A 143,578-nucleotide genomic window follows, 5' to 3' on the forward strand; every position below is an offset into this window, starting at 1 on the left:
GTTCAGTTTCGAGCTGGTCAGTGCCAGTGTCTATAACCCAGAGAAGCTTCCTGTTTCTTCACTAGTGTTGTTCCCGCTGCACATTAATAAGTGGAAAATATCTTTGGTATGACCTGAACGTGACCTGACCCTCATTTAGAAGCGGGGAGCCCTTGGATGGTAGCCCAGCTTAAGAAAGGGACACGTAAGTGACCTGGGAGATTGTCAACACAATAAAAACTGTTCCCTCACACCTGGCTGCCAGCTCCACCAGATGAGCCCACTACCATGCCGTACTGACTCTCTAGATGCCTGAGACAAAATGACCTCTGTGTCCCTTAAGTTGACCCTTGGCACTGATTTGAGAGGAGCTGGGAGAAAAGAACACCAAAAAAACCGAGGGTGGGTTTTGGCCAGTTGTGATTGGTCCGTGACTCCTGACCTCACAAGGAGCCATTGTGAGATAGGGTATTAGTCCACCTATAGAAGATTCTGCTGGGCCTTGATCTTCTCTTTACACTGCAGTTACACTCTTGGTTGGTTGCAGAGCGCTTGGTCTCAAGATGTTGGTCCTGAGAGTTTATTTTTTATTTCCTACTTTAGAACTACTAACCTGAAGATAGTAAGTTTGCTGCCTGGATGTTGACTTAATGTTCATTGATTTAGATTTAGTTTGTGCATACGCTTCAGTTTGTTTTAATTATCAACCATTTTCCATTAATATGTATGTATGTGTGCGTATGTATGTATGTATGTGTATGTATGTATCCATTTACTTTTTTTTTTTCTTTTTCTCTGAGGGCCATTACTCTAGCCCTCAGAATTTTTTTTAAAGGTGTATTTTATTTTTGAGTTCACTGTTACTCACACCAGACACACCAGAAGGGGGCATCAGATCCCATTACAGATGGTTGTGAGCCACCATGTGGTTGCTGGGAATTGAACTCAGGACCTCTGGAAGAGCAGTCAGTGCTCTTAACCACTGAGCCATCTCTCCAGCCCTCCATTTACTTTCAAATGTTGTAGAATGGCTTATTTTGTTACCTTAAACCTTTCGTTAGTCTATATTAGCTGTAAAAACTAAGGAATTTGACTTTACCAAGAGCTTAGATCCTATCCACCTGCTTTGTTATTTCCCTCAACCTTCCTTCCCCTGTGTTTAAAAAGAATCCCCCTATCATGTTAAGAATCTTCTCCTGACACCATGCCACTCATGAGGCAACTGAGGAATCTGTAGGGACAGCTCATTTCCTCATGGCATCACACTGTCAAAGAGCCACCATTCTTCAATGCCCATAAACATGAGTGTAAGGAACAAGGATGGCGAACCATGAGCGTAGAGGTCCGTAGTAGTTAGAGCCATTACACAACTTGAGGGTCTGAGTGAAAAGGGCCTTGAAGAAACTAGTCGATACCCAATAAGCAAGAATCTCTCCCTGAGGTCGCCCCAAAGCTCACTGGGTCCATTCTTGTTACTGCAGCTAACTAAAGCCCACATGTCCTCCTCAAGGTCTGAGTGTGAGAGGTTTCACACCCGATTCACCTCACTGAATTCTGTCCCCAGTTGGGTGGGCTATTTAGGAAGTTGGCAAATCCCATAGTAGCGGTACCCAGCAGGAGAAATTGAATCATTAGAAGCCATGGGACATGTCAGAAGCCTGGAAGCAACTACTTCAAACCCATCTTCCTGAGACCCCAGCCATGGTTTCCCTGTGCTCAGAGAGCCTGAAGCACAGTAAAATCTGTGTACCCTATGTTTTTGTTTCTCGGGGATTTTTGTCACGGCAATGAGAAAAGTAATTCTGTGCTTGGAGACAGGACGTGAAGACGTGCTTTATTATTTAATCATTTTTGGTTGTAAAAAGCTGTGATTGGTCCATTGTGTTTAACCTCACAGAAGTCATTGTGAAGAGTTGCAGACTCCGCCCACATAAGACACTACTCGCTGCTTGGTTGGCTACAGAGTCGCTGGTTCACAGAAGGCTTGGATATTATTGACCTCCTGAAAACAGATTCTGTTGATGTGCTTGGACCCCCAAACAGCGAGTTTGTTTCCTGGTTTGTGGGTTTTGCTTTTTTTTTTTTTTAAAAAAAATTCTTCACCTGACAGCAAGAGGATTTATTGTACACGAGTTACATTTGGCCACAAGAGAGAATAGAACTAGTCCAGAATGCCAAAGGTCCAGGGCAGAGGGCCAGCGGGACTGTTTTGGTTATAAGAAAGGCAGTCATTTTCCCAGGTGATCTGGGCAAGGTGACATTCCGGGTCTACTGAGACTTATTACCGACAGCAGCATACAGTCCAACAACTTGTTCCAGTGTCCCGGCCTTCAGCATCCCTTACTTCTGCTCCTGCAGGCTTCGCGGGTGCACAAGCTGCTTTACTTGGATCTCTGCCTCATCTTTCTTTTGCTGGCTTCAGCCTATGCATTCTCTTCTTCCGCCACTTCGCTCTCATGGCGCAGGATGTTCAAGGAAGATGGCGCTAAGACCGAGAGCAACATTTCTATTCTTAAGCATAATCCTTTGACATTTTAAAATTTAATCTGTCTGGTTTGAACAGCTTTATTAGTACGGACAAGTTGTAAAAGAAAAATAAGCTTTGTCCTCACCAAGAGCACTTCATCGCATCTACCTGTGCAGGTCTCTCCTGCAAGCTCTGATCAGCTTGAATGCTGGTCTATCCTGGTAACCGTCTTCCGCACTTGCTGTCTTTCACTCTAACACTCCGCAAAAAGACCAAAATCATGCCATGTGTATAGCGAAGTGCAGCCCGTTTCATTACAGCGTTGCGGTGTCAGGGAGGGCTGTCATCTTTAGATGACCATCTATACGAGCTTAAGATAAAGGATTGAAAAACTACAAGTGTAGCGAGTGTGTAGGAGGCAGATTTATTAAGAAAGGGTTAGGCTCCTAACAGAAGGCCATTGGTGTAAACGTTGCAGTGTAAGTGAGCCCTACTCAGAGAGGTATCCTGGACATCAGGAGCCAAGGAATACCACAAAGTCACACCACACAAAGACCTCACATAAGAGATTGGACAGGGAAAACCAGAAGCAGGAGGGAACTGAGCAGAAGGCATTCTTGGGGGCAGAGCCTTCCAAGGTTGCCTGGGATTGGCGGGCTTATGTGACCTGGTTTTGAAAGCTCGGGATTGGTGGGCTTTCTTTGCCCTTTATCCTACAATTGGATCAGAAACATAGATTCATTCTATAACTAATATCCTTTGTCATACCCAGATCAGCACAGAGTTCCAGAGTCAGTTGTCCTTGGACTTACTGTTATTAAAATCAAAATGTCCTCCTCAAGGTTAGATATGAATGGGCTCACACCTTCTCATGTGTCTGAATGCTTGGTCTCTCTCGGGGATGCTGTCTGGGGAAGTCATAAAACCCCAGGACCATGGAAAGCAGCAGGAGAAATTGGGTGACGAGATGCAGTAAGGGCCTGCCAAAAGCACATAACCAACTACTTCAGATCCGTCTTTCCAAGTCACTGGTTTCTCCAACTGCCATCCCTCCCTGTCTCTGAGAGTCTGAAGGAGAGAATACCTTTCATCCTTTCAACTACAACTTTTGTGTGTGTGTGTGTGTGTGTGTGTGTGTGTGTTTCTTTATTTTTCTCCATCTTTATTAAATTGGGTATTTCTTATCTACATTTCAACTGTTATTCCTTTTCCCAGTTTCCAGGTCAACATCCCCCTAACCTCCCCTCCCCTTCTATCTGGGTGTTCCCCTCCCCATCTTCCCCCCATTACTGTGCTCCCTCCAACAATCCTGTTCACTGGGATTTGTTCACAGCCATGACAAAAGTTACACAGTCCCTTCCTGTGAAGTCACCAATAAATAAATAAATAATAACCCTTTGAGAAGTGATTAAAATTTTTTATTGAAGATTTTTCATGGAAGTACACAGTGAACGGAGATCGTTTTCATGAGCCCCGTTGCATTGCAGCTGCTTTTGGCCTGTGCCAGAAAGTTCTCATTTCAGTTAAGGTTCTACTTACGATCCACAGCTCTAGTTAGACTAACCATTACCTCTGGGACTGGCATGTTACAGACAGCAATCCCTGTATCTATTTCTACTTCAGAAAATAACAATATGTCATTCTTGTGGCTGAGCCTGGGTGACCCTTCATGAATGTTGCCAATGAGTTTCCATATGGAAACTGTGAACAGTCCTGCTGAACTGTGGACCTCGCTGTGAACATGAAGCATCAACTTGGTCATGTAGAACTTTGTGTGCGATACCGAGGAATCTCATCATTTCAGTACACATGGTTATTCATTAAGGACATTGGCTTGTACTCTCTCTGTCTCTGTATTTGTGTCTGTGTCTCTGTGTCTGTGTCTCTGTCTCTCTCCCAGAGTGTGTATGTGTGTTGTTGTTGTTGTTGTTGTTGCTGCTGCTGCTGCTGCTGATTCTGCTGCTGCTGCTGCTGCTGCTACGGTTTTCACACCAGGGTAATACTGGCTTTATAGACCAAGTTTGGAATGAGCTTTTCTTGTCTCTTTGGAGAAGCAGCTTGAAGATCATCAGTCTCCACTCTAAGGCCAGTAGGTAAGACCCATAATGCAATCTGTTGTTCCCGGACCATCCTTAATGACAGATTACATCACCCTTTCCATCGTGTGACTATAATGACCACGTGCATTTTAATGTCCAGAGTTGATCATCACACCCAGGGTGTAGCAACTAGAAGGAAGCAGGTGGTACTCATCTTTAATAACATCTCGCCAAGGTTGATGTCTTATGATTCAAGCAATCCTTTTCTTTCAGAATCATCAACTCTCTAGAGTATGAGTTTGCATCACCCCCAACCCTAGGATTCCCACGGATTCCTCTCATCCTTTAATCTCACACATCAATAATTTGTATTTTCTCTGTGGGTGATACAGGTCAAGGGCTAGTCAGATTTGTTCATACTTTCAAATTACCAGATCTTTTGTGTCTTTGGTCTTTGTTTCAACCTCTATGTGTCCTCATATTTCAACTCCGATCTTTCTTATACTTTCTCGTAACTAGTTAGGGGCTTGAGTGGGCTTAGGGGAAAAAAAAACAAAAATCTCTGACCCAAGATGCATCATTAGGATGTTTGAGGTAGCTATGATTTTCTTTTTCTTTTTCAAAAAGTTTTATTTATTATTTATGCACACTGAGCTGTCTTCAGACACCAGAAGAGGACATCAGATCTCATTACAGATGGTTGTGAGCCACCATGTGGTTGGTGGCTGTTGGGATTTGAACTCAGGACCTCTGGAAGGACAGTCAGTGCTCTTAACTACTGAGCCACCTCTCCAGCCCCAGCTATGATTTTCATGATATAGAAATGTAAGCTATAAACTTGTCTCCTACACCTTATTTTGGTTTCATTTTTCTTTCCTTTTAAGATCATCTCGTGGTGATCCCATTCCCCACCTGTTACAGTGGTGGACTTGGAGAAGGAAATCCCATGCATGGATTTCTGCGATGCAAATTTACCACCAGCATCCAGACAAACTGGTTCCAGGCTGTCCATATCTACCATTGTGGACTCTATGTGTTGTTTAGGCCAAAAGGCCGAAGAAACTCTGGGACTCATAGGAGCAAATAGGCTTCATGATGTCCTGACAAAAAATAATATGTTCAACAGGAAAAAAATTGTTGGGAACATCCTTGGAGAAATAAGGCATGTTCCAAAGATTTGTTCTGCCAAGAGTCCTGCAGGTCCTGACAACCTCGCTTCCGCCCTTTGGAGGAGAGAGAGTGATCCTGCCTTGTCCATGTCCGTGGCATCTGACACCCACAAATGGCAAGGGGAGAGCTCCTCTAGGTGCTTCTCTCCAGATTTAGACGAGATGCTGGAGATCAGCTGGCTGTGGAAGTCTGCCCAACAGTGCTATGCTGAGGAGGCCTACAACAGCCACAAAAATTCTGAGGAGGCAGAGAGCACTGTCTCATTGAGTGACTCCTCTGAGGATGACCTGTCCTACCTGGAGGATATCATTCCCGACTCTAACTCGGACTCACAGCACGCTGGTGTGGGGGTAGGGACCAAGAAGACCAACAGTACCATCGGGATCAGTTACACATCCCTCAATGCTGTATTGTTCCTTGAAGACACCAACTGCAAACAGATCCCAGAACCTCAAGATGATACCAAGGTTACCAACCGCATCGGTGTATCCAGTGACGTGAGTGAAACTGACCTACAGTTCAGTGAGAGAATACATGATACTACATACTCCGTGATTTCTGCCCAGAGTAGGAACACTAAATATGAAGATGACAATGGCATAACCCTAGAGGAGTCACCATCTCTATCTAGCAAGGACCAGTTCTGGGAGGTGCCCAAAGACCCCATAAAGAAGCAAAGAAGGCAGATTAGTCAGTTCTTTTACAGTTTATTCTGTTGCCTCCCCACCCCGAAGAAAAGAGAGACAACCTCCAGGTAAGACACTGTCTTATTGCCATAAGACATGGAAAATGGAGTAGCTAGGAAACCTAGTAGCAAGGCCACCAAGGCCCTTTGACACAGATATGTTGGCTGTACCCATTTATAGAATGTGGCCCCAAGATTGCTGTGATCCTAGAAGACTCTTTCCCACTGTGCCCCTTTACGTGGATTCAGTGTCTGCCCGAAGCAGACAGCAGTGGATGCAACCATGGGCAGTGGGGGGAGGGAGGAGGAGGGACTTTGGACTTGGGGAAATGGGAAGTACATTAGGAAGGAAGAAATCGGGTGGAGAACTACATAGAGCAGAGTTGCTGAGGTTAAATCCTGCCAAAGTCACTAACAGAGCTCTTTGCTTGTGTCTCCTTTCAAGGGCTGAAGATCATGCCTGGGTCTGTGATTCTTAAGCCCTGGATTTCCGTTCAGCCTGGTATGGTCCACCAGCTACAGAAGGGAGCCAGGCCAGAACAGGATAGAGCTTTGTACCGCAAGACCTGTTGTTACCTGTCAGACACCTACAGCCTGGGCACGAGCTCTCTACCCTCCTCTCCTCTCCCTGCAGTGTAGACTATTGGCTGCCTACTTCTTAACTTACGGTGCCCCAGCACTGAGGCTGGACAGAGCGGTCGATCACTTGTTATGAAGAGACAGCTGTCCAGATGCAGCGAACCTCGGGAGAGGATTTTGTGTTTCCCATGATAGCTCATCACCTAATTTTGATCCTTATCAATGACCAGATGCAATGAACTGCATGTACTCGGTAACCCATGAGGTAAGGAGGCACAAGAAGAGGTGCGGGGACGAGGAGGGGAGGGGCACGTGGGACATGTCAAAAGGGAAGAAAAGCAGTTGGAGGGTGAGGAAGGAAAGAGCATGAAGTGGGGAAGGAGGAGGACCTACCCATAGGAAGTTCCAGCTCTGGTCGGGCAGCTGAGAAGAACAGATGGGCGTGTTGGGTGGAGTTACAGACCTAAGCCTCCATGAAAACATTAGGAGAAGAGGACTCTTGCACACACCACTATCCACTAAGAAGCGGGGTTTTTTTGTTTGTTTGTTTGTGTTGTTTTTGAGTAGCTGCTCATGTAGAGGAGCCATATTTGGGTTCCTGCACCCACACTGATGATCATAATCATCCCACAAGGTCAGAACCGGCTGGATCATGAATCTGTGTCTCAGAAAAATAGAAAATAGCACACACACCCCACAATTCCCACTGAGAGAACACAGAAAACATCACCCCTGGTCTGCCATATGTGACAACAGAAGTCTGACCCTCACCTATCCCATGCCATGGCCTCCATGGTAACTTGCTCAAGCAGATGGACTATTTAGCGTTAGTGTCTTCCAGCCCCTACCTATCAAAGACACACTATAGCAATGCAAGCATGAGCCAGGACCAGTTCAGAGCACCCTGCTGTTTAGGCAGTGGCCTGTCAATTAGCTTCTTGGGTTGGGAAAGTTTTCTAAGCAAGCATTGGATGATGTTCACGGCTCTGCTCATGAGGTCTTGAAAGTTGTAAAAATGTCACATTCAGCATGACTCCTACATCATGATCTATTTCCTCTAATATGTGAAGTAGCATGGGGGAGGGGGAAGGCAGAGAACCTGAACCATATGTCTACCCATCTCTCCTTAAGGCAGAGGGCTATCTAGCCAGGGGCAATGTGAGAGAAATATCCTGACAGACAGGATTACAGAGTCCATTATGGACAACATCCAATAAGCAAGGTGACTTCCTTTCAACAACTCTAATGCACCAAGTCTCATCTGCTTTGGGGTCTTAACTCAGCAAAGCACAGGATCACTTCTGTGGCCCTTTAAGTTCACAACTGCACACTTCTGCCCTTACCACAAGTCAAGGTACTGCTTTCTTGGCTCACCTACCTGATTCCCAAGACTGCCCACCATGCCAGGAAACTTGTTCCAACTTAGTCTGCAGGCTGCCATGAGTCCTAAAAACTTTGTAAGACAGGGAAAATATTCAACCACAAGCTTTTCATGCTTCACAGACAGAACTGTGTAACAGGGGATTGACTGCACAGGGATATGTGAACCATTTGCCCTGTGGACTACAATAGGCTTGTGAGAGATACCAGGAGATGAGAGTCTAGCCATAAACTGCTCTTCTGGTGCCGGGATGAAAGCTCGTTACACCAGGTGCTTGCTCTGCAAGCATAAGGACATAAGCGAAGGTCCAGCAACCACCTAAAAGCCTTGAAGGGCAGTGTGAGCATCCAATCCCATCTCTGTGGAGATGGAAGGGAACAGCCCCATTTGATCCCTGTGCAGATGGTCTAGCCTAATTTACAACCTCCAGCGTTAAGGAGAGTGTCTCTAAAAACAAGGTTAATAGGACACTTGAGACTCCCCTCCTACTCATACTTGAGCAAAAATGGGCAAGTGCTCAAGAACACAATGAACCCATGCACATGTACCTAGACACACATAAAAGACAGGAGGCACGAAAAGAGGAAATAGAGAAAACCATTAAGAGTTCTTCTTTTGTAATTGATTATTCTTAGGTGTGGCATCTATTTCTCAATCTGCAATATTTTTGTGTGTGTGTGTGTCCAAAAAGCTTTCAAGAGAAAGACTTCTACATTCACATGGTTTGGATTTAATTTTTGTTTCATCAGATATGTCTCTTCAAAAGTAAGCATGTGGCTTGAATCTGCAAAGAAGACCGGGGAAACTACCCTCAGCTGCATTTGTGGGACCGCCATAGAACATCATCTCTCAGCTCCATGGGGGAGCCTGCCCCACAATGACCCGGTACTGTGGATCCTGTGGATTGGTTTCTTTCGTGGTGTTGTCACATCAAGACTATGAACCTGGAGCAGTGTTATGCTCTCCGTAGTTGAAACAAGATTCCTCAGGCCTCACATGGAAAGTCCTTCATTTTTATTAAACGCTCACATCATTTTCTTTTATACTGGCCTATCTCTTCTCCTTGAAAGAAAAATATGATATCCAGTCCCAGGTGAATAAAAACATTGTGGCACATCTTCTCAGTCAAGAACACCTAACCCTGTGTTCTATACACCATGGCATTTACTTCCCAGAACTCATCCACCCCCAAAGTTTTGGCAATGACAATAGGTGCTTCCCTTTGTCGGGACACCTATATCTTATTGGTGGCTGGTTCTAAAGCCCAAATATTGTCAGGTCTGCAGCACAGTTGTCACCATAGTTTTTGGCTACTCTTTTGGGTATTTATATCAACCACCCTTCTCCACCCCAATCCCTTCAACCCCTCCCAACACTAGGTAGGTAAGAAAGTAGGTTAGAGGAGAAAGAGCCCATCAGCCTCCTTAGATTTGCTTGCTGGTTAGCAATGTCATTAAGTTCCTTGGGGCAATTCCAATCTTCATTGTCAGGACATCTCCAAGTAGTGTAGCAAACCAGCAAACACCAACAGCAACACAGCAAACAGAACATCAGCAATTCAGCAAAGAGCAGTCCAGCAACCCAAGCAAACAGCTGCAGCAGGGGCAGCGGGCAGGGGCGGCGGGCAGGGGTGGCAGCAACAACAGCAGCAACAACCACACACTCTGTAGGTGCTCTGGCATTTTCATATCCTCTCCAGAGTCCCCAAGGATTCCAGATGTAAATGCTGTTCAGGTGGCAGAATCATGCCTCTGCCAGAGCACGAGACAAATCACAGTCAGCTGCTGTGGACAATAAGAAACAGCCCCACATCCCATGCATGGGACTGAAACAAAAAGCATGTTCTCGTAACTGAGTCTCTCTCTTTTTTTTAAATTTATTTAATACTTAATAATAATTCCTTGGTTTCTGGGCAAACATCCCCCTCCCCCCTCCCCTTCCTTATGGGTGTTCCCCTCCCAACCCTCCCCCCATTGCCGCCCTCCCCCCATAGTCTAGTTCACTGGGGGTTCATTCTTAGCAGGACCCAGGGCTTCCCCTTCCACTGGTGCTCTTACTAGGATATTCATTGCTACCTATGAGGTCAGAGTCCAGGGTCAGTCCATGGATAGTCTTTAGGTAGTGGCTTAGTCCCTGGAAGCTCTGGTTGCTTGGCATTGTTGTACATATGGGGTCTCTAGCCCCTTCAAGCTCTTCCAGTTCTTTCTCTGATTCCTTCAACGGGGGTCCTGTTCTCAGTTCAGTGGTTTGCTGCTGGCATTCGCCTCTGTATTTGCTGTATTCTGGCTGTGTCTCTCAGGAGCGATCTACATCCGGCTCCTGTCGGTCTGCACTTCTTTGCTTCATCCATCTTGTCTAATTGGGTGGCTGTATATGTATGGGCCACCTGTGGGGCAGGCTCTGAATGGGTGTTCCTTCAGTCTCTGTTTTAATCTTTGCCTCTCTCTTCCCTGCCAAGGGTATTCTTTTTCCTCATTTAAAGAAGGAGTGAAACATTCACATTTTGATCATCCGTCTTGAGTTTCATTTGTTCTAGGCATCTACGGTAATTCAAGCATTTGGGCTAATAGCCACTTATCAGTGAGTGCATACCATGTATGTCTTTCTGTGATTGGGTTAGCTCACTCAGGATGCTATTTTCCAGTTCCAACCATTTGCCTACGAATTTCATAAAGCCGTTGTTTTTGATAGCTGAGTAATATTCCATTGTGTAGATGTACCACATTTTCTGTATCCATTCCTCTGTTGAAGGGCATCTGGGTTCTTTCCAGCTTCTGGCTATTATAAATAAGGCTGCGATGAACATAGTGGAGCACGTGTCTTTTTTATATGTTGGGGCATCTTTTGGGTATATGCCCAAGAGAGGTATAGCTGGATCCTCAGGCAGTTCAATGTCCAATTTTCTGAGGAACCTCCAGACTTATTTCCAGAATGGTTGTACCATAACTGAGTCTTTTTAAGAAACCAAAATTCTCACCACATAGAGGCACAAGGATACTCAATTCTTCGCTGTTGGTGAGCCTATGTCCAATCAGGTAGCCACTTAGAAACCCAGTCAATTCGTGTTGAAGCATCCGAATCCAATTCCCTGCCACAGAGCGATTTTTCCTGAGGCCCCAGGAAAGTAGGGTGGCTAGCCAAGGCCACTAGTGCAGAGGCCGGTTTAGAGCAGCCTCTGCCCCCAAAGCCCAGGGCTGTCAGTTTTGATCAGTTTACTTTCTCTCTCTGGGCCCAGGGACTGCTGTTCCCTTTTGCAATTTCACAAAAGCATTTGTGTGTGTGTTTTTTTTTTTCTTTCTTCCTTTTGGCTTTCAAAACATTGTTTCAGTTTTTTCACTCAGGAGACCAGGCCATCCTCAAACTCAGAAATCTACCTGCCTCTGCCTTCTGAGTGTGGGGATTTAAGACCTGGTGAGAGAGAGACCTGGTGTCAGGTAATGGTAGAAGGGACCTCTTTGGACTTGGGGTTATTGTGGCTGCTCTCAACTCAGCAGACAGGCACACAGAGAACAGGAATCAGAATCTGGAGGAACAGCATCACCAGGTAAGAACTGTCAATGGACACCAGGGTTACCTGCAATCCCCAAAGCTCAGAGAGAAAGGACAGAGTCCTCTCAGAACCTCAGAAGACACAAATCTCTGGGAAGAATGAGCAGGTCAGGGGCTCTGCTGACCCCACCTGGCTGATCCTCTAGCATTTTGGTGAAAGTTCTGACCAACAGGCAGGAAACTCCTTAGTAGTGTTCTTCCCGGGTGGTCATCCTTTGGTCACAGCCAAAGCCAAACTGATGCAGATGGACATTTAACCTCTGCCCTGGGATTGGACATGGACTTCTGAAGAGTCCCGCAATCTGAGGAACAGTCTGCTTGTGAGAGTGACAGAGATTACAATCATGGTACACACTGAGATTAAGAAATTGGAACTACCTAGCCTCACAGAGACGATGTACCAGGGTAGGGGATACCCAGAAAGACCCACACCTGCTTAGGAGAGAAGGAGAGGGTAGGGGAAAGGATTATGGGAGGAGGGTGACTGAGAGAGGGGTAGTTATCAAGATGTAACATGAATAAGTAAAATAACAAAAAATTAAATAAAATTCAAAACAATCTACCCTTACAAAGATTTTAAGATTTGGAACAGTAGTTTTTTTTAAATTACATTATTAATAAAAAAAATAAACTAGGGTCTGGTTGGTTGATATTGTTGTTCCTTTTATGGAGTTGCAAACCCCCTCAGCTACTTCACTCCTTTCTCTAACTTCTCCACTAGGGACCCCATTCTCAGTTCAATGATTGGCTGTGAGCATCCTCCTCTGTATTTGTCAGGCTCTGGCAGAGTCTCTCAGGAGACAGCTATCTCAGGCTCCTGTCAGCATGCACTTCTTGACTTCAGTAATATTGTCTGGGTTTGGTGGTTGTATATATGGGCTGGATTCCCAGGAGGGGCAGGCTCTGGATGGCCTTTCCTTCAGTCTCTGCTCCACACATTGTCTCCATATCTCCTCCCATGAGTACTTTGTTCCCCCCTTCTAAGAAGGACTGAAGTAGCCACACTTTGGTCTTCCTTCTTCTTGAGCTTCATGTGGTTTGTGAATTGTATCTTGAGTATTCCAGGCTTTTAGACTAATATCTGCTTATCTGTGAATGCACACCATGCATGTTGTTCTGTGATTGGGTTGCCTCACTCAGGGCATTTTCTAGTTCCATCTATTTGTCTAAGAATCTCATGAAGCCCTTTTTAATAGCTGAGTAGTAAATGTACCACATTTTCTATATCCATTCCTCTGTTGAAGGACATCTGGGTTCTTTCCAGTGTCTGGCTATTATAAATAAGGCTGCTATGAAAGTACAGCTCCCAGGGACTAAACCACCATCCCAAGAGTACACAGAGATGGGCCTATGGCTCCATCCGCATATATAGCAAAATAAGACACAGAATAAGTTTATCTTCTAAGACATCTTTGCAACTACAGTTCCATTAGGAAACTAAGCTCCAAAAAAGAAAAAAAAAAAACACAGCTTGCACAGCTTGCATCTGTTACTTTCTGGGGAAAAAAAAAGAACCAGGGGGTTGTGTTGTGGTGATCCCTCTATTGCTAATCTTTTTGTCAAAAATCAGTGAGGACCTACATTCTTGTCCCCAGTACCCACATCACCCACATACAATGTCAGGGCCAGCAACACACAGTGGTAATCCCTACTCTTGAGAGGCTCAGAAAGGAGTGTAGGAACCGGTGAGCTCAGAATCGGGAAAGTCCCAAAATTCAAGATGAGAGACCAAAGAGCAGACAATCCAGGGGTTGACTCTGGATTCTTGAACAATGACACGCAAAGATGAATAACAGATAAGTGAACTCTCTCTCTCTCTCTCTCTCTCTCTCTCTCTCTCTCTCTCTCTCTCTCTCTCTCTCTCTCTCTCTCTCTCCTCCTCTCTCTCTCTCTCTCAACCCCAAATCATACTTGGAAAAGTCTCGGCAACTTGTCAGGGTAGAAACTGTGGGTTGCAGCACGCGAAACCCTAGCGGTCAGCTGAACATGAAGTCCACGTTCACAGTGGTCACCCACGAAGGTCTTCTGACTGGAAACAATGCCTTTTTAACGTCACTAGGATTAAGCATCCATGCTCTATGCAAAATATAACCAAAGTCGTAAGCACAGGCCTGTACACCATTTGCCAGTTCCAGGTGGAACCGAACCGCTCAGTTTTGTACATGGGTCCACACGACCTCTAAATCCAGGAAAGCCGCGAGCACAAAGCAATGGGTCATACCTCAGCATCTCCAGCCCCCGTTCCTGGGAAGCCTTGGTTCAAGTGCTGTGGCCTGGCCTGGCCCAGGAGAGGGGCAGCCTGTCAGGCTGGGACAGGGGGCCATGGGCTTTACTGCCTGTCACAGAGAATGCTCCTGCCCCTGCATGACAACGACAAGGTATCCTGATGTAGACGTTGACTCAGTAACTCCCCCAGCCTCAGCATGGAAAAGCACAAGTCTTATGGAAGACAGAATCCTGCGTCCATTTTATCTGAGCCACACAGAGGAAGGCAAGACTACTTTACCCTAGCGCCGCGTTCCCACAAACACTGCATACTGAGTGAATGGACGTTATGTTGTACGGCACACCCATTCAAATCTCAGCCTTGCTGCCAAGCACGGGTCTTTTCAGGTTAAGCAGAAGCTTTCCTCAACAATGGCATAGTCAACTGACATATCTGTGCATGCAGTGGCCGTGTCTCATATTACACAATCCATACTAAAAATCCACTCCATGCCTACCCAGGGCTGTGGCTGTAGTCCTGAAGCTGGCTTAGTCTTGAAATAGCAGCACCTGCCCTGTGGAACTCAACAGCAAGCTTCTCATCTATAAAGCACAGCAACTTGGATGGTCACATTGTCATCCATGCAGGTTTTGGGATCTGCTTTACCTGCATCTTCCCTGTCTTCATAAAGCCCTCAACCTACACTAATTCACAACTGTACTTTTCCATTAGTGTTTTCAGAGAGTAGGCTCAGAAGACACTCTTATAGAAGAAAACCCTGATGCTAAGACAGCTATTAGATATTCTGCATTCTCTCTCTCTCTCTCTCTCTCTCTCTCTCTCTCTCTCTGTGTGTGTGTGTGTGTGTGTGTGTGTGTGTGAGAGAGAGAGAGAGAGAGAGAGAGAGAGTAGAGAATGTTATTTTGTTCCCCTCTGTGGGGTCCTGTGCTATTCACCATGCTTTGATTGATTTTCATCTTGGTTCCACGGGAGATGTAGTTTTGACTTTTCCACTTTCATTTAGAAATAAGCTTACAAAAATTGTAGCACACACACCTCTCTATGACTTTATAGGACAGCCGTGAGCATTTTTCCGTGTGCGTGTTTTGTGCACATGCGTCTATACCTAGAAACACCAACAGTAGTTCAAGGTGCAGAAGCAGACAGCTGGATCCAAGACCAGCATGCATTTTATTCTTCAATATTTTTTCATTCCTTGAGATTATCCTACCACTGTATCATCTTTCCATCCCACTTCCTCCACTCAAATCCCCGCTCTTTGTTGGTCCCTTTCAGATTCATAGCCTCTTTTTCACTAATTGCTATTAATATACATATATACATATATATATACATATTACATGTATGTCCCCCAAATTCATGGGCACAATCTGCTCCACCTGCACATTGTTTCTTGTGTGTATACTTCAGGCCAATCCACTGGGTTAGATAACCAATGGATGCACATGGAAGATTCATTATATGATATCTGTCTTTTAAAAACTTCAGAGTGAAATTGCAGAATGATCCATTCTAACCCTGGAGGGGTTCTCACTGCCTCTTGAAAGAACAGAGGATCCCTGGCATGTTCCCACCCTGGTTTCTGGTCTGGCTGTCCTATGTGTTGTGTAGAGAGTTCTCGCAGGTTTTTACCTGGACTTCCCTATGTTTGCCACCCCACAGATGCAGTGCTCCAAACACATGGCTGCAAACCTAAGTAGAGGAAGGAATAGGAATGATTCCTAAGCAAGAAGCTAGAACTATGGGGTTTTTTTAGTGTTGACAACAGGATATTGCTATGTTGTCCAGTTTGGTCTCAAATTCCTGAGGGGTCCACCACACCACTCTCCATCCATTCATTCATTCACACGCACGCACACACACACACACACACACACACACACACACACACACACACACACACACACACACATCTGATTATCTCTCAGCCCAGACGTACAAACATTCACGCATCCACTTGTCTTTTCATTGGTCTATTCATGTATCCATTTATCCTTCCATGTATCCATGAATCCATTTGTCTAGGATTTCTGTTGCTTTGACAAAACACCATGACCAAAAAGCAAGTTGGGGAGGAAAGGGTATGTTTACCCCTGTTCATCATTGAAAGAAGTCAAGTCGGGGGGTTGGGGATTTAGCTCAGTGGTAGAGCACTTGCCTAGCAAGCGCAAGGCCCTGGGTTCAGTCCCCAGCTCCAAAAAAAAAAAAAAGAAGTCAAGTCGGGAACTCAAGCAGGGAAGGATTTTGGACATGGGTGCTGATTCAGAGGCCATGGAGGGGTGCTGCTTACTGGCTTGCTTCCCCTGGCTTTCTCAGTCTGCTTTCTCATAGAACCCAGAACCACCAGCCATGGGATGGCACCACCCACAACAGCCTGGGCCTTTTCCTACCAATCACTAGGAAAATGCCTTCTAGGTGGATCAGTTTGCTCATGAACTAATTAATTTGTAAAGCAATTTCGCCTCCATCCCCCCCCAGTCATATCCCCCCACACACATCTCTCCTCCCCAACCATCCACTCCTCCTCCCTTTCTCTTCAGAATATGGGGGGGGGGGCGTGGATCTCAACCAGTCCTGGCAGTACGACGAGGTGCATCCTCTCCTATCGAGGCTAGACAAGGCAGCGCAGTAGGAGGAAAGGATCCCAAAAGCAGGCAACAGAGTCAGAGACAGCCCCTGCTGCCACTATTAGGAGTCCCACATGAAGTCCTGCTACACACCTGTTCCATGTGTGCAGAGGGCCTGGCCAGTCTTATGCAAGCCTCTGGTCGGCATTTTGGGCTCTGGGACCCCTCTGGGCCCAGGTTAGTTGATTCTGTAGGTGTCTTGTAGTGTCCTTGACCCCTCTGGCTGCTACCATCCTTCCTCTCCCTCCTCTGAAGAATTCCCCAAGTTCTACCTAATGTTTAGCTGTGGCTCTCTGCATCTGTTTCCCAGCTGGTTATACAGCTAGATCTTTTCTGGAGGTGTTTTCCCAATTGCGGTTTCTTCTTTTCAGATAACTCTAGCTTGTGTCCTTTTGGCATAAGACTAGCCAGCAGACCATTCACCTCACTTGTCTGTCTGTATATCCACCCATGCATCCGTCTGTACATCCATGCACGTAGGCATCCATCCTTCTGTCCATCAGTCTATCTATTCATACATACATACATTTGTCCATATTTCTATATTTGCTATTATCCATCTGTCTGTCCACCCACTTATCCATGCATCCATCTATCTTTCACTTTACACCCTAGTCAGTCAGATGTACTGTCCTTAGACAGGTCATCCCCTGGTCTGTGATCTGGATCTCCCTTATTGCTTCATGCTTTCAGAAATTCTGTATGTGGCTCTACTAATCCAATGGTTACAGGTGGATAGGGTCCCTGAAGCCTCAACTGTTCTCTCTGTCTCTCTCTCTCTCTCTCTCTCTCTCTCTCTCTCTCTCTCTCTCTCTCTCTCTCTCTCTCTCTCTCTCTCTCTCTCTCTCTCTCTCTCTCTCTGTGTCCATCTGTCTACCATTGCCCCTACAAATATCAAAATGCCATGCTCTATAATTATGCTGTTACCTCTCCAGTGGAGTACACCAGGAGACTGCGGTGAGCTAGTTCCCCAAAGATCTTGTACCCACTGCTTTCAAAATCAAATATGTAGAGAAAAAACAAAGCTGGGATCCAAGAGATGCTACTTTCTGCTACCAGGTCCTGGACCAACATGCAAGCCCCAAGAGTTCAGTTTGTAGAGAAAATTCATCATCCTAGCACTTCTCCTTATTCAGATCCCCCACCCCACTTACCTAGAAGTGGTAAGAGAAACCTTGAAGGAGGGGTTCTCATACTGTCAAAATGCCAGCCACAAAGATAGCCCAGATAACATATAAACTCAGCAGAAATGGCAAAGACAGGCATTGAGTTACACCCCACACCTCATAAGTGTTTCAAGACATTTCTGAGTTGAACCAAGGAGATAAGGTTGGGTGTGAGGTAGGTGAATGGAGCCACAGCCCGTCCTGTGCCTCTCAAGGAACAGCCAACTGCTGCCTTCTTTTCATGAGAAAACGATAATGTGTTTAGTCATTCTGAACCCTTCCTGATGAGAGGATGAAGCAAGTCACCCTTCATTATTCCTGACAACACTGTATTTCATGGTCAAAATGTTGAGAAATTAGTGTAAGAAAGGAAGACACTATTGTTCTGCCTCTGTCTCAACAATGATTTAGACTAAGCTATCCTAATGATAGCCACAAAAGGACCACACCTCAGAAGGTAAGTAGGGCAAAATGGGGCTTGAATCTCTGGTCTCAGTTTTTTGTTTGTTTGATCTTGGGTCTCTATTTTTTCTTTTGTATATTGCCCCTGCCTCTGAAGGCCTTGCAACAAGTGTCAGAGGCAAGCCCTCAGCACACAGTAGCTGGTTTTATCATTATTGCTGTTGTTTGTCTATTTGCTTGCTGTTTGGTTTGGTTTTTCAAGACAGGGTCTCTCTTTATACCTCTGGCTCTCCTGGAGTTCACTGTGTAGACCAGGTTGGCCTTGAGCTCACAGAGATTTGCCTGCTGTCTCTGCTGCCCAAGTTCTGGAATTAAAGCTGTGCACCACCACACTGGCTAATGCTGACTGTTATTAAATCACTGCTTTGAACTGCTCTATATTTCTATTTTTTAAGTGTGTGTGTGTGTGTGTGTGTGTCCTCACATTTGCACGTCTCTGAGTGTGATGTGAGAATTGGGGAGCACATGTATTCCATACTGCGCATGTGAAGGTCAGAGAGAACATTGGGTACAGGGAATCATCTTACACACTGCTTTAAGAAAGGAATCTCTTGTTTGCTACTGTGAACACCCAGCTAGCTGGAGTGCTGGGATTATGGACGTGCTCTGTCCTTCCTGGCTTTTACATGGCTTCTAGGGAGCTGAACCCAGGTTCTCATACTTGCACACTTTACCCATTGAATCATCTCAACAGTGCTATTCTGCTTTCTTAATAAAGTAAATTACATACATATTACATACATAATGCTGTTGGCAGGCCTCAAATGGTTATTTTACTTTGTGAATTTTATTTCCTATGAGACAAGTTTGGTTCCTGATCTCAGAGTCAAAAAAACTAGTCAACAATTGTAATGCCTATGAAGACACATTATAGGCATTACTAATACATTATTGTTATTTATATGTAAGAGTCTCTTACACATGTTTCTGTCACTATTTTTCCTTTTTCAAATTAATTTAAAAAGTAACGGGCTTTCATAGGAAGTTTTCCTACATGCTTCATTTTGGTTGGATTTCCCCCTCCTCCCTCATTTTACTTTGTGAGGTGTCACTGCAGAGGCTAGACACGCCTCAAACTCATGGACTAGTCTGTAGACAGTGAACATAACACTGCAGTCCAGCCAGGCAAGATATGCCATCGTCACGATAGTGCCAAGTCTGTTCTGCTATGAGTCAACCAAGTGGTCTCTGGTTTTGATGCCCACTTTATATGAAGGAACTGGTGTTTGGCATTGCAAACCTATCGAAAACTATATGTCCAGTGGAGAAGTTCTTACTCTTACTTTGTTAAATAGATATGATGCACACATCCAATTGCCTTCTAAATAATTATGTTTATGTCCATAGATTATTATTATTAATATGTGCTCTAATTGGAAGCTCCATTTTCAGTGGACAGTATTAACTGCAGAGATTCAACTGAGCACAGTGATGGGAATAAGTGACGTTGAACACTCAGCTCTGAATGAGACAACCATGTGACCCTCTTCAAAGATAGGAGGCATCACAGAGGAGGGAGCAGAAAGAATGTAAGAACCCCTCCCCCAATCGGTGAAGAGTGTTCAAAATGCTGTCATGAAGCCCCACCCATCCCTGAGGATTGATAAACAATTAATGGTTGCTGAGGGAGGAAGAGATATTTCTTTTCAATGGAAAAAGTGTCCATGCTCCCTGAAAACAACCCTAATGGAACCTCTTGGGTCACAAAACATAAAAGTCAGGGAAGTAGAATGGGTAGAGGGAAGAGATCAGCAGGGTTGGGAGTGGCCAACAGTAATAAAGGGTGAGTATGATCAAAATACCTTATGTGCATATATATATAAAAAATATAAAAAATGAACCCCATAATTACGCCTAGTTGATATATGCTAATAAAACATTTAAAATATCAAGATGGGGTTGTAGAGATGGCTCATCAGTTAAGATCATCAACTACTCTTTTGGATCAACGATCAATGCTCACACAGCCTTATCATAACCTCTAACTCTAGTCCTAGGGCAGCCAACACCTCCTTCAGGCTTCCAAGGGCTCTGAATATGTATAGTGTGCAGATCTACATCCAGACACACAAAATAAACACAAAAAATTTAAAAGATATTTTAAAGATCTTAGCATACAGATGTGTTCAAGCAGAGTTCCACAGGAATAAAGACCTGCTCACAAGTTTAGAGTTTTAATCTGACCAAGTCAAACCAACAAGGATAGAATCATTCCCTTTTCTAGAACTGGTCAAATCATGGACATGTAATATTCCTCCATGCAATATTTAGGCTAGATAAAAACTAAATCGTATTTATTGTTCATGTGCAGTCCATGTCAGTGGAGAGTGTGCATGGTGTCACACAAGGAGGTTGTGGTCAGGAAAAGCAAGCTTAGCCTCAGCTACATAGTGAGTTTGAGGCCAGTCTTGTCTCAAAAGAGAGTTCAATGAAACAAAGCAAAAGCTAACAAGGAGCTTCCCTTATTTGCTTGCTGACTCTGGCACCACACGTGCTTAGATAGGAATGGTTAGATCTAAAAATATAACTGTTGACACGAAACAATAGCTTAGATGTTTAGTGGAACGATAAATGTTTGGTGTGAGAACGGGACGGAGGTTTATTTATAAATAAATCATGCAGAGGGACTATGGGAAGAGTAAAATTACAGAAAATACTTAATAATTAACTTGAGCCCTTTTCTCTGCGGAATCACCATGATGGCTGGGACCCTGCACACAAACCCTGAAAACTGGAGGGCCTTCAAGGCCCTCATCGCTGCTCAGTTCAGCGGGGCTCAGGTCCGCATGCTCTCCGCACCACCCCACTTCCACTTTAGCCAAACCAACCGCACCCCCGAATTTCTCAGAAAACTTCCTGCCGGCAAGGTTGAGGGCAATGACGGACTCTGTATTTGAGAGCAATGCCATCGCTTATTGCTTAAGCAACGAGGAGTTGCAGGGAAGTACGCCAGAGGCAGCAGCTCAGGTGGTGCAGAGGGTGAGCTTTGCTGAGAGTGACATTGTCCCTCCAGCTGGCACCTGGGTGATCCCCACCTTAGGCATTATGCACCACAACAAGTAGGCCACTGAAAATGCCGAAGAGGAGGTGAAGCGAATCTTGGGGCTGCTGGACACTCATCTGAAGACACGGACTTTTCTGGTTGGTGAGAGAGTGACACTGACTGGCATCACAGTTGTCTGTACCCTGTTGTGGCTCTATAAACAGGTCTTAGAGCTTTCTTTTCGCCAGGCCTTCCCCAATATCAACCAATGGTTCCTTACCTGCATTAACCAGCCTCAGTTCAGGGCCATCTTGGGGGAGGTGAAGCTGTGTAAAAAGATGGCTCAGTTTGATGCTAAGAAGTTTGCAGAGAGACAGCCGGAAAAAGATACCCCAAGGAAAGAAAAGGGCTCACGAGAAGAGAAGCAGAAGCCCCAGACTGAGCGGAAAGAGGAAAAAGAGGCAGCTGCCCCAGCTCCTGAGGAAGAGATGGGCGAGTGTGAGCAGGCATTGGCTGCTGAGCCCAAGGCCAAAGACCCTTCGCTCACCTGCCCAAGAGTACCGTTGTGTTGGATGAGTTTAAACGAACGTACTCCAATGAGGACGTCCTCTCTGTGGCGCTGCCATTTTTTGGGAGCACTTTGATAAGGATGGCTGGTCCCTGTGGTATGCCGAGTACCGCTTCTGTGAAGAGCTCACCCAGACCTTCATGAGTTGTAACCCCATCACTGGAATGTTCCAGCGATTGGACAAACTGAGAAAGAATGCCTTTGCTAGTGTTATCCTGTTTGGAACCAACGACAGCAGCTCCATTTCTGGGGTTTGGGTCTTCCGAGGCCAAGATCTTGCCTTTCCGCAGAGTCCAGATTGGCAGGTGGACATGGCAGAAACTGGATTCTGGTAGCGAGGAGACCCAGACCCTCGTTCGAGAGTACTCTTCCTGGGAGGGAGCCTTCAGCACGTGGGCAAAGCCGTCAACCAAGGCAAGATCTTCAAGTGAACTTGTCTTGCTAGTCGCCTAACTGCCTGCACCTACCCTTCAAGGGAGATGGGGGTCATTAAAGGAAATGTACATTGAAAAAAGAATAATGATTAACTTGAACATAGAACAGCAACACATGCCAGCAGTCCTAGCACTCAGGAAGAAAAATCCAAGGTCCTACCAGACTACATAGTGCATCCGAGGCCAAGGTGACAAAATGCTGAGGCACCGTATCAAACATAGAATTTAAATAAACAGACCTGGCTGCTCTTTCAAATTACCTGGCTCCATTTCTAGCACCCACACACTAGATAACAACTGTGTAGAACTCCAGTTCTAGGGGCTCCACCTCTGTGGGTACTGAGCAGTGTACATGCATATGCAGGCAAAACATCCATAAACATAAAATAAAAATAAATAAGTCTTAAAATGAAACAAACAGGCACCAAAAAAAAAATCACATAAAAGAGGGGTGGGGATAGAGCTCCAATGTTAGAGTGCTTGGATCCCTGGGTCCTATCCTCTGATCTGCATAACTAGACAGATTGGAATACCCTCTAAATCTCAGCACATGAGAAATAAGGGCAAAACCAGGCTGGACAGTGTTTAATGGTTGACCCTCCTGTTGGAGGTGCTCATTTGTAGCATTTGATAATTGATTTTAAAAACCTACTGGGTATTATATTTCTGTCTGTTTAATAATTGTTATGACGGTTTGGAACAAAAGGGATAGAAAATATCTCAAGTCTGTGCGATCCTTTTCCATATTCAAGAACCCCTCACCCATCAGGGGCTTTGCAAACATCCAAACAAAAATCAGGAATAAAGGATCAGGGTTTGACATTGATTTGTCTAGTTACTTAAATAGCTAGTTAGTTGAGTTAGTTAGTATGTTCGTTATGAAGAAGGTCTCATGAAGCCCAGGCTGACATCACACTCACCATGTAGAGGGAGAAAACCTTGAATTTCTAATCCTGTCTCTAACTCCACGTGCTAAGATACGGGGGTTCACCACTCTACTTGGTTTTACACAGTGCTGGGCAGTGAACTAGTATGTCATGCATGCTAGGCAATCACTAAGCCAACCTAACTACCTAGCCCAAACAAAATAATTCTAAAGGAGATCATGACTAACAATCCAAGGAAGGACTCATAATCCAAGATGATGACGAAATGTGGCCTTTGTTGTAATTCTGCAGTTAGCAAGACAAAGGTTGACTATCCCAAGAAAGGACAGCAGGAGTCAGGTAGAAAAGTTGTCATCCTGCAGCATCCGATGGGCTATTGCACAAGGTTATAGGAGGGGTGTGTGGGATTGCACAGGGCCTGTTAGTTCTTTGTTGCCAGGATCCAGGGTGAACAGGAGTTACTAGGGTAGGACTTGAGTCTGTGGAAGTTTTGCAGGGAAAGTGGAATTAAGTTTGCAAGCAATGAGTCTCCGTGGGTCATCAGATTGGGAGATGAGATTTTTGGATTGTTTGCGTGTGTGTGTGTGTGTGTGTGTGTGTGTGTGTGTGTGTGTGTACATGTGTGTGTGTATGAAAGATTAGATAAAGAAGTTGAAAGACAGAATCACAAACAAATTCGAAGAATTTGTTGATGGATGGTAGCTGGTTTGTTTTAAGGACCTTAGTTCTATCCAAAGTTCTAGAATCGGGCAACAAATGACCCCTTATTCTGTGAAGCAGAATGAGTGCTTCCAGGAGCTGAGATTTGGAGATACACATGAACCAAGTAAAGCAGAGACAACACGAAGTAGTGATGTCCATTCTTAACTTTTCTTGACATAGGTGAGGCCTTCATGTATGTATACATACATACACACAAACACACACACACACATACATACATGCAGTTCATATTATTAGGTGCAATTTTGCTTTAACTTCAATTTGGGCTCTAAAACAGTAGAGACCCTTCTACTTTCCAGAAAAAGAAGACATTAAAAAATGGTGTCATGTGCAAATTCTCGTTTGCTGAAACTTGAGCCATCTGCCACATCGCAGGGCTTGCAATAAAAGTTGAATCCAGCAACAGGTTGAAGGGGAGGGAAGAGGAGACATATGCACTCGTCATCACCGACCCTTCTTGGTTGATTTCACACTGTGATGCTTCTCCCAGCACACTGTCAAGGCTCACTGATTCCAAGGATAATTCAAAGGTGAGTGTAGAACCCATGACGTCTATAGGTTTGCCACATTAAAGACCATGACTAGTGTATTCAATTTCCCATCTGAGCAGAGGCATTTCACACTTTGACAGTAATAGATCCTACTGTGAGGAGAGAATGTGATGCAGTCCTCAAAATGTTTCCCTTCCGAGTCTAAAGATGTGGGTTTGATCCTCAGAACTCGGGTACAGATGTAAGGTGCAGGACCAGGTGAGTGGCCCTTGCTGCAAAAAGTACGTGTGAGTCAAGACTGGCGAGCCCACTTCAATCCCCAGAACACACGTAAAGGTGAAGGGAGAGAACCAACTGTGCAATTGTCCTCTGACCTCCCCAACAGTGCTGCGGCACATTGCACTCCCCATATTAATGATCGATGTAATCATTTTGCTGTAATCAATCACAGTATGGGGCAAAGACAGGGGAACCCTGGGGCTTACGACTTCCTCAGTCTAGCCTGATGGATGAGACAGTGAGAGATCCTGCTCCCAGGAGTCGGCTGGTGCTTGTCAGGCCGGCACCCACCTTCCTATGGTCTCTCTTGTACACATACAATCTCCATATGGAGCTGAACATGTGAACCTGCACATACATGTACACACGCATACAGCACACACATATAACACACACACACACACACACACACACACACACACATGCTGAACCACCGATTTAAAGAATGCCCTACAGGTCCTATGGTGACGTTTTGAACTGAAGTTTCTTCTTCTCCAATGACTATAGCTTTGTCAAGTTGACATCCTGCTAGACAGCACAACATACAAAATATTTTGACTTTTCTACAAATAATATTTTCCAGTTTCAGGAAATAGAGATGGAGGGAGGGTGTGTGTGTGTGTGTGTGTGTGTGTGTGTGTGTAAAATAAAAGCGAGGAAGTGAAGAACCAACAAGATCATTGTCAGGCAATCTGGAGTCCCTAAATAAATTTAAGGTCTACAACCCTCACCAATTTTACATACATACAAACATACATACACACACTCAATATTTATTTATTGTTAGTAGAGTCACACAGAGCTAGGAGCCACTGTCAACTTTAATATGTATATGTGATCATTTTAGGGGCAGGAGCAGATGGCTCGACACTTAAGAGTGCTCACTGCTCTTCCAGAGGATCTCAGGTCAGTTCCCAACATGCACCTACATGAGAGCTAAAAACCATTTGCAGCACCAGCTCCAGGGGATCTGATGCCTCTTCTGACCTCTACCTGTTCCTGCATTGCAAATGTTGTGTGTATGCAGGCCAATACACATAGACACACACACACACACACACATACACACACAAACACACACAAACACACACATATACACACACACATAAACACACACACATGTACACAAAATAAAATAAGCACATATAAAATGTGATCAGTCTTGGTGTTACCTTTAGGATAAGTAGCTTTACTCCTTTGGGCCAGTGCAGAGGCTCCATGTAAGTGACCACAGCCTATGTATTTTATTTAACCAATAACTTGGCTAAATAGCCAAATTTATTCAACATATTGTATATATGTTTAAATTTTTTACATTTCAGCTGAGATTACAAAGACATTATATGAATAAAACTTAGAAAGGACTGAATATTTTTTCTGCAATGCAAAAAGAAGTCAAGCCTTGAAGAATCTTTAACACAGTGTGGCTCTTTCTGTAGACAGGCCCGTCCCAGTGTTAACTGCAATTTCCCTTCTTTTACTCTGAAACAGTAGAGAGCCATGTGTTTTCCAGAGAAAGAAGACAGACCACTTACACCATGTAATGGCATTCAAACACCTACTTGGTGAAACTTCAGTCATCTGCTACATCCCGGTTGTTGGAATAAAAGCTGAATTCAGCGGGTGGAGGGGAGAGAGGAGATGGGCTGGGGCAGGAGATCACCCTAGTTCAGACCTACAGGGAGGGATGTTAAGACTTTCCTTAAGACTCCACTGCATCTTCTCAAGTGTTAGTCTGAGAAGGTTACATGGACAGAAGTAGACGCCTGAGTGAGTGTGCATGGCCTGCCAGGGAGAGGGACGTTAGCATGCATGTACCTGGAGAGTGTGACGGGATGCGGCTGGGTAGGTGGCCTCCATACATAGTCTCTACTCCAGGCACTGATGCTTCTGATTTGGGGCCTTCATTCATTTAATTTTGTGTGCATTGGTGTGAAGTTGTCAAATCCCCTGGAACTGGAGTTATAGACAGTTGTGAGCCGCCTTGTGGGTGCTGGGAATAGAACCTGGGTCCTTCAGAAGAGCAGACTGTGCTCTTAACCTCTGAGCCATCTCTCCAGTCCCGCTGCTTTTTCATTTTAAATTTAGTTTATTTAGCTCTGCTCTGACATGACTACTGTATTGGAGATGAAAAGCATCTGACATCACTAAGGACTTCTGTGTTCCCAACATGTACAACTACCTAATTCAAACTGCCGCCTCAGCCTTTTTATATTATTTATTTTATGTGCTTTTGGGGTTAAGTGCAATCAAGACTCGTAAATAATTTTACAGTGACTTGGGCCCCTGAGATCTCAGATAAACTACAGAGGAATATTTAATGCATGGATTCCAGAAAAAAAGTTGCAATGCCTGTCATTTTTATTCACCTATGCTAATATACTGAGGTAGGCACACCCTCCTTCAGTCTCCAGTGGGAAGGGATTAAGGACCCTACTTGTCACAGAGCCAAATCTGAAAAGGTCTTCCAACAGAATACTACTGTGTTACCCAGTATAAAAGAAGCTGCAGGTAAGGCCGCCTGTCTCCATTCATCCTGGGTTTCAGAGGCTGCACAAGACCCAACTTTGAGAAGGTGAGAGCCTAGGTCTGTCTGTGCCTAATGGTTGGTATCTCAGAGCTGTGCTGTCAGTGTGGTGTGTATCTCTCTGACCCAGGCACTCGTCTCCTGGCTTCCTTAGCATGATCACCCTGTATTGGGAGTGGGCTGCATTGGGGCTTGTGGGAACATTTATTTATCTATTCTGTAGTACTGCAGGATGGGTCTCAGGTCCTCGCTCAGATTAAAGTTCCCTATCACTGAACTCTATTCCCAACCCTGGTGCTTTTGATTTCTCCAATTCTACATACTCTCGGACTTCTTTTGTGAACGGGCAAGTATCAAATAAAAAACATAATCACAAATAAAGGAAGACAAGAGCATGACAATGATGGCTAACAGTAGAGACATTCTTTGGTGGCATTCGTCCAGGAGTGTCCATTGCCCACAGTTAGCTTCATTTGAGGACACTGCTCTCTCTACACAGTGATTTAATCATCATGGAGAAATAAAATTCAGACCATGAGCACTCTCAGTTGCCCGTGTAGCTCACTGTCTGATCATTAAAGCCTCATCCTTCTCGTTACACTTCCATATCTGCGCATGCTTCCGGCGCTGACATTGGAGGGGCTCACACACCTCTCTCCCCTTATGCTTTCTGTTTATACAAGAGGCCGTTGGTGTTCACAGGTATGTTCCAGGCAAGCAAAACCCACCTGAATGAACTCCAGATAAAACGCCTGGAGGAGATCCTCATTGTCATTGACAAGCAGGACCAGATCATTGGGGCCGACACCAAGAAGAACTGCCACCTGATGGAAACCATTAACAAGGGTGAGTGGAAAGGAGGGTGCCATGTGCAGGCCTGGTGCCATGGGCCACTCTGAGCCATGCAGGGTCAGGAGGCAGCTGTCCAGCGGGTGCTGCTGCGGCTGCTGCTAACTTGATAAGGCTAACACTTCCATCAGTGCACTGGGTGATGCAGACTGTGACTGCTGCCTCGAAGGGATTGGGAAAGTCAGAAATTGTAGACAAGCTGGGGGTGGCGCTGTACATCTTTACTCCCAGTAGAGAAGCAGAGACAAGTTATCTCTGTGAGTTCAAGGCCAGCCTCTTCTCCATAGGCAGGCCTGTCAGGTCTATATGTGTCTCCAGGAAAAGGGGTTGGTGGGAGACACCCCACTGTGAGCCCTCTAGGTGCCTCATGTGTCCCAACTTCCAGGCATAAGCAGTGACTCTCTGTGCCACTGGGCCATCCATATGCCTGCACAGTGTGGCCAAAGCAGCTAGAACATACTTTCAAGATTATAGCTTTAGATTCACACAGTGGGGCTCAGCCTGCCTTGCAAGGCTTACTTTACTTCTTGGCTCTCTAGCTTTTGTTTACAAGTGGAGGAAAACTGCAGTACTCACTTGCAGACTTTCTGTGTGTAAATAAATACTGAATCACCAAATGCCAATCGACTGGCATAGGTTCTATCCCAGCAAGAATCACCAGCCACTCCTGGTGCCATCATCCTGAGTTGCATGAGACTGAGAAAGAGATGGATATGCAGACTCCATGCTGACTCCAGCATGACCCTCGCACATGCTCACTTTGCAGGCCTGCTACACCGAGGCTTCAGTGTGGTCCTCTTCAACACACAAAACCAGCTCTTGGTTCAGCAGAGAGCAGATGCCAAGTACACTTTTCCTGGTGAGCCACCCAGGTCAACCCCAGGGAGCACTGGAGTCTAACTTAGGGTTTGGGAACCTGACAGGGATGTGAGAGAACCCATCTGAGCACTCTTCCCTCCTAACCCCGTGTGTGTGTGTGTGTGTGTGTGTGTGTGTGTGTGTGTGTGTGTGTGCGTGTGTGTGTGTGTTTGAGCGTGTGTGTGTGTGTTTGAGAGAGAGACAAAGAGAGAGAGAGAGAAGAGAGAGAGAGAAACAGAGAGAGAGAGAGAAGAGAGAGAAACAGAGAGAGAGAAACAGAGAGAGAGAGAAAAGAGACAGAAAGACAGTCCCACTGCCACTAGATACAATGAAATTAAATTCTAAGCATTTTGCAACTCGAATCAAGCTGTGAGATTTTATAATCTACTATTTGCATATAGAAGAGCTGATACTGATAAAAGTCCAAGGTGAACCCACTCTCTACACTAACTATGACCAGGAAGGAAATTGCTCCTATTCAATAAAGAGTGTTCTCTCTAAAGCTGCATGCTATATGTTGCCCCAAGACATTTTACAGATTCCTGTTCTAGTCACCCTTTATATGTGCCTGAGGAGCTGGAAGAGGAGGATGCCGTGGGAGTGAGGAGGGCGGCCCTGAGACGTCTGCAGGCTGAACTGGGCATCCCCCAGGACCAGGTACCCACTCACTCAGCATGGGCTCAATGAACTTTTTCATGTGCTCAGGGGTCTGTTTAATACGTAGAATGTCACATGACATTGCTGTCAAGTTTCATCCATCAAAAGCTGACCTAGGAAGTGTCTGCTGGCCTAACAGGGCTTCTGTCTTGCATAGGAAACAATGTTCCTGTGAAGTGCCCAACCCTGGTCCACAGGAGAGGCTATGGAACAAGGCACTGTATTGAAGCTGCTTTTCTTTCCATTCTCAAAAAGAAATCTTTCACATACCTGCATGTCCTAATGCTCAGAGCTGTGTTCAGCCTCATGTCCTGTTCACATGTGGTCTTCATTGTGAATGAAAAGTGAAGCTGTTGTTATAGAAATGGTGCCCTCTTCAATGTCATCTGCCTACACGCTAATAAAGTGCAAGTGCTTCAGAGGCACTCTATGAAAAGGACTGAGCAAAGGAATCAACTGTTTTGTTTTAATCTAAGTTTTATCTATTACTGAATTAATAATGTACCAACTTTGACACAGACTTCCATAATGGACAGCATTTTCATGAACCGGATCTACCACAAGAGTCCTTCTGATGATATCTGGGGAGACCATGAGAATGGCTATCTTTCTGTTGGTGAGGAAGATCCCAGAGAAGTGAGAAGCTACAGCTATATGAGCCAGGAGGACGTGCAGGAGCTACTGGACAGGGGGACCCGTGGAGAAGAGAAGATCACCCCTTGGTTCAGGACCATTGCAGAAGGCTTCCTGTTATCTTGGTGGCCCCATTTAGAGGATGTGTCCCCATTTGTGGAGCCTGACAAGATATATGGGCTGTGAGTCGTGAGAAGTACAGTTATAGGAGAGGTCATCTCCAAGCCATGATTGGAATACATAAGGATGAGGGTAGTTATAGAAGTTGAGTGCTGAAATCCTTCAGTCACTTTGTCAGCTAAAATCCACCCTGTGAGTTTTAACTAGTAGTTCCCTTGATTCTTCGTGCTCTTAAAAAGTTTTCAACTGCAGTCTACAGAAATATCACTTTCCTCCCTAAAAGTTCTGTGCGGTGCATCTGATACCCTGTAGTCTCTGTAGAGCAGAGGCTCAGACAAGGACCACTGCAATCCCGGTCGTCTCTGCCTGTTATAGTCATCACTTGCAACTGCAGAATTCCCTCCGGTGGGATGGGCTGCATGATTGTAACAATATGCAGGAGGAGTTTGTGGCTGGAAGGGGGTTGGGCACACCTTAGGTCACAGCACTCCGGAGGCAGAGGCAGATGGATCTCTAAGTTTGAGGCTAGGCTGATCTACTTAGAGAGTTCCAGAACAGCCTGGGCTACACAGAAAAACCCTATCTCCAAAAACTAAAATAAATAGAAAGATAAAAAGGTAAGTAGATGGTTGAAAGATAGGTAGGTAGGTAGGTAGGTAGATAGGTAAAATAAAGTTAAAAGAGGCAGAAATTTGCATTTCTAATCAGGTTCATTAACTTCACAGAAGCTCGCCCTCATTTGGTGAGCCAAACCCCAGAATTCCAGTTGCTTTCAGGTCTACTTGTACGCTATCTAGTATGAGTTACAAAAGAAAATACAGGACAGTTTTGGACAAATATAAAGAGAAATCAAAACTTTCATTTTCTTCAAAATGAGTAAGGGATGAATATTTTTGGCAAAATGCTATGCCTACATTATAAAAAATGTTGAATGTCTATTCCAAAGTATCTGTAATCTATAAATCATGGAAACACTGAATGCAGACTCTGGAGTCATTGACTTGATAGTCGGCGAACTGGAACTGTGATAAAATAGCTGGGAAGCAAACTTAGTACAGCAGGAACGATTGCTTTGGGTTTACTGTATCAAAGTCTCAATGTGTGTTCTATGGCTCAACTGCTTTGGACCTAAGGTAAGACAGAAACCAGTAAGGCAAAAGCTAGAGCTATGAGGTAGGTAGAAGAGGGCAAAGTTCATGTTGGCGAGGAAGCACAAAGAGGGAGAGAGACGCACAGAGAAGAGTAAATCCTTCACAGGCATAACCCACCTAGGTCCTACCTACTTAGAGCCCATTATCTATGAGTTCAATAGATTTGCCCACTGTTGCAATAAGAAAGCCCCGATGTTCTAGTCACCTAAACTATCTATCATCAATCCTGCATCAGGGTCAACCCTTTAATGCATGGACTTTGGGAGAAACATTTCTGAAATAACTAATAACAATCAAACGAAAAAAACTAGCTATTTTGATTTTTCTTGGTTTTTGATTTTTTTTTTTGCGGGGGGTTGTTTTTTGACTAATGAGAAAAGTAATTTCTTGTTACTACAAAAACAAAATTTTTTTGTTAACTGCTTGTTAAATCCTTTGCCATTTGCTGTCTTATAGCATTCAGTCATTTTTCTCGGTAATAAATAAAAACTAAGAACAAATTATCTGTTCCTTCACTGATTATTGTATGGCCTATAGTCCTGGGGTGATTGTTGGAATAAGGAATTCATAGGATTTCAAGGTAGAACTGGTCACTTGGAGAGGAGGGCTTCTGTCATTAGGATCTCTTCTCTGTCATTCCTAGTCTTGTCCCTTGCCACATTTAGACTCAGTGCTTTTGTCCTGATGACATCCCCAGCAGAGTCGAGGAGTCATCTGCACTTGTCATCACCGACCCTTCTTGGCTGATTTCACACTGTGATGTTTCTCCCAACAATTTCCCAGCACACTGTCGGGGAGCACTGATTCCAACGATAATTCAAAGATGAGTGTAGAACCCATGACATCTATAGGTTTGCCACATTAAAGACCGTGGTTAGTGTATTCAATTTCCCATCTGAGCAGAGTCATTTCACACTTTGACAGTAATAGATCCTACTGTGAGGAGAGAATGTGATGCAGTCCTCAAAATGTTTCCCTTGCAAGTCTAAAGACGTGGGTTTGATCCTCAGAACTCAGGTACAGATGTAAGGTGCAGGACCAGGTGAGAGGCCCTTACTGCTAAAAGCATGTATGAGTCAAGACTGGCGAGCCAAGTTCAATCCCCAGAACACACGTAAAGGTGAAGGGAGAGAACCAACTGTGCAATTGTCCTCTGACCTCCGCAACAGTGCTGTGGAACATTCCACTCCCCATATTAATGATCGGTGTAATCATTTCATTGTAATCAATCACAGTACTAAGGCAAAGACAGGAAAATCCCTAGGGCTTACTGCTTCCTCAATCTAGCCTGATGGATGAGACAGTGAGAGATCCTGCTCCCAGGAGTTGGCTGGTGCTTGTGAGGCCGACACCCACCTTCCTGTGGTGTCTCTTGTACTCATACAATCCCCATATGCAACTGAACATGTGAACCTGCACATAATGTGCACATGCATACAGCACACACATATAACACACACACACACACACACACACACACACACACACACACACACACACTCACCTGATGAACTACTAAACTCCACAATGAGACCCAAGCAGGGCCATGTGTGACAGTAGACAGACAGATTCTCTCAGCTCAGCCACACCTGCCCATTCAGTCTACACTGACAAAACCTGCCCCAAATCCTTCTAAGGGTTCTGTTGTTGTTGTTTTCACCAAGAAGGCTCACTTCTAATTCTCCTTCCAACTAAGACTCTGCATTGCAAACTAGCTTCCAAATACTCCTGCTGGTTCAGGGCTGAGCTTAGAATAGGAAAGATGACCGAAGTATCCACACCACACAGGACACGTCATTTAAACCCAAGCTCAAGCTCTGCTTGAAGTGGAACAATACACAGATCCTACTTGGGGTTTTTATTGCTGCAGTGAAACACCATAACCAAAGCAACTCAGGGAGGAGAGGGTTTATTTTTCTTATGCTTCTGACTACTGTTCACTACTGAAGGAAGTCAGGACAGGAACTCGGAGGCAGAAGCTGATGCACAAGCCATGGATGGATGCTGTTACTGGCTTCTCCTCATGGCCTGCTCAGCCTGCTTTCTTATACAACCTAGGATGACCAGCCCAGCAGTGGACCAATGAATAATGAACTGGGCACTTTCCCTGACAATCACCAATTTAAACAATGCCCTACAGGTCCTATGGTGGCGTTTGGCAACTGAAGTTTCTTCTTCTCCAATGATTATAGCTTTGTCAAGTTGACATCATGCTAGACAGCACAACATACAAAATATTTTGACTTTTTCTACAAATAATATGTTCCAGCTTCAGGAAATAGTGATGGTTTGGGTGTATATATGTGTGTGTGTGTGTGTATGTGTATGTGTGTGTGTGTGTGTGTGTGTGTGTGTGTGTGTGTGTATAAAATAAGAGCAACGATGTGAAGAACCAACAAAATGATTGTCAGGCAATCTGGTGTCCCTAGATAAATTTAAGGTCTACAACCCCTCACCGTTTTTACATACATACATACATACATACATACATACATACATACATACATACACTCAATATGTATTTATTGTTACTAGAGTCAAACAGAGCTAGGAGCCACTGTCAACTTTAATATTTACATGTGATCATTTTAGGGGCAGGGGGAGATGGTTTGACACTTAAGAGTGCTCACTGCTCTTCCAGAGGATCTCAGTTCAGTTCTCAACATGCACCTACATGATAGCTCAAAACCTTTTGCAACACCAGCTCCAGGGGATCTGATGAATCTTCTGATATCTACCTGTTCCTGCATGCACATGGTGTGTGTGTGCGTGTGTGCAGGCCAATGCACACACACACACACACACACACACACACACACACACACACATAGAGAAACTTACACAAAATAAGTAAACACATACAAAATGTGAATAGTCTTGGTGTGACCTTCAGGGTAAGTAGCTTTACTCCTTTGGGCCAGTGCAGAGGCTCCATGTAAGTGACCACAGCCTAAGTATTTTATTTAATCAATAATTTGGCTAAGTAGCAATCTAATCAGTACGTCTAGACTAACTTTACATGAGTTCATTGAGATGAATGGTGTTGGGAATGGAAAAATATTGGTTTTTATTTGTGTGTTCATTACAATAATGTGACTTTTAAAATTAATATATGTATGTATACATATATGTAACTTATATATGAAAGTAAAGATTTGATTTATTCAACATATTGTGTATATGTTTGAATTTTAGCATTTCAGCTGAGATTACAAAGACTTTATATGAATAAAACTTAGAAGGGACTGAATATTTTTTCTGCAATGCAAAAAGAAGTCAAGCCTTGAAGAATCTTTAACACAGTGTGGCTCTTTCTGTAGACAGGCCCGTCCCAGTGTTAACTGCAATTTTCCTTCTTTCACTCTGAAACAGTAGAGCCATGTGTTTTCCAGAGAAAGAAGACAGACCACTTACACCATGGAATGGCGCTCAAACACCTACTTGGTGAAACTTCAGTCATCTGCTACATCCCAGTCGTTGGCATAAAAACTGAATCCAGCGGGTGGAGGAGAGAAAGAAGATGGGCTGGGGCAGGAGATCAGCCTAGTTCAGACCTACAGGGAGGGATGTTAAGACTTTCCTTAAGACTCCACTGCATCTTCTCAAGTGTCAGTCTGAGAAGGCTACATGGACAGAAGTAGACGCCTGAGTGAGTGTGCATGGCCTGCCAGGGAGAGGGACGTTAGCATGCATGTACCTTGCGAGAGTGTGACGGGATGTGGCTGGGTAGGTGGCCTCCATACATAGTCTCTACTCCAGGCACTGATGCTTCAGATTTGGGGACTTCATTTATTTAATTTTGTGTGCATTGGTGTGAAGATGTCAGATCCCCTGGAACTGGAGTTATGGACAGTTGTGAGCTGCCTTGTGGGTGCTGGGAATAGAACCTGGGTCCTTCAGAAGAGCAGACTCTGCTCTTAATCTCTGAGCCGTCTCTCCAGCCCCGCTCCTGCTTTTTCATTTTAAATTTAGTTTATTTTGCTCTGCTCTGACCTGACTACTGTATTGGAGATTAAAAGCATTCTGACATCGCTATGGACTTCCATGTTCTAGACATGTACAACTACCTAATTCAAACTGCCACCTCAGCCTTTTTATTTTACTTTATGTGCTTTTGGGGTTAAGTGCAATCAAGACTCTTGCATAATTTTACAGTGACTTGGGCCTCTGATCTCAGATAAACTACAGAGGAATAGTTAATGCATGGATTCCAGGAAAAAAGTTGCAATACCTGTCATTCTTATTCGTCTATGCTGATACACTGAGGTAGGCACACCGTCTGTCAGTCTCCAGTGGGAAGGGATAAGGACAGAGACTGTTTTGTCACAGAGCCAAATCTGAAAAGGTCTTCCAACAGAATACTACTGTGTTACCACATATAAAGGAAGTTGCACGTGAGGCCGCCTGTCTCCATTCACTATGGGTTTCAGAGGCGGCACAAACTCAACTTCAGAGAAGGTGAGAGCCTAGGTCTGTCTGTGTCTAAAGGTTGGTATCTCAGAGCTGTGCTGTCAGTGCCGTGTGTATCTCTCTGACCCAGGCACTCGTCTCCTGGCTTCCTTAGCATGATCACCCTGTATTGGGAGTGGGTTGCACTGGGGCTTGTTGGGACATTTATTTATCTATTCTGTAATACTGCACATTGGGTCTCAGGTCCTCACTCAGATTAAACAAGTTCCCTATCAGTGAACTCTATTCCCAAACCTGGTGCTTTGATTTCTCCAATTCTAGATACTCCCAGACTTCTTTTGTGAACAGGCAAGTATCAAATAAAAAACATAATCACGCAAACACTGACGGGGCCCACGAGGATCTGGCACCTTCCAACACAATCTAGCACTGCAGTATCCCAAGATATCTGCTGGATATCTTGACAGAAGCACATGTTCCAATTCCGTGGCAGCCCAGAACAGCTGCCCCACATTCCCTTACACTTAAATCTGCACATGAAAGAATACACAACACAATGACCTTAGATCCAATTGATAAGATATACTTGCCCAACTGCTCCCAAACCCCTTGGGAGAGAGAGCTTGCCTCCCGGACAGGTGGGCACTCCTGACTGCAGAGCGGTAGAGACCAACTATACTGCCCACCCCTGCCCACATCCCTGGCCCAAGAGGAAACTTTATACAGCCTCTGGGAATCAGAAGATAGGGACACTCTTAGGGCAGACCCCATGCAGTCCAGACACCTCCCAGACCTGAAGGGAATCGGTCAACAGTTCTCTGCACCCAAATCCGGTGGGAGGGAGAGCTAAACCTTAAGAGTGATAGACACGCCTGGGAAGCCAGAAGAGACTACACTCTGCCCACATTTCTGATTCCAGAGGAAAACACCTAACGCCATCTGGGACCCCAGTGCACCAGGGCTCCGGGAAAAGGTGGCGCAGACCCTCCTGGTTGCTGCCCTCACTGAGAGCTCAAAAGCAGCCTGCCACAAGCAACTTGAGCTGCGGGACCACAGGTAAGACCAACTTTTCTGCTGCAAGTGACCTGCCTGGTGAACTCAAGACACAGGCCCACAGGAACAGCTGAAGACCTGTAGAGAGGAAAAACTACACGCCCGAAAGCAGAACACTCTGTCCCCATAACTGGCTAAAAGAAAACAGGAAAACAGGTCTACAGCACTCCTGACACACAGGCTCATAGGACGGTCTAGCCACTGTCAGAAATAGCAGAACAAGGTAACACCAGAGAAAACCTAATGCCAAGTGGCAAGCACAGGAACCCAAGCAACAGAAACTAAGACTACATGGCATCATAGGGACTCAATTCTCCCACCAAAGCAAACACTGAATATCCAAACACACCAGAAAAGCATGATCTAGATTTAAAATCACATTTGATCATGATGCTGGAGGACTTCAAGAAAGACATGAAGAAGTCCCTTAGAGAAACGCAGGAAAACATAAATAAACAAGTAGAAGCCTATAGAGAGGAATCACAAAACAGGACCCCCATTGAAGGAATCAGAGAAAGATCTGTTTATTTATGTTTTCTTGGAATTCTTTCAGGCATTTTTGTGATTCCTCTCTGTAGGCTTCTACTTGTTCTCTAAGGGAGTTCTCCACGTCTTTCTTGAAGTCCTCCAGCATCATGATCAAATATGATTTTGAAACTAGATCTTGCTTTTCTGGTGTGTTTGGATACACATGTTTATTATGGTGGGAGAATTGGGCTCCGATGATGATGCCATGTAGTCTTGGTTTCTGTTGCTTGGGTTCCTGCGCTTGCCTCTCGCCATCAGATTATCTCTAGTGTTACTTTGTTCTGCTATTTCTGACTGTGGCTAGACTGTCCTATAAGCCTGTGTGTTAGGAGTGCTGTAGACCTGTTTTCCTGTTTTCTTTCAGCCAGTTATGGGGACAGAGTGTTCTGCTTTCGGGCGTGTAGTTTTTCCTCTCTACAGGTCTTCAGCTGTTCCTGTGGGCCTGTGTCTTGAGTTCACCAGGCAGGTCACTTGCAGCAGAAAAGTTGGTCTTACCTGTGGTCCTAAGGCTCAAGTTCACTCGCGGGGTGCTGCCCTCGGGCTCTCTGTGGCGGCAGCAACCAGGAAGATCTGCGCTGCCCTTTCCGGGAGCTTCAGTGCATCAGGGTTCCAGATGGCCTTTGGTGTTTTCCTCTGGTGTCTGAGATGTATGTGCAGAGAGCAGTCTCTTCTGGTTTCCCAGGCTTGTCTGCCTCTCTGAAGGTTTAGCTCTCCCTCCCATGGGATTTGGGTGCAGAGAACTGTTTATCCGGTCTGTTTCCTTCAGGTTCCAGCGGTGTCTCAGGCAGGGGTCCTGCCGCTCCTGGGCCCTCCCCCACGGGAGCCCAGAGGCCTTATACAGTTTCCTCTTGGGCCAGGGATGTGGGCAGGGGTGGGCAGTGTTGGTGGTCTCTTCCGCTCTGCAGCCTCAGGAGTGCCCACCTGACCAGGCGGTTGGGTCTCTCTCTCACGGGGTCTGGGAGCAGAGAGCTGCTGCAGGCCGGGATCCTCGGGTGTAGGTCATCCTTCTTGGTCTCCATCTCGATTCTCCTCCTCCGTCCCCTTCTCTCCCGCCTTACAAAAGCTTTGTCCCCGCCTTATTTTTTTTACTCTACAATCATGGCCTTGACCTAACTTGTGCCAGCCCTCACTTGCATATAGACATCAACCTACACTAGGTGTCCACCTTTTATTGGGAGTTACACCCTTTCCTTGGCCTGTTGTGTTCAGTGAGTTCTTGGATCTGTTTTCTTTGATACTATTTTAATATAGCCATGTTCCCCTGTGGTCCCAATTAACCCCAATATATTTATTAGGTACCTTTCATTTCCCAGTAATAGGTCATCTCAGCATGTCTGTGCATGTGGGTAGTGTTGAGCAGCAGATGCCCTTCAAAGGCCTACCCAAATGCAGTCATATTCCCTCTTCCAAATGTAGGGGAAGGCTGCTTCCCAAATAGAGTCTCTGTCTGAAGCTCTGCCCACAAAACCCCATTGTTGTGCACTCTTTGGAATGACAGTAAAAAAGCCTGCTCCCAACGGAGAGAAACTCAGTGACACTGCATGATTTTGATTCTTAATCCTTTGAAGTATCCATTGAAGAACCTGGCCAGCGAGGTTCTTGTTACTTTTACTTTCTTTGAACTCAATAGCTGCACTTCTTTGCTATTATCTTTGAGAATAAATATCAGGGTGCAATGGCTGTTCCAGGTTGTCAATTTGACTATATCTGGAATGAACTATGATCCAGAATTGGAGGGCTCAACTGTAATCCAGATCTTGAGTCTGGAACAAACAAGTTCCTGACCTGGATCTTCACATGGAGATCTAGACACACAGTAGCCATGAAAAACTTAGGCCTAGGCAAGAAGTACACAGCCTTAATTTGGGAAACCAAGGCAAGGAGATCTCTGAGTTCAAGGTCAGCTGGGACAGATCCAGGCATGGTGGTACGCACCTTTAGTCTGGACCACACCTTCTGCTGGAGACCTACATAAGGACATTGGCCGAAAGATTTGCTCTTCTTCATCTGCTTGCATTTACTTGCCAGCACATCCGTGGGAACTCAACTTCTACAGAAGACCAGCTGAAACAACTAGCCTTGTGGGACTGAGTAACTACTAGATTCTTGGACTTCCTATCTACATCTGACCATTTTTTGGGTAGTTAGACTACAGACTGTAATCACAGTGTATTCTCTCAGTATAGAGAGACATTCCATAAGTTCTGTGACTCCAGAGAACCCTGACTATTACACATGTAATCCCCCCAATTAGCTGTGAGGACTAAAAGGATGCTGAGAGGTTGACTGTAGTTAATTCATAGTAAGGGAATACTAAAGGTCTTAGGGGAGAAAAATAACTTTTACTCTTATGAGCCTTTACACCTAGATGCGTTTCCTTTCTCTTTTTGTTCTGATCAAGAATGACGAGAGTGTAAAGATTGGTGAGAAAGTCTGGAATGCCTGGAGGACTGATATAACACTGGGACAGCCAATGGTATCAGTCACAGGCTATATTAATCTCAGGGTAGGACTACCCTGTCTTGCTACCCTATTTCAGGTATCCTCCAGACTGCTATGCCCACAAATCTCTAATCACAGATGTTTATGCCCTATGGGTATTCAACTGAACTTTCATGGCAACTGTGGGTATTAAGGTTGACAGAAAACTAAATTAGGGATGGGCAAGATGACTCAGTGGGTAAAGATACCATCAAGGCTGATGACCTTAGTTCAATTCCCACGCCCCTCAGGATAGAAGGAGAGATCCACCTCCTTCCTGCTGTCTTCTGATCTCCAGATCTGCACTGTGATACAGGTAATACACACACATACTCTCTCTCTCTCTCTCTCTCTCTCTCTCTCTCTCTCTCTCACACACACACACACACACACACACACACAAATAAACATAATATTTTAAAGGTAGAACGAGAATACAATAACCAACTACCACATCCAATTTCACCTTCCTTATACTAGAAAGAATGAATGGCTGTCTGTTTAGGAGAAAATCATATTGGCTAGCAGAGAAGGGCATTTAAAGCCAAACAGCAAAAGATAATTTGTCCCCTACTGCGGATATGCAAAAGAAGAATGGAGGATGGGAGAGCGATCACTGGAGTCTGCCAACTTGTGTTTGTGTTCAGAAATGTGGCTCACACAGACTTGTACAAAATGTGGTCTTTAATGAAGTGATTTGAAGATAGGTTGGGCATTCTTGGTACTGGAGGTTTCTGAGGTCAAACAAGCTTGGGATCCTGTGCATACACTCCTCACAACCTACACTTGTGGCTCTAGGGTGAAGAGGGACATCTTTCTTTATGACAAAGACGTCCCAAGGCAAACATTATAAAGTACTAGTTGAATGCCATGTTTCCCAACAACAACCACATGTTCAACCTCTCTCAGCTGTCCATCCTTCTGACCATCCTCATGCTGACATACGAAAGTGTGGCCTCAGTATTGGTCTGAGCCTTAGCCTCTGGCTCTGACCAGTTTCTTCTGTTTCATTTGTGTCACATGCACAAGCTTATGCTTCATGTTTTCACTGCTTTGCTTCCTCACCATATTGGACTCTGACCCTCTGAGATCATGAGCCAAGCCAGTTAAGCAGTTTCAGTGCTTGATGACAATCATATAAGGGGAATTTAATATACATTAATAGACAGGGTGAACACACAATGGCCTGTGTGTGTTGAGGGGCAGACGTCAAAATATGAGCCACAGTTACCAAGCATGGTAGGTAGAAAAGTTGGGAGGTTGAGGAAGAAGAATTTTGAGTTCTAGGCTAACCTGGGTTACATAGTGTGATGCTATCACAAACAAACAAACAAACAAACAAACAGAGGTTAGACAAAATGAAATGAAATTGCTTTACAGATACAGGGTTTAATTTAGCAAGATGTAAAATGTAAGCAAAGGTTGTTGGGGGTACCTGGAAGAGAATGGGGGACAAGAGACTCAAAGAAAGATGCCAAGACAAGAGTCTGATCAAGGCGACAATTATATTTTTCCCAAAGCTGAATTTATACCATAACATGAGTAACAGAGGGAGCGGGGGGAAGTGTGAAACGTTTATGTAGGCCAAGGACACAGTATTCATGTGGTCAGGGAGTCGGCTGATGTTGACAGGATGTCAGAAAGGTCACAGGTTTGTCATATTATTAGTCAGCAGGAGAGCTTTATCGTATCATTCATCCTGACCACAGATTTGTATTAGTCCTCTGCAGCTCGCTGGGGATTCTCCATGAACCCAGTCATACTTAATTCTAACCATAATAATAGCATCAACAATGGAGGGCTTAAAGGGCATCACTCCAAACAGTAAAATCCGTATTATTTTTTTCATAAATGGTGTTCTCTCCTCCATAAGAAAATCGAAACAGCTGGCTAGAGACTTGAGTTCAAAGTGTTCTTTTGAGGACATCAAAAACACTTTGTCAAATCAACTACTTTAAAAAATTATATTTATTTAAATGACTGTTCACTCATTTACCCAACTGATTTGAGCTTGACTGCGTGACTGTGTTCTATACAAATAGTTAGCATAGCAGTGAAGCCAGAGGCTCCCAGCGGACAGGTTATCTATCCAGTGGCTGCAAGTCAGAGCAGGATACAAGTTAAGTATTAGCTAGGTACTCTAGTCTTGCCAAATTTGGGTGCTTAACAGATTATTCTGGATTTAATGTTCTTACGGTTTCCTCCACACAAAGCCTCAGGCCTTTGAGAGGACTGGCATGCCCGCCATTCAAGGGCTGCCTCAGGTGGTTGTGTAACTTCAGTTCTTACAGCGTTGACATCGACTCTATCTTTAGGGGATCTTTTCTTCTTTAGTTCCTCTGTTTCTAATTTGGGGAAAACAATACATTTCTTTCCCACACCGAGGCAGTTGAAAATAAAGTAATGAAGCAACTAGGGGAAAAAAGGCAAGAAACCACGGGATGGGATTGGTTGTTGGTAGCATGTTTGCGCGCTGTACGTGAAGCTGCAGGTTCAGCCTCCAGCACTGAGCAGGCATACTGGTGTGTGCCTGGAATCCAAGGACCAGGGGAGGTGGAGGCAGGAGGATCAGAAATTCAAAGTCATCCTTGGCTACACGAGAAGTTTGAGGCTGGTCTGGGATACATAGCTCTGTGTCAAGAAAGAAAAGAAAAGAAGATTCAGAGTTAATGATAATGATTTTTGGCTTTCTGGAAAAGAGGAGTCCTTTCCCTGTTTTGGTCCGGGTGCATAGCTAACATCTGAGCTGTGGGTCTGCCCTGAGCTCAGTGCTGAACTGGGGCATCCTCACAGCCAGTGTCTTATTTCCGGTTCCTCATACTCTGTATATCTTGTCAAGCTCTATGAACCGGGTCGCTTCATCTAAGTAAGGCCACCATGCATACAGGAACTGCTCCACGACGAATCTCAGCCAGGGGGTCACTTGGACTTCACCCCGGGCCCCCCTTTCTAGAAGCTCTTCCAGTTCTTCTCGAGTCAGGTAGCTGAAGCTACTGACTTCACTCGGATCTGGACAGATCTTGACGTCTTTCTTGATAAGCAGAAGGTAACAAACTTCGTGTTCTCCCCAGACTGCATCAGATTTTGCCTTATAATGATACCTTTTCATAAACACGATGTCCTCTAGAGAAACCTGTGATGGAAATTGATACAATGAGAACAAATCTGGTGTAAAATGCAGAATACGTGGAGAAATAAAAGCAAATATATGTGTTCTCAAGAGAGATTAACAACTTTGTTTAGTAGTTGGTAATTGATTAAAGCTTAATTTGGTTGACTGATCTGTTCATTTTTTTTGTGATTGTAATATATTTTATAAATGATGGATTTTTTTTTTTGGTTCTTTTTTTTTGGAGCTGGGGACCGAACCCAGGGCCTTGCGCTTCCTAGGTAAGCGCTCTACCACTGAGCTAAATCCCCAGCCCCGGATTTTTTTACAGTATATTCACACACGTGTAAAATATACTTTACACACACACACCCTTTAACACCTCTTGCCTCTTTTTTTACTTCTTGTTGTTACCCTCTTTCCTAACCATCAATCTTCTGTTTTCACCATAAACACACTCACAGACACACACAGAGACAAACACACGTACACACAGACAGACACACAGATAAACACACAAACATACAAATCTAGATTATGTTTATGAAATAAAATGTGATAATTGTCTTTCTTAGTCTTGTTTTGTTTGGTGTGATGATAACACACATAAATTAATGATAAAATAAATTTTAAAATATTTTTAAAAGAATATATTACACACACATATCCCCCACATTTGTTTTAAATAATATCAAACTTTTACACATCCAATCCAGTCTACTTCTAGAATTTGGCTGCTGTGACTACTGTCCCAAGAAACATACACATGTATCTTTGTTGTATGTGTACAAGGACTCCTATGGGCCTGTGTACATGAGCTATAGGACCAGCTCAAATGGAAGTCTTTTTTTTCTTTAACAAGCAGCAACATCTTGTTTGGCATTTCAATGTAGTTAGGGTAATTATTAGGGTAATGGTTATGATGTTTAAGTTTCACTCCATGCCCTTTAATATACATTAAGGATAAAAGACCCGTATGAACTCCAGACATGAAGGGGAGAGGTATACTTCCACAGCACTCTTTGCCATTTTTCTTAGAAGTTTTCAGATATGCCATAGGGCATGGCATGACCGTGCATCATCTCTAGGCATTTTCTTTGGTACTCACAACACAACACTGGTGTAAAAAGAAGGGAAACAGGGGCTGCTAAATAGAGCTCGTGCTTGCTTTATTTCTCATGGGAACACAGGGGCCCCCACACTGATACTGGAGAAGATGATGCTTGGCAACTGCTTGGCATAGACAGCTATAGAATAACCCAAACATCTATGTCTCTTTCTTCTAGCTGTTGGAGAGGTGCAGATATGGAAGAGGAAGCTATCGAGAGGCCCCGCGCCAGCCTGAAGGACTGCTATTTAAAAGACAGTTCTTCAGCCTACTACTGTGTCTTGATTTTGCCAATAATTATTTCATTAAAACTTTGGAAGGCCCGGCCCGCAGCAGCTCTCTGCTCCCAGACCCTGTGAGAGAGAGACCCAACCGCCTGGTCAGGTGGGCACTCCCGAGGCTGCAGAGCGGAAGAGACCACCAACACTGCCCACCCCTGCCCACATCCCTGGCCCAAGAGGAAACTGTATAAGGCCTCTGGGCTCCCGTGGGGGAGGGCCCAGGAGCGGCAGGACCCCTGCCTGAGACACCGCTGGAACCTGAAGGAAACAGACCGGTAAACAGTTCTCTGCACCCAAATCCCGTGGGAGGGAGAGCTAAACCATCAGAGAGGCAGACAAGCCTGGGAAACCAGAAGAGACTGCTCTCTGCACACATATCTCGGACGCCAGAGGAAAAAACCAAAGACCATCTGGAACCCTGGTGCACTGAAGCTCCCGGAAGGGGCAGCACAAGTATTCCTGGTCGCTGCAGCCGCAGAGAGCCCGTGGGCAGCACCCCACGAGCGAACTTGAGCCTCGGGACCACAGGTAAGACCAACTTTTCTGCTGCAAGAAAGCTGCCTGGTGAACTCAAGACACAGGCCCACAGGAACAGCTGAAGACCTGTAGAGAGGAAAAACTACACGCCCGAAAGCAGAACACTCTGTCCCCATAACTGACTGAAAGAGAGGAAAACAGGTCTACAGCACTCCTGACACACAGGCTTATAGGACAGTCTAGCCACTGTCAGAAATAGCAGAACAAAGTAACACTAGAGATAATCTGATGGCGAGAGGCAAGCGCAGGAACCCAAGCAACAGAAACCAAGACTACTTGGCACCATCGGAACCCAATTCTCCCACAAAAACAAACATGGAATATCCAAACACACCAGAAAAGCAAGATCTAGTTTCAAAATCATATTTGATCATGATGCTGGAGGACTTCAAGAAAGACGTGAAGAACTCCCTTAGGGAAACACAGGAAAACATTAATAAACAAGTAGAAGCCTACAGAGAGGAATCGCAAAAATCCCTGAAAGAATTCCAGGAAAGCATAATCAAACAGGTGAAAGAATTCAAAATGGAAATAGAAGCAATAAAGAAAGGACACATGGAAACAACCTTTGATATAGAAAACCAAAGGAAGAGACAAGGAGCCATAGATACAAGCATCACAAACAGAATACAAGAGATAGAAGAGAGAATCTCAGGAGCAGAAAATTCCATAGACATCATCGACACAACTGTCAAAGATAATGTAAAACGGAAAAAGCTACTGGTCCAAAACATACAGGAAATCCAGGATTCAATGAGAAAATCAAACCTAAGGATAATAGGTATAGAAGAGAGTGAAGACTCCCAGCTCAAAGGACCAGTAAATATCTTCAACAAAATCATAGAAGAAAACTTCCCTAATCTAAAAAAAAGAGATACCCATAGGCATACAAGAAGCCTACAGAACTCCAAATAGATTGGACCAGAAAAGAAACACCTCCTGTCACATAATTGTCAAAACACCAAACGCACAAAATAAAGAAAGAATATTAAAAGCAGTAAGGGAAAAAGGTCAGGTAACATATAAAGGGAGACCTATCAGAATCACACCAGACTTCTCGCCAGAAACTATGAAGGCCAGAAGATCCTGGACTGATGTCATACAGACCCTAAGAGAACACAACTGCCAGCCCAGGTTACTGTATCCAGCAAAACTCTCAATTAACTTTGATGGAGAAACCAAGATATTCCATGACAAAACCAAATTTACACAATATCTTTCTACAAATCCAGCACTACAAAGGATAATAAATGGTAAAGCCCAACATAAGGAGGCAAGCTATACCCTAGAAGAAGCAAGAAACTAATCGTCTTGGCAACAAAACAAAGAGAAGAAAAGCACACAAACATAACCTCACATCCAAATATGAATATAAAGGGAAACAATAATCACTATTCCTTAATATCTCTCAATATCAATGGCCTCAACTCCCCAATAAAAAGACATAGATTAACAAACTGGATACGCAACGAGGACCCTGCATTCTGCTGCCTACAGGAAACACACCTCAGAGACAAAGACAGACACTACCTCAGAGTGAAAGGCTGGAAAACAACTTTCCAAGCAAATGGTCAGAAGAAGCAAGCTGGAGTAGCCATTCTAATATCAAATAAAATCAATTTCCAACTAAAAGTCATCAAAAAAGATAAGGAAGGACACTTCATATTCATCAAAGGAAAAATCCACCAAGATGAACTCTCAATCCTAAATATCTATGCCCCAAATACAAGGGCACCTACATACGTAAAAGAAACCTTACTAAAGCTCAAAACACACATTGCACCTCACACAATAATAGTGGGAGATTTCAACACCCCACTCTCATCAATGGACAGATCATGGAAACAGAAATTAAACAGTGATGTCGACAGACTAAGAGAAGTCATGAGCCAAATGGACTTAATGGATATTAATAGAACATTCTATCCTAAAGCAAAAGGATATACCTTCTTCTCAGCTCCTCATGGTACTTTCTCCAAAATTGACCATATAATTGGTCAAAAAACGGGCCTCAACAGGTACAGAAAGATAGAAATAATCCCATGCGTGCTATCGGACCACCACGGCCTAAAACTGGTCTTCAATAACAATAAGGGAAGAATGCCCACATATACGTGGAAATTGAACAATGCTCTACTCAATGATAACCTGGTCAAGGAAGAAATAAAGAAAGAAATTAAAAACTTTTTAGAATTTAATGAAAATGAAGATACAACATACTCAAACTTATGGGACACAATGAAAGCTGTGCTAAGAGGAAAACTCATAGCGCTGAGTGCCTGCAGAAAGAAACAGGAAAGAGCATATGTCAGCAGCTTGACAGCACACCTAAAAGCTCTAGAACAAAAAGAAGCAAATACACCCAGGAGGAGTAGAAGGAAGGAAATAATCAAACTCAGAGCCGAAATCAACCAAGTAGAAACAAAAAGGACCATAGAAAGAATCAACAGAACCAAAAGTTGGTTCTTTGAGAAAATCAACAAGATAGATAAACCCTTAGCCAGACTAACGAGAGGACACAGAGAGTGCGTCCAAATTAACAAAATCAGAAATGAAAAGGGAGACATAACTACAGATTCAGAGGAAATTCAAAAAATCATCAGATCTTACTATAAAAACCTATATTCAACAAAACTTGAAAATCTACAGGAAATGGACAATTTCCTAGACAGATACCAGGTACCGAAGTTAAATCAGGAACAGATAAACCAGTTAAACAACCCCATAACTCCTAAGGAAATAGAAGCAGTCATTAAAGGTCTCCCACCCAAAAAGAGCCCAGGTCCAGACGGCTTTAGTGCAGAATTCTACCAAACCTTCAGAGAAGACCTCATACTAATATTATCCAAACTATTCCACAAAATTGAAACAGATGGATCACTACTGAATACCTTCTACGAAGCCACAATTACTCTTATACCTAAACCACACAAAGACACAACAAAGAAAGAGAACTTCAGACCAATTTCCCTTATGAATATCGACGCAAAAATACTCAACAAAATTCTGGCAAACCGAATCCAAGAGCACATCAAAACAATCATCCACCATGACCAAGTAGGCTTCATCCCAGGCATGCAGGGATGGTTTAATATACGGAAAACCATCAACGTGATCCATTATATAAACAAACTGAAAGAACAAAACCACATGATCATTTCATTAGACGCTGAAAAAGCATTTGACAAAATTCAACACCCCTTCATAATAAAAGTCCTGGAAAGAATAGGAATTCAAGGCCCATACCTGAACATAGTAAAAGCCATATACAGCAAACCAGTTGCTAACATTAAACTAAATGGAGAGAAACTCGAAGCAATCCCACTAAAATCAGGGACTAGACAAGGCTGCCCACTCTCTCCCTACTTATTCAATATAGTTCTTGAAGTTCTAGCCAGAGCAATCAGACAACAAAAGGAGGTCAAGGGGATACAGATCTGAAAAGAAGAAGTCAAAATATCACTGTTTGCAGATGATATGATAGTATATTTAAGTGATCCCAAAAGTTCCACCAGAGAACTACTAAAGCTGATAAACAACTTCAGCAAAGTGGCTGGGTATAAAATTAACTCAAATAAATCATTAGCCTTCCTCTACACAAAAGAGAAACAAGCCGAGAAAGAAATTAGGGAAACGACACCTTTCATAATAGACCCAAATAATATAAAGTACCTCGGTGTGACTTTAACCAAGCAAGTAAAAGATCTGCACAATAAGAACTTCAAGACACTGAGGAAAGAAATTGAAGAAGACCTCAGAAGATGGAAAGACCTCCCATGCTCATGGATTGGCAGGATTAATATAGTAAAAATGGCCATTTTACCAAAAGCAATCTACAGATTCAATGCAATCCCTATTAAAATACCAATCCAATTCTTCAAAGAGTTAGACAGAACAATTTGCAAATTCATCTGGAATAACAAAAAACCCAGGATAGCTAAAGCTATCCTCAACAATAAAAGGACTTCAGGGGGAATCACTATCCCTGAACTCAAGCAGTATTACAGAGCAATAGTGATAAAAACTGCATGGTATTGGTACAGAGACAGACAGATAGACCAATGGAATAGAATTGAAGACCCAGAAATGAACCCACACACCTATGGTCACTTGATTTTTGACAAAGGAGCCAAAGCCATCCAATGGAAAAAAGATAGCATTTTCAGCAAATGGTGCTGGTTCAACTGGAGGGCAACATGTAGAAGAATGCAGATCGATCCATCCTTATCACCCTGTACAAAGCTTAAGTCCAAGTGGATCAAGGACCTCCACATCAAACCAGACACACTCAAACTAATAGAAGAAAAACTAGGGAAGCGTCTGGAACACATGGGCACTGGAAAAAATTTCCTGAACAAAACACCAATGGCTTATGCTCTAAGATCAAGAATCGACAAATGGGATCTCATAAAACTGCAAAGCTTCTGTAAGGCAAAGGACACTGTGGTTAGGACAAAATGGCAACCAACAGATTGGGAAAAGATCTTTACCAATCCTACAACAGATAGAGGCCTTATATCCAAAATATACAAAGAACTCAAGAAGTTAGACCGCAGGGAAACAAATAACCCTATTAAAAAATGGGGTTCAGAGCTAAACAAAGAATTCACAGCTGAGGAATGCCGAATGGCTGAGAAACACCTAAAGAAATGTTCAACATCTTTAGTCATAAGGGAAATGCAAATCAAAACAACCCTGAGATTTCACCTCACACCAGTGAGAATGGCTAAGATCAAAAACTCAGGTGACAGCAGATGCTGGCGAGGATGCGGAGAAAGAGGAACACTCCTCCATTGTTGTTGAGATTGCAGACTGGTACAACTACTCTGGAAATCAGTCTGGCAGTTCCTCAGAAAAATTGGAAACAGATCTACCTGAGGACCCAGCTATACCACTGCTGGGCATATACCCAAAAGATGCCCCAACATATAAAAGAGACACGTGCTCCACTATGTTCATCGCAGCCTTATTTATAATAGCCAGAAACTGGAAAGAACCCAGATGCCCTTCAACAGAGGAATGGATACAGAAAATGTGGTACATCTACACAATGGAATATTACTCAGCTATCAAAAACAACGAGTTTATGAAATTCGTAGGCAAATGGTTGGAACTGGAAAATATCATCCTGAGTGAGCTAACCCAATCACAGAAAGACATACATGGTATGCACTCATTGATAAGTGGGTATTAGCCCAAATGCTTGAATTACCCTAGATCCCTAGAACAAACGAAACTCAAGACGGATGATCAAAATGTGAATGCTTCACTCCTTCTTTAAATGAGGAAAAAGAATACCCTTGGCAGGGAAGGGAGAGGCAAAGATTAAAACAGAGACTGAAGGAACACCCATTCAGAGCCTGCCCCACATGTGGCCCATACATATACAGCCACCCAATTAGACAAGATGGATGAAGCAAAGAAGTGCAGACCGACAGGAGCCCGATGTAGATCGCTCCTGAGAGACACAGCCAGAATACAGCAAATACAGAGGCGAATGCCAGCAGCAAACCACTGAACTGAGAACAGGACCCCCGTTGAAGGAATCAGAGAAAGAACTGGAAGAGCTTGAAGGGGCTCGAGACCCCAAAAGTACAACAATGTCAACAACCAGAGCTTCCAGGGACTAAGCCACTACCTAAAGGCTATACATGGACTGACCCTGGACTCTGACCCCATAGGTAGCAATGAATATCCTAGTAAGAGCACCAGTGGAAGGGGAAGCCCTGGGTCCTGCTAAGACTGAACCCCCAGTGAACTAGACTATGGGGGGAGGGCGGCAATGGGGGGAGGGTTGGGAGGGGAACACCCATAAGGAAGGGGAGGGGGGAGGGGGATATTTGCCCGGAAACCGGGAAAGGGAATAACACTTGAAATGTATATAAGAAATACTCAAGTTAATAAAAAAAAAACTTTGGAAGACATCATCAATAGATTTAATTGGTGACAGAGCTGTTTAATCTGTCCTCCTCTGCCTTCTCTATCCTTGCTGAATTCTTTAGCCAGTTGTCGCAGCTCGTGGCAAGTGCTTCATGCACTTTGCAAACAGACTTGAGTCCTCAGAAATTTACAAAGGACTCAGAGGCCTTATCTAGAGCACTGGTAAAATGCTGATCGACATTCAGTTGTGTTGATACGTTGGACAAATTTACCACTTACTTCCAAAAGTCATTGTCCAAGTAGTGTTGGCGTGTTTTCCATAATCGCTCCCAGGCCCTTGTTGTGGATGAGAGTCCTCTTTTCCTGAGTCATTATGCGGTAAACCAGTAGACACAGCATGGTGTAAGTCATACATGTTTGCCATGTCATGTTTCTCTTGGCAAGTAATATGGCATTCCGCATGCAGGAACTGTAAGGGGCCTGCTGTTGTCCGTTGGGGATACTCATGATCACTTTAGTATACGAACTTATATGGATTTTCAACACTGAAATTCTTTATCTTTTAGTCCACCTAGAACCTTTTTCCTATGTGGTGATAATTTGATTTTTTTTAATAAACATGAAGTTTCTTGCTTGCAATAACCCCCTGTTCAGTTGGAAAGGGAGACTCCAAGATTCCCTAAAAAAAAACTTTAAGAGAATAAAGTCCCTTAAACTCTTCAGCGTGAGCCAAGGAGTCAATAACCCTGTGGATTTCTGTCTGGTTTCGGTCTTCTCCACCACAGTCATTTTGATTTCTTGGAGCAGCTCTGGGAAAGGGTGGTTTGAAGGAGTTAAACCATGGATTGGTGCCGCGTGTCTAACCTTGGCTCTGCTCTTTCTGCCAAATCAGCTTCTGTCAATTTATCCTTTTTACTAAACTGGGTAATGACACACCTATTTAAGCAATCCCTTTAATCTTAACCTGGCTACTACTGTCTGCCTAGGACTCGTTTCTCAGACTCCAGGATGCTCTTGTACCAATGTACAACATGATTTCCAAAACAAAACCAGACAAACCACCTTGTACCTTTGTAAACTCTTTCTCTACGAAGTTTAGGGTAGACCACTCATAAAGCCCAGGTAAGAGTTGGTCATTCCACATTGCTCTCTTGACATATTCTAACACGATGGCTTCGGTCAGTTGGGCTTTTATTCCATGTCTCATTGAAATCTACTACTATTGGTTCCAAAGACATTGTACTAGTGTGGAAACCTTATAGTTTTTTGTAGGTCCAAAGTCAAGGATGAAGTGAGGGTCCAGAGGTGGGAGTAGCTTCTCACATAGCAAGAGATAATAAGTATTTCCTATAGAAGTCTTCATTCTATTTTTTTTGAGGAGTTTCCATGCTGATTTCCATGGTGGATACACTAGTTTACACCCCACTAGCAGAATAAGAGGGCTTCTTTCTTTCTAACCACATCTCTGTCACCATTTGCCATTCTTCCCAAGAAGCCATTTTTGATAGTAATAAGACAGAACCTCAGTGTATTTCAGTTCTTAAGTTATATTTCCCCCAAGGACAAAGAACGTTACAGACTTACGGGCTGTTTGCACTTGTGTTATGAACTCGGGTTCACTCATTTGTCCATTTGCTGTTGAGAGTGTTGGCTAATATTTTCCTATACCTTAATTTAGATAACTAAATCTTACTTAGACCCATTGAAATGGCCTGTATCCTTTAAAGAAGAAACTATTCCACCCCTTATTTCAGAGATCACCATGCAAGCTCAGCAGTTTTCTGTGGAAAATATCTATCCCCTCTCAAGCCCCTGCTCCAGTGGATAAATGAAGGGATGTGCACAGCCAATCCTAGACATTCTTTTCAGTGCATATTTTGGGAAACCTCAGGGTTTTCCCAAAAGCCATATTCCTCAGTAGACTTGACCTAGCTTAGATATTGAATTCCCCAAGCCCCACCACCTCTTTCTCACAGCCCCAGGTGAGCTGAGGCCAGGGGGCACAGACATGGGTACCTGGTCCTGGGGGATGCCCAGCTCAGCCTGCAGCCGTCTCAGGGCTGCCCTCTTCACTCCCAAGGCGTCCTTCTCCTCCATTTCTTCAGGATTACTCAGTGGATGACTATAACAGGAATCGGTATAGTACCCTGTAGAGAATACACATGAGAAACAATATTCTTATTTGTCCCTGGAGATACAATAGTTGCAACAGAACTGCAGCCCTCACAGGATCATCAAGGCATGAGAGAGTAGAGAAGGGAAGGGAGTCAGGGTCCTTGCTTCCAGGGCTGTGATGTTGTTAGTTGAAAAACTAAGTGTTAGTTGAAATTCCTGGACAGATCACACCAAGCCAGCACAGTTCTCCCTTAGGGAGGGGAAGAAGCGAGGAAGAGAAAGAGAGAAGAGAGAGCTGTGTTGGAGATTCCACTGAATCAAATCGCATAGGCCTGTTCTTGTTAAGCCACTGTGAACCTACCAGGGAAGGTAAGCTTCGTGTCTGCTCGGCGCTGAATCAGAACTTTCTTCTCTGAGTTGAACAAAACGACACTGAAGGCTCGGTGCAGCAGCCCTGAAAAGGCAAAGGTCCTCGTGTGCGCATGCGTGACAGACTTGTGACGGTTGCCTGCATCCTGTCTTCAATCTCCATGTCTCCAAAGAGACCTAGATGCTTCTAGCAGTTGCATGCTTCATAGGACCAAGGTTTCATACCATCTAGCTTTTAAAAGTTATTTGACAAACTTGTGAGGGAAAACCAGATCTAGATGCTAGTGAAGCAAAATCCGCACACAAAGATTTTATTCAGGATTATTGTAACTGGGACAAAAGAGACCTCGGTATAGATTTGGGACCAACTCTGAGCATCAAATGGACACTTAAAGTCAAGTGACAGAGTGGAGGTGAGGGGAAATGTCTAAATGGGAAGAAAGACAAGGAAAAAGGAGAGTTGGGAGAAATTGGTACGTTCAGATGGCCTTGGAGATCCATGAAATTTTGAGGCAGAGGTAGGCAGGTCTCTGTGAGTTTCAGGTCTGCCTGTAATTCCTAGCAAGTTTCAGACCAGCCAGGACTGCTCCATGAGACTCTGTCTCAGAACAAACAAATAACACCTAGATAATCCAATACCCCCTGTGATAGGGCTTGAAAACACGATTGAGGTTCAGGATGGGGAATTCTTTTTGATCCTTGCAGGATTCTTATCCCATAGGATGTTAGAGTGAAGTGCGCAGCTGCCTATAAGGTTCAGAATTCTGATGCTGGATGGTTTAAACAGACAATCCTCTGTCCAAGTCAGCTCCCCATTTTAATCTTTGGCTCTTTATCAAATAAAAAGGGAGAGGAGGAGAAAGGGAAGGAAGAGGGAACGAATGGAGAGGGAGTGAGAAGAAAAGAGAAGGAGACAGAAGGATAGGGAGAGGAAGAGGGAGAGGGAGAGGGAGAGGAAGAAGAGGGAGAGGGAGAGGGAGAGGGAGAAACTATTGCACAGTAGACAAAACAAAACTACCTTTCTCAATGTTTTTATTCTGATGGCAGTTCCTCTTAGTGTCTGCACCAATGACCTTATCGTTTTCATCAACAACAATCAGCATCTCATCTAAACGCTGCAGCTGGTGTTTATCGATCCAGTCAACAGTGACATCAGACATGTCTGCTAGCTGTGATCCGACCTGTGTAAAAGAGTAGCACCATCTACTGTTTTGCTATTTGTTATCAGACACCTCCAAGGTCATCACACACCTTCATCCCTCAATGACAAAAAACACTATATACGGACGCAATAGCGTTGTTAGGTACCAACAGGGCATGTGTGTTTCCACTTGTATATTTCTGTAGAGAACCTCTTGATGACTGTCTGAGTGAGAACATAGTCCTCAAGTTCCCTTGAGTCTTTTCAAAGATGACCCAAAGGTAAATCTCCACAAAATGAATGAATGCCGAGGAAAAGTACATGTAATGCTGTTTGTGACATATTTCAAAATGAAGGCCTGGCGGTTGGAACAAACCTGGAGACATTCTATATAGTCTTTCCAGAAAGTCATGTTCACCCATAGAAAGGCTAGTGTCTCCCTCTTAGTGTCTGTCTTAGTTAGGGTTTTACTGCTGTGAACAGACACCATGACCAAGGCAAGTCTTGTAAGGACAACATTTAATTGGGGCTGCCTTACAGGTTCAGAGGTTCAGTCCATTATCATCAAGGCGGGAACATGGCAGCATCCAGGCAGGCATGGTGCAGGAGGAGCTGAGAGCTCTTCATCTTCATCTGAAGATGGTAGCAGGATACTAGATTCCAGGCAGCTGGGGTGAGGGTCTTAAAACCCACACCCACAGTGACACACCTGTAACAGGACCTCACCTCCTAATAGTGCTGCTCCCTCGCCCGAGCATATACAAACCTTGACAGTGTCCAGATGGATTTTCTAAGAACATATTGTCAGTAACAATTGTTTTGACCAAGTGTTTCTATTTTCTTTCCCCTCTTGTTTGTGAGTCCAAGACAGTTTTTCTATGTAATCCAAGTTGGGATCAATTTAATTCATTAGCCTTCTGCAAAAGCCTCCTAAGGACCAGTAAGTTTGGCACGGGTCCCTATGCCCGGCTTTTGCCCTCTTTAAAGAAATATGAAGGGGGAGGGTAAATACAGTCAATTCCTTATGTAGGTATAGAAAATGTCAGAGTGAGACCCAATATTGTATACAGTAAACGTATGTTAGTAAGAGAAGCAAACAGTCACATTAAAGACTTTGTAATTCACTTCTGCTGTCCATCCTCATCCTCTTATTTCCCTACAAAATCATTGTCTCGGGGAAGAGGCTGCTTAGCTAGATCTCAGAGCATGGGATGGAGCAAAAATCCAAGAGGGGTGGGGAGGAAGAATTTAAAAAGTATATTGACGACTTCCTCAGCAAAGGACTTTCTAGAGTGAAAGATACTAATCACTCCTTGCTATTGGAAATTGTGGCGGTGATGTCCAGGCTGACCTGGGACCTTCGGGTGTGAAAGGGCCACAGTTAGGAGGCCTCCAAGTCTTGGTGTTTTGAACAAGAAGCCTTGCCCTAGTCTCTCTGTGTCTCACTTTATCCTGTCGCCTTCCTTGTGCAATCTGTTCTCTTCTTCTTTTCTTCAACCCTTAAACAAATGTTCCAGGCATCAACTATCTCTAGTGCCATGGGACAGGGCAAAATTATAAAAAACAAAGGAAGTATAAAAGAGCTAGAAAAATACATTCATGAACAGGGTAAGTAAGATTCTCTTAGAAAAATCCTTTCTAGATACTAATATAATAGCACACATTTCAAGACACAACTGAACCACTAGTAAGTATCTACCTCGGGAAAGACATGCACAAAGAACAGGACAAATAAATATGCAAAATTTTATCTTCCTGACACATTATAGTCCTATCACGTTATCAGAAGTTCTTGTTCTACAATAAAAATGTGCATAGTAGGAGATCACAGAAGAGCATAAATATATGATTTAAATATAAAGAAACCTGCTGAAGGGAGATCTCTTCCGTCGGAGGGCAGTCGACCAAATTCTCAGTGCAGTGGAGACATGGGCTTCTCCTCCTCCCTTTTATTCTAGGCAGGCCTTCTGAAGAATGGACAGTGGCCAGCCCGGTGTCAGGGACACCTCTCCCACTTAATCTACAAATCCAGTGCTAATCTCTTCCAGGAACTCCCTCGAAAATCTCTCGTCTCTATGAGAAAATGACTGACGAAAGAAAATTAAAGAAAGAATGTTTATTTAGCTCACAGTTTGAGGAGGCTGCCCGTGATGCTAGGAAGGTGGGGTGACAAAGGAGTTTAAATGAGTGGACAGGAAAGTGAGGCAGCTGGTTACACCACAAACAAAACAAAGGGACAAAGAGGAATTCAGCTGTCTTTCTATCGCCCCCACCCCTCTTAATTCAGTCTGGAACTCTCGTCCAAGAGCTGCCCAGAGGTGTGTCTCATAGGTGATTTTCAATTTCTTCAAGTTGATAGGTTAACCATTTCATAGATACGCAAAGAAATAATATTAATTCCTACTTGAGGTTAGTGTTGTAAGTTCCCACATAAAGTTAACCCTCACTTAAAAGTAACGTACTTATAATTCCTGTTAGCTGATGAGAGGGCTTTATCACTCAGTTTCTAAAAGACTGCCCAGCTTAAAATAAAAACATAAGGGGTTGGGGATTTAGCTCAGTGGTAGAGCGCTTGCCTAGCAAGCGCAAGGCCCTGGGTTCAGTCCCCAGCTCCGAAAAAAAAAAAAAGAAAAAGGAGAAAAAAATAAATAAAAACATAAGAAAGAAACAATGAGAGCAGAATAGAAGTTAGAATTTTTTTTGTAAATAAAACTCAACATCCTACCAAGAGAAGTATTTTCAAGAGTTCATGAAATATCTGTGTTTGGGACCAGGTAATAGACCATTGACAAAAGCTGAAGCCATAGATGACATTTTATAGGTGCTACAACCAACACTAAACATATGTCTATACTTCAAAACAATAGGAAAATGATGCCGTGAGATAATTTAGTAAGTAATGTCAGAAAGTTTCATATTATAGCTTGTATAATTCACTGGCATTGCCATCACTGACAAGCCTGGTTCAGTGGAATACACCTGTTACTCCAACACTCCAGAAGGTGAAGCAGGAGGATCAGGAATTCAAGACTAACGTAGCCTACATAGTGAGGCACTGTCATAAACAGGACAAAAGAGGATGGTGGTAAGATGGACGCACTTGTTGCTTTCGTAGAGGACTCAGATTCAGTTCCCTGGCACCCCCTATGGCTTCTCTCAACCATCAAAGTCCAGGTTAGGATATCTGATACCCTCTTCTGGCCTCCACGGGCACTTCTGCATACAGTGCCCATTCATACACGTGGGCACTCATAGATACAATAAAATAAAGATAGATAAATCTCTTTTCAAAAGGACAAAACAAAGAACCTCATGTCTTTAAATGGTGCATTATTGTTTTTAAGTGCTGCGTTATGAAATTTATTGCCCTTCATTTTAAAGATGAAAAGGTAAAAAAACCATTTAAAATGGGGTTGGAGAGATGATTCAGCAGTTAAGAGAGATTACTTCTCTGGGAAAGGACCCAGGTTCAGTTCCCATCACCCTATGGTGGCTCATAACCTGTAGAACCAGCTCTCCCAAATTAAGCACAGAATGTGCTTAATTCACTCAGTATTCTCTATCCCTTTTCAACATGCTCCAGGGGATAAGACAGGGAATGTTGTCACTGGGTTAGTGGAGGAATAGGGATCTGATACGTAGAGAACAGAAATACAAGTCATGAAGAGAAAGAATGAGAGGAGAGAAGGGTGAAGAGACAGATACAGAAGGAAGAAGAAAGAAAGAGATGGGGGGCAGAGATCATGGTTGAAGAATACAAAGAATTTTCCTAAAACAGTTTTCACAACTTTTTTTTTCATTGCTGAAGGGAACCCTGGGCCTCACTAAGGCTCTACCACTGTGCAAGATTTCCACTGTTATGGTTTTCAGAGTTGCAGTTCATAACCAAGATGGTACACAGGAAAGCCTTAGAAGAGGATTAATAAAATCAGACGATTACTAGGAAAGATTGTTATATTATATGGAGACAAACTAGAAGCAGCAGAAAGAGTATGAGCTATCAAGGGGAGATCAAGAAAGACGGGGCTAGAAGAAAAGCAATCGGTGGGAGAGTGAAATTTTAGTGGATAAAACTCGGGGTTGTTCTTCCCGAAGACCTGGGTTCGATTCTCACACCCACATTTTGTCTCACAAGTATCTGTAACTCAGTTCCAGGGAATCTGATGCTCTTCTCTGACCCTCACAGGCACTTGGGTGCATGTAGTTCATAGACAGCCATGTAGGCAAAACACCCTCACATATAACATGATAATAAAATGTTTGAAAGAAAGATTAAGAACTGCAAAAAGACTGGGTTAAAAAGAATTAGAGGATTCTTTCCAGCTTCTGGCTATTATAAATAAGGCTGCTATGAACATAGTGGAGCACGTGTCTTTGTTATATGTTGGGGCATCTTGTGGGTATATGCCCAAGAGAGGTATAGCTGGATCCTCAGGCAGTTCAATGTCCAATTTTCTGAGGAACCTCCAGACTGATATCCAGAATGGTTGTACCAGTCTACAATCCCACCAACAATGGAGGAGTGTTCCTCTTTCTCCACATCCTCGCCAGCATCTGCTGTCACCTGAGTTTTTGATCTTAGCCATTCTCACTGGTGTGTGGGGAAATCTCAGGGTTGTTTTGATTTGCATTTCCCTTATGACTAAAGATGTTGAACATTTCTTTAGGTGTTTCTCAGCCATTCGGCATTCCTCAGCTGTGAATTCTTTGTTTAGCTCTGAATCCCATTTTTCAATAGGGTTATTTGTCTCCCTGCGGTCTAACTTCTTGAGTTCTTTGTATATTTTGGATATAAGTCCTCTATCTGTTGTAGGATTGGTAAAGATCTTTTCCCAATCTGTTGGTTGTTGTTTTGTCCTAACCACAGTGTCATTTGCCTTACAGAAGCTTTGCAGTTTTATGAGATCCCATTTGTCGATTCTTTTTTTTTTTTTTTGATTTTTTTTTTATTAACTTGAGTATTTCTTATATACATTTCGAGTGTTATTCCCTTTCCCGGTTTCCGGGCAAACATCCCCCTCCCCCCTCCCCTTCCTTATGGGTGTTCCCCTCCCAACCCTCCCCCCATTGCCGCGCTCCCCCCATAGACTAGTTCACTGGGGGTTCAGTCTTAGCAGGACCCAGGGCTTCCCCTTCCACTGGTGCTCTTACTAGGATATTCATTGCTACCTATGGGGTCAGAGTCCAGGGTCAGTCCATGTATAGTCTTTAGGTAGTGGCTTAGTCCCTGGAAGCTCTGGTTGCTTGGCATTGTTGTACTTTTGGGGTCTCGAGCCCCTTCAAGCTCTTCCAGTTCTTTCTCTGATTCCTTCAATAGGGGACCTATTCTCAGTTCAGTGGTTTGCTGCTGGCATTCGCCTCTATATTTGCTGTATTCTGGCTGTGTCTCTCAGGAGCGATCTACATCCGGCTCCTGTCAGTCTGCACTTCTTTGCTTCATCCATCTTGTCTAATTGGGTGGCTGTATATGTATGGGCCACATGTGGGGCAGGCTCTGAATGGGTGTTCCTTCAGTCTCTGTTTTAATCTTTTCCTCTCCCTTCCCTGCCAAGAGTATTCTTTTTCCTCATTTAAAGAAGGAGTGAAGCATTCACATTTTGATCATCCGTCTTGAGTTTCGTTTGTTCTAGGTATCTAGGGTAATTCAAGCATTTGGGCTAATAGCCACTTATCAATGAGTGCATACCATGTATGTCTTTCTGTGATTGGGTTAGCTCACTCAGGATGATATTTTCCAGTTCCAACCATTTGCCTACGAATTTCATAAACTCGTTGTTTTTGATAGCTGAGTAATATTCCATTGTGTAGATGTACCACATTTTCTGTATCCATTCCTCTGTTGAAGGGCATCTGGGTTCTTTCCATTTTCTGGCTATTATAAATAAGGCTGCGATGAACATAGTGGAGCACGTGTCTCTTTTATATGTTGAGGCATCTTTTGGGTATATGCCCAAGAGAGGTATAGCTGGATCCTCAGGCAGTTCAATGTCCAATTTTCTGAGGAACCTCCAGACTGATTTCCAGAATGGTTTTACCAGTCTGCAATCCCACCAACAATGGAGGAGTGTTCCTCTTTCTCCACATCCTCGCCAGCATCTGCTGTCACCTGAGTTTTTGATCTTAGCCAATCGCACTGGTGTGAGGTGAAATCTCAGGGTTGTTTTGATTTGCATTTCCCTTATGACTAAAGATGTTGAACATTTCTTTAGGTGTTTCTCCGCCATTCGGCATTCCTCAGCTGTGAATTCTTTGTTTAGCTCTGAACCCCATTTTTTAATAGGGTTATTTGTTTCCCTGCGGTCTAACTTCTTGAGTTCTTTGTATATTTTGGATATAAGGCCTCTATCTGTTGTAGGATTGGTAAAGATCTTTTCCCAATCTGTTGGTTGTTGTTTTGTCCTAACCACAGTGTCATTTGCCTTACAGAAGCTTTGCAGTTTTATGAGATCCCATTTGTCGATTCTTGATCTTAGAGCATAAGCCATTGGTGTTTTGTTCAGGAAATTTTTTCCAGTGCCCATGTGTTCCAGATGCTTCCCTAGTTTTTCTTCTATTAGTTTGAGTGTGTCTGGTTTGATGTGGAGGTCCTTGATCCACTTGGACTTAAGCTTTGTACAGGGTGATAAGGATGGATCGATCTGCATTCTTCTACATGTTGCCCTCCAGTAGAACCAGCACCATTTGCTGAAAATGCTATCTTTTTTCCATTGGATGGTTTTGGCTCCTTTGTCAAAAATCAAGTGACCATAGGTGTGTGGGTTCTTTTCTGGGTCTTCAATTCTATTCCATTGGTCTATCTGTCTGTCTCTGTACCAATACCATGCAGTTTTTATCACTATTGCTCTGTAATACTGCTTGAGTTCAGGGATAGTGATTCCCCCTGAAGTCCTTTTATTGTTGAGGATAGCTTTAGCTATCCTGGGTTTTTTGTTATTCCAGATGAATTTGCAAATTGTTCTGTCTAACTCTTTGAAGAATTGGATTGGTATTTTGATGGGGATTGCATTGAATCTGTAGATTGCTTTTGGTAAAATGGCCATTTTTACCATATTAATCCTGCCAATCCATGAGCATGGGAGATCTTTCCATCTTCTGAGGTCTTCTTCAATTTCTTTCCTCAGTGTCTTGAAGTTCTTATTGTACAGATCTTTTACTTGCTTGGTTAAAGTCACACCGAGGTACTTTATATTATTTGGGTCTATTATGAAGGGTGTCGTTTCCCTAATTTCTTTCTCGGCTTGTTTCTCTTTTGTATAGAGGAAGGCAACTGATTTATTTGAGTTAATTTTATACCCAGCCACTTTGCTGAAGTTGTTTATCAGCTTTAGTAGTTCTCTGGTGGAACTTTTGGGATCACTTAAATATACTATCATGTCATCTGCAAATAGTGATATTTTGACCTCTTCTTTTCCGATCTGTATCCCTTTGATCTCCTTTTGTTGTCTGATTGCTCTGGCTAGAACTTCAAGAACTATATTGAATAAGTAGGGAGAGAGTGGGCAGCCTTGTCTAGTCCCTGATTTTAGTGGGATTGCTTCAAGTTTCTCTCCATTTAGTTTAATGTTAGCAACTGGTTTGCTGTATATGGCTTTTACTATGTTTAGGTATGGGCCTTGAATTCCTATTCTTTCCAGGACTTTTATCATGAAGGGGTGTTGAATTTTGTCAAATGCTTTCTCAGCATCTAATGAAATGATCATGTGGTTCTGTTCTTTCAGTTTGTTTATATAATGGATCACGTTGATGGTTTTCCGTATATTAAACCATCCCTGCATGCCTGGGATGAAGCCTACTTGATCATGGTGGATGATTGTTTTGATGTGCTCTTGAATTCGGTTTGCCAGAATTTTATTGAGTATTTTTGCGTCGATATTCATAAGGGAAATTGGTCTGAAGTTCTCTTTCTTTGTTGTGTCTTTGTGTGGTTTAGGTATAAGAGTAATTGTGGCTTCGTAGAAGGAATTCGGTAGGGCTCCATCTGTTTCAATTTTGTGGAATAGTTTGGATAATATTGGTATGAGGTCTTCTATGAAGGTTTGATAGAATTCTGCACTAAACCCGTCTGGACCTGGGCTCTTTTTGGTTGGGAGACCTTTAATGACTGCTTCTATTTCCTTAGGAGTTATGGGGTTGTTTAACTGGTTTATCTGTTCCTGATTTAACTTCGATACCTGGTATCTGTCTAGGAAATTGTCCATTTCCTGAAGATTTTCAAATTTTGTTGAATATAGGTTTTTATAGTAAGATCTGATGATTTTTTGAATTTCCTCCGAATCTGTAGTTATGTCTCCCTTTTCATTTCTGATTTTGTTAATTTGGACACACTCTCTGTGTCCTCTCGTTAGTCTGGCTAAGGGTTTATCTATCTTGTTGATTTTCTCAAAGAACCAACTTTTGGTTCTGTTGATTCTTTCTATGGTCCTTTTTGTTTCTACTTGGTTGATTTCAGCTCTGAGTTTGATTATTTCCTGCCTTCTACTCCTCCTGGGTGTATTTGCTTCTTTTTGTTCTAGAGCTTTTAGGTGTGCTGTCAAGCTGCTGACATATGCTCTTTCCTGTTTCTTTCTGCAGGCACTCAGCGCTATGAGTTTTCCTCTTAGCACAGCTTTCATTGTGTCCCATAAGTTTGAGTATGTTGTATCTTCATTTTCATTAAATTCTAAAAAGTTTTTAATTTCTTTCTTTATTTCTTCCTTGACCAGGTTATCATTGAGTAGAGCATTGTTCAATTTCCACGTATATGTGGGCATTCTTCCCTTATTGTTATTGAAGACCAGTTTTAGGCCGTGGTGGTCCGATAGCACGCATGGGATTATTTCTATCTTTCTGTACCTGTTGAGGCCCGTTTTTTGACCAATTATATGGTCAATTTTGGAGAAAGTACCATGAGGAGCTGAGAAGAAGGTATATCCTTTTGCTTTAGGATAGAATGTTCTATAAATATCCGTTAAGTCCATTTGGCTCATGACTTCTCTTAGTCTGTCGACATCACTGTTTAATTTCTGTTTCCATGATCTGTCCATTGATGAGAGTGGGGTGTTGAAATCTCCCACTATTATTGTGTGAGGTGCAATGTGTGTTTTGAGCTTTAGTAAGGTTTCTTTTACGTATGTAGGTGCCCTTTTATTTGGGGCATAGATATTTAGGATTGAGAGTTCATCTTGGTTGATTTTTCCTTTGATGAATATGAAGTGTCCTTCCTTATCTTTTTTGATGACTTTTAGTTGGAAATTGATTTTATTTGATATTAGAATGGCTACTCCAGCTTGCTTCTTCTGACCATTTGCTTGGAAAGTTGTTTTCCAGCCTTTCACTCTGAGGTAGTGTCTGTCTTTGTCTCTGAGGTGTGTTTCCTGTAGGCAGCAGAATGCAGGGTCCTCGTTGCGTATCCAGTTTGTTAATCTATGTCTTTTTATTGGGGAGTTGAGGCCATTGATATTGAGAGATATTAAGGAATAGTGATTATTGTTTCCCTTTATATTCATATTTGGATGTGAGGTTATGTTTGTGTGCTTTTCTTCTCTTTGTTTTGTTGCCAAGACGATTAGTTTCTTGCTTCTTCTAGGGTATAGCTTGCCTCCTTATGTTGGGCTTTACCATTTATTATCCTTTGTAGTGCTGGATTTGTAGAAAGATATTGTGTAAATTTGGTTTTGTCATGGAATATCTTGGTTTCTCCATCAATGTTAATTGAGAGTTTTGCTGGATACAGTAATCTGGGCTGGCATTTGTGTTCTCTTAGGGTCTGTATAACATCAGTCCAGGATCTTCTGGCCTTCATAGTTTCTGGCGAGAAGTCTGGTGTGATTCTGATAGGTCTCCCTTTATATGTTACTTGACCTTTTTCCCTTACTGCTTTTAATATTCTTTCTTTATTTTGTGCGTTTGGTGTTTTGACAATTATGTGATGGGAGGTGTTTCTTTTCTGGTCCAATCTATTTGGAGTTCTGTAGGCTTCTTGTATGTCTATGGGTATCTCTTTTTTTAGGTTAGGGAAGTTTTCTTCTATGATTTTGTTGAAGATATTTACTGGTCCTTTGAGCTGGGAGTCTTCACTCTCTTCTATACCTATTATCCTTAGGTTTGATCTTCTCATTGAGTCCTGGATTTCCTGTATGTTTTGGACCAGTAGCTTTTTCCGCTTTACATTATCTTTGACAGTTGAGTCAATGATTTCTATGGAATCTTCTACTCCTGAGATTCTCTCTTCCATCTCTTGTATTCTGTTGGTGAAGCTTGTATCTACAGCTCCTTGTCTCTTCTTTTGGTTTTCTATATCCAGGGTTGTTTCCATGTGTTCTTTCTTGATTGCTTCTATTTCCATTTTTAATTCCTTCAACTGTTTGATTGTGTTTTCCTGGAATTCTTTCAGGGATTTTTGCGATTCCTCTCTGTAGGCTTTTACTTGTTTATTAATGTTTTCCTGTGCTTCCCTAAGTGTGTTCAGGTCTTTCTTGAAGTCCTCCAGCATCATGATCAAATATGATTTTGAAACTAGATCTTGCTTTTCTGGTGTGTTTGGATATTCCATGTTTGTTTTGGTGGGAGAATTGGGCTCCGATGATGGCATGTCGTCTTGGTTTCTGTTGCTTGGGTTCCTGCGCTTGCCTCTCGCCATCAGATTATCTCTAGTGTTACTTTGTTTTGTCATTTGTCGATTCTTGAACTTAGAGCATAAGCCATTGGTGTTTTGTTCAGGAAATTTTTTACAGTGCCCATGTGCTTGAGATGCTGCCCTAGTTTTTCTTCTATTAGTTTGAGTGTATCTGGTTTAATGTGAAGGTCCTTGATCCACTTGGACTTAAGCTTTGTACAGGGTGATAAGGGTGGATCAATTTGCATTCTTCTACATGTTGACCTCCAGTTGAACCAACACCATTTGCTGAAAATGCTATCTTTTTTCCATTGAATGGTTTTGGCTCCTTTGTCAAAAATCAAGTGCCCATAGGAGGGTGGGTTCATTTCTGGGTCTTCAATTCTGTTCCATTTGTCTATCTGTCAGTCTCTGTACCAATACCCTGCAGTTTTTATCACTATTGCTCTGTAATACTGCTTGAGTTCAGGGATAGTGATTCCCCCTGAAGTCCTTTTATTGTTGATGATAGTTTTAGATATCCTGGGTTTTTTGTTATTCCAGATGAATTTGCAAATTGTTCTTTCTAACTCTTTGAAGAATTGGATTGGTAGTTTGATGGGGATTGCATTGAATCTGTAGATTCCTTTTGGTAAAATGGCCATTTTTACTATATTAATCCTGCCAATCCATGAGCATGGGAGATCTTTCCATCTTCTGAAGTCTTCTTCAATTTCTTTCTTCATGTCTTGAAGTTCTTATTGTACAGATCTTTTACTTGCTTGGTTAAAGTCACACTTAGGTACTTTATAGTTTGGGTATATTATGCAGGGTGTCATTTCTCCAATTTCTTTCTCGGTCTGTTTCTCTTTTGTGTAGAGGAAGGCTACTAATTTATTTGAGTTAATTTTATACCCAGCCACTTTGCTGAAGTTGTTTATCAGCTTTAGTAGTTCTCTGGTGGAACTTTTGGGATCACTTAAATATACTATCATATCATCTGCAAATAGTGATATTTTGACTTCTTCTTTTCCAATCTGTATCCCCTTGATTTCCTTTTGTTGTCTGATTGCTCTGGCTAGAACTTCAAGAACTATATTGAATAAGTAGGGAGAGAGTGGGGAGCCTTGTTTAGTATGTACTTCAACAGAGGAATGGATACAGAAATTGTGGAACATCTACACAATGGAATATTACTCAGCTATCAAAAACAACGAGTTTATGAAATTCATAGACAAATGGTTGGAGCTGGAAAATATCATCCTGAGTGAGGTAACCCAATCACAGAAAACACACATGGTATGCACTCATTGATAAGTGGATATTAGCCCAAAAACTTGAATTACCTTAGATGCATAGAACACATGAAACTCAAGACGGATGATCAAAATGTGAATGCTTCACTCCTTCTTTAAAAGGGGAAACAAGAATACCCTTGGCAGGGAATCGAGAGGCAAAGATTAAAACAGAGACAGAAGGAACACCCATTCAGAGCCTGCCCCACATGTGGTCCATATATGTACAGCCACCCAATTAGACAAGATGGATGAAGCAAAGAAGTGCAGGCCTACAGGAGCCGGATGTAGATCTCTCCTGAGAGACACAGCCAGAATACAGCAAATACAGAGGCGAATGCCAGCAGCAAACCACTGAACTGAGAATAGGACCCCCGTTGAAGGAATCAGAGAAAGAACTGGAAGAGCTTCAAGGGGCTCGAGACCCCTTATGAACAACAATGCCAAGCAACCAGAGCTTCCAGGGACTAAGCCACTAGCTAAAGACTATACATGGACTGACCCTGGACTCTGACCTCATAGGTAGCAATGAATATCCTAGTAAGAGCACCAGTGGAAGGGGAAGCCCTTGGTCCTGCTAAGACTGAACCCTAGTGAACGTGATTGTTGGGGGGAGGGTGGCAATGGGGGGAGGATGGGGAGGGAAACACCCATAAAAAAGGGGGGGAGGGATTAGGGCGATGTTTGCCCGGAAACCGTGAAAGGGAGTAACATTCCAAATGTAAATAAGAAATACTCAAGTTAATAAAAAAAAAAAAGAAAATTAGAAGAGCAGTACATATATGAGGGAGACACATGCACACAAAAGCAAAACAATAAAAAACAAAACAAACATGTGTACTTTGAAAAACAGTAGCCCAGCTTATGCTTGCTGGGTGTGGTGGCTTACACTTCTAATCCTAGCACTCAGGAGGCAGAGACAGGTGGATCTTTGTGAGTTTGAGGCCAGCCTGGTCTATAGAGTGAGTTTCAGGACTGTCAGGGCTACATAGAGAGACATTGTCTCAAAAGAAAAAACGGAATTAGTATTATTGAATTCAGACAGATAGGGCTGGGAGAGGTTCAACAAGTGAAGCGCTTTCTTCTAGGGGAGATCCTGTGAAGAATTGATATCCTTTTCCATGATTTATTTGTGAGGCCATGGTGGAATTCTGGCAATGAAACCCAAAGCTTCCCATGTGCTAAGAAAGTGAACGGCATCTCCGTCCTATTTTCTTTTCAAATGTTTGCTCGAGCTCTCCAGTGAGGCCCACCCTGCGTATCCTTTCTCTGTGGGAAGATTTTAATTGCTCATCTCTTAAAGAGGTATACAGGACTGGATTCACATCCCTGTATCAAGCAATTATTTATCAATTCCATCACTAATTTTAAAAATATGATCCTATCAATGTGAAGGCAGTACAGATATTTTTCTTATTGATTTTTGGTATTTTTTAAAAAAGCTAGTAGATCACTTTAGAGAAGTTTTTATTTACAGAAAAATGAGAAGAAAGCACATTTTCATGTAGTCTCCTCATATGCAAGCCACCCCTGTCCCTGTTATTGCTACTTTGCTTTAGTACGGTACATTTATTATTACCAGTGAACCTACAATGACACCTCAGTGTCATATAAGGTCAACAGTTTACAAGAAGGCTAATTCTTGGTGTACTTTCTTTAGACAGATGTATAATGACACATACTTGTCATTGTAGTTGCACACAGAAGTTTCACGGTTAATAAGGGTGAACTAGGGTGATCTCCTGCCCCAGCCCATCTCCTCTCTCTCCTCCACCCGCTGGATTCAGTTTTTATGCCACCAACCGGGATGTAGCAGCTGACTTAAGTTTCACCAAGTAGGTGTTTGAATGTCATTCCATGCTGTAAGTGGTCTGTCTTCTTTCTCTGGAAAACACATGGCTCTCTACTGTTTCAGAGTGAAACAAGGAAAATTGCAGTTAACACTGGGACGGGCCTGTCTACAGAAAGAGCCACACTGTGTTAAAGATTCTTCAAGGCTTGACTTCTTTTTGCATTGCAGAAAAAATATTCAGTCCCTTCTAAGTTTTATTCATATAATGTCTTTGTAATCTCAGCTGAAATGCAAAAATTCAAACATATACACAATATGTTGAATAAATCAAATCTTTACTTTTATATATGTTACATATACGTATACATACATATATTAATTTTAAAAGTCACATTATTGTAATGAACACACAAATAAAAATCAACATTTTTCCATTCCCAAACACCATGCATCTCAATGAACTCATGTAAAGTTAGTCTAGACATACTGATTAGATTGCTACTTAGCCAAATTATTGATTAAATAAAATACTTAGGCTGTGGTCACTTACATGGAGCCTCTGCACTGGCCCAAAGGAGTAAAGCTACTTACCCTGAAGGTCACACCAAGACTATTCACATTTTGTATGTGTTTATTTTATTTTGTGTGTGTGTGTGTGTTTGTGTGTGTGTGTGTGTGTATGTGTATTGTCCTCCACACACGCACACACACACCATGTGTGTGCAGGAACAGGTAGATATCAGAAGATTCATCAGATCCCGTGGAGCTGGTGTTGCAAATGATTTTGAGCTATCATGTAGGTGCATGTTGGGAACTGAACTGAGATCCTCTGGAAGAGCAGTGAGCACTCTTAAGTGTCGAGCCATCTCCCCCTGCCCCTAAAATGATCACATGTAAATATTAAAGTTGACAGTGGCTCCTAGCTCTGTTTGACTCTAGTAACAATAAATACATATTGAGTGTATGTATGTATGTATGTATGTATGTATGTATGTATGTATATATGTATGTATGTATGTATGTAAAAAGTGTGAGAGGTTGTATACCTTAAATTTATCTAGGGGCTCCAGATTGCCTGACAATCATTTTGTTGGTTCTTCACATCCTTGCTTTTATTTTATACACACACACAATACACACACACACACACACACACACACACACACACACACCTAAACCATCACTATTTCCTGAAGCTGGAACATATTATTTGTAGAAAAATCAAAATATTTTGTATGTTGTGCTGTCTAGCATGATGTCAACATGACAAAGCTACAATCATTGGAGAAGAAGAAACTTCAGTTGCCAAACGCCACCATAGGACCTGTAGGGCATTGTTTAAATCAGTGATTGACAGGGAAAGTGCCCAGTCCATTGTTCATTGGTCCACCGCTGGGCTGGTGGTCCTAGGTTGTATAAGAAAGCACACTGAGCAGGCCATGAGGAGAAGCCAGTAACAGCATCCATCCATGGCTTCTGCATCAGCTTCTGCCTCCGAGTTCCTGTCCTGACTTCCTTCAGTAGTGAACAGTAGTCAGAAGCATAAGAAAAATAAACCCTCTCCTCCCTGAGTTGCTTTGGTTATGGTGTTTCACTGCAGCAATAAAAACCCCAAGTAGGATCTGTGTATTGTTCCACTTCAAGCAGAGCTTGAGCTCGGGTTTAAATGACGTGTCCTGTGTGGTGCGGATACTTCGGTCATCTTTCCTATTCTAACCTCAGCCCTGAACCAGCAGGAGTATTTGGAAGCTTGTTTGCAATACAGAGTCTTGGTTGGAAGGAGAAGAAGAACTGAGCCTTCTTGGTGATAACAACAACAACAGAACCCTTAGAATGATTTGGGGCAGGGTTTGTCAGTGTAGACTGAATGGGCAGGTGTGGCTGAGCTGAGAGAATCTGTCTGTCTACTGTCACACATGGCCCTGCTTGGGTCTCATTGTGGAGTTTAGTAGTTCATCAGGTGAATGTGTGTGTGTGTGTGTGTGTGTGTGTGTGTGTGTGTGTTATATGTGTGTGCTGTATGTGTGTGTACATTATGTGCAGGTTCACATGTTCAGCTGCATATGGGGATTGTATGTGTACAAGAGACACCACAGGAAGGTGGGTGTCGGCCTCACAAGCACCAGCCAACTCCTGGGAGCAGGATCTCTCACTGTCTCATCCATCAGGCTAGATTGAGGAAGCAGTAAGCCCCAGGGATTTTCCTGTCTTTGCCTTAGTACTGTGATTGATTACAATGAAATGATTACACCGATCATTAATATGGCGAGTGGAATGTTCCACAGCACTGTTGGGGAGGTCAGAGGAGAATTGCACAGTTGGTTCTCTCCCTTCACCTTTACGTGTGTTCTGGGGATTGAAGTGGGCTCGCCAGTCTTGACCCACACGTGCTTTTAGCAGTAAGGCCCTCTCACCTGGTCCTGCACCTTACATCTGTACCCGAGTTCTGAGGATCAAACCCAGGTCTTTAGACTTGCAGGGAAAGATTTTGAGGACTGCATCACATTCTCTCCTCACAGTAGGATCTATTACTGTCAAAGTGTGAAATGCCTCTGCTCAGATGGGAAATTGAATACACTAGCCACGGTCTTTAATGTGGCAAACCTATAGACGTCATGGGTTCTACACTCATCTTTGAATTATCGTTGGAATCAGTGCTCCCCGACAGTGTGCTGGGAAGTTGTTGGGAGAAACATCACAGTGTGAAATCAACCAAGAAGGGTTGGTGATGACGAGTGCAGATGACTCCTCGACTCTGCTGGGGATGTCATCAGGACAAAAGCACTGAGTCTAAATGTGGCAAGGGACAAGACTGGGAATGACAGAGAAGAGATCCTAATGACAGAAGCCCCCCCTCCAAGTGATCAGTTCTACCTTGAAATCCTATGAATTCCTTATTCCAACAATCACCCCAGGACTATAGGCCATACAATACTCAGTGAAGGAACAGGTAATTTGTTCTTAGTTTTTATTTATTGACGAGAAAAAGGACTGAATGCAATAAGACAGCAAATGGCAAAGGATTTAACAAGCAGTGAAGAAAAAAAACTTTTTGCTTTTGTATTAGCAAGAAATTACTTTTCTCATTAGTCAAAAAACAACCCCCCCAAAAAAAAACCAAAAAAAAAAATCCAAAAAACCCAGAAAAATCAAAATAGCTAGTTTTTTTCGTCTGATTATTATTAGTTATTTCAGAAATGTTTCTCCCGAAGTCCATGCATTTAAGTGTTGACCCTGATGCAGGATTGATGGTAGATAGTTTAGGTGACTAGAACATCGGGGCTTTCTTATTGCAACAGTGGGCAAATCTATTGAACTCATAGATAATGGGCTCTAAGGAGGTGGGACCTAGGTGGGTTATGCCTGTGAAGGATTTACTCTTCTCTGTGCGTCTCTCTCTCTCTTTGTGCTTCCTTGCCAATGTGAACTTTGCCCTCTTCTACCTACATCATAGCTCTAGCTCTTGCCTTACTGGTTTCTGTCTTACCTTATGTCCAAAGCAGTTGAGCCATAGAACACACATTGAGACTTTGATACAGTAAACCCAAAGCAATCGTTCCTGCTGTACTAAGTTTGCTTCCCAGCTATTTTATCACAGTTCCAGAATGCCGACTAACAAGCCAATGACTCCAGAGTCTGCATTCAGCGTTTCCATGATTTATAGACTAAAGATACTTTGGAATAGACATTCAACATTTTTTTATAATGTAGGCATAACATTTTGCCAAATATATTCACCCCTTCCTCATTTTGAAGAAAAGGAAAGTTTTGATTTCTCTTTATATTTGTCCAAAACAGTCCTGTATTTTCTCTTGTTATTCATTACTAGATAGCGTACAAGTAGACCTGAAAGCAAATGGAATTCTGGGGTTTGGCTCACCATATGAGGGCCAGGTTCTGTGAAGTTAATGAACCTGATTAGAAATGCAAATTTCTGCCTCTTTTACCTTTATTCTGTCTGTCTGCCTATTTATCTACCTACCTACCTATCTTTCAATCACCTACTTACCTTTTTATCTTTCGATTTATTTTAGTTTTTGGAGACAGGGTTTTTCTGTGTAGCCCAGGCTGTTCTGGAACTCACTAAGTAGATCAGGCTAGCCTCAAACTCAGAGATCCATCTGCATCTGCCTCCGGAGTGCTGTGACCAAAGGTGCCCAACCCCCATCCAGCCACAAATTCCTCCTGTATGTTGTTATAACCATGCAGCACACATCCCACCGGAGGGAATTCTGCAGTTGCAAGTGATGACTATAACAGGCAGAGACAACTGGGATCGCAGTGGTCCTTGTCTGAGCCTGTGTTCTACAGAGACTACAGCATATCAGATGCACCGCACAGAACTTTTAGGGAGGAAAGTGATATTTCTGTAGACTGCAGTTGAAAACTTTTTAAGAGCTCGAAGAATCAAGGGAACAACTAGTTAAAACTCACAGGGTTAATTTTAGCTGACAAATTGATTGAAGGATTTCAGCACTCAACTTCTATAACTACCTTCACCCTTATGTATTCCAATCATGGGTTGGAGATGACCTCTCCTATAACTGTACTTCTGACGTCTCACAGCCCATATATCTTGTCAGGCTCCACAAATGGGGACACATCTTCTAAATGGGGCCACCAAGATAACAGGAAGCCTTCTGCAATGGTTCTGAACCAAGGGGTGATCTTCTCTTCTCCACGGGTCCCCCTGTCCAGTAGCTCCTGCACGTCCTCCTGGCTCATATAGCTGTAGCTTCTCACTTCTCTGGGATCTGGGTTCAGCGTAAGGTCCTTCCTCACCAACAGAAGATAGCCAATCTCATGGTCTCCCCAGATATCATCAGAAGGACTCTTGTGGTAGATCCGGTTCATGAAAATGATGTCCATTATGGAAATCTGTGTCAAAGTTGGTACATTATTAATTCAGTAATAGATAAAATTTGGATTAAAGCAAAACAGTTGATTCCTTTGCTCAGTCCTTTTCATAGAGTGCCTCTGAAGCACTTGCACTTTATTAGCATGTAGGCGGATTACATTGAAAAGGGCACCATTTCTATAACAACAGCTTCACTTTTCATTCACAATGAAGACCACATGTGAACAGGACATGAGGCTGAACACAGCTCTGAGCATTAGGACATGCAGGTATGTGAAAGATTTCTTTTTGAGAATGGAAAGAAAAGCAGCTTCAATACAGTGCCTTGTTCCATAGCCTCTCCTGTGGACCAGGGTTGGGCACTTCACAGGAACATTGTTTCCTATGCAAGACAGAAGCCCTGTTAGGCCAGCAGACACTTCCTAGGTCAGCTTTTGATGGATGAAACTTGACAGCAATGTCATGTGACATTCTACGTATTAAACAGACCCCTGAGCACATGAAAAAGTTCATTGAGCCCCATGCTGGAGTGAGTGGGTACCTGGTCCTGGGGGATGCCCAGTTCAGCCTGCAGACGTCTCAGGGCTGCCCTCCTCACTCCCACGGCATCCTCCTCTTCCAGCTCCTCAGGCACATATAAAGGGTGACTAGAACAGGAATCTGTAAAATGTCCTGGGGCAACATACAGCATGCTGCTTTAGAGAGAACACTCTTTATTGAATAGGAGCAATTTCCTTCCTGGTCATAGTTAGTGTAGAGTGTGGGTTCACCTTGGACTTTTATCAGTATCAGGTCTTCTATATGCAAATAGTAGATTATAAAATCTCACAAGTTGATTCGAGTTGCAAAATGCTTATAATTTAATATCCTTGTATCGAGTGGGAGTGGGACTGTCTTTCTGTCTCTCTGTCTCTCTGTCTCTCTTTCTCTTTCTCTCTCTGTCTCTCTTTCTCTCTCTCTCTCTCACACACACACACGCGCGCGCACACACACACACACACACACACACACACACACACACACACGGGGTTAGGAGGGAAGAGTGCTCAGATGGGTTCTCTCACATCCCTGTCAGGTTCCCAAACCCTAAGTTAGACTCCAGTGCTCCCTGGGGTTGAGCTGGGTGGCTCACCAGGAAAAGTGTACTTGGCATCTGCTCTCTGCTGAACCAAGAGCTGGTTTTGTGTGTTGAAGAGGACCACACTGAAGCCTCGGTGTAGCAGGCCTGCAAAGTGAGCATGTGCGAGTTAGGGTCATGCTGGAGTCAGCATGGAGTCTGCATATCCATCTCTTTCTCATTCTCATGCAACTCAGGATGATGGCACCAGGAGTGGCTGGTGATTCTTGCTGGGATAGAACCTATGCCAGTTGATTGGCATTTGGTGACTCAGTATTTATTTACACACAGTAAGTCTGCAAGTGAATACTTCAGTTTTCCTCCACTTGTAAACAAAACCTAGAGAGCCAAGTAGTAAAGTAAGCCTTGCAAGGTAGGCTGAACCCCACTGTGTGAATCTAAAGCTATAACTTGAAAGTGTCCTAGCTGCTTTGGCCACACTGTGCAGGCATATGGATGGCCCAGTGGCATAGAGGCACTGCTTATGCCTAGAAGTTGGGACACGTGAGGCACCTAGAGGGCTCACAGTGGGGTGTCTCCCACCACCCCCTTTTCCTTGAGACACATATAGACCTGACACGCCTGCCTATGGAGAAGAGGCTGGCCTTGAACTCACAGAGATAACTTGTCTCTGCTTCTCTACTGGGACTAAAGATGTACAGCACCACCCCCAGCTTGTCTACAATTTCTGACTTTCCCAATCCCTTCGAGGCAGCAGTCACAGTCTGCATCACCCAGTGCACTGATGGAAGTGTTAGCCTTATCAAGTTAGCAGCAGCCGCAGCAGCACCCGCTGGACAGCTGCCTCCTGACCCTGCATGGCTCAGAGTGGCCCATGGCACCAGGCCTGCACATGGCACCCTCCTTTCCACTCACCCTTGTTGATGTTTTCCATCAGGTGGCAGTTCCTCTTGGTGTCGGCCCCAATGATCTGGTCCTGCTTGTCAATGACAATGAGGATCTCCTCTAGGCGTTTTATCTGGAGTTCATTCAGGTGGGTTTTGCTTGCCTGGAACATACCTGTGAACACCAACGGCCTCTTGTATAAACAGAAAGCATAAGGGGAGAGAGGTGTGTGAGCCCCTCCAATGTCAGCGCCGGAAGCATGCGCAGATATGGAAGTGTAACGAGAAGGATGAGGCTTTAGTGATCAGACAGTGAGCTACATGGGCAACTGAGAGTTCTCATGGTCTGAATTTTATTTCTCCATGATGATTAAATCACTGTGTAGAGAGAGCAGTGTCCTCAAATGAAGCTAACTGTGGCCAAGGGACACTCCTGGACGAATGCCACCAAAGAACTTCTCTACTGTTAGCCATCATTGTTGCTCTCTGTGTCTTCCTTTAATTTGCGATTATTATTTTTTTTTATTTGATACTTGCCCGTTCACAAAAGAAGTCCGGGAGTATGTAGAATTGGAGAAATCAAAAGACCAGGGTTGGGAATAGAGTTCAGTGGTAGGGAACTTGTTTAATCTGAGCGAGGACCTGAGACCCATCCTACTGTACTACAGAATAGATAAATAAATGTTCCCACAAGCCCCAATGCAGCCCACTCCCAATACAGGGTGATCATGCTAAGGAAGCCAGGAGACGAGTGCCTGGGTCAGAGAGATACACACTGCACCACAGCACAGCTCTGAGATACCAACCATTAGGCACAGACAGACCTAGGCTCTCACCTTCTCTGAAGTTGGGTCTTGTGCGGCCTCTGAAACCCAGGATGAGTGGAGACAGGCGGCCTTACCTGCAGCTTCTTTTATACTGGGTAACACAGTAGTATCCTGTTGGAAGACCTTTTCAGATTTGGCTCTGTGACAAAACGGTCTCTGTCCTTATCCCTTCCCACTGGAGACTGAAGGAGGGTGTGCCTACCTCAGTGTATTACCATAGGTGAATAAAAATGACAGGCATTGCAACTTTTTTTCTGGAATCCATGCATTAAATATTCCTCTGTAGTTTATCTGAGATCTCAGGGGCCCAAGTCACTGTAAAATTATTTATGAGTCTTGATTGCACTTAACCCCAAAAGCACATAAAATAAATAATATAAAAAGGCTGAGGCGGCAGTTTGAATTAGGTAGTTGTACATGTCTAGAACACAGAAGTCCATAGCCATGTCAGATGCTTTTCATCTCCAATACAGTAATCATGTCAGAGCAGAGCAAAATAAACTAAATTTAAAATGAAAAAGCAGGAGCGGGGCTGGAGAGACGGCTCAGTGGTTAAGAGCACAGTCTGCTCTTCTGAAGGACCCAGGTTCTATTCCCAGCACCCACAAGGCAGCTCACAACTGTCTATAACTCCAGTTCCAGGGGATCTGACAACTTCACACCAATGCACACAAAATTAAATAAATGAAGGCCACAAATCAGAAGCATCAGTGCCTGGAGTAGAGACTATGTGTGGAGGCCACCTACCCAGCCGCATCCCGTCACACTCTCGCAAGGTACATGCATGCTCACATCCCGCTCCCTGGCAGGCCATGCACACTCACTCAGGCGTCTACTTCTGTCCATGTAGCCTTCTCAGACTGACACTTGAGAAGATGCAGTGGAGTCTTAAGGAAAGTCTTAACATCCCTCCCTGTAGGTCTGAACTAGGGTGATCTCCTGCCCCAGCCCATCTCCTCTCTCCCCTCTACCCGCTGAATTCAGCTTTTATTCCAACAACCGGGATGTAGCAGATGACTGAAGTTGCACCAAGTAGGTGTTTGAATTCCATTCCATGGTGTAAGTGGTCTGTCTTCTTTCCCTGGAAAACACATGGCTCTCTACTGTTTCAGAGTGAAAGAAGGAAAATTGCAGTTAACACTGGGACGGGCCTGTCTACAGAAAGAGCCACACTGTGTTAAAGATTCTTCAAGGCTTGACTTCTTTTTGCATTGCAGAAAAAATATTCAGTCCTTTCTAAGTTTTATTCATATAATGTCTTTGTAATCTCAGCTGAAATGTAAAAAATTTAAACATATATACAATATGTTGAATAAATTTGGCTATTTAGCCAAATTATTGGTTAAATAAAATACATAGGCTGTGGTCACTTACATGGAGCCTCTGCACTGGCCCAAAGGAGTAAAGCTACTTATCCTAAAGGTCACACCAAGACTGATCACATTTTATATGTCCTTATTTTATTTTGTGTACATGTGTGTGTGTTTATGTGTGTGTATGTGTGTGTATGTGTGTGTGTTTGTGTGTGTGTATGTGTGTGTGTGTGTGTGTCTATGTGTATTGGCCTGCATACACACAACATATGCAATGCAGGAACAGGTAGAGGTCAGAAGAGGCATCAGATCCCCTGGAGCTGGTGCTGCAAATGGTTTTTAGCTCTCATGTACGTGCATGTTGGGAACTGACCTGAGATCCTCTGGAAGAGCAGTGAGCACTCTTAAGTGTCGAGCCATCTGCTCCTGCCCCTAAAATGATCACATATACATATTAAAGTTGACAGTGGCTCCTAGCTCTGTGTGACTCTACTAACAATAAATAAATATTGAGTGTATGTATGTATGTTTGTATGTATGTAAAATTGGTGAGGGTTGTAGACCTTAAATTTATTTAGGGACTCCAGATTGCCTGACAATGATCTTGTTGGTTCTTCACTTCCTTGCTTTTATTTTACACACACACACACACACACACACACACACACACACACCCTCCCTCCATCTCTATTTCCTGAAACTGGAAAATATTATTTGTAGAAAAGTCAAAATATTTTGTATGTTGTGCTGTCTAGCAGGATGTCAACTTGACAAAGCTACAATCATTGGAGAAGAAGAAACTTCAGTTCAAAACGTCACCATAGGACCTGTAGGGCATTCTTTAAATCGGTGGTTCAGCATGTGTGTGTGTGTGTGTGTGTGTGTGTGTGTGTGTGTGCTGTATGCGTGTGCACATGTATGTGCAGGTTCACATGTTCAGCTCCATATGGAGATTGTATGTGTACAAGACAGACCACAGGAAGGTGGGTGCCGGCCTGACAAGCACCAGGCAACTCCTGGGAGCAGGATCTCTCACTGTCTCATCCATCAGGCTAGATTGAGGAAGTCGTAAGCCCCAGGGTTCCCCTGTCTTTGTCCCATACTGTGATTGATTACAGCGAAATGATTACATCGATCATTAATATGGGGAGTGCAATGTGCCGCAGCACTGTTGGGGAGGTCAGAGGACAATTGCACAGTTGGTTCTCTCCCTTCACCTTTACGTGTGTTCTGGGGATTGAAGTGGGCTCGCCAGTCTTGACTCACACGTGCTTTTAGCAGTAAGGGCCTTCTCACCTGGTCCTGCACCTTACATCTGTACCCGAGTTCTGAGGATCAAACCCACGTCTTTAGACTCGGAAGGGAAACATTTGGAGGACTGCATCACATTCTCTCCTCACAGTAGGATCTATTACTGTCAAAGTGTGAAATGCCTCTGCTCAGATGGGAAATTGAATACACTAGTCATGGTCTTCAATGTGGCAAACCTATAGACGTCATGGGTTCTACACTCATCTTTGAATTATTTTTGGAATCAGTGAGCCCTGACAGTGTGCTGGGAGAAGCATCACAGTGTGAAATCAACCAAGAAGGGTCGGTGATGACGAGTGCATATGTCTCCTCTTCCCTCCCCTTCAACCTGTTGCTGGATTCAACTTTTATTGCAAGCCCTGCGATGTGGCAGATGGCTCAAGTTTCAGCAAACGAGAATTTGCACATGACACCATTTTTTAATATCTTCTTTTTCTGGAAAGTAGAAGGGTCTCTACTGTTTTAGAGCCCAACTTGAAGTTAAAGCAAAATTGCACCTAATAATATGAACTGCATGTATGTATGTGTGTGTGTGTGTTTGTGTGTATGTATGTATACATACATGAAGGCCTCACCTATGTCAAGAAAAGTTAAGAATGGACATCACTACTTCGTGTTGTCTCTGCTTTACTTGGTTCTTGTGTATCTCCAAATCTCAGCTCCTGGTAGCACTCATTCTGCTTCACAGAATAAGGGGTCATTTGTTGCCCGATTCTAGAACTTTGGATAGAACTAAGGTCCTTAAAACAAACCAGCTACCATCCATCAACAAATTCTTCAAATTTGTTTGTGATTCTGTCTTTCAACTTCTTTATCTAATCTTTCATACACACGCACATGTACACACACACACATACACACACACACACACACACACACACACACACACACACACACACGCACGCAAACAATCCAAAAATCTCATCTCCCAATCTGATGACCCACGGAGACTCATTGCTTGCAAACTTAATTCCACTTTCCCTGCAAAATTTCCACAGACTCAAGTCCTACCCTAGTAACTCCTGTTCACCCTGGATCCTGGCAACAAAGAACTACCAGGCCCTGTGCAATCCCACACACCCCTCCTATAACCTTGTGCAATAGCCCATCGGATGCTGCAGGATGACAACTTTTCTACCTGACTCCTGCTGTCCTTTCTTGGGATAGTCAACCTTTGTCTTGCTAACTGCAGAATTACAACAAAGGCCACATTTCATCATCATCTTGGATTATGAGTCCTTCCTTGGATTGTTAGTCATGATCTCCTTTAGAATTATTTTGTTTGGGCTAGGTAGTTAGGTTGGCTTAGTGATTGCCTAGCATGCATGACATACTAGTTCACTGCCCAGCACTGTGTAAAACCAAGTAGAGTGGTGAACCCCCGTATCTTAGCACGTGGAGTTAGAGACAGGATTAGAAATTCAAGGTTTTCTCCCTCTACGTGGTGCGTGTGATGTCAGCCTGGGCTTCATGAGACCTTCTTCATAATGAACATACTAACTAACTCAACTAACTAGCTAGTTAACTAACTAGACAAATCAATGTCAAACCCTGATCCTTTATTCCTGATTTTTGTTTGGATGTTTGCAAAGCCCCTGATGGGTGAGGGGTTCTTGAATATGGAAAAGGATCGCACAGACTTGAGATATTTTCTATCCCTTTTGTTCCAAACCATCATAACAATTATTAAACAGACAGAAATATAATACCCAGTAGGTTTTTAAAATCAATTATCAAATGCTACAAATGAGCACCTCCAACAGGAGGGTCAACCATTAAACACTGTCCAGCCTGGTTTTGCCCTTATTTCTCATGTGCTGAGATTTAGAGGGTATTCCAATCTGTCTAGTTATGCAGATCAGAGGATAGGACCCAGGAATCCAAGCACTCTAACATTGGAGCTCTATCCCCACCCCTCTTTTATGTGATTTTTTTTTGGTGCCTGTTTGTTTCATTTTAAGACTTATTTATCTTTATTTTATGTTTATGGATGTTTTGCCTGCATATGCATGTACACTGCTCAGTACCCACAGAGGTGGAGCCCCTAGAACTGGACTTCTACACAGTTGTCATCTAGTGTGTGGGTGCTAGAAATGGAGCCAGGTAATTTGAAAGAGCAGCCAGGTCTGTTTATTTAAATTCTATGTTTGATACGGTGCCTCAGCATTTTGTCACCTTGGCCTCGGATGCACTATGTAGTCTGGTTGGACCTTGGATTTTTCTTCCTGAGTGCTAGGACTGCTGGCATGTGTTGCTGTTCTAGGTTCAAGTTAATCATTATTCTTTTTTCAATGTACATTTCCTTTAATGACCCCCATCTCCCTTGAAGGGTAGGTGCAGGCAGCTAGGCGACTAGCAAGACAAGTTCACTTGAAGATCTTGCCTTGGTTGATGGCTTTGCCCACGTGCTGAAGGCTCCCTCCCAGGAAGAGTACTCTCGAACGAGGGTCTGGGTCTCCTCGCTACCAGAATCCAGTTTCCGCCATGTCCACCTGCCAATCTGGACTCTGCGGAAAGGCAAGATCTTGGCCTCGGAAGACCCAAACCCCAGAAATGGAGCTGCTGTCGTTGGTTCCAAACAGGATAACACTAGCACAAGCATTCTTTCTCAGTTTGTCCAATCGCTGGAACATTCCAGTGATGCGGTTACAACTCATGAAGGTCTGGGTGAGCTCTTCAGAGAAGCGGTACTCGACATACCACAGGGACCAGCCATCCTTATCAAAGTGCTCCCAAAAATATGGCAGCGCCACAGGGAGGGCGTCCTCATTGGAGTACGTTCGTTTAAACTCATCCAACACAACGGTACTCTTGGGCAGGTGAGCGAAAGGGTCCTTGGCCTTGGGCTCAGCAGTCAATGCCTATTCACACTCATCCATCTCTTTCTCAGGAGCTGGGGCCGCTGCCTCTTTTTCCTCTTTCCGCTCAGTCTGGGGCTTCTGCTTCTCTTCTCATGAGCCCTTTTCTTTCCTTGGGGTATCTTTTTCTGGCTGTCTCTCTGCAAACTTCTTAGCATCAAACTGAGCCATCTTTTTACACAGCTTCACCTCCCCCAAGATGGCCCTGAACTGAGGCTGGTTAATGCAGGTAAGGAACCATTGGTTGATATTGGGGAAGGCCTGGCGAAAAGAAAGCTCTAAGACCTGTTTATAGAGCCACAACAGGGTACAGACAACTGTGATGCCAGTCAGTGTCACTCTCTCACCAACCAGAAAAGTCCGTGTCTTCAGATGAGTGTCCAGCAGCCCCAAGATTTGCTTCACCTCCTCTTCGGCATTTTCAGTGGCCTACTTGTTGTGGTGCATAATGTCTAGTGGGGATCACCCAGGTGCTAGCTGGAGGGACAATGTCACTCTCAGCAAAGCTCACCCACTGCACCACCTGAGCTGCTGCCTCTGGCGTACTTCCCTGCAACTCCTCGTTGCTTAAGCAATAAGCGATGGCATTGCTCTCAAATACACAGAGTCTGTTATTGCCCTCAACCTTGCCGGCAGGAAGTTTTCTGAGAAATTCGGGGGTGCGGTTGGTTTGGCCAAAGTGGAAGTGGGGTGGTGCGGAGAGCATGCGGACCTGAGCCCCGCTGAACTGAGCAGCGATGAGGGCCTTGAAGGCCCTCCAGTTTTCAGGGTTTGTGTGCAGGGTCCCAGCCACCATGGTGATTCCGCAGAGAAAAGGGCTCAAGTTAATTATTAAGTATTTTCTGTAATTTTACTCTTCCCATAGTCCCTCGGCATGATTTATTTATAAATAAACCTCCGTCCCGTTCTCACACCAAACATTTATCGTTTCACTAAACATCTAAGCTATTGTTTCGTGTCAACAGTTATATTTTTAGATCTAACCATTCCTATCTAAGCACGTGTGGTGCCAGAGTCAGCAAGCAAATAAGGGAAGCTCCTTGTTAGCTTTTGCTTTGTTTCATTGAACTCTCTTTTGAGACAAGACTGGCTTCAAACTCACTATGTAGCTGAGGCTAAGCTTGCTTTTCCTGACCACACCCTCCTTGTGTGACACCATGTACACTCTCCACAGACATGGACTGCACATGAACAATAAATACGATTTAGTTTTTATCTAGCCTAAATATTGCATGGAGGAATATTACATGTCCATGATTTGACCAGCTCTAGAAAAGGGAATGATTCTATCCTTGTTGGTTTGACTTGGTCAGATTAAAACTCTAAACTTGTGAGCAGGTCTTTATTCCTGTGGAACTCTGCTTGAACACATCTGTATGCTAAGATCTTTAAAATATCTTTTAAATTTTTTGTGTTTATTTTGTGTGTCTGGATGTAGATCTGCACACTATACATATTCAGAGCCCTTGGAAGCCTGAAGGAGGTGTTGGCTGCCCTAGAACTAGAGTTAGAGGTTATGATAAGGCTGTGTGAGCATTGATCGTTGATCCAAAAGAGTAGTTGATGATCTTAACTGATGAGCCATCTCTACAACCCCATCTTGATATTTTAAATGTTTTATTAGCATATATCAACTAGGCGTAATTATGGGGTTCATTTTTTATATTTTTTATATATATATGCACATAAGGTATTTTGATCATACTCACCCTTTATTACTGTTGGCCACTCCCAACCCTGCTGATCTCTTCCCTCTACCCATTCTACTTCCCTGACTTTTATGTTTTGTGACCCAAGAGGTTCCATTAGGGTTGTTTTCAGGGAGCATGGACACTTTTTCCATTGAAAAGAAATATCTCTTCCTCCCTCAGCAACCATTAATTGTTTATCAATCCTCAGGGATGGGTGGGGCTTCATGACAGCATTTTGAACACTCTTCACCGATTGGGGGAGGGGTTCTTACATTCTTTCTGCTCCCTCCTCTGTGATGCCTCCTATCTTTGAAGAGGGTCACATGGTTGTCTCATTCAGAGCTGAGTGTTCAACGTCACTTATTCCCATCACTGTGCTCAGTTGAATCTCTGCAGTTAATACTGTCCACTGAAAATGGAGCTTCCAATTAGAGCACATATTAATAATAATAATCTATGGACATAAACATAATTATTTAGAAGGCAATTGGATGTGTGCATCATATCTATTTAACAAAGTAAGAGTAAGAACTTCTCCACTGGACATATAGTTTTCGATAGGTTTGCAATGCCAAACACCAGTTCCTTCATATAAAGTGGGCATCAAAACCAGAGACCACTTGGTTGACTCATAGCAGAACAGACTTGGCACTATCGTGACGATGGCATATCTTGCCTGGCTGGACTGCAGTGTTATGTTCACTGTCTACAGACTAGTCCATGAGTTTGAGGCGTGTCTAGCCTCTGCAGTGACACCTCACAAAGTAAAATGAGGGAGGAGGGGGAAATCCAACCAAAATGAAGCATGTAGGAAAACTTCCTATGAAAGCCCGTTACTTTTTAAATTAATTTGAAAAAGAAAAAATAGTGACAGAAACATATGTAAGAGACTCTTACATATAAATAACAATAATGTATTAGTAATGCCTATAATGTGTCTTCATAGGCATAACAATTGTTGACTAGTTTTTTTGACTCTGAGATCAGGAACCAAACTTATCTCATAGGAAATAAAATTCACAAAGTAAAATAACCATTTGAGGCCTGCCAACAGCACTATGTATGTAATATGTATGTGATTTACTTTATTAAGAAAGCAGAATAGCACTGTTGAGATGATTCAATGGGTAAAGTGTGCAAGTATGAGAACCTGGGTTCAGCTCCCTAGAAGCCATGTAAAAGCCAGGAAGGACAGAGCATGTCCATAATCCCAGCACTCCAGCTAGCTGGGTGTTCACAGTAGCAAACAAGAGATTCCTTTCTTAAAGCAGTGTGTAAGATGATTCCCTGTACCCAATGTTCTCTCTGACCTTCACATGCGCAGTATGGAATACATGTGCTCCCCAATTCTCACATCACACTCAGAGACGTGCAAATGTGAGGACACACACACACACACACACACTTAAAAAATAGAAATATAGAGCAGTTCAAAGCAGTGATTTAATAACAGTCAGCATTAGCCAGTGTGGTGGTGCACAGCTTTAATTCCAGAACTTGGGCAGCAGAGACAGCAGGCAAATCTCTGTGAGCTCAAGGCCAACCTGGTCTACACAGTGAACTCCAGGAGAGCCAGAGGTATAAAGAGAGACCCTGTCTTGAAAAACCAAACCAAACAGCAAGCAAATAGACAAACAACAGCAATAATGATAAAACCAGCTACTGTGTGCTGAGGGCTTGCCTCTGACACTTGTTGCAAGGCCTTCAGAGGCAGGGGCAATATACACAAGAAAAAATAGAGACCCAAGATCAAACAAACAAAAAACTGAGACCAGAGATTCAAGCCCCATTTTGCCCTACTTACCTTCTGAGGTGTGGTCCTTTTGTGGCTATCATTAGGATAGCTTAGTCTAAATCATTTTTGAGACAGAGGCAGAACAATAGTGTCTTCCTTTCTTACACTAATTTCTCAACATTTTGACCATGAAATAGTGTTGTCAGGAATAATGAAGGGTGACTTGCTTCATCCTCTCATCAGGAAGGGTTCAGAATGACTAAACACATTATCGTTTTCTCATGAAAAGAAGGCAGCAGTTGGCTGTTCCTTGAGAGGCACAGGACGGGCTGTGGCTCCATTCACCTACCTCACACCCAACCTTATCTCCTTGGTTCAACTCAGAAATGTCTTGGAACACTTATGAGGTGTGGGGTGTAACTCAATGCCTGTCTTTGCCATTTCTGCTGAGTTTATATGTTATCTGGGCTATCTTTGTGGCTGGCATTTTGACAGTATGAGAACCCCTCCTTCTAGGTTTCTCTTACCACTTCTAGGTAAGTGGGGCGGGGGATCTGAATAAGGAGAAGTGCTAGGATGATGAATTTTCTCTACAAACTGAACTCTTGGGGCTTGCATGTTGGTCCAGGACCTGGTAGCAGAAAGTAGCATCTCTTGGATCCCAGCTTTGTTTTTTCTCTACATATTTGATTTTGAAAGCAGTGGGTACAAGATCTTTGGGGAACTAGCTCACCGCAGTCTCCTGGTGTACTCCACTGGAGAGGTAACAGCATAATTATAGAGCATGGCATTTTGATATTTGTAGGGGCAATGGTAGACAGATGGACACACACACACACAGAGAGAGAGAGAGAGAGAGAGAGAGAGAGAGACAGAGATAGAGACAGAGACAGAGAGAGACAGAGAGAGACAGAGAGAGACACACACACACACACACACACACAGAGAGAGAGAGAGAGAGAGAGAGAGAGAGAGAGAGAGAGAGAGAGAACAGTTGAGGCTTCAGGGACCCTATCCACCTGTAACCATTGGATTAGTAGAGCCACATACAGAATTTCTGAAAGCATGAAGCAATAAGGGAGATCCAGATCACAGACCAGGGGATGACCTGTCTAAGGACAGCACATCTGACTGACTAGGGTGTAAAGTGAAAGATAGATGGATGCATGGATAAGTGGGTGGACAGACAGATGGATAATAGCAAATATAGAAATATGGACAAATGTATGTATGTATGAATAGATAGACTGATGGACAGAAGGATGGATGCCTACGTGCATGGATGTACAGACGGATGCATGGGTGGATATACAGACAGACAAGTGGGGTGAATGGTCTGCTGGCTAGTCTTATGCCAAAAGGTCACAAGCTAGAGTTATCTGAAAGGAAGAAACCGCAATTGGGAAAACACCTCCAGAAAAGATCTAGCTGTATACCCAGCTGATGGAAACAGATGCAGAGAGCCACAGCTAAACATTAGGTAGAACTTGGGGAATTCTTCAGAGGAGGGAGAGGAAGGATGGTAGCAGCCAGAGGGGTCAAGGACACTACAAGACACCTACAGAATCAACTAACCTGGGCCCAGAGGGGTCCCAGAGCCCAAAATGCCGACCAGAGGCTTGCATAAGACTGGCCAGGCCCTCTGCACACATGGAACAGGTGTGTAGCAGGACTTCATGTGGGACTCCTAATAGTGGCAGCAGGGGCTGTCTCTGACTCTGTTGCCTGCTTTTGGGATCCTGTTTTCCTACTGCGCTGCCTTGTCTAGCCTCGATAGGAGAGGATGCACCTCGTCTTACTGCCAGGACTGGTTGAGATCCACGCCCCCCCCCCATATTCTGAAGAGAAAGGGAGGAGGAGTGGATGGTTGGGGAGGAGAGATGTGTGTGGGGGATATGACTGGGGGGGGGATGGAGGCGAAATTGCTTTACAAATTAATTAGTTCATGAGCAAACTGATCCACCTAGAAGGCATTTTCCTAGTGATTGGTAGGAAAAGGCCCAGGCTGTTGTGGGTGGTGCCATCCCATGGCTGGTGGTCCTGGGTTCTATGAGAAAGCAGACTGAGAAAGCCAGGGGAAGCAAGCCAGTAAGCAGCACCCCTCCATGGCCTCTGAATCAGCACCCATGTCCAAAATCCTTCCCTGCTTGAGTTCCCGACTTGACTTCTTCTTCTTCTTTTTTTTTTTTTTGGAGCTGGGGACTGAACCCAGGGCCTTGTGCTTGCTAGGCAAGTGCTCTACCACTGAGCTAAATCCCCAACCCCCCAACTTGACTTCTTTCAATGATGAACAGGGGTAAATATACCCTTTCCTCCCCAACTTGCTTTTTGGTCATGGTGTTTTGTCAAAGCAACAGAAATCCTAGACAAATGGATTCATGGATACATGGAAGGATAAATGGATACATGAATAGACCAATGAAAAGACAAGTGGATGCGTGAATGTTTGTACGTCTGGGCTGAGAGATAATCAGATGTGTGTGTGTGTGTGTGTGTGTGTGTGTGTGTGTGTGTATGTGTGTGTGTGTGAATGAATGAATGGATGGAGAGTGGTGGGTGGACCCCTCAGGAATTTGAGACCAAACTGGACAACATAGCAATATCCTGTTGTCAACACTAAAAAAACCCCATAGTTCTAGCTTCTTGCTTAGGAATCATTCCTATTCCTTCCTCTACTTAGGTTTGCAGCCATGTGTTTGGAGCACTGCATCTGTGGGGTGGCAAACATAGGGAAGTCCAGGTAAAAACGTGCGAGAACTCTCTACACAACACATAGGACAGCCAGACCAGAAACCAGGGTGGAAACATGCCAGGGATCCTCTGTTCTTTCAAGAGGCAGTGAGAACACCTCCAGGGTTAGAATGGATCATTCTGCAATTTCACTCTGAGGTTTTTAAAAGACAGATATCATATAATGAATCTTCCATGTGCATCCATTGGTTATCTAACCCAGTGGATTGGCCTGAAGTATACACACAAGAAACAATGTGCAGGTGGAGCAGATTGTGCCCATGAATTTGGGGGACATACATGTAATATGTATATATATATATATGTATATATATATATATATATTAATAGCAATTAGTGAAAAAGAGGCTATGAATCTGAAAGGGACCAACAAAGAGCGGGGATTTGAGTGGAGGAAGTGGGATGGAAAGATGATACAGTGGTAGGATAATCTCAAGGAATGAAAAAATATTGAAGAATAAAATGCATGCTGGTCTTGGATCCAGCTGTCTGCTTCTGCACCTTGAACTACTGTTGGTGTTTCTAGGTATAGACGCATGTGCACAAAACACGCACACGGAAAAATGCTCACGGCTGTCCTATAAAGTCATAGAGAGGTGTGTGTGCTACAACTTGTGTAAGCTTATTTCTAAATGAAAGTGGAAAAGTCAAAACTACATCTCCCGTGGAACCAAGATGAAAATCAATCAAAGCATGGTGAATAGCACAGGACCCCACAGAGGGGAACAAAATAACATTCTCTACTCTCTCTCTCTCTCTCTCTCTCTCTCTCTCTCTCTCTCTCTCACACACACACACACACACACACACACACACACACACACACAGAGAGAGAGAGAGAGAGAGAGAGAGAGAGTTTACTTATCTATTATTCATCTTTGTATGTCATTGTTCAAGAATCCACAGTCAACCCCTGGATTGTCTGCTCTTTGGTCTCTCATCTTGAATTTTGGGACTTTCCCGATTCTGAGCTCACCAGTTCACCTACACTCCTTTTTGAGCCTCGCAAGAGTAGGGATTACCACTGTGTGTTGCTGGCCCTGACATTGTATGTGGGTGATGTGGGTACTGGGGACAAGAATGTAGGTCCTCACTGATTTTTGACAAATAGATTAGCAATAGAGGGATCACCACAACACAACCCCCTGGTTCTTTTTTTTTTCCCACAAAGCAACAGATGCAAGCTGTTTTTTTTTCTTTTTTGGAGCTTAGTTTCCTAATGGAACTGTAGTTGCAAAGATGTCTTAGAAGATAAACTTATTCTGTGTCTTATTTTGCTATATATGCGGATTGAGCCATAGGCCCATCTCTGTGTACTCTTGGGATGGTGGTTTAGTCCCTGGGAGCTGTACTTTCATAGCAGCCTTATTTATAATAGCCAGACGCTGGAAAGAACCCAGATGTCCTTCAACAGAGGAATGGATACAGAAAATGTGGTACATTTACTCAATGGAGTACTATTCAGCTATTAAAATCAATGACTTCATGAGATTCTTAGACAAGTAGATGGAACTAGAAAATGCCCTGAGTGAGGTAACCCAATCACAGAACAACATGCATGGTGTGCACTCACAGATAAGCAGATATTAGTCTAAAAGCCTGGAATACTCAAGATACAATTCACAAGCCACATGAAGCTCAAGAAGAAGGAAGACCAAAGTGTGGCTACGTCAGTCCTTCTTAGAAGGGGGGAACAAAGTACTCATGGGAGGAGATATGGAGACAATGTGTGGAGCAGAGACTGAAGGAAAGGCCATCCAGAGCCTGCCCCTCCTGGGGATTCAGCCCATATACAGCCACCAAACCCAGACAATATTGCTAATGCCAAGAGTTACATGCTGACAGGAGCCTGATATAGCTGTCTCCTGAGAGACTCTGCCAGAGCCTGACAAATACAGAGGAGGATGCTCGCAGCCAACCAGTGAACTGAGAATGGGGTCCCCAGTGGAGAAGTTAGAGAAAGGAGTGAAGTAGCTGAGGGGGTTTGCAACTCCATAAAAGGAACAACAATATCAACCAACCCTAGTTTATTTTTTTTATTAATAATGTAATTTAAAAAAAACTACTGTTCCAAATCTTAAAATCTTTGTAAGGGTAGATTGTTTTGAATTTTATTTAATTTTTTGTTATTTTACTTATTCATGTTACATCTTGATAACTACCCCTCTCTCAGTCACCCTCCTCCCATAATCCTTCCCTCTACCCTCCTCTTCTCTCCTAAGCAGGTGGGGGTCTTTCTGGGTATCCCCTACCGTGGTACATCGTCTCTGTGAGGCTAGGTAGTTCCAATTTCTTAATCTCAGTGTGTACCATGATTGTAATCTCTGTCACTCTCACAAGCAGACCTCAGAATGCGGGACTCTTCAGAAGACCATGTCCAATCCCAGGGCAGAGGTTAAATGTCCATCTGCATCAGTTTGGCTTTGGCTGTGACCAAAGGATGACCACCCGGGAAGAACACTACTAAGGAGTTTCCTGCCTGTTGGTCAGAACTTTCACCAAAATGCTAGAGGATCAGCCAGGTGGGGTCAGCAGAGCCCCTGACCTGCTCATTCTTCCCAGAGATTTGTGTCTTCTGAGGTTCTGAGAGGGCTCTGTCCTTTCTCTCTGAGCTTTGGGAATGGCAGGTAACCCTGGTGTCCATTGACAGTTCTTACCTGGTGATGCTGTTCCTCCAGATTCTGATTCCTGTTCTCTGTGTGCCTGTCTGCTGAGTTGAGAGCAGCCACAATAACCCCAAGTCCAAAGAGGTCCCTTCTACCATTACCTGACACCAGGTCTCTCTCTCACCAGGTCTTAAATCCCCACACTCAGAAGGCAGAGGCAGGTAGATTTCTGAGTTTGAGGATGGCCTGGTCTCCTGAGTGAAAAAACTGAAACAATGTTTTGAAAGCCAAAAGGAAGAAAGAAAAAAAAAAAACACAAACACAAATGCTTTTGTGAAATTGCAAAAGGGAACAGCAGTCCCTGGGCCCAGAGAGAGAAAGTAAACAGATCAAAACTGACAGCCCTGGGCTTTGGGGGCAGAGGCTGCTCTAAACGGGCCTCTGCACTAGTGGCCTTGGCTAGCCACCCTACTTTCCTGGGGCCTCAGGAAAAATCGCTCTGTGGCAGGGAATTGGATTCGGATGCTTCAACACGAATTGACTGGGTTTCTAAGTGGCTACCTGATTGGACATAGGCTCACCAACAGCGAAGAATTGAGTATCCTTGTGCCTCTATGTGGTGAGAATTTTGGTTTCTTAAAAAGACTCAGTTATGGTACAACCATTCTGGAAATCAGTCTGGAGGTTCCTCAGAAAATTGGACATTGAACTGCCTGAGGATCCAGCTATACCTCTCTTGGGCATATACCCAAAAGATGCCCCAACATATAAAAAAGACACGTGCTCCACTATGTTCATCGCAGCCTTATTTATAATAGCCAGAAGCTGGAAAGAACCCAGATGCCCTTCAACAGAGGAATGGATACAGAAAATGTGGTACATCTACACAATGGAATATTACTCAGCTATCAAAAACAACGGCTTTATGAAATTCGTAGGCAAATGGTTGGAACTGGAAAATAGCATCCTGAGTGAGCTAACCCAATCACAGAAAGACATACATGGTATGCACTCACTGATAAGTGGCTATTAGCCCAAATGCTTGAATTACCGTAGATGCCTAGAACAAATGAAACTCAAGACGGATGATCAAAATGTGAATGCTTCACTCCTTCTCTAAAAGGGGAACAAGAATACCCTTGGCAGGGAAGAGAGAGGCAAAGATTAAAACAGAGACTGAAGGAACACCCATTCAGAGCCTGCCCCACAGGTGGCCCATACATATACAGCCACCCAATTAGACAAGATGGATGAAGCAAAGAAGTGCAGACCGACAGGAGCCGGATGTAGATCGCTCCTGAGAGACACAGCCAGAATACAGCAAATACAGAGGCGAATGCCAGCAGCAAACCACTGAACTGAGAATAGGACCTCCGTTGAAGGAATCAGAGAAAGAACTGGAAGAGCTTGAAGGGGCTCGAGACTCCATATGTACAACAATGCCAAGCAACCAGAGCTTCCAGGGACTAAGCCACTACCTAAAGACTATCCATGGACTGACCCTGGACTCTGACCTCATAGGTAGCAATGAATATCCTAGTAAGATCACCAGTGGAAGGGGAAGCCCTGGGTCCTGCTAAGACTGAACCCCCAGTGAACTAGACTATGGGGGGAGGGCGGCAATGGGGGGAGGGTTGGGAGGGGAACACCCATAAGGAAGGGGAGGGGGGAGGGGGATGTTTGCCCAGAAACCAAGGAATTATTATTAAGTATTAAATAAATTTAAAAAAAAGAGAGAGACTCAGTTACGAGAACATGCTTTTTGTTTCAGTCCCATGCATGGGATGTGGGGCTGTTTCTTATTGTCCACAGCAGCTGACTGTGATTTGTCTCGTGCTCTGGCAGAGGCGTGATTCTGCCACCTGAACAGCATTTACATCTGGAATCCTTGGGGACTCTGGAGAGGATATGAAAATGCCAGAGCACCTAGAGAGTGTGTGGTTGTTGCTGCTGTTGTTGCCGCCACCCCTGCCCGCCGCCCCTGCCCGCTGCCCCTGCTGCAGCTGTTTGCTTGGGTTGCTGGACTGCTCTTTGCTGAATTGCTGATGTTCTGTTTGCTGTGTTGCTGTTGGTGTTTGCTGGTTTGCTACACTACTTGGAGATGTCCTGACAATGAAGATTGGAATTGCCCCAAGGAACTTAATGACATTGCTAACCAGCAAGCAAATCTAAGGAGGCTGATGGGCTCTTTCTCCTCTAACCTACTTTCTTACCTACCTAGTGTTGGGAGGGGGTTGAAGGGATTGGGGTGGAGAAGGGTGGTTGATATAAATACCCAAAAGAGTAGCCAAAAACTATGGTGACAACTGTGCTGCAGACCTGACAATATTTGGGCTTTAGAACCAGCCACCAATAAGATATAGGTGTCCCGACAAAGGGAAGCACCTATTGTCATTGCCAAAACTTTGGGGGTGGATGAGTTCTGGGAAGTAAATGCCATGGTGTATAGAACACAGGGTTAGGTGTTCTTGACTGAGAAGATGTGCCACAATGTTTTTATTCACCTGGGACTGGATATCATAGTTTTCTTTCAAGGAGAAGAGATAGGCCAGTATAAAAGAAAATGATGTGAGCGTTTAATAAAAATGAAGGACTTTCCATGTGAGGCCTGAGGAATCTTGTTTCAACTACGGAGAGCATAACACTGCTCCAGGTTCATAGTCTTGATGTGACAACATCACGAAAGAAACCAATCCACAGGATCCACAGTACCGGGTCATTGTGGGGCAGGCTCCCCCATGGAGCTGAGAGATGATGTTCTATGGCGGTCCCACAAATGCAGCTGAGGGTAGTTTCCCCGGTCGTCTTTGCAGATTCAAGCCACATGCTTACTTTTGAAGAGACATATCTGATGAAACAAAAATTAAATCCAAACCATGTGAATGTAGAAGTCTTTCTCTTGAAAGCTTTTTGGACACACACACACACACAAATATTGCAGATTGAGAAATAGATGCCACACCTAAGAATAATCAATTACAAAAGAAGAACTCTTAATGGTTTTCTCTATTTCCTCTTTTTGTGCCTCCTGTCTTTTATGTGTGTCTAGGTACATGTGCATGGGTTCATTGTGTTCTTGAGCACTTGCCCATTTTTGCTCAAGTATGAGTAGGAGGGGAGTCTCAAGTGTCCTATTAACCTTGTTTTTAGAGACACTCTCCTTAACGCTGGAGGTTGTAAATTAGGCTAGACCATCTGCACAGGGATCAAATGGGGCTGTTCCCTTCCATCTCCACAGAGATGGGATTGAATGCTCACACTGCCCTTCAAGGCTTTTAGGTGGTTGCTGGACCTTCGCTTATGTCCTTATGCTTGCAGAGCAAGCACCTGGTGTAACGAGCTTTCATCCCGGCACCAGAAGAGCAGTTTATGGCTAGACTCTCATCTCCTGGTATCTCTCACAAGCCTATTGTAGTCCACAGGGCAAATGGTTCACATATCTCTGTGCAGTCAATCCCCTGTTACACAGTTGTGTCTGTGAAGCATGAAAAGCTTGTGGTTGAATATTTTCCCTGTCTTACAAAGTTTTTAGGACTCATGGCAGCCTGCAGACTAAGTTGGAACAAGTTTCCTGGCATGGTGGGCAGTCTTGGGAATCAGGTAGGTGAGCCAAGAAAGCAGTACCTTGACTTGTGGTAAGGGCAGAAGTGTGCAGTTGTGAACTTAAAGGGCCACAGAAGTGATCCTGTGCTTTGCTGAGTTAAGACCCCAAAGCAGATGAGACTTGGTGCATTAGAGTTGTTGAAAGGAAGTCACCTTGCTTATTGGATGTTGTCCATAATGGACTCTGTAATCCTGTCTGTCAGGCTATTTCTCTCACATTGCCCCTGGCTAGGTAGCCCTCTGCCTTAAGGAGAGATGGGTAGACATATGGTTCAGGTTCTCTGCCTTCCCCTTCCCCCATGCTACTTCACATATTAGAGGAAATAGATCATGATGTAGGAGTCATGCTGAATGTGACATTTTTACAACTTTCAACACCTCATGAGCAGAGCCATGAACATCATCCAATGCTTGCTTAGAAAACTTTCCCAACCCAGGAAGCTAATTGACAGGCCACTCTATAAACAGCAGGGTGCTCTGAACTGGTCCTGGCTCATGCTTGCATTGCTATAGTGTGTCTTTGATAGGTAAGGGCTGGAAGACACTAACGCTAAATAGTCCACCTGCTTGAGCAAGTTACCATGGAGGCCATGGCATGGGATAGATGAGGGTCAGACATCTGTTGTCACATATGGCAGACCAGGGGCGATGTTTTCTGTTTTCTCTCAGTGGGAATTGTGGGGTGTGTGTGCTATTTTCTATTTTTCTGAGACATAGATTCATGATCCAGCCGGTTCTGACCTTGTGGGATGATTATGATCATCAGTGTGGGTGCAGGAACCCAAATATGGCTCCTCTACATGAGCAACTACTCAAAAACAAAACAAACAAACAAACAAAAAAACCCCGCTTCTTAGTGGATAACGGTGTATGCAAGAGTCCTCTTCTCCTAATGTTTTCATGGAGGCTTAGGTCTGTAACCCCACCCAACATGCCTGTCTGTTCTTCTCAGCTGCCCGACCAGAGCTGGAACTTCCTATGGGTAGGTCCTCCTCCTTCCCCACTTCATGCTCTTTCCTTCCTCACCCTCCAACTGCTTTTCTTCCCTTTTGACATGTCCCACGTGCCCCTCCCCTCCTCGTCCCCAGACCTCTTCTTGTGCCTCCTTACCTCATGGGCTACCGAGTACATGCAGTTCATTGCATCTGGTCATTGATAAGGATCAAAATTAGGTGATGAGCTATCATGGGAAACACAAAATTCTCTCACGAGGTTTGCTGCATCTGGACAGCTGTCTCTTCATAACAAGTGATCGACTGCTCTGTCCAGCCTCAGTGCTGGGGCACGGTAAGTTAAGAAGTAGGCAGCCAATAGTCTACACTGCAGGGAGAGGAGGGTAGAGAGCTCGTGCCCAGGCTGTAGGTGTCTGACAGGTAACAACAGGTCTTGTGGTACAAAGCTCTATCCTGTTCTGGCCTGGCTCCCTCCTGTAGCTGGTGGACCATACCAGGCTGAACGGAAATCCAGGGCTTAAGAATCACAGACCCAGGCAAGATCTTCAGCCCTTGAAAGGAGACACAAGCAAAGGGCTCTGTTAGTGACTTTGGCAGGATTTAACCTCAGCGACTCTGCTCTATGTAGTTCTCCACCCAGTTTCTTCCTTCCTAATGTACTTCTCATTACATTAGTCCCTCCTCCTCCCTCCCCAACTGCCCCTGGTTGCATCCACTGCTGTCTGCTTCGGGCAGACACTGAATCCACGTAAAGGGGCACAGTGGGAAAGAGTCTTCTAGGATCACAGCAATCTTAGGGCCACATCCTATAAATGGGTACAGCCAACATATCTGTGGCAAAGGGCCTTGGTGGCCTTGCTACTAGGTTTCCTTGCTACTCCATTTTCCATGTCTTATGGCAATAAGACAGTGTCTTACCTGGAGGTTGTCTCTCTTTTCTTCGGGGTGGGGAGGCAACAGAATAAACTGTAAAAGAACTGACTAATCTGCCTTCTTTGCTTCTTTATGGGGTCTTTGGGCAGCTCCCAGAACTGGTCCTTGCTAGATAAAGATGGTGACTCCTCTAGGGTTATGCCATTGTCATCTTCATAGTTAGCGTTCCTACTCTGGGCAGAGATCACGGAGTATGTAGTATCACGTATTCTCTCACTGAACTGTAGGTCAGTTTCACTCACGTCACTGGATACACCGATGCAGTTGGTAACCTTGGTATCATCTTGAAGTTCTGGGATCTGTTTGCAGTTTGTGTCTTCAAGGAATAATACAGCACTTAGGGATGTGTACCTGATCCCGATGGTACTGTTGGTCTTCTTGGTCCCTACCTCCACACCAGCCTGCTGTGAGTCCGAGTTAGAGTCGGGAATGATATCCTCCAGGTAGGACAGGTCATCCTCAGAGGAGCCACTCAGTGAGACAGTGCTCTCTGCCTCCTCAGAATTTTTGTGGCTGTTGTAGTCCTCCTCAGCATAGCACTGTTGGGCAGACTTCCACAGCCAGCTGATCTTCAGCATCTCGTCTAAATCTGGAGAGAAGCACCTAGAGGAGCTCTCCCCTTGCCATTTGTGGGTGTCAGATGCCACGGACATGGACAAGGCAGGATCACTCTCTCTCCTCCAAAGGGCAGAAGCGAGGTTGTCAGGACCTGCAGGACTCTTGGCAGAACAAATCTTTGGAACATGCCTTATTTCTCCAAGGATGTTCCCAACAATTTTTTTCCTGTTGAACATATTATTTTTTGTCAGGACATCATGAAGCCTATTTGCTCCTATGAGTCCCAGGGTTTCTTCGGCCTTTTGGCCTAAACAACACATAGAATCCACAATGGTAGATATGGACAGCCTGGAACCAGTTTGTCTGGATGCTGGTGGTAAATTTGCATTGCAGAAATCCATGCATGGGATTTCCTTCTCCAAGTCCACCACTGTAACAGGTGGGGAATGGGATCACCACGAGACGCTCTAAAAAGGAAAGAAAAATGAAACCAAAATAAGGTGGAGGAGACAAGTTTATAGCTTACATTTCTATATCATGAAAATCATAGCTGGGGCTGGAGAGGTGGCTCAGTAGTTAAGAGCACCGACTGTCCTTCCAGAGGTCCTGAGTTCAAATCCCAACAGCCACCAACCACATGGTGGCTCACAACCATCTGTAATGAGATCTGACATCCTCTTCTGGTGTCTGAAGACAGCTCAGTGTGCATAATAAATAAATAAATCTTTTTAAAAAAGAAAAAGAAAATCATAGCTACCTCAAACATCCTAATGATGCATCTTGGGTCAGATGTTTTTTTTCCCCCTAAGCCCACTCAAGCCCCTAACTAGTTATGAGAAAGTATAAGAAAGATCAGAGTTGAAATATGAGGACACATAGAGGTTGAAACAAAGAGCAAAGGCACAAAAGATCTGATAATTTGAAAGGATGAACAAATCTGACTAGCCCTTGACCTGTATCACCCACAGAGAAAATACAAATTATTGATGTGTGAGATTAAAGGATGAGAGGAATCCGTGGGAATCCTAGGGTTTGGGGTGATGCAAACTCATACTTTAGAGAGTTGATGATTCTGAAAGAAAAAGATTGCTTGAATCATAAGACATCAACCTTGGCGAGATGTTATTAAAGATGAGTACCACCTGCTTCCTTCTAGTTGCTACACCCTGGGTGTGATGATCATCTCTGGACATTAAAATGCACGTACAGTGATCATTATAGTCACAAGATGGAAAGGGTGATGCAATCTGTCATTAAGGATGGTCCGGGACCAACAGATTGCATTATGGGTCTTACCTACTGGCCTTAGAGTGGAGACTGATGATCTTCAAGCTGCTTCTCCAAAGAGACAAGAAAAGCTCATTCCAAACTTGGTCTATAAAGCCAGTATTACCCTGGTGTGAAAACCATAGCAAGAGCAGCAGCAGCAGAAGCAGCAGCAGCAACAGCAACAACAACAACACACACACTCTGGGAGAGAGACAGAGACACAGACACAGAGACACAGACACAAAGACAGACAGAGTACAAGCCAATGTCCTTAATGAATAACCATGTATACTGCAATTATGAGATTCCTTGTTATCGCACACAAAGTTCTACATGACCAAGTTGATGCTTCATGTTCACAGCGAGGTCCACAGTTCAGCAGGACTATGTTCACAGTTTCCATATGGAAACTCATTGGCAACATTCATGAAGGGTCACCCAGGCTCAGCCACAAGAACGACATTTTGCATTTTCTGAAGTAGAAATAGATACAGGGATTGCTGTCTGTAACGTGCCAGTTCTAGAGGTAATGGTTAGTCTAACTAGAGCTGTGGATCGGTAAGTAGAACCCTAATTGAAATGAGAACTTTCTGGCACAGGCCAAAAGCAGCTGCAATGCAACGGGGCTCATGAAAACGATCTCCGTTCACTGTGTACTTCCATGAAAAATCTTCAATAAAAAATTTTAATCACTTCTCAAAGGGTGTTTATTTATTTATTTATTTATTTATTTATTTATTTATTTATTTATTGGTGACTTCACAGGAAGGGACTGTGTAACTTTTGTCATGGCTGTGAACAAATCCCAGTGAACAGGATTGTTGGAGGGAGCACAGTAATGGGGGGAGGATGGGGAGGGGAACACCCAGATAGAAGGGGAGGGGGGTTAGGGGGATGTTGACCTGGAAACGGGAAAAGGGAATAACAGTTGAAATGTAAATAAGAAATACCCAATTTAATAAAGATGGAGAAAAAATAAACACACACACACACACACACACACACACACACACACACACACACACACACACACACAAATTGTAGTTGAAAGGATGAAAGGTATTCTCTCCTTCCAGACTCTCAGAGACAGGGAGGGATGGCAGTTGGAGAAACCAGTGACTTGGAAAGACGGATCTGAAGCAGTTGGTTATGTGCTTTTGGCAGGCCCTTACTGCATCTAGTCACCCAATTTCTCCTGCTGCTTTCCATGGTCCTGGGGTTTTATGACTTCCCCAGACAGCATCCCCGACGAGAGACCAAGCATTCAGACACATGAGAAGGTGTGAGCCCATTCATATCTAACCTTGAGGAGGACATTTTGATTTTAACAACAGTAAGTCCAAGGACGACTGACTCTGGAACTCTGTGCTGATCTGGGTATGACAAAGGATATTAGTTATAGAATGAATCTATGTTTCTGATCCAATTGTAGGATAAAGGGCAAAGAAAGCCCACCAATCCCGAGCTTTCAAAACCAGGTCACATGAGCTCGCCAATCCCAGGCAAACTTGGAAGGCTCTGCCCCACCCCTTAAGAATGCCTTCTGCTCTGTTCCCTCCTGCTTCTGGTTTTCCCTGTCCAATCTCTTATGTGAGGTCTTTGTGTGGTGTGACTTTGTGGTATTCCTTCGCTCCTGATGGCCAGGATACCTCTCTGAGTAGGGCTCACTTACACTGCAACGTTTACACCAATGGCCTTCTGTTAGGAGCCTAACACTTTCTTAATAAATCTGCCTCCTACAGACATCGCTACACTTGTGGTTTTCAATCCTTTATCTTAAGCTCGTATACATGGTCATCTAAAGATGACAGCCCTCCCTGACACCGCAACGCTGTAATGAAACGGGCTGCACTTCGCTATACACGTGGCATGATTTTGGTCTTTTTGCGGAGTGTTAGAGTGAAAGACAGCAAGTGCGGAAGACGGTTACCAGGACAGACCAGCATTCAAGCTGATCAGAGCTTGCAGGAGAGAACTGCACAGGTAGATGCAATGGAAGTGCTCTTGGTGAGGACAAAGCTTATTTTTCTTTTACAACTTGTCCGTACTAATAAAGCTGTTCAAACCAGACAGATTAAATTTTAAAATGTCAAGGGATTATGCTTAAGAATAGTAAATGTTGCTCTCGGTCTTAGCGCCATCTTCCTTGAACATCCTGCGCCATGAGATCGAAGTGGCGGAAGAAGAGAATGCATAGGCTGAAGCCAGCAAAAGAAAGATGAGGCAGAGATCCAAGTAAAGCAGCTTGTGCACCCGCGAAGCCTGCAGGAGCAGAAGTAAGGGATGCTGAAGGCCGGGACACCGGAACAAGTTGTTGGACTGTATGCTGCTGTCGGTAATAAGTCTCAGTAGACCCGGAATGTCACCTTGCCCAGATCACCTGGGAAAATGACTGCCTTTCTTATAACCAAAACAGTCCCGCTGGCCCTCTGCCCTGGACCTTTCGCATTCTGGACTAGCTCTATTCTCACTTGTGGCCAAATGTAACTCGTGTACAATAAATCCTCTTGCTGTCAGGTGAAGAATTTTTTTTTAAAAAAATCAAAACCCACAAACTCGCTGTTTGGGGGTCCAAGCACATCAACAGAATCTGTTTTCAGGAGGTCAATAATATCCAAGCCTTCTGTGAACCAGCGACTCTGTAGCCAACCAAGCAGCGAGTAGTGCCTTATGTGGGCGGAGTCTGCAACTCTTCACAATGACTTCTGTGAGGTTAAACACAATGGACCAATCACAGCTTTTTACAACCAAAAATGATTAAATAATAAAGCACGTCTTCACGTTCTGTCTCCAAGCACAGAATTACTTTTCTCATTGCTGTGACAAAAATCCCCGAGAAGCAAAAACATAGGGTACACAGATTTTACTGTGCTTCAGGCTCTCTGAGCACAGGGAAACCATGGCTGGAGTCTCAGGAAGATGGGTTTGAAGTAGTTGCTTCCGGGCTTCTGACATGTCCCATAGCTTCTAATGATTCAATTTCTCCTGCTGGGTACCGCTACTATGGGATTTGCCAACTTCCTAAATAGCCCACCCAACTGGGGACAGAATTCAGTGAGGTGAATCGGGTGTGAAACCTCTCACACTCAGACCTTGAGGAGGACATGTGGGCTTTAGTTAGCTGCAGTAACAAGAACGGACCCAGTGAGCTTTGGGCCGACCTCAGGGAGAGATTCTTGCTTATTGGTTATCAACTAGTTTCTTCAAGGCCCTTTTCACTCAGACCCTCAAATTGTGTAATGGCTCTACTACGGACCTCTACCCTCATGGTTCGCCGTCCTTCTTCCTTACACTTATGTTTATGGGCATTGAAGAATGGTGGCTCTTTGACAGTGTGATGCCATGAGGAAATGAGCTGTCCCTCCAGATTCCTCAGTTGCCTCATGAGTGGCATGGTGTCAGGAGAAGACTCTTAACATGATAGGGGGATTCTTTTTAACCACAGGGGAAGGTTGAGGGAAATAACAAAGCAGATGGATAGGATCTAAACTCATGGTAAAGTCAAATTCCTTAGTTTTTACAGCTAATATAGACTAACCAAAGGTTTAAGGTAACAAAATTAGCCATTCTACAACATTTAAAAGTAAATGGAGGGCTGGAGAGATGGCTCAGTGGTTAAGAGCACTGACTGCTCTTCCAGAGGTCCTGAGTTCAATTCCCAGCAGCCACGTGGTGGCTCACAACCATCTGTAATGGGATCTGATGCCCCCTTCTGGTGTGTCTGGTATGAGTAACAGTGTACTCATAAATAAAATACACCTTTAAAAAAAATTCTGAGGCCTAGAGAGATGCCCTCAGAGAAAAAGAAAAAAAAAAGTAAATGGATACATACATACACATACATACATATATACATACACACACATACATAAATATTAATGGAAAATGGTTGATAATAAAAACAAACTGAAGCATATGCACAAACTAAATCTAAATCAATGAACATTAAGTCAACATCCAGGCAGCAAACTTACTATCTTCAGGTTAGTAGTTCTAAAGTAGGAAATAAAAAATAAACTCTCAGGACCAACATCTTGAGACCAAGCGCTCTGCAACCAACCAAGAGTGTAACTGCAGTGTAAATAGAAGATCAAGGCCCAGCAGAATCTTCTATAGGTGGACTAATACCCTATCTCACAATGGCTCCTTGTGAGGTCAGGAGCCACGGACCAATCACAACTAGCCAAAACCCACCCTCATTTTTTTTTTGGTGTTCTTTTCTCCCAGCTCCTCTCAAATCAGTGCCAAGGGTCAACTTAAGGGACAGAGAGGTCATTTTGTCTCAGGCATCTAGAGAGTCAGTACGGCATGGTAGTGGGCTCATCTGGTGGAGCTGGCAGCCAGGTGTGAGGCAACAGTTTTTATTGCGTTGACAATCTCCCAGGTCACTTATGAGTCCCTTTCTTCAAGCTGGGCTACCATCCAAGGGCTCCCCGCTTCTAAATGAGGGTCAGGTCACGTTCAGGTCATACCAAAGATATTTTCCACTTATTAATGTGCAGCGGGAACAACACTAGTGAAGAAACAGGAAGCTTCTCTGGGTTATAGACACTGGCACTGACCAGCTCGAAACTGACCCTAGGCTGCGTCACCACCCTCAGGACGAAGGCTCTAAGATTCTGTAACTTCATTTGGTTTTTGCGATTCTTACCATCTGACCACTGAGGGTATCCAAACACTTTGGCTTTAAACCTCTTCTGGTTTAAAAGACTGAAGCCCCTTACTGACACGGAGACCGATTCCCAAGGTGTGTAACGCACATCTGTGACCTGAGAGGAAGCAGCTTTATCAGTTTCCTGTGATGATCACTTGTCCCATCAGAAGCTCTAGAGTTCAGACTCAGTGGTTGTTATTAAGCAAACTTGTCAGTCCAGGAGCCGATAGTCAAAAGTGTCTTCTTGCTGTGGACATGGGGGGGGGAGATTCATCAATGCCTCCTTGCTCTCTAACAACATGTCCGAGATTGGTCATCCAACAAGAATTGGTGCATTGTGTTGTTAGAGATGGTGATAAGATCAAGCTGTGAAGAGATGTATCATGGGAGGAGGGTTGCTTTCTCTTAGTAACATGGGAATCTGTTTTGGGGATGATTAGGGGGTCTCATTCTAGGCCAGTTTCTTGAGAAAATGTGTGTGTATTAGTCAGGGTTCTTTAACCAAACTTAGAGAAAGATGAATCTCTCTCCTTCCCTCCTTCTGTCCTTCCCTCCCTCCCTCTCTTTCTCTCTCCCTCTCTTTCACACACACACACACACACACACACACACACACACACACACACACACAATGCAGCCTTTGCCTGAATGTATGTATTGTATGTGCACCACCGGTGTGCCTGGTGTCTTCAGAGGTCAGAAGAAGGCATCAGATCCCCCAGGGACTATAGAGTGTTTGTAAGGCACCATGATGATGGGTATTGAAACTGAGCCAACTTTCCAGACCCATTCTAAGCTTTTAAAAATTGAATAGGATGGGAGTCTGGAAGGATGGTTCAATGGTTAAGAATACTTGCTGCTCTTGCAGAGGACCTGGATTTCATACAGTACCCGTGTGACAGCCATCTGAAACTTTACATTTAGGGGACCCCATGCCTCCTTCTGGTCTCTGAAGTCATCAGGCAAATACATGCATACATCATGCAATCATGCATACATAATACATACATACGTACATATGTACACATGTACTTAAAAATAAATAAATCTGTTTTAAAAAAATCCTATTTAAATGTTATTTTTGAGGTCTGTTGTTTTATAAAATATTAAAAACCTTTGTTTATATAAAATGAAATTGTTTTGGAATCATAAAAGTTTCATTAAGCTATTATCACTTTTAATGTGATATACATAGATTTTTGATAAATATTTTCTTACATAGCAGGTTGTAAAGGAGAAAATATTAACATAAAATGTTGTATGCTAATTAAAAGGCTAAGCATTTCTTAAAAATCCTTAGTGGGGATCTTGAGAGATAACTCAGTGGCTAAGACCACTTGATATTTTTGTAGACAGAGGACCCATGTTCACAGTGCACATATCATGCTGTTTCCAATCACTTGTAGCTCCACTTCCAGGGGATATGACACCCTCTTCTGGCTTCCAAGAACATCTATGGGCATGTGGTATACAAGCAGACACATAGCATGCATATAAACATCAATAAATATTTAAAAATCCTTCTTAGACTGATTGCTACAGATTAAGTTTAGAGAAATTACTATTACTATTAATTTTTTATGAGTTGGTGTTTTGCCTGCTTGTAAGTAAGTCTGTGCGCAGTATTCTCAGAGACCAGAAGAAGGTTTTGGATCCTCTGGAACCTGAGTTATAGATGGCTGTGAGCCACCATGTGAGGGCTTGCGGGGAATTGAGCCCAGGGTCTCTGGAAGAACACCAAGTCCTCTGAATCACTGAGCCATCTCTCTGGCCCTTCAGAGATATTCTTAATATACAAGGGACCAACTGGGGCTTCACTGAGGAGTGTATTAGTGAGGGTTCTCATAGGACTGAGATATTCTTAATATACAAGGGACCAACTGGGGCTTCACTGAGGAGTGTGTTAGTGAGGGTTCTCACAGGACTGAGAGTGGAGGTATCATTACAAGGACATCTACTCTGCTGCTCTACACACTGTAGTCCCGAATGGCTCTTTCACACCGGAAAGGTTGAGAATCTACGAGTTCTTCAGTCTGTTGAACTGGACGTCTTAGCAGTCCGATCTGGTGCAGCCTGTGTGGAGGATACATTGGAATCCAGAAGAAGTTGTTCTAATACGGATGGAGGAATGTCTCAGCAACTGGACGATGCTTGCCCGTAGAGTGAGGCCAAGCAGGGCAAACGCCAAGTTTCCCTCTCCCAGGTGCTTTTGTGTACATTGCCACCAGAAGGTGTGGCCCAGGTTTGGGAACCTTCCTGCTTCGTGTAAGTCTCTCTGTCTTTGAAAGTCAAAACTCTTCAGCCTTATTCATATGGAGTCATACTTTTCAATGTATAAAATTGACAAGGTCTTCCTTTTTCAAAAAAAAAATTATATATTTACTATATATAAGTACACTCTAGCTGTCTTCAGACCCACCAGGAGAGGGCACCAGATCTCATTACAGATGGCTGTAATTGAACTCAGGGCCTCTGGTTAAGAGCAGTCAGAGCTCTTAACCACTGAACCTTCTCTCCAGCTCTTGACAAGGTATTCCTAACCACTTAAGAAAAAAATCAGATAAACAGCTTAGAACTGCCAATGAGAAAAATCCAAATAAAAGCTATGAGATTTTTGATGTTTTTGTTTGATCTGGTTCATTTTGAGACAGGTCTCTTTACACACCTCTGGCTGTCTTGAACTTGTGTACAGACCAGGCTGGCTTTGAAATCACAGAGATCTGCCTGCTTCTTCCTCCCAAGTGCTTGGATTAAATGTATGTGACACTCTGGCTGGCTTTTGATAGGTTTTGAAAAATCTAGCTTTACTTTAACGGTTCAAATTTATGTGTCTGTATGTGTTTAGTTTTTTAATATCACTTATAGGCTATCATATAAATTATAATTGCTAAATTAAGCTCAATTCTATTCAGATTATAGCAAAAGTGCGGTTTCAAGAGGAAAGGATCCAAAACCAGCAGCCTGACTCCTTAAGTTTGGCTGTCTACCTCACCTGTTTAAGAGACAGCATGGGAAGAGACCAAAAAAGAGAGACTATTTCATCAATGTGACCACGTCTAGAAAACAACACATGCCTGATGCTCTCAGATCTTTCTTTGGGGTGTCAACATGAGTTTTTAAAATTAAATTTTAAGAATCACTTTATAACAAACTCACAAAGGTCACATAGCTGAAGTGAGGTATTCAGTCAGATACATACACAAGTCCTGTGCATCCCAATGGCCCTCTCTACAGTCAGGACGGCTGGTCAGAGGGCCTGGAGCCTCACTCAGAGTTTCACACCTTCTCTGTTTATTACGCTTTAATGCACTGGTCCTCCATGAAAAAGAAAAAAAACTGACAGAGTTGAAAGAAACAATCAAGAAGCACAATTAACTTTCTATCCTCTTTCATGACTTGTGTGTCCTTTCCTGAGCATCTCATCCTTTGACCACCTGATTCTACTCCTTGTGATCTCTCTTCTCAACACTAGACTCTACCAACACAGTTGTTTACATATAAAAATGGACCATCATTGTCTAGGAACCACATGTGAGGGAAGGCACTTGGTTTTTTGTTTTTTTTTTTCTGAATATGGGTGACTTTGCTTACTATCACACTTTCCAAGATCATCCATTTTTCTGGAAAATTCATTCCCTTTGTAACTAACTAATATCCCGTTTTGCATAGATACCACATTTTCATCAATTGATTAATCTGTGGGTAGACATCGAGGTTGGTTCCATTTCCTTGGTGTTGTAATAAACATGGATATGCAGTCTCACTATGGTAGAAAAAAGAGGTCCCTGGGTGTGATGGTTTGCATATGTTTGGCCCAGGGAGCACTACTACTAGAAGGTGTGGCCTTGTTGGAGGAAGTGTGTTACTGTGGGGGTGGACTTGGAGACCCCCTCCTAGCTGCCTGAGGATGCTTAGTCTGCTCCTGGCTTCCTTCAGGTGAAGATGTAGAACTCTGCTCCTCCTGCACCATGCCTGTGTTGATGATGATGGACTGAACCTTTGATCCTGTAAGCCAGCCCTAATCAAATGTTGTCCTTTATAAAACTCACATTGATCATGGTGTCTGTTCACAGCAATAAAACCCTAATTGAGTATATGCTCTGGAAGTGAAACCTGGGTCATGCTGTAGTTCTATTTTAATTGTATATATTTTTTAAAAAGATTTGTTTATTTATGTAGTAAATGAGTGCTGTACCTCCATGTACACCTGCATGCCAGAAGAGGGCACCAGATCACATTATAGATGGTCGTGAGCCATCATGTGGTTGCTGAGGATTGAACTTAGGACCTCTGGAAGAGCAGCCAATGCTTTTAACCACTGAGCCATCTCTCCAGCCCCCGGCATTTCTAAGTATAGTTAATGGTCTTTTATGTTTCTTCTTTTGAAAACACTCCATTTTATTAGCCTACTTGTTAATTGACAGTTTTGTTTCCTTGGTATTTGATTTATGTAGTTCTTTGTAAATTCTGGATATTAGCTTCTGGTGTAGCTGGTGAAGATATCCAAGCATTCTGTGAGCTGTCCGTTTGCTCTGCTGATAGGTCCTTTGATGTCAGAAACTTTTAAAATGTCTGTAGCCTTTTCAGATAATTCCCAGGTCCTCTGCTCTGTTCCCTTGGTCTGACTGGTTTTATCAGGTTGTCTTTGTCAATCTAGCTCTGTAGAAAAGTTTGAAGTAGGGTATTCTCATGCCTCCAGCTGTGGTTTCACCTTGAGGATTGCTTTGTGTATTTGTTGTCTTTTGTGTATCCATATGAATTCTTGGGTTGCCTTTTCTAGACCCGTGAAATATTACATTGGAGTTTTGTTTTTTATTGCATTAGATCTATATATTGATTTTGGGAACATAGCCATTTTTACAATATTGATTCTGCCAATCCAGGACCATGAAGGGTCTCCCCATTGTCTAGTATTTTCTCTTAAAAGATAAAGCATAAAGCTGGGTGTGGTGGCGCATGCTTTGATCCCAACACATGGGTCTATAAAGCAAGTCTCAGGACAGCTAGGATTTGACACAGAAACAACGTCTTGGGAAAAAAGTGTGTGTGCGTGTGTGTGTGTGTGTGTGTGTGTGTGTGTGTGTGTGTGTGAGTGTGTTTGTCTATATGTTTGTGTGTGTTTGTGTGTCTCTCTGTGTTGTGTGTATGTCTGTGTGTTTGTGTCTGTATCTGTGTGTTTGTGTGTTGTATGTGTGTCTATGTGTTTGTGTCTATGTGTTTGTATGTTGTGTTTGTGTCTATGTGTGTGTGTTGTATGTGTATCTGTGTGTTTGTGTGTTGTATGTGTGTCTATGTGTTTGTGTCTATGTGTGTGGTGTGTGTGTAATTGGACAGTTCTTGTCAAGGTGTTGTCTCCAGGATCCTTATATGAATTCTGGTTCCACGAGAACATCCAAACGGTTGCTATTACTTGATAGATAAACTGACTTCTGGGAGATAAGAGCTTCTGCTCACGATGTAGCCTTTGCTCTGCTGTCAAAAGGATGCAGATGGAAAGGCCGGTCTTACCCTGCTTTGGATGCCTCAGAAGCCCAAATAAAAAATGAGACTTATAACGACTTAAGCCTCTAACAAACAGAATTGTTAAGGAAGCATGACTATTTCTATGCTTTACTTGAACACACTTGTTAGATAGCTAAGGTACAGTATACATGCTTTCTCCGCTCCAGGTACAGCTTCCTAGGCTGTTATTTAGAATATATTTTGGGTTTTGTTTTGTTTTGTTTTGTTTTTTAGAGAAGTATTTTATGTCTTTAAACCCATAACCTTGATGATAATAAGGAAGAAAGCGACCACCAAATGAGAAAAGAAGAGATGTAAAGGTTATACGCATGACATATACTTTTGGCAAAACAAAGGTAATAAAATAAGGAAGCTGCTTTGGATAACAAAGGACTTTGTATGATGAGGTAGAGATTGTTCCAAAATAGGAGTTGGTGGAGCAATGAGAAGACTAAAGTGAGCTGTAGAAGGATTGTTGGGAATTGGTCTTAAAGAAAGTGGACACGGTTATAATTAAGTCGCGTGTGATATACATGTTATTAGAAACTATACAGCGAAAATTCAATACTCTGAGATAAGTTCATTCTTGGTTCTCTTGTTTACAGGAATATCCATTCATTCTTAGTAATGTTTAAAGAAAAGAAACTGGTTTAGAGAAGCAATTTCTTTCTTTTTTTGAGAAATGATACACAGAGATCTGTGATCAGTTTTATCATGTGTTTTATACGGTTTCCCATTGGGAAAGCATTCACTTGCTGTGTGGCCACTGCCTTCACAGTGGGGAAAATACCTTTAAAAGAATTGTTCCTAGCTGAGAATGTTAATATACACCTTTAACCCTAGAATTTAGGAGGCAGAGGCAGGCAGGTTCTTATGCATCCCAGGACAACCTGGTCTACATAGTTAGATCGTGTCGTCTTAACAAACGAATGAAGGAACAAACAAGAATTATCCCTACTTGGGGCAATTACATAGTAATCTTACAGTACATTTGAAAGGGCAAATGTTTAATTCTAGCTACGAAATTTAGCTGATTATATAAACAAATAACAATAATTTGTCAAAATAGTCTGAAGCTTTGTATTTCTTCACAAGCATACTCACGCCTTTTAGAAAGTGCCCATTATCTCCTTATAAAATAAGTACTGGGTGTCCTAGAAACTAATTAAGGAAAAAAACCACAGGAGTGTTATCCATTAAAGAGAGAAATATGTTGTATAAGAGACTTCTACATAAGATAACTAAAAAGTCAAAACTGGTTACAGAGTCATCCCCAAAATATGAAGAAAACCAAACGATTTCATCAACCAAAAGAAAAGAAACCCAACATCACACCAAAGATTTTAGTCTTAGGGCTGGAGAGATGGTGCAGCATTTAGGAGCACTTGCTACTCTTCAAGAGAACCCCAGGTTCAGTTCCCAGAACCCGTGTCAGGCACCTCACCACCCCCTGTAACTCCAGTTTCTCCAGTTCAGCTTCCTTCTCTGGCCTCTGCAGGCCCATGCACACACGTGGTTTACAGACATACACTCAGGCACACACACACATACACACTACATAAATACATCTTTAAAAGAAAAGAGTCAATTCTAACCGGAGGGAAAGACTATTTGGATGTATGTTCAGATCCACATTTCCCCCATCAAACTCATGCCAGCTTTGAGAACCAAACACATCTACACGGACTTCAGAAATGCAGAACAACATCTTCTATTGCAATGACAATTATCTCAAGCAACTGAAAATTTTCTCTTACGTTTTACCTTTCTTAAGTCCCTTTGTAATTTGATATTTCGATTATTTCAATGCTTAGAATTTCACTTGGTATATTCTCCTAAGTGACAATGTTAATCTTAACTTTAACTGTGTTACTATGAGGATGTCACTAGGTCCTTTCAGCAATCACGTTTTCGTTACGACTTGGCTTACCTGGAACCCCTGCCTTACTTGAACTCAGTTGACCAGCAGTAGAGGCAAAAGGCAGGACTAAGTCTGAAGGGATGAGTGAGAAGACAGATGGCAGGTCCAGGTGGGCAGGAAACCGGGAAAGTGCTTTTAAGGAAGCTGTGTTGACAGTAGGGAAAAGCTAAACTGAAGCCCCCAGGACAGTTAGGAATTGTAGTTCAGTCTTTGATGTAGACACTGTGTGGTCAGATGATAGGTCAATTAGGGTAGTGCTAAGTTGTTGCGGTAAATATTAAAAAAATACTAAACCGTCTGAGACACCGCTGGAACCATAAGGGACCGACCGGATAAACAGTTCTCTGCACCCAAATCCCGTGGGAGAGAGAGCTAAACCTTCAGAGAGGCAGACACGCCTGGGAAACCAGAAGAGACTGCACTCTGCCCACATCTCTGACGCCAGAGGAAAACACCAAACGCCATCTGGAACCCTGGTGCACTGAAGCTCCCAGAAAGGGCAGCTCAGATCTTCCTGGTTTTGGCCACCTCGGAGAGCTCATAGGCAACACCCCATGAGCAAACTTGAGCCTCGGGACCACAGGTAAGACCAACTTTTCTGCTCCAAGTGACCTGCCTGGTGAACTCAAGACACAGGCCCACAGGAACAGCTGAAGACCTGTAGAGAGGAAAAACTACACACCCGAAAGCAGAACACTCTGTCCCCATAACTGGCTGAAAGAAAACAGGAAAACAGGTCTACAGCACTCCTGACACACAGGCTTATAGAACAGTCTAGCCACTGTCAGAAATAGCAGAACAAAGTAATACTAGAGATAATCTGGTGGTGAGAGGCAAGCACAGGAACCCAAGCAACAGAAACCAAGACTACATGGCATCATCGGAGCCCAATTCTCCCACCAAAGCAAACACGGAATATCCAAACACACCAGAAAAGCAAGATCTAGTTTCAAAATCATATTTGATCATGATGCTGGAGGACTTCAAGAAAGACGTGAAGAACTCCCTTAGAGAACAAGTAGAAGCCTACAGAGAGGAATCGCAAAAATCCCTGAAAGAATTCCAGGAAAACACAATCAAACAGTTGAAGGAATTAAAAATGGAAATAGAAGCAATCAAGAAAGAACACATGGAAACAGCCCTGGACATAGAAAATCAAAAGAAAAGACAAGGAGCTGTAGATACAAGCTTCACCAACAGAATACAAGAGATGGAAGAGAGAATCTCGGGAGCAGAAGATTCCATAGAAATCATTGACTCAACTGTCAAAGATAATGTAAAGCAGAAAAAGCTACTGGTCCAAAACATACAGGAAATCCAGAACTCAATGAGAAGATCAAACCTAAGGATAATAGGTATAGAAGAGAGTGAAGACTCCCAGCTCAAAGGACCAGTAAATATCTTCAACAAAATCATAGAAGAAAACTTCCCTAACCTAAAAAAAGAGATACCCATAGGCATACAAGAAGCCTACAGAACTCCAAATAGATTGAACCAGAAAAGAAACACCTCCCGTCACATAATAGTCAAAACACCAAACGCACAAAATAAAGAAAGAATATTAAAAGCAGTAAAAGAAAAAGGTCAAGTAACATATAAAGGCAGACCTATCAGAATCACACCAGACTTTTCGCCAGAAAACATGAAAGCCAGAAGATCCTGGACAGATGTCATACAGACCCTAAGAGAACACAAATGCCTGCCCAAGTTACTGTATCCTGCAAAACTCTCAATTAACATAGATGGAGAAACCAAGATATTCCATGACAAAACCAAATTTACACAATATCTTTCTACAAATCCAGCACTACAAAGGATAATAAATGGTAAAGCCCAACATAAGGAGGCAAGCTATACCCTAGAAGAAGCAAGAAACTAATCATCTTGGCAACAAAACAAAGAGAAGAAAAGCACACAAACATAACCTCACATCCAAATATGAATATAACAGGAAGCAATAATCACTATTCCTTAATATCTCTCAACATCAATGGCCTCAACTCCCCAATAAAAAGACATAGATTAACAAACTGGATATGCAATGAGGACCCTGCATTCTGCTGCCTACAGGAAACACACCTCAAAGACAAAGACAAACACTACCTCAGAGTGAAAGGCTGGAAAACAACTTTCCAAGCAAATGGTCAGAAGAAGCAAGCTGGAGTAGCCATTCTAATATCAAATAAAATCAATTTTCAATTAAAAGTCATCAAAAAAGATAAGGAAGGATACTTCATATTCATCAAAGGAAAAATCCACCAAGTTGAACTCTCAATCCTCATCTTCGGTTGGTTTATATACAAGTGTGCAATTTCTAGGCTTGAAAGTAAAATGATGGTATCTGGTGCCGGATAGAGGAGCCTTATTTTTTATTATGACAGCTTGCTATTTTTGTAACATGGTGATTTGGTTGAACACAATAAAGTGCAGTAGTAACTGATCTCCCCTTCTTCCTGGATGAGTGAGGAGATGATTAAATGTTGATGTCAGCATCCTTGAGCATATTCAGATGAGCTTCTGCTTCTGTTGAAAAGGATGCTGTGTTTGATTGTGGTCCGAAGCTTTGAAGCACTACTTGGCATCTCCTTCCTTGGAGGTCTCACTGTTTAAACATAACAGATTTGACAGCTTGTTGGTAAGGTGAGGTCCAGCTTGTCTCTACTAGGTCATCTTCATGTGAATCCGGTGGTTATACGGTTTTGTTCTAGGGATATTTCATTTTTTTAATAACGGTTTTAGCTGACATTCATGGAGAGAATGAATCCTTAGAACTGTGCCACTAGTGAAAGGAAATCCTGTCTAGAGTATGTTTCTTTACAAAGCTGTGTCACACCATCCTTTGGGCCCTCTGCTGGAAAAGTAGAATCAAGTCTCAAATAATGCCTTTTAAATTGGATCCTCTAGTATTATAGATGTAGGACAGTACTGTATCATACCTCTGTGGATGTAAAATAGCTTGTACCTGCTTTATGATACGTAGTAGTGACCGTGCTTTATCAGAGCTGTTTTTAATGATGTTGCTCAGAATGTTTTCTTTCCAGATGATGATTGAGAAGCTAATTTAAAAAAAATGGTGCCAGGTACCACAAGAGTAACAGAACTGTGCTGTTTTCTCGGGTTTTGTTTTTTTACTTTTTTTTTTCAATGCAGTGTGCTGAATGTCTCTACAGTTTTGTTCAGATGACTGCAGAACCTGGAAAAGCTGTTGCTGCTGTTAATGCATAATACACTGCTATTATTGGTCTTTTTATATAAATATAAATATATATATACAGATATATAATTTGAATTTTTTGAAACTTTAGCTGTGCTGTCAACTTTGGAAAAAAGTATCCCCGTTTACTGCGTTGAGTTGGCACTGTACAGAAATTAACAGCCATATTGGTCTAGAAATGTTGAACTTAAGTTTTTTCCATTTGTACAGGGGTAACACACTGTATTAAATATGTAGGTCTTAAAAAAAAACTTAGAAAGGACTGAATATTTTTTCTGCAATGCAAAAAGAAGTCAAGCCTTGAAGAATCTTTAACACAGTGTGGCTCTTTCTGTAGACAGGCCCGTCCCAGTGTTAACTGCAATTTTCCTTCTTTCACTCTGAAACAGTAGAGAGCCATGTGTTTTCCAGGGAAAGAAGACAGACCACTTACACCATGGAATGGCGCTCAAACACCTACTTGGTGAAACTTCAGTCATCTGCTACATCCCGGTTGTTGGAATAAAAGCTGAATCAAGCGGGTGGAGGAGAGAGAGGAGATGGGCTGGGGCAGGAGATCCCTAGTTCAGACCTACAGGGAGGGATGTTAAGACTTTCCTTAAGACTCCACTGCATCTTCTCAAGTGTGAGTCTGAGAAGGTTACATGGACAGAAGTAGATGCCTGAGTGAGTGTGCATGGCCTGCCAGGGAGCGGGACGTTAGCATGCATATACCTGGAGAGTGTGACGGGATGCGGCTGGGTAGGTGGCCTCCACACATGTCTCTACTCCAGATACTGATGCTTCTGATTTGGGGGCTTATTTTGTTTAATTTTGTGTGCATTTGTGTGAAGTTGTCAGATCCCCTGGAACTGGAGTTATAGACAGTTGTGAGTTGCCTTGTGGGTGCTGGGAATAGAACCTGGGTCCTTCAGAAGAGCAGACTGTGCTCTTAAACTCTGAGCCTTCTCTCCAGCCCTGCTCCTGCTTTTTCATTTTAAATTTGGTTTATTTTGCTCTGCTCTGACCTGACTACTGTATTGGAGATGAAAAGCATTCTGACATCGCTATGGACTTCCATGTTCTAGACATGTACAACTACCTAATTCAAACTGCCGCCTCAGCCTTTTTATTTTACTTTATGTGCTTTTGGGGTTAAGTGCAATCAAGACTCTTGCATAATTTTACAGTGACTTGAGCCTCTAAGATCTCAGATAAACTACAGTGGAATACTTAATGCATGGATTCCAGGAAAAAAGTTGCAATACCTGTCATTCTTATTCGTCTATGCTGATACACTGAGGTAGGCACACCGTCTGTCAGTCTCCAGTGGGAAGGGATAAGGACAGAGACTGTTTTGTCACAGAGCCAAATCTGAAAAGGTCTTCCAACAGGATACTACTGTGTTACCCAGTATAAAGGAAGTTGCAGCTGAGGCCTCCTGTCTCCATTCACTATGGGTTTCAGAGGCGGCACAAACTCAACTTCAGAGAAGGTGAGAGCCTAGGTCTGTCTGTGCCTAACGGTTGGTATCTCAGAGCTGTGCTGTCAGTGCGGTGTGTATCTCTCTGACCCAGGCACTCGTCTCCTGGCTTCCTTAGCATGATCACCCTGTATTGGGTGTGGGTTGCACTGGGGCTTGTTGGGACATTTATTTATCTATTCTGTAATACTGCACATTGGGTCTCAGGTCCTCACTCCGATTAAATAAGTTCCCTACCACTGAACTCTATTCCCAAACCTGGTGCTTTTGATTTCTCCAATTCTACATACTCCCAGACTTCTTTTGTGAACAGGCAAGTATCAAATAAAAAACATAATCAGGCAAACACTGACGGGGCCCACGAGGATCTGGCACCTTCCAACACAATCTGGCACCGCAGTACCCCAAGATATCTGCTGGATATCTTGACAGAAGCATACGTTCCAATTCCGTGGCAGCCCAGAACAGCTGCCCCACATTCCCTTACACTTAAATCTGCACATGAAAGAATAAACAACACAATGACCTTAGATCCAATTGATAAGATATACTGGCCCAACTGCTCCCAAACCCCTTGGGAGAGAGAGCTTGCCTCCCGGACAGGTGGGCCCTCCTGACTGCAGAGCGGTAGAGACCAACTATACTGCCCACCCCTGCCCACATCCCTGGCCCAAGAGGAAACTGTATACAGCCTCTGGGAACCGGAAGATAGGGACACTCTTAGGGCAGACCCCATGCAGTCCAGATACCGCCCAGACCTGAAGGGAATTGGTCAACAGTTCTCTGCACCCAAACCCCGTGCAAGGGAGAGCTAAACCTTAAGAGTGATAGACACGCCTGGGAAGCCAGAAGAGACTACACTCTGCCCACATTTCTGACTCCAGAGGAAAACACCTAACGCCATCTGGGACCCCAGTACACCAGGGCTCCGGGAAAAGGTGGCGCAGACCCTCCTGGTTGCTGCCCTCACCGAGAGCTCAAAAGCAGCTTGCCACGAGCAACTTGAGCTGCGGGACCACAAGTAAGACCAACTTTTCTGCTGCAAGTGACCTGGCTGGTGGACTCAGGACACAGGCCCACAAGAACAGCTGAAAACCATTAGACAGGAACGACTACATGCCCGAAAGCAGAACACTTTGTTCCCATAACTGGCTGAAAGAGAACAGGAAAACCGGTCTACAGCACTCCGGACACACAGGCCTATAGGACGGTCTAGCCACTGTCAGAAATAGCAGAACAAGGTAACACCAGAGAAAACCTAATGGCAAGAGGCAAGCACAGGAACCCAAGCAACAGAAACCAAGACTACATGGCATCATCGGGACTCAATTCTCCCACCAAAGCAAACACTGAATATCCAAACAGACCAGAAAAGCATGATCTAGATTTAAAATCACATTTGATCATGATGCTGGAGGACTTCAAGAAAGACATGAAGAAGTCCCTTAGAGAAACGCAGGAAAACATAAATAAACAAGTAGAAGCCTATAAAGAGGAATCACAAAAATCCCTGAAATAATTCCAGGAAAGCATAATCAAACAGGTGAAAGAATTCAAAATGGAAATAGAAGCAATAAAGAAAGGACACAGGGAAACAACCCTGGATATAGAAAACCAAAGGAAGAGACAAGGAGCCATAGATACAAGCATCACCAACAGAATACAAGAGATAGAAAAGAGAATCTCAGGAGCAGAAGATTCCACAAAAATCATCGGCACAACTGTTAAAGATAATGTAAAACGGAAAAAGCTACTGGTCCAAAACATACAGGAAATCCAGGACTCAATGAGAAGATCAAACCTAAGGATAATAGGTATAGAAGAGAGTGAAGACTCCCAGCTCAAAGGACCAGTAAATATCTTCAACAAAATCATAGAAGAAAACTTCCCTAACCTAAAGAAAGAGATGCCCAGAAACATACTAGAAGCCTACAGAACTCCAAATAGATTGGACCAGAAAAGAAACTCCTCCCATCACATAATAGTCAAAACACCAAATGCACAAAATAAAGAAAGAATATTAAAAGCAGTAAGGGAAAAAGGTCAAGTAACATATAAAGACAGACCTAACAGAAGCACACCAGACTTCTCACCAGAGACTATGAAAGCCAGAAGATCCTGGACAGATGTCATACAGACACTAAGAGAACACAAATACCATCCCAGGTTATGATATCCTGCAAAACTCTCAATTAACATAGAAACCAAGATATTCCATGACGAAAACAAATTTACACAATATCTTTCTACAAATCCAGCACTACAAAGAATAATAAATGGTAAAGCCCAACATAAGGAGGCAAGCTACACCCTAGAAAAAGCAAGAAACTAATTGTCTTGGCAACAAAACAAAGACAAGAAAAGCACACAAGCATAATCTCACATCCAAATACGAATATACCAGGAAGCAATAATCACTATTCCTTCATATCTCTCAACATCAATGGTCTCAACTCTTCCATAAAAAGACATAGATTAACAAACTGGATACGCAATGAGGACCCTGCATCCTGCTGCCTATAGGAAACACACCTCAGAGACAAAGACAGACACTACCTCAGAGTGAAAGGCTGGAAAACAACTTTCCAAGCAAATGGTCTGAAGAAGCAAGCTGGAATAGCCATTGTAATATCAACTAAAATCAATTTTCAATTAAAGTCATCAAAAAATAGAAGGAAGGACACTTCATATTCATCAAAGGAAAATCCACCAGAATGAACTCTCAATCCTAAATATCGATGCTTCAAATACAAGGGCACCTACATACATAAAAGAAACCTTACTAAAGCTCAAAGCACACGTTGCACCTCACACAATAATAGTAGGAGATTTCAACACCCCACTCTCATCAATGGACAGATCATGGAAACAGATATTAAACAGAGACATAGACAGACTGAGAGAAATCATGAACGAAATGGACTTAACAGATATTTATAGAACATTTTATCCTAAAACAAAAGGATATATCTTCTTCTCACCGCCTCATGGTACTTTCACCAAAATTGACCATATAATTGGTCATAAAACAGGCCTCAACAGATACATAAAGATAGAAATAATCCCATGCGTCCTATCAGAACACCACGGGCTAAAGCTGGTCTTCAATAACAATAAGGGAAGAACGCCCACATATAAATGGAAGTTGAACAATGCTCTACTCAATGATAACCTGGTCAAGGAAGAAAGAAAGAAAGAAATTAAAGACTTCTTAGAATTTAATTTAAAAAAGATACAACATACCCAAACTTATGGGACACAATAAAAGCTGTGCTAAGAGGAAAACTCATAGCTCTAAGTGCCTGCAGAAAGAAACAGGAGAGAGCATATGTCAGCAGCTTGACAGCACACCTAAAAGCTCTAGAACAAAAAGAAGCATATACACCCAGGAGGAGTAGAAGGCAGGAAATAATCAAACTCATAGCTGAAATCAGCCAAGTAGAAACAAAAAGGACCATAGAAAGAATCAACAGAACCAAAAGTTGGTTCTTTGAGAAAGTCAACAAGATAGATAAACCCTTAGCCAGACTAACGAGAGGACACAGAGAGTGTGTACAAATTAACAAAATCAGAAATGAAACGGGAGACATAACTACAGAATCAGAGGATATTCAAAGAATCATCAGATTCTTTGAAAAAAGCCTATATTCAACAAAACTTGAAAATCTGGAGGAAATGGACAATTTCCTAGACAGATACGAGGTACCAGAGTTAAATCAGGAACAGATAAACCATTTAAACAACCCCATCACTCCTAATGAAAGAGAAGCAGTCATTAAAGGTCTCCCAACCAAAAAGAACCCAGGTCCAGACGGGTTCAGTGCAGAATTCTATCAGACCTTCATAGAAGACCTCATACCAATATTATCCAAACTATTCCACAAAATTGAAACAGATGGATCACTACCGAATTCCTTCTATGAAGCCACAATTACTCTTTACCTAAACCCTCAAAGAATGAACAAAGAAAGAGAACTTCAGACCAATCTCCCTTATGAATATCGATGCAAAAATACTCAATAAAATTCTGGCAAACTGTATACAAGAGCACATCAAAACAATCATTCACCATGATCAAGTAGGCTTCATTCCAGGCATGCAGGGATGGTTTAATATACGGAAAACCATCAACGTAATCCATTATGTAAACAAACTAAAAGAACAAAACCACATGACCATTTCATTGGATGATGAGAAAGCATTTGACAAAATTCAACACCCCTTCATGATAAAAGTCCTGGAAAGAATTGGAATTCAAGGTCCATACGTAAACATAGTAAAAGCTATATACAGCAAACCAGTTGCTAACATTAAACTAAATGGAGAGAAACTTGAAGCAATCCCACATAAATCAGGGACTAGACAAGGCTGCCCACTCTCTCCCTACTTATTCAATACAGTTCTTGAAGTTCTAGCCAGAGCAATCAGACAACAAAAGTAGGTCAAGGGGATACAGATCGGAAAAGAAGAAGTCAAAATATCACTATTTGCAGATGATATGATAGTATATTTAAGTGATCCCAAAAGTTCCACCAGAGAACTACTAAAGCTGATAAACAACTTCAGCAAAGTGGCTGGGTATAAAATTAACTCAAATAAATCAGTAGCTTTCCTCTACACAAAAGAGAAACAAGCCGTGAAAGAAATTAGGAAAACGACACCCTTCATAATAGACCCAAATAATATAAAGTACCTCGGTGCGACTTTAACCAAGCAAGTAAAAGATCTGTACAATAAGAACTTCAAGACATGAAGAAAGAAATTGAAGAAGACCTCAGAAGATGGAAAGATCTCCCATGCTCATGGATTGGCAGGATTAATATAGTAAAAATGGCCACTCTACCGAAAGCGATCTACAGATTCAATGCAATCCCCATCAAAATACCAATCCAATTCTTCAAAGAGTTAGACAGAACAATTTGCAAATTCATCTGGAATAACAAAAAACCCAGGATAGCTAAAACTATCCTCAACATTAAAAGGACTTCCAGGGGAATCACTATCCCTGAACTCAAGCAGTATTGCAGACCAATAGTGATAACAACTGCATGATATTGGTACAGAGACAGACAGATAGACAGAATGGAACAGAATTGAAGACCCAGAAATGAACCCACACACCTATGGGCACTTGATTTTTGACAAAGGAGCCAAAACCATCCAATGGAAAGAAGATAGCATTTTTAGCAAATGGTGCTGGTTCAACTGGAGGTCAACATGTAGAAGAATGCAGATCGATCCATGCTTATCACCCTGTACAAAGCTTAAGTCCAAGTGGATCAAGGACCTCCACATCAAACCAGGCACACTCAAACTAATAGAAGAAAAACTAGGGAAGCATCTGGAACACATGGGCACTGGAAAAAATTTCCTGAACAAAACACCAATGGCTTATGCTCTAAGATCAAGAATCGACAAATGGGATCTCATAAAACTGCAAAGCTTCTGTAAGGCAAAGGACACTGTTGTTAGGACAAAATGGCTATCAACAGATTGGGAAAAGATCTTTACCAATCCTACAACAGATAGAGGACTTATATCCAAAATATACAAAGAACTCAAGAAGTTAGACCGCAGGAAGACAAATAACCCTATTAAAAATGGGGTTCAGAGGTAAACAAAGAATTCACAGCTGAGGAATGCCGAATGGCTGAGAAACACCTAAAGAAATGTTCAACATCTTTAGTCATAAGCGAAATGCAAATCAAAACAACCCTGAGATTTCACCTCACGTCAGTGAGAATGGCTAAGATCAAAACCTCAGGTGACAGCAGGTGCTGGCGAGGATGTGGAGAAAGAGGAACACTCCTCCATTGTTGGTGGGATTGCAGACTGGTACAACCATTCTGGAAATCAGTCTGGAGGATCCTCAGAAAATTGGACATTCAACTGCCTGAGGATCCAGCTATACCTCTCTTGGGCATATACCCAAAAGATGCCCCAACATATAAAAAAGACACATGCTCCACTGTGTTCATAGCAGCCTTATTTATAATAGCCAGAAGCTGGAAAGAACCCAGATGCCCTTCAACAGAGGAATGGATACAGAAAATCTGGTACATCTACACAATGGAATATTACTCAGCTATCAAAAACAATGACTTTATGAAATTCATAGGCAAATGATTGGAAGTGGAAAATATCATCCTGAGTGAGGTAACCCAATCACAGAAAAACACACATGGTATGCACTCATTGATAAGTGGCTATTAGCCCAAATGCTTGAATTACCCTAGATGCTGAGAACAATTGAAACTCAAGAAGGATGATCAAAATGTGACTGCTTCACTCCTTCTTTAAAAGGGGAACAAGAATACCCTTGGCAGGGAATAGAGAGGCAAAGATTAAAACAGACACAGAAGGAACACCCATTCAGAGCCTGCACCACATGTGGCCCATACATATACAGCCACCCAATTAGACAAGATGGATGAAGCAAAGAAGTGCAGGCTGACAGGAGCCGGATGTAGATCTCTCCTGAGAGACACAGCCAGAATACAGCAAATACAGAGGCGAATGCCAGCAGCAAACCACTGAACTGAGAATAGGACCCTCGTTGAAGAAATCAGAGAAAGAACTGGAAGAGCTTGAAGGGGCTTGAGACCCCATATGAACAACAATGCCAGGCAACCAGAGCTTCCAGGGACTAAGCCACTACCTAAAGAGTATACATGGACTGACCCTGGACTCTGACCTCATAGGTAGCAATGAGTGTCCTAGTAAGAGCACCAGTGGAAGGGGAAGCCCTGGGTCCTGCTAAGACTGAACCCCCAGTGAACTAGACTATGGGGGGAGGGCAGCAATGGGGGGAGGATGGGGAGGGGAACACCCATAAAGAAGGGGAGGGGGAGGGGTTATTGGGATGTTTGCCCGGAAACCGGGAAAGGGAATAACACTCGAAATGTAAAAAAGAAATACTCATGTTAATAAAAAAAAAAAAAGAACATAAAAAAAATAAAAAACCTTTTATCCAATGCTAGTTCTGGCACCCGTGGGGTCGCAAGGCTCTGTTGGGTATCTATCTCAGCGGCTCCATGCTGCTCCCAAGTCCTCTCAGACCCAGGCAGTCCCCTAGCTGTTCCAGTATGGCACCTTGCCACTCTGATCCCAAGAGTCAGTTCCAGTACCCGTGGGGCTATATGGAACTAATCATAGTATCTTTGATTATTATCTCTCCTGGCAGTTCTCTGTTAGCCGTGAACTCCCTGGTCCCAGCTACCTGGTAAAATCAAGACTTAACGAACTGCAACCCAACAATCAGATTTATATGTTAAATTCTCAATCCACAGTACATCCACACAATAAACTCAGAACCCATTGATAAGGATATAATCCGTCCATTCAGATAAGATAAATTTTCCTACAGAAATCCATTCCTTAAGGAATATACATAACTACCTTGGCAATTCAAGATCACCTGGATCTAGGTCATCCTTCTTGGTCTCCATCTCGATTCTCCTCCTCCGTCCCCTTCTCTCCCGCCTTACAAAAGCTTTGTCCCGGCCTTATTTTTTTTACTCTACAATCATGGCCTTGACCTAACTTGTGCCAGCCCTCACTTGCATATAGACATCAACCTACACTAGGTGTCCACCTTTTATTGGGAGTTACACCCTTTCCTTGGCCTGTTGTGTTCAGTGAGTTCTTGGATCTGTTTTCTCTGATACTATTTTAATATAGCCATGTTCCCCTGTGGTCCCAATTAACCCCAATATATTTATTAAGTACCTTTCATTTCCCAGGAATAGGTCATCTCTGCATGTCTGTGCATGTGGGTAGTGTTGAGCAGCAGATGCCCTTCAAATGCCTACCCAAATGCAGTCATATTCCCTCTTCCAAATGTAGGGAAAAGCTGTTTCCAAAATAGAGTCTCTGTCTGAAGCTCTGCCCACAAAACCCCATTGTTGTGCACTCTTTGGAATGACAGTAAGAAAAGCCTGCTCCCAACAGAGAGAAACTCAGTGACACTGCATGATTTTGATTCTTAATCCTTTGAAGTATCCATTGAAGAACCTGGCCAGCGAGGTTCTTGTTACTTTTACTTTCTTTGAACTCAATTGCTGCACTTCTTTGCTATTATCTTTGAGAATAAATATCCGGGTGCAATGGCTGTTCCAGGTTGTCAATTTGACTATATCTGGAATGAACTATGATCCAGAATTGGAGGGCTCAACTGTAATCCAGATCTTGAGTCTGGAACACCCAAGTTCCTGACCTGGATCTTCACATGGAGATCTTGACACACAGTGGCCATGAAAAACTTAGGCCTAGGCAAGAAGTACACAGCCTTAATTTGGGAAACCAAGGCAAGGAGATCTCTGAGTTCAAAGTCAGCTGGGACAGACTCAGGCATGGTGGTATGAACCTTTAGTCTGGACCACACCTTCTGCTGGAGACCTACATAAGGACATTGGCCGAAAGATTTGCTCTTCTTCACCTGCTTGCATTTACTTGCCAGCACATCCGTGGGAACTCAACTTCTACAGAAGACCAGCTGAAACAACTAGCCTTGTGGGACTGAGTAACTACTAGATTCTTGGACTTCCTAGCTACATCTGACCATTTTGGGGTAGTTGGACTACAGACTGTAATCACAGTATATTCTCTCAGTATAGAGAGACATTCCATAAGTTCTGTGACTCCAGAGAACCCTGACTATTACACATGTAATCCCCCCAATTAGCTGTGAGGACTAAAAGGATGCTGAGAGATTGACTGTAGTTAATTCATAGTAAGGGAATACTAAAGGTCTTAGGGGAGAAAAATAACTTTTACTCTTATGAGCCTTTACACCTAGATGCGTTTCCTTTCTCTTTTTGTTCTGATCAAGAATGACAGGAGTGTAAAGATTGGTGAGAAAGTCTGGAATGGCTGGAGGACTGACATAACACTGGGCCAGCCAATGGTATCAGTCACAGGCTATATTATTCTCAGGGTTGGACTCCCCTGTCTTGCTACCCTATTTCAGGTATCCTCCAGACTGCTATGCCCACAAAATCTCTAATCACAGATGTTTATGCCCTATGGGTATTCAACTGAACTTTTATGGCAACTGTGGGTGCTAAGGTTGACAGAAAACTAAATTAGGGATGAGCAAGATGACTCAGTGGGTAAAGATACCATCAAGGCTGATGACCTGAGCTCAATTCCCACGCCCCTCAGGATAGAAGGAGAGATCCACCTCCTTCCTGCTGTCTTCTGATCTCCAGATCTGCACTGTGATACAGGTAAAACACACATACTCTCTCTCTATCTCTCTCTCTCTCTCTCTCTCTCTCTCTCTCTCTCTCTCACACACACACACACACACACACACACACACAAATAAACATAATATTTTAAAGGTAGAACGAGAATACAATAACCAACTACCACATCCAATTTCACCTTCCTTATACTAGAAAGAATGAATGGCTGTCTGTTTAGGAGAAAATCATATTGGCTAGCAGAGAAGGGCATTTAAAGCCAACCAGCAAAAGATAATTTGTCCCCTACTGCGGATATGCAAAAGAAGAACGGAGGATGGGAGAGCGATCACTGGAGTCTGCCAACTTGTGTTTGTGTTCAGAAATGTGGCTCACACAGTCTTGTACAAAATGTGGTCTTTAATGAAGTGATTTGAAGATAGGTTGGGCATTCTTGGTACTGGAGGTTTCTGAGGTCAAACAAGCTTGGGATCCTGTGCATACACTCCTCACAGCCTACACTTGTGGCTCTAGGGTGAAGAGGGACATCTTTCTTTATGACAAAGACGTCCCAAAGCAAACATCATAAAGTACTAGTTGAATGCCATGTTTCCCAACAACAACCACATGTTCAACCTCTCTCAGCTGTCCATCCTGACCATCCTCATGCTGACATACGAAAGTGTGGCCTCAGTATTGGTCTGAGCCTTAGCCTCTGGCTCTGACCAGTTTCTTCCGTTTCATTTGTGTCACATGCACAAGCTTATGCTTCACGTTTTCACTGCTTTGCTTCCTCACCATATTGGACTCTGTCCCTCTGAGATCATGAGCCAAGCCAGTTAAGCAGTTTCAGTGCTTGATGACAATCATTTAAGGGGAATTTAATATACATTAATAGACAGGGTGAACACACAATGGCCTGTGTGTGTTGAGGGGCAGACGTCAAAATATGAGCCACAGTTACCAAGCATGGTAGGTTGAAAAGTTGGGAGGTTGAGGAAGAAGAATTTTGAGTTCTAGGCTAACCTGGGTTACATAGTGTGATGCTCTCACAAACAAACAAACAAACAAACAAACAAACAGAGGTTAGACAAAATGAAATGAAATTGCTTTACAGATACAGGGTTTAATTTAGCAAGATGTAAAATGTAAGCAAAGGTTGTTGGCGGTACCTGGAGGAGAATGGGGGACAAGAGACACGAAGAAAGACGCCAAGACAAGAGTCTGATCAAGGCGACAATTTTATTTTTCCCAAAGCTGAATTTATACCATAACATGAGTAACAGAGCGGGGGGGGGGGGAGTGTGAAATGTTTATGTAGGCCAAGGACACAGTATTCGTGTGGTCAGGGAGTCGGCTGATGTTGACAGGATGTCAGAAAGTCACAGGTTTGTCATATTATTAGTCAGTATGAGAGCTTTATTGTATCATTCATCCTGACCACCAGATTTGTGTTAGTCTTCTGCAGCTCGCTGGGGATTTTCCCTGAACCCAGTCATACTTAATTCTAACCATAATAATAACATCAACAACGGAGGGCTTCAAGGGCATCGCTCCCAACAGTAAAATCCGTATTATTTTTTTTTCATAAATGGTGTTCTCTCCTCCATAAGAAAAACAAAACAGCTGGCTAGAGACTGGATTTCAAAGTGTTCTTTCGAGGACATCAAAACAGTTTGTCAAATCAACTACTTTTAAAAATTATATTTATTTAAATGACTGCTCACTCTTTTACCCAACTGATTTGAGTTTGACTGCGTGACTGTGTTCTATACAAATAGTTAGCATAGCAGTGAAGACAGAGGCTCCCAGCGGACAGGTTATCTATCCAGTGGCTGCAAGTCAGAGCAGGATACAAGTTAAGTATTAGCTAGGTACTCTAGTCTTGCCAAATTTGGGTGCTTAACAGATTATTCTGGATTTAATGTTCTTACGGTTTCCTCCACACAAAGCCTCAGGCCTTTGAGAGGACTGGCATGCCCGCCATTCAAGGGCTGCCTCAGGTGGTTGTGTAACTTCAGTTCTTACAGCATTGACATCGGCTCTATCTTTAGGGGATCCTCTCTTCTTTAGTTCCTCTGTTTCTAATTTTGGGAAAACAATACATTTCTTTCCCACACCGAGGCAGTTGAAAATAAAGAAATGAAGCAACTGGGGAAAAAAAGGCAAGAAACCACGGGATGGGATTGGTTGTTGGTAGCATGTTTGCACGCTGTACGTGAAGCTGCAGGTTCAGCCTCCAGCACCGAGCAGGCATACTGGTGTGTGCCTGGAAACCAAGGGCCAGGGGAGGTGGAGGCAGGAGGATCAGAAATTCAGTCATCCTTGGCTACACGAGAAGTTTGAGGCTGGTCTGGGATACATAGCTCTGTGTCAAGAAAGAAAAGAAAAGAAGATTCAGAGATAATGATAATGATTTTTGACTTTCTGGAAAAGAAGAGTCCTTTCCCTGTTTTGGTCCGGGTGCATAGCTAACATCTGAGCTGTGGGTCTGCCCTGAGCTCAGTGCTGGACTGGGGCTTCCTCACAACCAGTGTCTGATTTCCTGTTCCTCATACTCTGTATATCTTGTCAAGCTCTATGAACTTGGTCGCTTCATCTAAGTAAGGCCACCATGCATACAGGAACTGCTCCACGATGAATCTCAGCCAGGGGGTGACTTGGACTTCACCCCGGGCCCCCCTTTCTAGAAGCTCTTCCAGTTCTTCTCGAGTCAGGTAGCTGAAGCTACTGACTTCACTCGGATCTGGACAGATCTTGACGTCTTTCTTGATAAGCAGAAGGTAACAAACTTCGTGTTCTCCCCAGACTGCATCAGATTTTGCCTTATAATGATACCTTGTCATAAACACGATGTCCTCTAGAGAAACCTGTGATGGAAATTGATACAATGAGAACAAATCTGGTGTAAAATGCAGAATACGTGGAGAAATAAAAGCAATATATATGTGTTCTCAAGAGACATTAACAACTTTGTTTAGTAGTTGGTAATTGATTAAAGCTTAATTTGGTTGACTGATCTGTTCATTTTTTTGTGATTGTAATATATTTTATAAATGATGGATTTTTTACAGTACATTCACACACATGTAAAATATACTTTACACACACACACACCCTTTAACACCTCTTGCCTCTTTTTACACTTCTTGTTGTTACCCTCTTTCCTAACCACCAATCTTCTGTTTTCACCATAAACACACACACACAGACACACACAGAGACAAATACATGTACACACAGGCAGATCACACACAGATAAACACACAAACACACAAATCTAGATACTGTTTATGAAAGAAAATGTGATAATTGTCTTTCTTAGCCTTTTTTGTTTGGTGTGATGATAACACACATAAATTAATGATAAAATAAATTTTAAAATATTTTTAAAAGAATATATTACACACACATATCCCCCACATTTGTTTTAAATAATATCAATCTTTTACACATCCAATCCAGTCTACTTCTAGAATTTGACTGCTGTGACTACTGTCCCAAGAAACATACACATGTATCTTTGTTGTATGTGTATAAGGACTCCTATGGGCCTGTGTATAAGAGCTGTAGAACCAGCTCAAATGGAAGTCTTTTTTATTCTTAACAAGGGTCAACATCTTGTTTGGCATTTCAATGTAGTTAGGGTAATTATTAGGGTAATGGTTATGATGTTTAAGTTTCACACCATGCCCTTTAATATACATTAAAGATATAAGACCTGTATGAACTCCAGACATGAAGGGGAGAGATATACTTCCACAGCACTCTTTGCCATTTTTCTTAGAAGTTTTAAGATGTGCCATAGGGAGTGGCATGAGCTTGCATCATCTCTAGGCATTTTCTTTGGTACTCATGACACAACACTGGTGTAAAAAGAAGGGAAACAGGGGCTGCTAAATAGGGCTCGGGCTTGCTTTATTTCTCATGGGAACACAGGGGCCCCCACACTGATACTGGAGAAGATGATGCTTGGCAACTGCTTGGCATAGACAGCTATAGAATAACCCAAACATCTATGTCTCTTTCTTCTAGCTGTTGGAGAGGTGCAGATATGAAAGAGGAAGCTATCGAGAGGCTCCGCGCCAGCCTGAAGGACTGCTATTTAAAAGACAGTTCTTCAGCCTACTACTGTGTCTTGATTTTGCCAATAATTATTTCATTAAAACTTTGGAAGACATCTTTATCATCAATAGATTTAATCGGTGACAGAGCTGTTTAATCTGTCCTCCTCTGCCTTCTCTATCCTTGCTGACTTCTTTAGCCAGTTGTCTCAGCTCGTGGCAAGTGCTTCATGCACTTTGCAAACAGACTTGAGTCCTCAGAAATTTACAAAGGACTCAGAGGCCTTATCTAGAGCACTCGTAAAATGCTGATCAACATTCAAAGCTGTGTTGATACGTTGGACAAATTTACCACGTACTTCCAAAAGTCATTGTCCATGTAGTGTTGGCGTGTTTTCCGTAATCACTCCCAGGCCCTTGCTGTGGATGAGAGTCCTCTGTTCCTGAGTCATTATGAGGTAAACCAGTAGACACGGCATGGTGTAGGTCATACATGTTTGCCATGTCGTGTTTCTCTTGGCAAGTAATATGGCATTCCGCATGCAAGAACTGTAAGGGGTCTGCTGTTGTCCGTTGGGGATACTCATGATCACTTTAGTATACAAACTTGTGTGGATTTTCAACACTGAAATTCTTTATCTTTTAGTCCACCCAGAACCTTTTTCCTATGTGGTGATAATTTGATTTTTTTTATACTAACGTGAAGTTTCTTGCTTGCAATAACCCCCTGCTTCAGTTGGAAAGGGAGACTCCAAGATTCCCTAAAAAAAAAACTTTAAGAGAAAAAAGTCCCTTAAACTCTTCAGCGTGAGCCAAGGAGTCAATAACCCTGTGGATTTCTGTCTGGTTTCGGTCTTCTCCACCACAGTCATTTTGATTTCTTGGAGCAGCTCTGGGAAAGGGTGGTTTGAAGGAGTTCAACCATGGATTGGTGCCGCGTGTCTAACCTTGGCTCTGCTCTTTCTGCCAGATCAGCTTCTGTCAACTTATCCTTTTTACTAAACTGGGTAATGAGACACCTATTTAAGCAATCCCTTTAATCTCAACCTGGCTACTACTGTCTGCCTAGGACTCATTTCTCAGTCTCCAGGATGCTCTTGTGCCAATGTACAACATGATTTGCAAACCAAAACCAGACAAACCACCTTGTACCTTTGTAAACTCTTTCTCTACGAAGTTCAGGGTAGACCACGCATAAAGCCCAGGTAAGAGTTGGTCATTCCACATGGCTCTCTTGACATATTCTAACATTATGGCTTTGGTCAGTTGGGCTTTTATTCCATGTCTCATTGAAATCTACCACTTTTGGTTCCAAAGACATTGTACTAGTGTGGAAACCTTATAGTTTTTTGTAGGTCCAAGGTCAAGGATGAAGTCAGGGTCCAGAGGTGGGAGTAGCTTCTCACATAGGAAGAGATAATAAGTATTTTCTATAGAAGTCTTCATTCTATTTTTTTGAGGAGTTTCCATGCTGATTTCCATGGTGGATACACTAGTTTACACCCCACTAGCAGAATAAGAGAGCTTCTTTCTTTCTAACCACATCTCTGTCAGCATTTGCCATTCTTCCCAAGAAGCCACTTTTGATAGTAATAAGACAGAACCTCAGTGTATTTCAGTTCTTCAGTTATATTTCCCCCAAGGACAAAGAACGTTACAGACTTACAGGCTATTTGCACTTGTGTTATGAACTTGGGTTCACTCATTTGTCCATTTGCTGTTGAGATTGTTGGCTTATTTTTTTTCTATACCTTAAGTTAGATAACTAAATCTTAGTTAGACTCATTGAAATGGCCTGTATCCTTTAAAGAAGAAACTATTCCACCCCTTATTTCAGAGATCACCATGCAAGCTCAGCAGTTTTCTGTGGAAAATATCTAACCCCTCTCAAGCCCCTGCTCCAGTGGATAAATAAAGGGATGTGCCCAGCCAATCCTAGACATTCTTTTCAGTGCATATTTGCATATTTTGGGAAACCTCAGGGTTTTCCCAAAAGCCATATTCCTCAATAGACTTGACCTAGCCCATATATCGAATTTGCCAAGCCCCACCACCTCTTTCTCACAGCCCCATGTGAGCTGGGGCCAGGGGCACAGACATGGGTACCTGGTCCTCGGGGATGCCCAGCTCAGCCTGCAGCCGTCTCAGGGCTGCCCTCTTCAGTCCCAAGGCATCCTTCTCCTCCATTTCTTCAGGATTACTCAGTGGATGACTACAACAGGAATCGGTATAGTACCCTGTAGAGAATACACATGAGAAACAGTATTCTTATTTATCCCTGGAGATAGGATAGATGCAACAGAACTGCAGCCCTCACAGGATCATCAGGCATGAGAGAGGAGAGAAGGGAAGGGAGCCAGGGTCCTTGCTTCCAGGGCTGTGATGTTGTTAGTTCAAAAACTAAGTGTTAGTTGACATTCCTGGACAGATCACACCAAGCCAGCACAGTTCTCCCTTTGGGAGGGGAAGAAGCGAGGAAGAGAAAGAGAGAAGAGAGAGCTGTGTTGGAGATTCCACTGAATCAAATCGCGTAGGCCTGTTCTTGTTAAGCCACTGTGAACCTACCAGGGAAGGTAAGCTTCGTGTCTGCTCAGTGCTGAATCAGAACTTTCTTCTCTGAGTTGAACAAAAAAACACTGAAGGCTCGGTGCAGCAGCCCTGAAAAGGCAAAGGTCCTCGTGTGCGCATGCGTGACAGACTTGTGACGGTTGCCTGCATCCTGTCTTCAATCTCCATGTTTCCAAAGAGACCTAGATGCTTCTAGCAGTTGCATGCTTCATAGGACCAAGGTTTCATACCATCTAGCTTTTAAAACTTATTTGACAAACTTGTGAGGGAAAACAAGATCTAGATGCTAGCGAAGCAAAATCCGCACACAAAGATTTTATTCAGGATTATTGTAACTGGGACAAAAGAGACCTCGGTATAGATTTGGGACCAACTCTGAGCATCAAATGGACACTTAAAAGTCAAGTGACAGAGTGGAGGTGAGGGGAAATGTCTAAATGGGAAGAAAGACAAGGAAAAAGGAGAGTTGGGAGAAATTGGTATGTTCAGCTGGCCTTGGAGATCCATGAAGTTTTGAGGCAGAGGTAGGCAGGTCTCTGTGAGTTTCAGATCTGCCTGTAATTCCTAGCAAGTTTCAGACCAGCCAGGACTGCACCATGAGACTCTGTCTCAGAACAAACAAATAACACCTAGATAATCCAATACCCCCTGTGATAGGGCTTGAAAACACGATTGAGGTTCAGGATGGGGAATTCTTTTTGATCCTTGCAGGATTCTTATCCCATAAGATTTTAGAGGGAAGTGCGCAGCTGCCTATAAGGTTCAGAATTCTGATGCTGGATGGTTTAAACAGACAATCCTCTATCCAAGTCACCTCCTCATTTTCGTCTTTGCCTCTTTATCAAATAAAAAGGGAGAGGAGGAGAAAGGGAGGGAAGAGGGAACGAATGGAGAGGGAGTGAGAAGAAGAGAGAAGGAGACACAGGAAGAGGGAGAGGGAGAAACTATTGCACAGTAGACAAAACAAAACTACCTTTCTCAATGTTTTTATTCTGATGGCAGTTCCTCTTAGTGTCTGCACCAATGACCTTATCGTCTTCATCAACAACAATCAGCATTTCATCTAAACGCTCCAGCTGGTGTTTATCGATCCAGTCAACAGTGACATCAGACATGTCTGCTAGCTGTGATCCGACCTGTGTAAAAGAGTAGCACCATCTACTGTTTTGCTATTTGTTATCAGACACCTCCAAGGTCATCACACACCTTCATCCCTCAATGACAAAAACCACTATCTACGGACGCAATAGCGTTGTTAGGTACCAACAGGGCATGTGTGTTTCCACTTGTATATTTCTGTAGAGAACCTCTTGATGACTTTCTGAGTGAGAACATAGCCCTCAAGTTCCCTTGAGTCTTTTCAAAGATGACCCAAAGGTAAATCTCCACAAAATGAATGAATGCCGAGGAAAAGTACATGTAATGCTGTTTGTGACATATTTCAAAATGAAGGCCTGGCGGTTGGAACAGACCTGGAGACATTCTATATAGTCTTTCCAGAAAGTCATGTTCACCCATAGAAAGGCTAGTGTCTCCCTCTTAGTGTCTGTCTTAGTTAGGGTTTCACTGCTGTGAACAGACACCATGACCAAGGCAAGTCTTGTAAGGACAACATGTAATTGGGGCTGGCTTACAGGTTCAGAGGTTCAGCCCATTATCATCAAGGCGGGAACATGGCAGCATCCAGGCAGGCATGGTGCAGGAGGAGCTGAGTTCTACATCTTCATCTGAAGATGCTAGCAGAATACTAGATTCCAGGCAGCTGGGATGAGGGTCTTAAAACCCACACCCACAGTGACACACCTGTAACAGGACCTCACCTCCGAATAGGGCCACTCCCTCGCCTGAGCATATACAAACCTTAACAATGTCCAAATGGATTTTCTAAGAACATATTGTCAGTAACAATTGTTTTGACCAAGTGTTTCTATTTTCTTTCCCCTCTTGTTTGTGAGTCCAAGACAGTTTTTCTATGTAATCCACGTTGGGATCAATTTAATTCATTAGCCTTCTGCAAAAGCCTCCTAAGGACCAGTAAGTTTGGCACGGGTCCCTATGCCCGGCTTTTGCCCTCTTTAAAGAAATATGAAGGGGGAGGGTAAATACAGTCAATTCCTTATGTAGGTATAGAAAATGTCAGAGTGAGACCCAATATTGTATACAGTAAACGTATGTTAGTAAGAGAAGCAAACAGTGACATTAAAGACTTTGTAATTCACTTCTGCTGTCCATCCTCATCCTCTTACTTCCCTACAAAATCATTGTCTCAGGGAAGAGGCTGCTTAGCTAGATCTCAGAGCATGGGATGGAGCAAAAATCCAAGAGGGGTGGGGAGGAAGAATTTAAAAAGTATATTGACGACTTCCTCAGCAAAGGACTTTCTAGAGTGAAAGATACTAATCACTCCTGGCTATTGGAAATTGTGGCGGTGATGTCCAGGCTGACCTGGGACCTTCGGGTGTGAAAGGGCCACAGTTAGGAGGTCTCTAAGTCTTAGTGTTTTGAACAGGAAGCCTTGCCCTAGTCTCTCTGTGTCTCACTTTATCCTGTCGCCTTCCTTGTGCAATCTGTTCTCTCCTTCTTTTCTTCAACCCTTAAACAAATGTTCCAGGCATCAACTCTCTCCAGTGCCATGGGACGGGGCAAAATTATAAAAAACAAAGGAAGTATAAAAGAGCTAGAAAAATACATTCATGAACAGGGTAGGTAAGATTCTCTTAGAAAAATCCTTTCTAGATACTAATATAATAGCACACATTTCAAGACACAACCGAACCACTAGTAAGTATCTACCTTAGGAAAGACATGCACAAAGAACAGGACAAATAAATATGCAAAATTTTATCTTCCTGACATATTATTGTCCTATCACGTTATCAGAAGTTCTTGTTTTACAATAAAAATGTGCATAGTAGGAGATCACAGAAGAGCATAAATATATGATTTAAATATAAAGAAACCTGCTGAAGGGAGATCTCTTCCGTCGGAGGGCAGTCGACCAAATTCTCAGTGCAGTGGAGACATGGGCTTCTCCTCCTCCCTTTTATTCTAGGCAGGCCTTCTGAAGAATGGACAGTGGCCAGCCCGGTGTCAGGGACACCTCTCCCACTTAATCTACAAATCCAGTGCTAATCTCTTCCAGGAACTCCCTTGAAAATCTCTCGTCTCTATGAGAAAATGCCTGACGAAAGAAAATTAAAGAAAGATTGTTTATTTAGCTCGCAGTTTGAAGAGGCTGCCCGTGATGCTAGGAAGGTGGGGTGACAAAGGAGTTTAAGTGAGTGGACAGGAAAGTGAGGCAGCTGGTTACACCACAAACAAAACAAAGGGACAAAGAGGAATTCAGCTGTCTTTCTATTGCCCCCACCCCTCTTAATTCAGTCTGGAACTCTCGGCCAAGAGCTGCCCAGAGGTGTGTCTCATAGGTGATTTTGAATTTCTTCAAGTTGATAGGTTAACCACTTCATAGATACGCAAAGAAATAATATTTGATTCCTACCTGAGTTTAGTGTTGTAAGTTCCCACATAAAGTTAACCCTCACTTAAAAGTAACGTACTTATAATTCCTGTTAGCTGATGAGAGGGCTTTATCACTCAGTTTCTAAAAGATTGCCCAGCTTAAAGTAAAAACATAAGACAGAAACAATGAGAGCAGAATAGAAGTTAGAATTTTTTTTTTTGTAAATAAAACTCAACATCCTACCAAGAGAAGTATTTTCAAGAGTTCATGAAATATCTGTGTTTGGGACCAGGTAATAGACCATTGACAAAAGCTCAAGCCATAGATGACATTTTATAGGTGCTACAACCAACATTAAACATATGTCTATACTTCAAAACAGTAGGAAAATGATGCCGTGAGATAACTTAGTAAGTAACGTCAGAAAGTTTCATATTATAGCTTGTATAATTCACTGGCATTGCCATCACTGACAAGCCTGGTTCAGTGGAATACACCTGTTACTCCAACACTCCAGGAGGTGAAGCAGGAGGATCAGGAATTCAAGACTAACGTAGCCTACATAGTGAGGCACTGTCATAAACAGGACAAAAGAGGATGGTGGTAAGATGGACGCACTTGTTGCTTTTGTAGAGGACTCAGATTCAGTTCCCTGGCACCCCCTATGGCTTCTCTCAACCATCAAAGTCCAGGTTAGGATATCTGATACCCTCTTCTGGCCTCCACGGGCACTTCTGCATACAGTGCCCATTCATACACGTGGGCACTCATAGATACAATAAAATAAAGATAGATAAATCTCTTTTCAAAAGGACATAACAAAGAACATCATGTCATTAAATGGTGCATTAATGTCTTTAAGTGGTGCGTTATGAAATTTGTTGCCCTTCATTTTAAAGACGAAAAGATAAAAGAACATTTTAAAATGGGGCTGGAGAGATGATTCAGCAGTTATGAGAGATTACTTCTCTGGGAAAGGATCCAGGTTCAGTTCCCATCACCCTATGGTGGCTCATAACCTGTAGAACCAAGTTAAGCACAGAATGTACTACAGGCAAATTCACTCAGTATTCTCTATCCCTTCTCAACGTGCTCCAGGGCATAAGAGAGGGAATGTTGTCACTGGGTTAGTGGAGGAATCGGGATCTGATACGTAGAGCACAAAAATACAAGTCATGAAGAGAAAGAATGAGAGGAGAGAAGGGAGAAGAGACAGATACAGAAGGAAGAAGAAAGAAAGATAGGGGTGGAGATCGTGGTTGAAAAATACAAAGAATTTTCCTAAAACAGTTTTCACAACTTTTTTTTTTCATTGCTGAAGGGAACCCTGGGCCTCACTAAGACCCTACCCCTGTGAAAGATTTCCACTGTTATGGTTTTCAGAGTTGCAGTTCATAACCAAGATGGTACACAGGAAAGCCTTAGAAGAGGATTAATAAAATCAGACGATTACTAGGAAAGATTGTTATATTATATGGAGACAAACTAGAAGCAGCAGAAAGAGTATGAGCTATCAAGGGGAGATAGAGAAAGACAGGGCTAGAAGAAAAGCAAGCAATTGGTGGGAGAGTGAAATTTCAGTGGATAAAACTCAGGGTTGCTCTTCTGGAAGACATGGGTTCAATTCTCAGCCCCCTCATTTTGTCTCAGAAGAATCTGTAACTCAGTTCCAGGGAATCTGATGCTCTTTTCTGACCCTCACAGGCACTTGGGTGCATGCAGTACATAGACAGCCATGTAGGCAAAACACCCTCACATATAACATGATAATGAAATGTTTGAAACAAAGATTAAGAACTGCAAAAAGACTGGGTTAAAAGGATTAGACAGAGCAGTGCATATATGAGGGGGACACATGCACACAAAAACAAAACAATAAAAAACAAAACAAACATGTGTACTTTGAAAAACAGTAGCCCAGCTTATGCTTGCTGGGTGTGGTGGCTTACACTTCTAATCCTAGCACTCAGGAGGCAGAGGCAGGTGGATCTTTGTGAGTTTGAGGCCAGCCTGGTCTACAGAGTGAGTTTCAGGACTGTCAGGGCTACATAGAGAGACATTGTCTCAAAAGAAAAAACGGAATTAGTATTATTGAATTCAGACGGATAGGGCTGGGAGAGGTTCAGTAAGTGAAGCGCTTTCTTCTAGGGGAGACCCTGTGAAGAATTGATATCCTTTTCCATGATTTATTTGTGAGGCCATGGTGGAATTCTGGCAATGAAACCCAAAGCTTCCCATGTGCTAAGAAAGTGAACGGCATCTCCGTCCTATTTTCTTTTCAAATGTTTGCTCGAGCTCTCCAGTGAGGCCACCCTGCGTATCCTTTCTCTGCGGGAAGATTTTAATTGCTCATCTCTTAAAGAGGTATACAGGACTGGATTCACATCCCTGTATCAAGCAATTATTTATCAATTCCATCACTAATTTTAAAAATATGGGGCTGGAGAGATGGCTCAGCGGTTAAGAGCACTGACTGCTCTTCCAGAGGTCCTGAGTTCAATCCCCAGCAACCACATGGTGGCTCACAACCATCTGTAATGGGATCCAATGCCCTCTTCTGGTGTGTCTGAAGACTCTACAGTGTACTCGTTTAAATAAAATAAATATATCTTTTAAAAAAACTGCCCTCTCTCTTTCTCTGTTCTGATCGATCTTTCTCTCTCTCTCTCTCTCTCTCTCTCTCTCTCTCTCTCTCTCTCTCTCTCTCTCTCTCTTTTTATTAACTTGAGCAATTCTTATTTACATTTCGAATGTTATTCCCTTTCCCGGTTTCCGGGCCAACATCCCCCTAACCCCTCCCCCTCCCCTTCTTTATGGGTGTTCCCCTCCCCATCCTCCCCCTTCTTAGCAGGACCCAGGGCTTCCCCTTCCACTGATGATCTTACTAGGATATTCATTGCTACCTATGAGGTCAGAGTCCAGGGTCAGTCCATGTATACTCTTTAGGTAGTGGCTTAGTCCCTGGAAGCTCTGGTTGCTTGGCATTGTTGTACATATGGGGTCTCGAGCCCCTTCAAGCTCTTCCAGTTCTTTCTTTGATTCCTTCAACGGGGGTCCTATTCTCAGTTCAGTGGTTTGCTGCTGGCATTCGCCTCTGTATTTGCTGTATTCTGGCTGTGTCTCTCAGGAGAGATCTACATCCGGCTCCTGTCAGCCTGCACTTCTTTGCTTCATCCATCTTGTCTAATTGGGTGGCTGTATATGTATGGGCCACATGTGGGGCAGGCTCTGAATGGGTGTTCCTTCTGTGTCTGTTTTAATTTTTGCCTCTCTATTCCCTGCCAAGGGTATTCTTGTTCCCCTTTTAAAGAAGGAGTGAAGCATTCACATTTTGATCATCTGTCTTGAGTTTCATTTGTTCTATGCATCTAGGGTAATTCAAGCATTTGGGCTAATAGCCACTTATCAATGAGTGCATACCATGTATGTTTTTCTGTGGTTGGGTTACCTCACTCAGGATGATATTTTCCAGTTGTTCTGATCTCTCTTAAGTCACGTCCCTTTCCTCTTTCTCCTCATGAGAGTTGAGCATATCCTAAAAAAAAAAAAATGATTCTATCAATGTGAAGGCAGTACAGATGTTTTTCTTATTGATTTTTGGTATTTTTTTTTTTAAAAAAGCTAGTAGATCACTTTAGAGAAGTTTTTATTTGCATAAAAATGAGGAGAAAGCACATTTTCATGTAGTCTCCTCATATGCACACCACTCCTGTCCCTGTTATTGCTACTTTGCTTTAGTACAATACATTTATTATCACCAGTGAACCTACAATGACACCTTAGTGTCATATAAGGTCAACAGTTTACAAGAAGGCTAATTCTTGGTGTACATTCTTTAGACAGATGTATAATGACACATACTTGTCATTGTAGTTGCACACAGAAGTTTCACGGTTAATCAGGGATGAACCTGATTAATGAGCCAGAGTTTCTCTGAACAACCAGGATTACAATCCCAAAGGCATCCTCCCTACTCCGACATCCTCCCTAATTTCCAGCCCATCAGCATTGATCTTTTAACTGCCTCCATTTAAAAGAATAGTTTTATTTTAGTCTATGTGTATGGGTGTTTTCCTTCATTTTTTATGTACAGCTAGGAGAGGTGTCAGATCCCCTGGAACTGGAGTAACAGATGGCTCTGAGCTGCCATGTGAGTGCTGGGAACAGGTCCAGATCTTCTCTAAGAGCAGCCAGTGCTCTTAACCACAGAGCCTTCTCTCCGGATCCCTAACTTTCTCTATTTTAATATGTTAAATTCATTCTCTGAGAATTTCATATGTGCATATAATGTATTTCTATCTTGTTTGCCTCGTATTCCCACCAACTCCTCCTGGATTCCTCTCTTCACATCCCCCTCCAAACTCACATCTTTCCTTGTTTGGTTTTGTAATGTCTTGGGTGACCCCTCCTTTTCTTTTCCAGGATGTCATGTGGTTGGGACAATATGCTATGTTTCCTTCTGTATTGAGGTTGTCTTTATTCTTTCAGTGGATGACTCTTTGAAACACAAAAAGGTAAAGTAATTCGGAAGGACAATCAAGGGAGTTTCTGCATATCAACCTCACGTTGCTGCACATGTGCACTTGAACCCATACAGACATGAGAACACACCCATGCACACATGCATGCATAACTTTCTCTCTCTCCATCTCTCTGTCTCTCTCTCTGTCTCTCTGTCTCTGTCCCTGTTTCTCTCTCTCTCTCTCTCTCTCTCTCTCTCTCTCTCTCTCTCTCTCTCTCTCTCTCACACACACACACACACACACACACACACATGAGAAAAGAAGATTAGAATAGATACACGTCCCTGTGTGCACATCCTCTATCAGAACGTGGCCATCCTAACTCGTGCTACAGCTGTCTCTGTTGTCCTCAAGCCTTTGGGTCTGATGCCATGATGTCAGTTTCTGTTACAGTGTTTCCTTACCATCTTTATTTAGTGGTGTGCTTCCAAACTCATTGATTTTCTGATTCTGTTCTCTTCTCAGCCCATTGATTTCCTCTCCAACCTTCACTTTCTTCTTTTTTTCTTGAGGTTAGTTCGCTCTTCAATTTCTGGTTTCTTGAGGTATAAATTGTTATCTGTCTGAGGTTTCTTATGGGTTTTAGAGTTTTGTGTACACATGTGTGAGCGTGTTCATGTGGGTACAGGTGCATGCACCCATGGCATGAATGTGGAGGTCAGAGGACAACCCTGGGTGTCTGTCTTCAGGTGACCTTTATCTGCTATTCGATATGGGGTCTCTTATTATCCTGCATCTGTCCCTACTAGCAAGCTTCAGAAGGTTTTGTCTGTTGCTTTCTCCTGTCTCACCATCACCAGAGGTACAAGGCTGCCACCACACGCAGCTTTTCAATGTGGAATCTAGAGATCAGAACTCCACTCCTCGCTCTACGGAGGTAAATCCTCTACAACGGTGCCGTCTCACCAACCCATTCGACCTTTTTTCTGATATGGGCACTCATAGTTATAACTGCTCCCCAGCATTATTGATCAATATGTTGTGGGTGGCCTCACTTGACTAAATATATTTCGCTAATTTCCTTTGTGATATCCTTGAATTGTAAGTTACCTAGAAGAAGTGTGTGATTTAGCTTCCAAATGTTTGGATTTTATAAATTTCCTCCTGTTATTGATTTGTGGTTTAATCTTATCGATCTCATATGATTTTGTTTCCCTTTACAGTTATTAAATTCTATTCCACGTCTCAGCCTATCCTGAAATGTATTCATACACATAAAATTAAAAAAAATCTAAATGAACAAAATTAATCAGCAGAGTATTGTCTTCAAAACTGAGATTTTTTTGGGAGGTGGGGGGTTCAAAATAGGGTTTTTCTGTGCAGCCCCATCTGTCCTGGAACTCACTCTGTAGACCAGGCTGGCCTTAAACTCACAAAGATCTGCCTGCCTCTGCCTCCTGAGTTCTGAGATTAAAGGTATCTTCCACCATTGTCCACCAAGTGACAATTTTTAGTATTTACGGGATCTCTCCTCCCCTCTAGCTTTGATTCTGAAATATGTCATAACCATCTTTTTCTTTGATCTAGAATTCTGCCATGATTAGAGAGAAAGAATGACTAGGCAAGGTTGGAGCAACATGAAAGCAGATGGTTGAGAAAAGTGTGATTTTTTTCCCTCAGACTTTATCATTAGTTCTGACATGACCTTTAAGTTTTTCTTAATTTTCTATTTATTTTTAACGTCTCCTTGAATGATTTTCCTTATTTTTAAATTTTAATCACAGCAGCCTGTTCATGTGTGACCTTCAGTTAAAACTTTCAGTAGAGTGAGGAAAAGAAATCCCAACCATACAGGGTCAAGGGTTTCCCCATAAGGCAGGAAGAAAGCCAAGTTCTTTGTAGCTAGCCTTCCCATTTTCCCCAAATCCTCATGAGTTGAATTAACATAATCATAAAACACAGGAGCAGCTAAAGTACCAAATTACAGTTTCCCCTGCCACCATTTCCTCTTTTTGTCAAATTAGACATCAGAGTGATGACAGATGAAAGGTTCAAGTGAGCACACAAACAAAAGGATACCTTAAATCGCTTATTGAAAGCAGCAAAATGGCACCCTGAAATACATAAGAAAATCGAGCTCAGAGTAAACCATCAGCAAAAGAGTGGACCATCAGCAAAAACATGAAGGTCCCAGCCCAGAAAGAACTCCCTAACAATCCACTTGGGATGGCAATATCAGATGGCTGGTCACGAGGTCCCGTGCTGGTATCCGGTGTCTACCTGGGTGACTCGTTTGGTGATCACAGATTGTTTGGCGTGCCCAGATTTATCCACACAAAACTGTCAACACAAAAACGAAACTCTCAACTCCAGGGGAATAAGATATTATTATCAAATATGAGTGATCACCAGGTGGGAACACAGATTCCGGTTATCTCAAATCTCATGTTCCACTGTGAAAGTGTAGTCACATGGGATTTTATTAGTTATAGAACAAAGTGAGCCAAAAAAAAAAAAAAATAGGGACCTTTACCAAACACATTGGTGGAGGACAATAGGTAGATACGAACTAAGAAAATCTCTGTTAATGACCCAAGTATTTTCCAGTGATATTCTTTGGCTTTCAAACTGATGAAGCTAGTGTTTTTCTAAGAGAATTGGATAGTAAGAGATATAAAAGAATGACATAGGGGGCTGGGGATTTAGCTCAGTGGTAGAGCGCTTACCTAGGAAGCGCAAGGCCCTGGGTTCGGTCCCCAGCTCCGAAAAAAAGAACCAAAAAAAAAAAAAAATGACATAGAAGAATGGCTTCCAAAGGAACTGAAATTAGCCCAAAGTAATTGGCTCTAACCTGTTATATTTTAACTCTCTATAATCATAGGTTCCATCATTTGACCTTGTAGAATCCTTAACATATGGGGCTCCTCAGTATGTGTTTGTCAGATAGAGTTCAAAAGGCAAAGAGATTCATTCAGGTCATGTAAAAGCTGATGTGTTAGTATTTAGTTGAGCCGGCCTCTCCTAACTCCACGGGGATGGGAGGGTGATTAGAACACCCATGGCAACACTTTGGGATAAAGAGGCAAACCTGTTTATGGAGAACATCTGTGGATGTTAGCAATCTAAATAAAGCAGTGCCTTCCCACCCTTACATTGAACTCAGCATTGGTCTTTTGATGAAGCAAGTTATGGACTTGCTTCATCCTGTCTTGTTCCTTGTAAACATTTTGCTTTAGTATCGCTTTCTTTTTTCTTTTCTTTTCTTTTCTCTTCTTTTCTTTTCTTTTCTTTTCTTTTCTTTTCTTTTCTTGTTTTTCGGAGCTGGGGACTGAACCCAGGGCCTTGCGCTTGCTAGGCAAGCGCTCTACCACTGAGCTAAATCCCCAACCCCTAGTATCGCTTTCATTGCTGATTTCAGGTTCAGTTTTGGCTGGACAGCTGTGGGCCCTCAGAGGTCCTTCCATTCCTTGGTGAATAAATACAAAGATTGTATCACATGGGTGACATACTGCTAGCCTCTGAGTGCTTATACAATTGGAGAAACACTTGGAAAAAAATCAGAATTTTTAAGTGCTATCCTGCCTGCATGAAAAGGGGCTTAAACCCCCCCACCCTAATCCAAAAGGGTATTAAATGAAAATTCCAGTGCAAGGGATGGCATCATTCTCTGCAAATTGTTGATCAGGAAGACCCAGAGGCCCCTAAAATGACAGAGTATCACTAATGCTATTGGTTGCATGCCCGAGCTAGATGGGACAACTGTAGGCTTAAGATCATGTAGCGGGGTTGGGGATTTAGCTTATTGGTAGAGCACTTGCCTAGCAAGCACAATGCCCTGGGTTCAGCCCCCAGCTCCGAAAAAAAAGAAAAAAGAAAAAAAAAAAGATTATGTAGCATGTGAAGAAGACAACCTCAGACTGAGCTGAAAGCTCCCTTCTGAAGGGTGACTTTTATGGTCACTGGAAGTTATTATTATCCAAGATGTCGAGGGAGAATTTTCAACAACTGTTCTGTGCAGGGGTGGACCTTATCAACATGAACAATAAGATTTGCCATCTAGTACAGTAGTGGCATAGGTACAATGGTTATGAACAGAGGAACAGATTCCTGGTTGGGTTTAAGAACTGCTCCATAAAGGAAAGTCATGTCTGGCACTGTAGTCAAGGACAAACTTGTGATTTGTGAAGTCCTGGGCCCCATTATGGAAGCAACAGTGACTGTCTGGTTGAGTAGGGTACCTGTCAAATTGTCCTCTCTCTAAACATTTGTGTTGATGCCTATAGACTACAGCTGCTGTTCCACATTTGTTTTGGAAGAAAACAACAAATGGGTAGTGGTTGCTGATAGATTTACCACTGGCTAAAATCTCAGGAAGAGATGAAGCTTAGGGTGTCATTGCCATCCAATATTAAAAGAGGGATTATGAGTATATCACCCCTTCCAGGGTTCAAGGAACACTGTAGACAAGAGGATAGAGAGAATGTAAGAGTTGAAGAAAAGGGGAGATAGCCTTGATCTAGACATGGAAAGTAATGATTAGTGGAGCAGAGTGATAGAATGATAGCAGTCAGATCTATGGTGGCAGTCATGGGGCTAATGATACTAGTAGATGGGTGGGGGTAAACTCAAAGGATCTTCACTTGGGATTTAAGCCATTCATCCTTTCTGTCTTTCCCACTCCACCATCTTCAAATGATCTTGGAAAATGCTAGAGCATTCAAGAAGTAGACGGCTGATTGAAGGAGGACTCCATGATGCAGCTTCTATATTGCAAGGACTGTGAATTGACTCAGCCATTTTGAAGTCACCCAAATTCTTGTAATGTACCCTTGCCCCATGCTCCATAAGGAAATGAACACACCGAGTCACCAACCTGGATTCTGGTGGATTCACACTTTGGTCTGTCATTGGTGTCCTATCTGAGTGAACAGGCATTTGTTTTCATCTTGCCTGTTATTGTAATCATTATGTCTCACAGTATATTCAGATGGAAAAATGAGGGAAAAAACCACCCTGTGTACATAGAACACATTAATACTTAATTTGTTGGCCCCTGAACATGCACTTTCTTGTCCCAGGACCCAGATAGTCAGCTATCCAGAGTAGAGAGTCCAGTCTGGTCTCCCATCTTATTCTGTCTGTCTCTGTCTGTCTGTCTGTCTGTCTGTCTGTCTCTCTCTCTCTCTTTCTGTGTGTGTGTGTGTGTGTGTGTGTGTGTGTGTGTGTGTGTGTGTGTACATATTCATGTGGATGTGTGCATGTGTTTGGAGGCCAGATGCTGACATTGTTGCCTTCAACTGTTCTCCTCTCTGCCTTATTTATTGAGACAAGATCTGTCGCTGGGCCTGAAGCTCAGTGACTCTGTTAGGCAGGCCAGCCAATGTGTGCCTGACACCCTCCCCTTCGCTCCCCTCCTCCCAGCATTGTCACCAGGTTTACAGGTGCTCACTGCTGCACTTGGCTTGCTACCTGGGTGCAGGGGATTCATGTTCTTGCAGGACACTTTACTGACTGAACCCTTTCTTTAGCTCCTAAACTGTCATTTTTTAAAATCTACATTCCCAGCTCTCCACCTCAGGAGTAAGTCAGTTTAGGATGACTTGTTGAGAATATTCTCGTGGATTCAAGATAGGTCTTCCCTGTTCCTACGACTTGCTATAAAAATTCTAGGTCAAGTTTTCCTTGAAAATATTT

At 43.1% G+C, this 143,578-nt stretch overlaps 6 protein-coding genes, 1 long non-coding RNA gene and 2 pseudogenes across 9 annotated transcripts; 4 read left to right on the plus strand and 5 right to left on the minus strand.

Moving 5' to 3' along the window:
- The first annotated feature begins 475 nt into the window (after positions 1-475).
- Positions 476-9,343, plus strand: LOC148000249 (uncharacterized). 3 transcript variants are annotated; one of them, XM_087591741.1, is made up of 5 exons: positions 491-601; positions 1,877-2,037; positions 5,370-6,409; positions 6,786-7,184; positions 9,050-9,343. In XM_087591741.1, exons 3-4 carry the CDS (start codon positions 5,436-5,438, stop codon positions 6,817-6,819), a joined length of 1,008 nt encoding a protein of 335 aa, XP_087447867.1. In that variant the 5' UTR covers positions 491-601; positions 1,877-2,037; positions 5,370-5,435; the 3' UTR covers positions 6,820-7,184; positions 9,050-9,343. The 3 variants fall into 3 exon arrangements, with proteins under 3 accessions (XP_087447866.1, XP_087447867.1, XP_087447868.1); XM_087591740.1 differs by lacking the exon at positions 1,877-2,037 and having other exon boundaries at positions 476-601; XM_087591742.1 differs by lacking the exons at positions 491-601; positions 1,877-2,037 and adding an exon at positions 3,669-4,539.
- Positions 9,344-21,012: 11,669 nt separating this feature from the next.
- On the plus strand, positions 21,013-22,313 carry Eef1g-ps11 (eukaryotic translation elongation factor 1 gamma, pseudogene 11; annotated as a pseudogene).
- Positions 22,314-27,927: 5,614 nt separating this feature from the next.
- LOC134482866 (isopentenyl-diphosphate delta-isomerase 2-like) lies at positions 27,928-30,406 on the plus strand. The gene is made up of 4 exons (XM_087591963.1): positions 27,928-28,069; positions 28,839-28,944; positions 29,458-29,587; positions 30,107-30,406. The coding sequence occupies exons 1-4, from the start codon at positions 27,928-27,930 to the stop codon at positions 30,404-30,406; spliced, it is 678 nt and encodes a 225-aa protein (XP_087448089.1).
- Positions 30,407-41,450: 11,044 nt separating this feature from the next.
- Positions 41,451-54,537, minus strand: LOC148000250 (isopentenyl-diphosphate delta-isomerase 2-like). The gene is made up of 4 exons (XM_087591964.1): positions 54,381-54,537; positions 53,355-53,447; positions 52,895-53,025; positions 41,451-43,096 (listed from the first exon to the last, which is right to left on the minus strand). The coding sequence occupies exons 1-4, from the start codon at positions 54,520-54,522 to the stop codon at positions 42,779-42,781; spliced, it is 684 nt and encodes a 227-aa protein (XP_087448090.1). The 5' UTR covers positions 54,523-54,537; the 3' UTR covers positions 41,451-42,778.
- A 16,603-nt stretch (positions 54,538-71,140) lies between these two features.
- Positions 71,141-75,156, minus strand: LOC148000251 (isopentenyl-diphosphate delta-isomerase 2-like). Its single transcript, XM_087591965.1, has 4 exons — positions 75,015-75,156; positions 74,154-74,246; positions 73,563-73,693; positions 71,141-73,041 (listed from the first exon to the last, which is right to left on the minus strand). The coding sequence occupies exons 1-4, from the start codon at positions 75,154-75,156 to the stop codon at positions 72,724-72,726; spliced, it is 684 nt and encodes a 227-aa protein (XP_087448091.1). The 3' UTR covers positions 71,141-72,723.
- Positions 75,157-80,800: 5,644 nt separating this feature from the next.
- LOC148000252 (elongation factor 1-gamma pseudogene) lies at positions 80,801-82,108 on the minus strand (annotated as a pseudogene).
- A 10,521-nt stretch (positions 82,109-92,629) lies between these two features.
- LOC100911936 (uncharacterized) lies at positions 92,630-101,542 on the minus strand. Its single transcript, XM_087591744.1, has 4 exons — positions 101,366-101,542; positions 95,550-96,589; positions 94,789-95,182; positions 92,630-92,923 (listed from the first exon to the last, which is right to left on the minus strand). Exons 2-3 carry the CDS (start codon positions 96,521-96,523, stop codon positions 95,149-95,151), a joined length of 1,008 nt encoding a protein of 335 aa, XP_087447870.1. The 5' UTR covers positions 96,524-96,589; positions 101,366-101,542; the 3' UTR covers positions 92,630-92,923; positions 94,789-95,148.
- Positions 101,543-125,648: 24,106 nt separating this feature from the next.
- LOC148000253 (isopentenyl-diphosphate delta-isomerase 2-like) lies at positions 125,649-131,046 on the minus strand. Its single transcript, XM_087591966.1, has 4 exons — positions 130,935-131,046; positions 129,959-130,051; positions 129,500-129,630; positions 125,649-126,199 (listed from the first exon to the last, which is right to left on the minus strand). Exons 3-4 carry the CDS (start codon positions 129,578-129,580, stop codon positions 125,882-125,884), a joined length of 399 nt encoding a protein of 132 aa, XP_087448092.1. The 5' UTR covers positions 129,581-129,630; positions 129,959-130,051; positions 130,935-131,046; the 3' UTR covers positions 125,649-125,881.
- Positions 130,101-132,179, plus strand: LOC134482733 (uncharacterized). The gene is made up of 2 exons (XR_015642036.1): positions 130,101-130,380; positions 130,964-132,179. It is a non-coding gene; the product is annotated as an uncharacterized LOC134482733 (long non-coding RNA).
- The last annotated feature ends 11,399 nt before the right edge of the window (positions 132,180-143,578 follow it).

The sequence above is a fragment of the Rattus norvegicus genome, chromosome 17 (genome assembly GCF_021556685.1).
Source record: "Rattus norvegicus strain SHRSP/BbbUtx chromosome 17, alternate assembly SHRSP_T2T, whole genome shotgun sequence".
Lineage (NCBI taxonomy): Eukaryota > Metazoa > Chordata > Mammalia > Rodentia > Muridae > Rattus > Rattus norvegicus.

What these genes read in the sequence shown, in the direction of transcription:
- LOC148000249 (XM_087591740.1), top strand. Translation starts at nt 5,436, where the DNA reads ATGGATTTCTGCGATGCAAATTTACCACCAGCATCCAGACAAACTGGT. An exon ending in AAAAGAGAGACAACCTCCAG is followed by an intron (nt 6,410 to 6,785) that starts GTAAGACACTGT and finishes TCTCCTTTCAAG; the next exon opens with GGCTGAAGATCATGCCTGGG.
- LOC134482866 (XM_087591963.1), top strand. Translation starts at nt 27,928, where the DNA reads ATGTTCCAGGCAAGCAAAACCCACCTGAATGAACTCCAGATAAAACGC. An exon ending in GATGGAAACCATTAACAAGG is followed by an intron (nt 28,070 to 28,838) that starts GTGAGTGGAAAG and finishes CTCACTTTGCAG; the next exon opens with GCCTGCTACACCGAGGCTTC. An exon ending in TGGGCATCCCCCAGGACCAG is followed by an intron (nt 29,588 to 30,106) that starts GTACCCACTCAC and finishes ACTTTGACACAG; the next exon opens with ACTTCCATAATGGACAGCAT.
- LOC148000250 (XM_087591964.1), bottom strand. Translation starts at nt 54,522, where the DNA reads ATGTCTGATGTCACTGTTGACTGGATCGATAAACACCAGCTGCAGCGT. An exon ending in GAATAAAAACATTGAGAAAG is followed by an intron (nt 53,448 to 54,380) that starts GTAGTTTTGTTT and finishes TTGCCTTTTCAG; the next exon opens with GGCTGCTGCACCGAGCCTTC. An exon ending in CACGAAGCTTACCTTCCCTG is followed by an intron (nt 53,026 to 53,354) that starts GTAGGTTCACAG and finishes TATTCTCTACAG; the next exon opens with GGTACTATACCGATTCCTGT.
- LOC148000251 (XM_087591965.1), bottom strand. Translation starts at nt 75,156, where the DNA reads ATGTTCCAGGCAAGCAAAACCCACCTGAATGAACTCCAGATAAAACGC. An exon ending in GATGGAAAACATCAACAAGG is followed by an intron (nt 74,247 to 75,014) that starts GTGAGTGGAAAG and finishes CTCACTTTGCAG; the next exon opens with GCCTGCTACACCGAGGCTTC. An exon ending in TGCCAAGTACACTTTTCCTG is followed by an intron (nt 73,694 to 74,153) that starts GTGAGCCACCCA and finishes ATGTTGCCCCAG; the next exon opens with GACATTTTACAGATTCCTGT.
- LOC100911936 (XM_087591744.1), bottom strand. Translation starts at nt 96,523, where the DNA reads ATGGATTTCTGCAATGCAAATTTACCACCAGCATCCAGACAAACTGGT. An exon ending in AAAAGAGAGACAACCTCCAG is followed by an intron (nt 95,183 to 95,549) that starts GTAAGACACTGT and finishes TCTCCTTTCAAG; the next exon opens with GGCTGAAGATCTTGCCTGGG.
- LOC148000253 (XM_087591966.1), bottom strand. Translation starts at nt 129,580, where the DNA reads ATGGAGGAGAAGGATGCCTTGGGACTGAAGAGGGCAGCCCTGAGACGG. An exon ending in TGGGCATCCCCGAGGACCAG is followed by an intron (nt 126,200 to 129,499) that starts GTACCCATGTCT and finishes TTTCCATCACAG; the next exon opens with GTTTCTCTAGAGGACATCGT.